This window comes from Aotus nancymaae, unplaced genomic scaffold (genome assembly GCF_030222135.1).
Source record: "Aotus nancymaae isolate 86718 unplaced genomic scaffold, 86718_ANA_hifiasm-v0.15.2.pri h1tg000048l, whole genome shotgun sequence".
NCBI classification, from domain to species: domain Eukaryota; kingdom Metazoa; phylum Chordata; class Mammalia; order Primates; family Aotidae; genus Aotus; species Aotus nancymaae.
In genome coordinates this window covers 20634472-20778650 of record NW_026988462.1, presented here as the reverse complement: position 1 = coordinate 20778650, position 144179 = coordinate 20634472, and the positions used below count along the sequence as shown (strand labels likewise).

Below are 144179 nucleotides of genomic sequence, written 5' to 3'. Positions count from 1 at the left end.
CACGTATACTCTCCAGTTCCCTTAGCACTTGAGTTCAGAAATCCTTGTCTCTGTCATGTCATACTGGTGGCATTATTTCATAATTTTTATCTGTAAAATTCTAAAAATGTTTTTTGGTTATTTTTCCAACTAACTTGTAAGTTTCCTGAAGTCAGGGAAATGTTTTATACAACTAAAAATTTAAGTAGGGCAAGAGGAGTGGAAAGCACATTGTAAACATAATTAGCCAAAGAGTTGTTGAGTGCTATATCTCCTTTATTCCAATTCCTTCAACACTGAGACCAGGAGGCTATCTGAGAGTCACTCAGGTACAGAAATGGTTTTGGTCACTGGGGAAAAGAAATGAATGTTTTCTTTTTTTTCCCCCTGCTCTGCACCAAACTGAAAACACTCATTTTCATATTAATTTATGGATTCCTTCAGCTTTTTACCCCATTTAAACTTAATACTCAAACAAAAAATTTTACATGTAAAAGCATTCCTTTGGGAGATCTTCAAATCCAAAATAAAAGAAGTAGGCATCTAAGCAGGTAAGTCCAATATGAAAAAATGAAGAAAGATTATTTTTTTTTTAAATTAAATTCAGCAAAAGGGAACAAAAAATCTTAGTTGTTTACAATGGTGTGAAGATGGAAGAGAAAAAATATTTGCAGAAAATATTTTGAGAAAAGAAGAATATAGTAATAATTATAATAGTAAATGAACTACTATATATTAAGTGCCTAATACCAGCCAAGATTTCACACAATATATATCACAGAAACCACGTGAGGTTGGTATGGTTGTTTTCATTCCAAAGATAAAGAATTGAAGTTCACAAAATCTACCTGAAGTTACACCAGTGAAAAGCGACAGCATCAAGATTTAAACAGGGATCTCTCTGACCCAAAAGTCTGCATTCTTAGAACTAGAATACACAGTCTCCTATTAGAACAAAATAAAAAGGGTAGGCTTAGTAGATGACAACTGATGTACTAGTTTAACTAATAAAAACTTACAAATTTATTTAAAAAGAAGTACATAATTCAGAAGAATGCTTCAGAAGAAGTACATAATTCAGAATAGCACTGTCATGACATAAACAATGGTTGAGAAGAAATATTGTATGTGAAATGAATAAGAAAGGGGGTCTTAAACACAGACATGGAATTACAAGAAAAGACGATGGCAGTAGTTTAGAGAGTTGACAGCCTAGGCTTCAACTTTGAGATGAGGAAGACACAAGACAGGACATGGTAGCAAGATCACTGGTGACAGCAGAGGTTGCAGCTGACATTGTGAAACAGTTCAGTCTTTTTGGATGATGATTTTGTAATATAATTCAAAATCAATAAAATGTTTATGCTACATGAAATTGGAATCACACCTCTGGAAACTTGGAAGAGTAATAAAAAAAAGCAGGGAGGGGTCTGTGGGGAGGTAAAGGAGCATGACTGAACAAAGATACTGATAGCAGCATGTATTTATGAAAGAAAACAAAAACTAGTAATAATATGGATATTTGTGGAAATATCTGTAAACTATGGAATATTATATAAAGCTATGAAAATGCTAAATGTGATTACTTAGAAACCTCAGAAACTATTTAAAATTGGTCAAAGGGAAAGTAAAGCATTAATATTGCATGCGTTATAATATTAACTAGCTACAATTTTTGGACACTTACTATTCGCTGAATTCTGTTCCAAGGTGTCACATGCATTAACTCACTGAAAGTTAATAAGTAGGCCAGTGCAGTGGCTCACACCTGTAATCTGAGCACTTTGGAGGCCAAGGTTGGGAGGATTGCTTGAGCCTAGGAGTTCAAGACCAGTCCAGGTGACATGACGAGACCCGACCCTGTCTGGGCAAAAACATTAAAAAAATTAGTTGGGCATAGTGGTACACACCTGTGGTTCCAGCTACTTGGGAGCCTGAGGCAGGAGGATTGCTTTATCCCAGGAGGCAAGGCAGTAGTGAGCCATATCAAGCCGCTGCACACCAGCCTAGATGACAGAGCAAGACTCTATCACAAAAGAAAGAAAAGAAAAAGGAAAGGGAAAGAAAAGAAACCCAAAAATTACTGAAGTGGAATTAGCATGACTTAGAAGTAGAATAAAAGTAGAATAGACTATTTTGTTTCTACTCTGTATAAGGCCTTGTAGTGTTTTATGAGATTTCTCTGGTGAAGGTTTCATTCAGTCCTTCCTGGGAAGTTAAACTAAGTTCTGCAGTCTTCTCCCGATTTTTGGTTTCAAAACATAAAATCACCTCATAAGTAATATTTACCAATATTGTTCATACGTTACTAATTGAAATATATACCTGCAGACTCACAGAGACTTTCGTTCACAAAACAAAAAGTTATAGTAACAATGACATAAATATACAAGCCAACTTTGTTTTATGGCACTTCACTTTATTGCACTTCACAGACATACTGTTTGTTGTTTTTTGTTTGTTTGTTTGTTTGTTTTTGAGACAGAGTCTTACTCTGTTGCCCAGGCTGGAGTGCAGTGGCCTGATCTCGACTCACTGCAACCTCCGACTCCTGGGTTCAAGTGATTCTCTTGCCTCAGCCTACTGAGTAGCTGGGATTATAGGTGCCCACCACCTCACCCAGATAATTTTTGTACTTTTAGTAGAGACAGGGTTTCTCCATGTTGGCCAGGCTGGTCTCGAACTCCTGATCTCAGGTGATCCGCCCACCTTGGCCTCCCAAAGTGCTGGAATTACAGGTGTGAGCCACTGCGCCCAGCCTCTGTTGCTTTTGGTTTGGTCCAAGGAAGAGCTCTCACCATGTTGTCCACACTGGAGTGCAGTGGTCACTCACAGGCGCCATCACAGCTCATGCAGCCCCCAACTCCAGGCTTCAAGCAGTCATCCAGAGTAGCTGGGACTACAGGCATGCAATACTGCACCTGGTCTGATCTTGCATTTTTTAGAAATGATTGAAGGTTTGTGGCAACTCTGCACAGAGCAAGTCTGTTGGTGCCATTTTTCCAACAGCATGTGCTCACTTTGTGTCTCTGTGTCATATTTTGGTAATTCTCACAATTTTTCAAACTTATTAATCATTGATATATCTGTTATGGTGATCCGTGATCAGCAATGTTTGATGTTACTATCGTAATTGTTTTGGGGTGTCACAAAGCACACCCATATATGGTGGTGAACTTAATCAATAAAGGTTGTCTGTGTTCTGACTGATCCACCCACCAGCCATTCCCCTGTCTCTCTCCCTCTCCTTAGGCCTCCCTATTCCCTGAGAAATAACATTATTGAATTTAGGCAAGTTAATAACCCTACAATGACCTCTAAGTGTTCAAGTGAATGGAAGAGTCATAAATCTCTCCTTTTAAATCAAAATTTAGAAATGATTAGACTTAGAGAGGAAGGCATGTCAAAGCTGAGACAGGCCAAAAGCTAAGACACTTGAACCAGTTAGCCAAGTTGTGAATGCAAAAAAAAAAAAAAAAAAAAAAAAAAACTTCTTGAAGGAAATTAAAAGTGCTACTCCAGTGCATACATTAATGATAAGTAAGCAAAACAGCTTTATTGCTGATATAGAGAAAGTTTGAGTGGTCCGGATAGAAAATCAAACCAGCCACAACATTCCTACAAGCCAAAGCCTAATCCAGAGCAAAGTCCTAGTTCTCTTCAGTTCTATAAAGGTTGAGAAAGGTGAGGAAGCAGTAGAAGAAAAGTCTGAAGCTATCGGAGGTTGATTCATGAGGTTTAAGAAAAGAAGCCACGTCTATAACACAAAAGTGCAAGGTGAAGCAGCAACTGTTGATGGAGAAGCTGCAGCAAGTTATCCAGAAGACCCAGTTAAGATCAGTTAAGATGAAGGTGGCTACACTAAATAGTAGATATTTAATTTAGACAGAACAGCCTTCTATTGAAAGAAGATGCCATCTAGGACTTTCATCTCTGTAGAGGAGAAATCAATCCCTGGCTTCAAAGCTTCAAAGGACAGGCTGACTCTCTTGTTAGAGTTAATGCAGCTGGTGACTTGAAGTTGAAGCCAATGTTCATTTATCATTCTAAAAGTTCTAAGGCCCTTAAGAATTTTGCTAAATCTATTCTACCTGTCCTCTAGAAATGGAACAACAAAGTCTACCTCCCATCTGTTTTCAGCATGGTTTACTGAATACCTTACGCCCACTATTGAAATCTCAGACAAAAAGATTTCTTTGAAAAATTACTGTTCATTGACAATGCAATGCACCTGGTCACCCAAGAGCTCTGATGGAGTTATACGAGGAGGTTAATGTTGTTTTCATTCCTGTAGCACAACATCCATTCAGCAGCCCACAGATCTAGGAGTCATTTCAACTCTCAAGTCTTATTATTTAAGAAATTCATTTTGTGAGGCTACAACTGCCCTAGATTAGGATTCCTCTGATGGATCTGGGAAATGTAAATTGAAAATCTTCTGGATAGGATTCACCATTCTAGAAGCCATTAAGAACATTCACAATTCATGGGAGGAGGTCAAAATATCAGCATAACAGGAGTTGGAAGATTGTTAGCATTTTTTAGCAACAAAGTATTTTTAAATTAAAGAAGGTACACGACTTTTTAGACATAATGCTATGGCACAGTTAATAGACTACAGTGTAGTGTAAACATAACTTTCACATGTTGGGAAACCAAAAATTTGTGGAATCACTTTATTGAGATATTCACTTTATTCTAGTGGTCTAGAACAAAACTTGCAATATCTTTGAGGTCCGCCTGTAGTAAAGCCTACACATAATGTAAGAAGACCGAAATATTTCCCTGGCTCTGTCAAAAAAAAAAAGTAAATGTATCTTAAATGTATCATTTGTGTTTGAAAGTGTAAGCTTTTCATACTATAATTTTTTTTAAATCAAATGGGATGAAACATTGTAAAAAGATGTGTACACTCAAATTTTCAAATTAGATTTAATTCCTCAGCATTTTGGAAGTTGTAGCAAAGAGAAAGACATATTGTTTTCTTTAGGATATGACTGTATAAAATGAAAGAGTTATGTATGTGTTTGTGTGTGTGTATATATATATACACACACATATACTAAATACCATATATACATATGTATATCTATTTAAATATTTCTTCCATTAATCATTTCATATGACCTACTAAAAATAAATCCCAAAGGCATAGTGCAATAAATGACATTACATCTAACTTTCGCAAACAGCAAACTATCACTGTAATGTCACATTTCATTTTAACCCAATTCCTAAACTATACCCTTCCAATTCTCAAAGGTGATTTAAACTATACTCAAGCCTAAAAGATTTCAACTTTAGGTAATGCCATCTTCATTGTTGCCTGAACCTAAACTATTAGGAGCAAACTAATGCAACAAAGCAGTCAGCGATATTGTTAGAAACAAAGGGGATATTTTCTTGCATGACTTCTGGAAAATGAATTTTTGACTCTAGACAAACCACATGTGTATTGTTTTAATGGACATCAAGAAATTATAACTTAATACCTGTAAAAAGAAAATAGTTAAAGCTTCTATATAGCAAATACTGAACTGGATTGTGCATATAATACATACAAGTTTTTTAAACACTCATATTACATACTATTTAAAAGAGATCCTGTGATCAAGTGTCGTAGGCAAAGGAATTTTATCCATTGTTTCTAATACTATTTCAAATGGAATCATTTGAAACCTTGATTAAAAATGTATACTGGTATGTCAGGTCAGATATTAGGGAATAGGAATGTGCTTTTTAAGACCCATTATACAATTTTTGTGATTTGAGGAACAGAAAATAAGAAACAAAATGACACATAGGTTTTAAAAACATAAAGCTTGCAACACCACCTATCTTTAAATTTCTTCTACCAAAAGGTTATATAAGGAAATAAAATTATCAAATGGAAGAGCACATGGAGACATACACCAGCATGTAAAAATCAATTTAAGAAGTGCAACTGCAGTTGTCTTTCCTGGGTTTTTAATTATGTGTTTGTTTGCCATGGTGGCCTAATTTAGTCAAGTAGATGAGCCAACATTAAAAGCTGGTAGGAGAGGTAAGTAATCCCCAGGGTGGGCTGCTTGTGCTCAAGAGTTTAAAAGCTACATAGACAGAGGCAGAAACCAAGGCACATTTGAGAAGGGGTCCGCATGACAAACAGTGAAAGGCGAGCAAATCAAATTTTTCACAATTAGTTGAACAACAACTGTGACAGGTTTAGCGCTTAGCATTTTCATTTGTGTGCTCAAATTTGGTTATCTGTCCTCTTTTATGCAAATGCGATGTGACAGGAGAAGCTGGGAGCACTGGAGCAGGCCAATCATTCACAACAGGGGCAAGGGCTGAGCGGCTGAGAGGCCCGGATTAAATGGACTGAATACTGATGGATAAATGACATAAGCCACGCTGAAAGCCTCATGAACTGATTTAAAACTTCTAAGGGAGGATGCCAAGAATATAATTATGCTTTATGCCCCAGCCTAAACTGTCAAAAATAAAAAGATAAAAGAAGAATATAAATTGTACCAAATGAATATTATCAGCATTCATAATTTAACTAAACCCAACATGTTTATCCTACATTGGAAAATAGATAAGATTGGAAAGCTGTGTTCTTCTACCACAGGCCTTAGAACTGAAGCAAAGTTTAAAAATTTACAAGTGAAGCACAATGGAAAGGAATTCGAGGCATCACAGCCTTCTCCTTAATGGGGTTCCATCTCTAGGAGGGCAAGCATTCCCTCTACAAAGTTGGTATAGACAGTTCATCTTTAAATGTATCTTGACTCCACTCTACTAACATGATTTTGCAAAGAGGACAGGTGCAGGGTGACATCTCCTTTACATATAGGGCCTTAGGAGCACACTCACCAGCACCGAGGAGCCTCTGAGGAACCATTTTTATGAATTTGTTGGGTGTCTGTCCTCTGTCCCACCCAGCACTAACACTCTATAATTCTATCAGGTTGAAACAGTTGAAAGACACTAGAGCTTATTATCTTGTTTGCTTCATCAAGATCTTATAATTTTATCGTCTCTCCAAGTTCTTAATAAAATGCTTTAAAACACTAGATTTCTTAGAGAACAGTTGCCTATCTGAAAACAGGAATCTCAACTATTGTGTTCGGTTCTTTTCAACATTACTGCAATTTCTCTATTATATTATTAATATGACTACACATACACACACACAACATTCTGAAAAGACATCAATGATTTTAGACAAAAAGACAGGAAAAGTCCACATATAGGTATCTTATAAGTAAGTAACGTAGATATAAAGGGAGAATGTAATCTTAAATTCTTTTTAGAAAATGAGAGGATACCAAACAGTACAACACAATATAAAAGGAGGCATAAAGATGGTAGCAAAGTCAAACCATGTTTGAACGAGTTGAGTAATGCCCATATTCAAAAAATAAATATAAAAATGTTAAAATAAAATATAATTTTCCTCAATAGTTGATGCTATTAGCTGAGAAGTTTTTCCATTCTACAAGAATCTATGACATAATTTGTTACCTTACTCCATCTCCTAAAATTTATCATTGTTGCCACAGTATTAACCACTATAAAGAATGTCACAAAATTCAGAAAATATTAATTGGTACACATATGTATTTAAAGGAACATCAAAATCAAAATATGAATAGCTTGTGCAATGTGCTAATATGTACAAAGTAATTAAATGTGTCTCACATTTAAGACACCAGAATAATATAAATAAAACGGCAAACCACTTTTAAAAATTTTATAGAAGTAAAAATACATGCACAGAAAAGTGCACAAATCATAATTGTGTATACTGGTGACATTTCCTAGTAAACACACTGTGTAACCACCATCCAGATCAAGAAAGGAAGGGTCCCCAGTAGAGCAGAAGCTCCTGCCAGGTCCCTTCTTACACTGATTCCTCCAAATGTAACCACTTGTAAAACAAGTGCAGCTTGTTTTTGCCTGCTTTTGAAATTCATACAAATCAAATTACAATCTTTTCTTTGTGTTTGTCTTCTTTTCTGTGTGAGTGTTGGGGTTGAGAGGCATCTGACTTTACTCAGTATTATGTTTGTGGCATTTATCCATATTGCTGTGTAAGCAGTAGCTTATTCTTTTGCTTTGCATGACATTTCATTGTATTTACAGAATATTCTACCATTGGTGAACACCTAGGTTATTTTCAGTTTGTAGCTATTACAAATGCTGCTATGGACATTCTTGTACATTTACTTTGGTGTACATATATTTTCATTTCTACAGAGTATAGAACTAGGAGTGGGATTGCTGGGTCTTTGGATGCACGCATATATTTTAAAACAAATGTATAGCATTAGTGGATTCTCCATAGCAGTTTTCTAAAATGGAACAAAGCACTCTATATAGTAAAGGAACACACTGTACCCTGTGAAATTTTGTTTAAGGTTGCCAAACAAAAACCTAGAAAAAAAAATTGGCCAAAGGTAAATACACACACCATATGCACAACTCAAATTTAGAAAATAATGTGCCTAAAATAAAACTTAAATATTAATTTCTCCTAGCCCTGCCCCGACTGTGTACGCCTCACTGTAAAAGGATAGGAGGGGTAGTCTTCCCTGTCAACTCTGATGCAATCTGCTTAAGGAGTTCATTAATTGTACTGTAAAATGATAACCTTGTTGAGGGGCCTCTCAAAAACTGCAATGAGGCTATAACTAGATATATCTGCCTACAAAGTCTAATCTTATATGTCAGACATGGCACCTAATCTATAGCATTCAGAACATGGACCACATGTTTATTTCTCGAATACATCTGGTTTTATCTTTTTAGGACAACAAAAGGTTTGTTGCAGTCTTAATCTGTAAATGTGCTTTTCCAGTAGGTCAAATGGGCAGAGCGCTCACTGTTCAGCCTCATATCTATGCTCACCCAGGAGATGCCCCAGACTACTCGAGAAGCCTAATTAGGCTGCTTTGCTGCCATGATGGGAACACACAGTTTAAAGATGCAAATCCAGTTGCTAGCTCTATCTACTGGGCATGCTAACACATGGCGACAGCTCCAAGGATCAGCAATGAAACCCTCCGGACAACGCCGAAGTCTGTCAGGGAAATTTGCAGTTGGGTTCACATTGCTCTGCCCAACAGTTTTCTTTTTCCTTCCCTCCCTCCCTCCCTCCCTTCCTTCCTTTCTTCCTTCCTTCCTTCCCTCCTTTCTATCTTTCTTTCTCTTTTGACATCTTACTGATTTCATTATTCTGAGTTTGGGAAAGGCAAAAATAAAAAACGGTTGTTAGAGGAGACAAAATTTGTCATAAGTATATAAACACAAGAAATATTTACAGCTAACATTGCAAAATCACACAACAAACAACAATGGTTATTAGAAATGTAACTTTTTTTTTTAAAGCAAAGACTCAAGTTAGCCAGATCTGATGGCACATGCCACATACCTGTAGTCCCAGCTACTCAGGAGGTTCAGGTGGAAGGATCACTTGAGCCCATGAGGTTGAGGCTGCAGTAAATCATGTTTGTACCACTGTACTCAGCCCAGGCCACAGAGCAAACCCTGTCTCAAAATAAATTAATTAATTAAATAAAAGTAAGGACTGTTTTCAAAAACGATTTAAGAATATATGAAAAACCACTGAGAATTAACAGATTATTTGGTGACAAAAGGAAACCTCTAACAGAAGAATAATTTAGTTATTTTTATAGAAAAAATATCTAATTTTACTTCTTTTGTACATTATTCATATAGTAACTTATAGCAAAGGATTTATTAACATAACTTCATATGTATTTTGTCATACTTGGAAATACAAATACAGATAGGCAACGGCTTTAAAGTTTTTGGCTATGGTTTCAAATTTAAATTAACTTAATATGATAAAATAATGTATGCATTAATTACAGCATTAGCTTCTTGATAAGCTATAGCTTTTTGATAAGACATAAATCGCTGGGCGCGGTGGCTCACGCCTGTAATCCCAGCACTTTGGGAGGCCGAGGCAGGTGGATCACGAGGTCAAGAGATCGAGACCAACCTGGTCAACACGGTGAAACCCCGTCTCTACTAAAAATACAAAAAATTAGCTGGACATGGTGGTGCGTGCCTGTAATCCCAGCTACTCGGGAGGCTGAGGCAGGTGAATTGCCTGAACTCAGGAGGCGGAGGTTGCGATGAGCCGAGATCGCGCCATTGCACTCCAGCCTGGGTAACAAGAGCGAAATTCTGTCTCAAAAAAAAAAAAAAAGACATAAATCATGTGTCATCTGCTACACATATTCATATTTGTAATTATTTTTACCTTGTATAATCAACCATTCATATTATCTTTCTTTTTTTATTGTATGAGTCTATGAAGTCTATGTGTGAGGATTTTTTTAAAGTATGAGTCTAGGAAGTCTATATATGAGTATATGAGTAGACAAAACTAATATATGATGCTAGGACTCAGAGCAGTGGATGCTTCTTTTCTCTGACAGTTTACAGCAGCTCAGGAGCAGAAGTTGGAATCTGGATCTCATCCCTTACCAAAGGCCTCAGGTCTGAGAATTCTCCTACTTCTCTCCAGAAACCAACACGGTCCAGAAAGTTTTGTAGGTTTTTTCCTTAAATTTTTTTTTTTTTTTTTTTGCTTTTTTCTTAACTGTGTTTTAGGTTTTGGTTTTTTACACACATTAATAGTGAAGTTTTCACTCACTAGTACCCAATCAGCTTGTCCCCACAGGTTTCACATTGCCATTCCTCGAGGGACTGACTCCTTTGTTGACCTTCCTCTCACTGTTCCCTCATGACACTTTACTGTCATTCTCCAGCATGAGATACTCTTTCCATCTCTACCTCCCTGGAGAAGTTAGGTCCTCTTCTGGGAAGTCACTCCTTCCCAAAACCTCACACAAGTTCTCTGAGGAGCACCTCCAGATCCCCCTTCTCAGCTAGTGCATCCTCCTCCATTCTCTCTCAGCATCCCATTTTGGTCAGCACAATTCTCCCTTCCAAGCTGTTCCCAAGGTTATCATCCAGTGATATGTAAGTTTCCATCTGAAAAGCATCATCCCTCATCTCCTCGGCAGTCAAATCTCATTTCCAGGCCCACATCTGACTAATTTCTTAAATATCAGAATAATCATTAACAATGACACATCAATTTTCTTGACTCCATCTTAACCAAAACAACACAAACAAAAATTACAAATAACTTCTGGGAAGAAATTCTTTTACCAATTGCACCAAAATGCTTAAACTATCTGCTCAAGGATAATTTTTATTCATTTTGGAACACTCAGCTCAGGTGTCACCTCCTCTGTGGAATCTGCAGCAAATTTCTTGAGACAGAGTTAGTCATCTCATTTTCTGGGCTTTGCAAGATCATTATAGCATTTAACACGTTGTATTATAATTACCTGCTAGGAAGTCTGCCTTTCCCACTGGGCCGTGAACTCCACAAGAGTGAGAACTGTGTCTTATTCATCTTTCAATCCTCCATTTCAATTCAATTCAGCAAATATTCAACACCCAGCACTGTGTCAATTTCAAAGTTAGTACTTAATAAATATTTCAGGAGAGAATAAAAGAGTGAAGGAAGATAAATTTACATTATCTTAAAAATTCTTTCAAAAAAGTTCTGGCAGAAACTTCTTTTTTTTATTTCTAATTCCAAGGAAAAAGTGTTTTTCCAAAATCTATACTTAGACAGGGATCCTCAAGATTTGTTTTTCCAGTTTGTTTTATGTTTATAAATATAAATTTAAGTGATAAATATCTTGAATTATATGGCATGGTGCAAGGGACCTTAGAGGCAATCTCATCCAAGGAGACAACTAAAATATGGCACTTGTGGCCTGCTCTCCACCTCCTGCACCCATAGCAGACAGCACTAATGGATTGCGGCATACTTCCTTATTAAGCCCATACTCAGCTTAGAATTCTTAACTCAGCACTTACAAGCTGTTTTCTAGAGTTGGTGGTCAAGATGAATTCTGCTTGCCATCCTTAATCTAGTTTATTCTCTCTTATTGCAGATAAGCAGAGTGAGGTCCAGAAAGGTTAAATGAATATGCTTAGAGTACAAAGTTAATTATTAGAGCCTGAACTAGAACCCAGGTCACCTAAGTCTCTTTCCACTAGAATACACTTTAATTTTATAGCTATAGGAATGAATACTTTATAGAAAATGTTAGTTTTGGTCATCACACTATATGTATATACAATAATGAACAAAACCAACATTTTTACACTATATACATATATGTATATGTATATATATGAACAAATCAATATTTTCTATGAATTATTTATTCCTATTTATCAGCTATAGAATATATGTTATATAATATAGCCACATATTTGTGTGTGTTTTATATTGCATTACATATTACAATATATATGTTTCTAAGTCAAAAGTGAGATAACTCTAAAAGTATGTCATAAAAATACTAAAACCCAAAAGAATAGAATGAAAAACAAGCATTGGTCAATTTAACTGGTGTTTTTCTTATAGCTTCTTAGCATATGCAAGATATATTTGGGGAAAAAAAAGCTGTGGAAATTAGAATTTAAGACTGATTATTATTTTAGTCAACGGTTATGGAGTTGGTAACACTTACTAATACATTACTAATGTATAAATTCAGCTCATCCTCCTCTGTGCGGTGACACTGACATCAATATAAGGGGGAATCACAGAGGATCCCAGAATTGCCTTAATGTTACTGTTTAGGCAACTCCAATGCTGGAAGTACCTCTCTTTATCACACAAATGTGTAAAAGAATGAATGTTAGAGAAAACAAGAAATATATTAAGAAGTGAGTACAAACCACTGTTTTCTTTTTCAGAGCATGAGTATAAAATCCTCCAAAGGGATAAAGTTGTTTCTTCCAAGTGGGTCAGCAGGGGTATGAGAAAGAAACAGAGAAAGTTGAAATAAATAAAATCTCAGATTCTGTAGCCTCTTTTTCTTTGCATGGCAAACCGAAAGATACTCTCAAAGAATCAACACCCAGGATACCTCATTACCAGAAATAGAGGAGCAAATGAGAAAGGAGGTAAAGAATAAGCAGCCCCACAGCCTGAGAATAGATAAAAGAAGACAAGCAAAATTCTTGGACACAGAATCACACAAAGGTTAGCCATTTGAGGATAAGAAATGAAATAAACTATTAGCAAATAACAATGGTAGCCTTTGTGGGGGAAAAGAAGTCTGATTTCTGTGGACCAAGAAAAAATAGTTGTAACTGACTGCTGGTTGATATTTGGGCTACATGTGTCCATTTGTATCACTGTGTGATTTACAGGTGTAGTCAACTTATGACAGTGGCCCCATAGACGTGCCTCTTCAGAGACCAGGGTACTAGAGCAATCCTAGTTTGCCAACAATCCCTGGGAGGCATGGTGATGGCAACTCTTGTAGTTATTTGCCTACTGTCTCTCAGATTCAATCCAACCCTTCTATATTCAGCTTTGTAAATGTCACAACTAGGTGTCTGAAAACTGTATTTCCCACACTAACTTGACAACTGGCTTTCAGTCAGATTCCACCAATGGGAAGCACTATTGAGAAGCTGCAAGGTGGGGAAGAGGCTGCTCCAGTGAGAGCATCTTCCATCTCTTGCGTGCATGCCTGCAGCATCTTTTATCACCTTTAGAACCAGTTGTGTGTAGTCCCCCCAGAAGTCCAGGCACCAACTCTGAATCAGTCCTTTTACCAATGACAGCTATCTGTTCCCTTCTACTTTTAGCCCTTGAGGCAGCAGCAATCCTCCTCCTTAACTTCTAAGCTGTTATAACCAACATTGCATTAACCATTTTTGTAAATGTTACATGAGTTTGTCACTGGGAGACAAGAAAGCAACACAACTATATGCTTTGCTGTATGTCCATGAAGTGAATAAAAGATGCACAGTGACCAATCACTGACAGATTTTGAAAGAAGCAGAGATGCGCCACGGCTTCGGTAGCGACAGCAGCTCAATCTCTGACTGAGCAGTGCTAGCACCTCCTCCAGGAGAATGTTGCTGTCAGCCAGCCCCCTTCTCCACGGTAACCATGTGTGACCAAAAGGCCGTGATCAAAAATGCGGATATGTAGGAAGAGATGCAACAGGACTCGGTGGAGTGCGCTACTCAGGCGCTGGAGAAATACAACATAGAGAAGGACATTGCGGCTCATATCAAGAAGGAATTTGATAAGAAGTACAATCCTACCTGGCATTGCATCGTGGGGAGGAACTTCGGTAGTTACGTGACACATGAAACCAAACACTTCATCTACTTCTACCTGGGCCAAGTGGCCATTCTTCTGTTCAAATCTGGTTAAAAGCATGGACTGAAAAGGCTGGGCGTGGTGGCTCACACCTGTAATCCCAGCACTTTGGGAGGCCGAGGCGGGTGGATCACCTGAGGTCAGGAGTTCAAGACCAGCCTGGCCAACATGGTGAAACCCCATCTCTACTAAAAATACAAAAATTAGCCGGGTGTGGTGGGGCACATCTGTAATCCCAGCTACTTGGGAGGCTGAGGCAGGAGAATCACTTGAACCTGGGAGGTAGAGGTTGCACTGAGCTGAGATCAGGCCATTGTACTCCAACCTGGGTAACAGAGTGAGACCCCATCTCATTAAAAAAAAAAAAGCATGGACTGTTGTGCCACACACCCAGTGATCCATCCAAAAACAAGGACTGCAGCCTAAATTCCAAATACCAGAGACTGAAATTTTCAACCTTGCTAAGGGAACACCTTGATGTTTGAACCTTTGTGTTTTGTACAGGGCATTCTCTGTACTAGTTTGTTGTGGTTATAAAACAATTAGCAAAATAGCCTACGTTTGTATTTATTTTCTATTCTATATTTCTGCACCACATTGTTTTCTCTCAAAATCCATTCCTTTAAAAAATAAATGTTGCAGATGTGTAAAAAAAAAAAAAAGAAAGAAGCAACATGAATCTTCAGGGATCATGATTTAGGTCTCTTATTTACACAGTGATTTGCAGACTAAAGGGCTAATGGTGAAGTTTGTACTTTATACAATTAACCACAGTTGATACACTATGGTAACTGATATTTAATCATGGTATTGGGGGACTGGTATTATTTAAAAACTGTGGTAACTGAAATTTGTGCACATCAGAAGGGTCTACAGCAAGGATTAAACATAGTTGTGTTAAGACAACTATTTGGGAGTTCATAACTTCATTCCTTTTGAATTATAACTCATCTGTTTCAATAAATGAACCTCCAAACAGACTTGACTGGCCTTTTCTCTTTTAGAAACAAATTCATAGTCAAGTTTTATGAGTAATAAAAGCAATCTGTTCCCTTTTATTCTTTTTCCTCATGCTATTTACACGTTTCCTGGTGTTCACATACTAGATATGTGAGTCATGCTGAGTCATGCCCATTGGCCCATGTGCACTGTGGGATGTGCTATTCAGCTGCCTTCTGTGTAAGTACAGACAAAGATTAGATGACAGTGGGCATCTCATGCATATGGATTATAGTCATTTGGCACAAAAGTTGAATCCTCATTTGCCATTCTTCAAAATTTCCTGCCTTACAATTCTGAACCATGGCCTTTGCCAGTTGACATTGCTTTATGAGAGTAGGCAGGATATATGTGGCTTGGTGGACAGACTATGGGTGGATGTGACAATGTGCCAGACTGAGGCCTCAAGAGATATGACATATGTCTAGTCATCCTCTCGTTCTACAACTATCTGCAGAAAAAGAGAATGCCCAAGACTCTGCTGCTCCTTCTGCCTGAGCCCCAGAGTGAACACATGTGGGACAGAGATAAAGCAAGCCCCATAGCCTTGGAGCAAAGTTTCCCAGTTGACTCCAGGGTAGATCAGCTGAACCGCAGTTAACCTGCAGATGTGCAGAATAAAAGCTTATTGTAAGCCACTGAGTTGCTGAATGTTTCATGACACATTGTTTTTTTGGCAATAGCTGATGAATACAAGGCAACAGTATTCATGTAGCTAATTAGAAGTCACTGTCTCTATTCCAGAGCCTTCATGCCTCTGAAGGTTGGATCTCCAGAGTATATCAGAAGTAGTTAGAGTGAAAACAGAGAAATGCTGAGACTTTCCACAGGAGTCCCCATATCTAAATCTAACCAGGCCTGAAGGTAAATTCAATTTACCTTTTCGAATGAGGCCTTGGAATGGATGGTGGAACTAGGCTACATCCACTTTCATGAGAACGGTCTGGGCCTTTCCTTTTCACAGAGACATGGCACTCATAGGAGAAAGTGAGCCTTTTTTTTTTTTTTAATTACTGATCCATTAAATTATTACAATCTCTCAAGTAAATCTCTAATCCACATAATCTCACAGCTCAGTAAAAAAGGTGCTATTTTTAGCTACATTTGGCATATGGGGAGACTGAAATATATACCCTAAGTCATTAGCTTGAGGCCACACAGTCAGTAAACCCGGATGCTTAACCTCTCTACTCTAGTCATATTATGCTACTTGTTTTTTAGGAAGCAGTGGTAGAAGACAGCTCTTGCCCTAGAAAGATTTTAATTATCCTAGGCAAGAAGATACAGTCCTTGAAATAAACAATTCAGAGCAAAGACAAAAATGCCTTTTTTTTTGGTTCTTATAGCAAACATGAACAAAATGCATTTCTTCCTTGCATCAGGTGTTTTTCTTTTCTGCTGGGCTTTGTTATCTCATCTTTCTCCCCCGGGTTTCTTTCTCTCCCCAGTACTCCTTTCTATATCTTTAGTATTCACCACATCCCTTCTTCCAATCCTCAAAAAATCCAGAGCAGCCTAATTCATTTATTTTACAAATATTATGGTGCTTATTATGAGCAAGTCATTTTAATTTTGTAAAGGACAATTAGAACATTTCAGTTGTGTTAGTTTTTCTGGGGATGGATTGCCAGTGGCAATTGGCATATCCCAGTACTTGATACCTGCCCCAGTTCCAATCAAAAGAACTTTTTCTTAAAACTGACTTAAAACACAGTTCAGTTAGTTCCATGCATTTCTGTCAGCCATATCATGCTTGGGCAATCCTTGAACGGTCAGGTCTTAACCACCACATTCTAGCAAATTCTCATTACTGTTTTCATAACTTCTTTTCTCCATTCCTTCCCATGGTGCACCCTGAAACATCTGTCCCTTATAAATAAATTCCTTTACATTGTTAACCTCTTCCTTTCCACTGTCTCTTTTCTTTCAGTCTATAAAATATGCTCATGAAGTTCCTTCAGTCTTTAGTATCCTCCCTTCCAAAAAGAAATAAACATTCCTTTACCTAGCAAAGTCTAAGCTACCATACTAACTTTTGCCTTCTCTCCACTGTTCACTCTGAGTTCCCTACATTCAGTCTTCACTTAACATCCCAGTTACTCTTCATTCTCCATCAGCCTGTCCTCGCCTCCTGTCAAACTGCATATGGATTTATGAATTGCTAGATCCTCTTCATCTTGATCTTATTTGACTTAGTTATTCAAGCCCTGGCTTATAAAGTTTTCTCCTTTCTCAGTTTTTGTGACACCACTTCACTTTTCTTTTCTTTTAGCAATTTTTTCATCTGCATCTGCTTCATGTGTACCTCCTCCTCTAGTTTTGTAAATATTGGGGGCTCATCAGAATTCTATCCTTAGCCTTCCCTCTTCACATGCTGCATGTGCTCACTGAGGAATTTCTTTCATATATATGGTTCTCAGACCTATGTCTGCAGCCTGAATGTCTCTTCTGTGCTTCAGATAGCAGATATCTGCCTACAGGACATTTCCACTTTCGTATTCCACAAGGTCAACATGTCAAAAATGAATTCAACTCCCTCTCTTGTCCAATAAACCTGTTCCCAAACCCACATGTTCCATCTCAGTGTATCACACAGCCACCAGTTTTGTTGCTCAGCCCAGAGACTTGGAGTCTAACTGTCCCTGTTATGCCCAGTGTTCTCCGTGGTTCCAATTTATCCTCCTCACCATTGTAAAAGAGATCATTAAAAACTGCAGATCTAATCATTTCACTAACCCCATCCTCATCCCTGTCCTCCTCCTCTCCTAGCTGCTCTCTCTCAAACTTTCAGACCTTTCAATGGCTCCCCAGCACCTCACAATGAAGTTCAAAGTTCTTACTATGCTCTGAACTTTGTTTTTCAAACACCTGTTCTAACTTCTCCTATTTTCCTCAAAACCCTTTATATTCTAATCTCTTCATGATCCTTGCTACTCCTCTGAGTACTTATTTTCATGAATTGATAGTCATGGGAACTTTTAAAATATAAGATATTAGGAAAGAGAGTGGATAAAGCAGAAAAGGAGAATTATGGAGGCATGGCAAGATGTTTGCTTATCCACTAGCTGCAGAAGTTTGGGTAGAAAATACGAGCTATGTTCAAAAAACCAGCTCTGAACAGACTGGGTTGCAGTGACAAAGACTGACAGAATTGGGATGGATCACTGACTTCTTCAGACTACAGCACAGCTCTGGTGCCCTGAAGGTACAGGGTAGAGGGAGGGGGACAATGGGAGCTGAGTAACCCCAGCAGAGCAGTGCTTTTACAGAGACCACTATGATTGGAGTGAAGACCATGGTGATGGGTCCTGATGAGTTTGAAATGGAAGAACATAAGGGGAGTAGTTGAGACCAGATATTCTAGAGGATTATTGGATATAACTGGGAAAGACAGTGAAAGGTGGTATACGGGAGTTATGCACGTGGGGACTAGCAAATACGTGTCTACTGGGTTGCAAGAAAAACTGAAGTCATCTGATGGGGACTCTCTTAATTCCACTGCCAAACCTAAAAGCATCATGAATGTTTTTTTCCCCTTACGTTGACCCCACTTACAATAGACAATTTGTTTCTATGCCTATCTATGGGCAGTTCCTGTAAGTGAGCTTCAGAATTTTTCTCATCCTATCTTTTTGGTTGCCCTAAACTATCATTATTGCTTACTCTGTCTTCTTATTGAGAATCCTTTCTGTAGAGATTTAAACATAATTGCCTCGCTTCCCTTTATCCCACCTGACTTGCAAACTATACAAGCCTATCTCTCATCTACCCTTAAAAAAATCTTCTGAAAAAACTTGCCTATACTCTTTCTCTCTGTCCTTATCTTCCTTTGACTTCCATATTCATCATTAAAAAGCAAGCAGGCAAAACAAAACCAACACCTTCCAGGGTTACCAATGGCTTCCTTATCCTGAAATCCAAGGTGTATTTTACATTTCGTTTGTCTTACTTTGCAATCCTTGACATTGTTTATCATTCCTTCATTTCTAAAGCTATTTTATTTTTTTAACTTTGGCCAATTTAACTCCCTTTCCTGTTTTCTTCCTGCCTCTTTGGCTGCCCCTTCTACTTCTCCTTTGCAGAATTAGCCTACACTACCTAGATTAAATGGAGAGCTCCTCATTCTATACTTGATCTCTAGAGAGTCTAATCCTTACCCATCAGTTAAATTCAGATTTCCATATCAATAATTCTCAAATTTTATGTCTTTGCACTGCAGCCACACTGGCCTTTCAACCCTTCAAATGAACCGTATTTTGCCCCCCTATATTTTTGCATAAACTGTTCATTCTATCAAGAATATGCTCCCCCTAGTAAACTCTTGTTCAGTTTTCAGATCTCAACTGAAATTTTTTTTTTTTTTTTTTAGAGACGGGGTTTCTCCATGTCGGTCAGGCTGGTCTCAAACTCCTGACCTCAGGTGATCCACCCGCCTGGGCCTCCCAAAGTGCTGGGATTACAGCCATGAGCCACCACACTGGCCTCAACTGAACTTCTTATAAGAACCCTTTTCTCACGTCATTCTAGGTAAGGTTCATTTGCCTTGCACTCCTCTTTCCTTCAGAGCACTTAATTTACAGTTACGTGTTTGTTCTGTCTCCTCCCATTTTGGACAACTCCAACCCTCCTGATCTATGGTAAGGGCAGAGAGGGCAAAACAAACATTAGTTGTTTTCATTGTCTTCCACCTTTTTGAGGTAGGTAAGATCTGCCATTTCTCAGTCTAGAGTCTCTTTTAGTTTGCAATACTGGTGGAAGAATAAAATAAGCAACATGCGTATGGCACTTACTGGCATTGGTTGCAGTGAAACCTATGGGAGAAATGAGTCTTCAGTGCCTCCAGAAACTCTCAGGTGAGCAAACTCAATTTATTTCTTTTCTATACCTCAAATTCTTCCTCTCCCAAGTTCATTCTTAATAGGGAGCACACATCCCTCCAAGGCATTTCTGCCCATCCAATATCTTGCTAGTTAGATGTTATTCTGCCTTTGATTACTTTTTTCTCTTTTCCAAATTAAACTTTTTGAGGTATTTTAAACAGAGAGATACCATGTGTCCTTTTCCAAATATTCCCCAATGGTGTTGTCATGTAAAAGTATAGTACAATATCACATCCAAAATACTGACAGTGATACAGTCAAGATACAGAGTGTTCCCATCACCATAAGGATCCCTCATGTCACCCTTCTACAATCCCACCTACCTCCCATATCTAACACATTCATATCCCCTAGCAACTATGACTCTATTTCTCACTTCTATAATTGATTTCTATATGTTTATCCTTTTTGTTTTGGGTTTTTCTTGCATTTTTCAAGACAGGGTCTGACTGTGTCACCCAGGATGGAGTACAGTGGCGCAATCAGGGCTCATTGTAATCTCTGCTTCCTGAACTCAAGTGATCCTCCTACCTCAGCCTCCCGAGCAGCTGGACCACAGGCACGTTCCACCACACCCACCTAATTTTTATTTTTATTTTATTTTTTTTTTGGTAGAGGAGGTGTAAGGAACATGGAAGTGCTTTGGTCAAGAATAGGCAGGGGTAAACATCCAGAGTGACTCAGTCTAGAGTGCAGGCGTATAACTCCACTTGTTATCATAGCCACATAAAGATAATATAGGGAAGTTCACCACCGTAGCCATAACATAGGTTCATCACTTGGCTCTATGCCCCTATTGTCTGTTAAAGGTATAATTGCCCTGTTGACACTGTGCCAGCACACTGGCACCCAGAGAAAGACAGAGAGCCAAAGTTGTCTGTCTTTGCAGACAGACAAAGGGGAGCCAGGATACAGTGCGGCCTGCTCATGCCCAGAGAGAGAAAGAGTTTAAGCTGCTGATCCCGAAGGCAAAGGAGAGCTGGCAACACAGCTTTGTGTGGGGCCACCGGACTAAGCAGCTGAGACAGGGCAGACTGTGTGAGAAAGCTGTTGATGAGAGCTGCTGCTGAATAAAATAATCTTTCACTTGCCTATGGCTCCCCATGTTCTTTCTGCTCATCTATCCTCTCCCTCGAACCTCAGCATGGGTTGGAACCTGACCCTGGGCGTGACATTTGGCGTAGTCATGAACTTGACAGGGTTTCCCTATGTTGCCCAGGCTGGTCTTGGACTCCTATACTCAAGCAGTCTGCCCGCCTTGGCCTCTCGAAGTGCTGGGATTATAGGCATAAGTCACTGCACTGGACCTGTATGTTTATCTTTCATCCTGGAATCTTACTGAGCTCACTTATTTTATATATAGGATTTTGTACGTAGACAATGTTATCTGCAAATAGGGAGTTTTAATGTTTTAATTCTTCCTTCCCAATCTCTATTTTTTTCTCTTTTTGCTTTTTATCACATTAGCTACAATTTCCAACACTATGTTGAATTAACAGTGGTAAAAGCAGACACCCCTGCCGTGTTTCCTATCAGAGGGAAGTAATTCAGTCATTCATCATTAATGAACATTAGCTGTAGCTTTTTCATAGGTGCTTCTTACCAAGTTAGTTACCCTCTAATCTCTAATTTCCTGAATTTTATCATTTCTTTATCATAAACACTGAAATTTGTCAAGGGCTACATCTCTGATAAAATAATGTATTTTTATTCAGCCTAATACAGTAGTTGATTCTAAAATATTAAACCAGATTTTTATCTCTGGAATAACCTTCATTTGGTCTTTTAAAAATATTGCTAAATTCTACTTGCTAATATTTTGCTAAAGATTTTCACACCTGTATTCATAAGGATATTGGCCTGTAGTTTTCTCTGTTGTACTGTCTCTGGTTTTGGTAACAAGATAATTCTAGCTTCATAAAATATTCTCTCCTTTTCTATTTTCTGGAAGAGATTGTATAGAATTAGTGTTAATTCTTCTTTAAATATTTGGTAGAATTCTCCAGTAATTCTTCCATCCCCAGACACTCTGATGTTATTAGCATGTAGCATAACCCAGGCATTGGGACTTTAAAAATCTCCCCAGGTGATTATACTGTGCAGTGTGGGAAGCACTACCTTATTGTATAGAGTGAATATGGCTAAGCCTATTATTATTTCATCTATGCTTACCTTGTCTCCCTTGAGAGCCTACAATTCTAAGGCAGGACTCGATCAACGTTTTTTTTTTTTTTTTTTTTTTGAGCATTGTTTGGTCGGTCAACTGATTGAATATTAAGCCCTTAGTGCTTTTCTTATGATTAACCAGTGTTAACAGAGAATTACTGGGTTGGATTGGAATTTCTTTTTAGGGGCAGATTTAAAATTATAAACTCATCTTCCTTAATGGTTATAAGATACATGTCCTTCACACTTTTAAAAAACAAAGGTGGGATGAGAGTCTGATGAGGGGTATATTGGAGACAGAGTCCAACATATCAAAGTTTGGGGATACAAATGTGGCAAAGAACATTGATTTTCAATATTTTAAAAACCATAAATCCCTTCAATCAAATAAAACCTGACATAGAATCCCAATACAAGACCAGCTGCTCTAGTAAAATCTTGGGCAGGAACCTTTCCCTCCCTCCCCCAACCCTTCTTAAGGCCATAAAATCTGGAGGCATGCTGTGGTCAACCATAGTTAGATCTGCACACAGGAAGGCCCTATGTGCACACACTGGGAAAACTGCCAGGTATAATTGGGCAAGAGTGGTCACAGGTAAGTTATGTAAATATGGCATAGCAAAAATCTTGGAATGTTGAACCTCGACATTAGGTCAAAGGGTATGGTTATACCCGTATGTAATAATATAAACTGTGCTGCTTTTGTGGTAGGAAAGAAAAAAGGGGACCTTCATACCCACTCAGGTTGCTGATCATTACCTCTATTTTGAAGGCTTCCCCACAAGGAACACAAGAGAGACCTTGAACAGATGTGCTCTTGGATGCACCCTTTTCTATGAAGTTTTAATGTCACTTGATGATCAATAAAGCTTATCAGTTGGAGAAAAAGGCAAACTGGACTACTTGCTTCCAGGTAGCTTCTAACCTAAAACAGAACATTCACAAATGCAGGATTAAATCTGTCACCCATTCTCCTCTTCCCATCTTTAACACCTTAGATGGCTCTATTCTTTTATAAGCATCCAAAATCAAGGATTTTCTCTGCTTCAATGGAGATCTTGACAAAAAAGCCCCTTATTCTTTCCATTAACCAAAAAATGGTTAAGATTCTATGTAATTTTTAATATGTAGCATTCATTTATTTTAGTATGACAAATGACAGATGAGGGCTCACAATTAATAATCGGATCAGTAATCAAAGGCTATTTTTTGCCAAGAGTTGCCTTTTTGAAATTTTTTAAAATTATCTCAGACATAACCACTGTTAAGTGCCACAGTCTCCTATCATTCCTTAATTTCTGCTCTTAGGTTGATAAAAAATGTAAAATTGGAACATTACATATTCAACTACTTTGACAATTTCTAACTCCAAAAGTATAAACATCTATAATTTTTAAGTATTTCTTAACATTTCCAATTTAAAAATACAAGAAATACATCTAGTCTGAAGTCATAGACAACAAGCTTTAAAAATTGGTTTGGGCTGTAATCCCAGCACTTTGGGAAGCTGAGGTGGGTGGATCATGAGGTTAGGAGTTCGAGACCAGCCTGGCTAACATGGTAAAACCCGTCCCTACTAAAAATACAAAGAATTAGCTGGGTGTAGTGGCAGACGCCTGTAATCCCAGCTACTCAGGAGGCTGAGGCAGGTGAATTTCTTAAACCCGGGGGTCGGAGGTTGCAGTGAGCTGAGATTGCGCCACTGCACTCCAGCCTGGGTAAGAGTGAGATTCTGTCTCAAAAAACAAACAAACCAACAAAAACCTGGTTTGGAAATGTCCTTGATATTACGATTATTCACCTGTATTTCCAGAAAAATTTGATTTATATCTTTGGGATGGATAAACATTTTAACATTAAAAGTTCAAAAACGTCAAATACTTCAAAGGCTTTTTATGACTTGTACTTTTTCTTCTCAAAAATCAGAAGTATGAAATGGTTTTTTATTCACCTATGTCCTAAATTTAAAATCCCCCCAATTCACTGCATACTATTTTAGATCATCAGTATCATGATTCAGAGCACTGAATACAAAACGTACTACTGCTTCAATACACATCTTAGATTTGTAAAGTGAAACAAAGACTGACAACTTAAGAAAACCGTCATAGTACTGCAAACCCTTGAATATTGAAAGTAATGTCATACGTGTACAAAATGTTCCCATTTCCATTTGAATAAAGACACAACCACTATATGATGAGCTAACAAAAACATTCATGATTTGCAGGACATTTTCTTTCCAATGAAGTGAATTATGCTCTCAAAAACTTATACCTGTAATACCAGCACTTTGGGAAGCTGAGGCAGGCAGATTGCTTGAGCGGGAGTTTGAGACCAGCCCGGGCAATACGTGAAACCATCTCTACAAGAAAGACAAAAATGAGAAGGGCGTGCTGGTGCGTGCCTATAGTCCCAGCTACTTGGGAAGCCGAGGCAGGAGGATCACCTGAGCCTGGGGAGGTCAAGGTTGCAGCAAGCCAAGCCAAGATCGTGCCATCACACTCCAACCTGGGCTACAGAATGACACCATCTCAAAAACAAACAAAAAAAGATGGAACCACTATTTTCCCTTTATCTAGTTTTCTTCTTATAGTCCAGTGATGCTTTGTGTATATTAGTATAAACTTCATGGGGAAAACACAAATTGCTTTTCTGGAGAAAAGGTGTTGGGAGTGTTGATTAAAAATAGGGAATTTTTTTCTTAGGAGTTTTTATTTGGCGGCTCTGTGAATTCTCATAGTAAATACAATATGAGAAATGAAAATTCTAGTCCTGATTCTGCCACTTATTTTACCTTACTTAATAAAAATAAGGATTATCTTCCATACTTTTTTCAAGAGACTAATTATGAGACTATAAAAGTTACCTGAAAACTTATAAAACATCCATAGTATCAAGAAAAAAAAATCTATGGTATACAAAATCCTGATAATTTTGTGGAAAGTACCAATAACAGTGTCACTACTGCAGCAGAGCTTAAATACTGTATTAGGCATAATTTGGTTTCTGTTATGAATATGGAATAAATTCAGTAAGTTCTACATTTCATAGAAAATAGCTTATGCTGTTCACAAAGCTAAATTATTGTACTTGGATATTTGTACATATTATTGGCTTTGTAAAATATAAAATTCAAAATGTATCACAAGTTTTAAAAGCTCTTATATAGACCATGAAGTTCTCAGAATATATCATGAATAATCAAAGGTATGATATTCACAGCATTGTTTACACTAAAAAGTAGAAAGGGTTTAAGTTCCCAAAATGAGAATTGATTTATTATATTGATTCATCTTCAAATAGTGGAGGGGCTGTTAAGAATAGTATCAATATCGTAAAGGAAAAAAAGGCTACAAAGCAGTAAAAATTATAACTCCATTTTTAAAATATCTGGAGATCATTTATAAATGACAGGCTATCATAATACTGTGCTTAAAAAAAATTTTAGCTTCTCCACAATATTACGTGATTGAAAAAAAAAATAAAGGACAAATTCATTCTTTGTGCAGAAATACTTTTCAGATTAAGACTGACAACATGCTTTATCTGCAAATAACCCACAGGGGATAGCCATACATGTCTGAGTGTATGTACACACCACATACAACTTTTTAAAATAATTGTACCATTATTAACCAAAGTCCTCCACTTCACTAGATCTTTTAACTAAATTTTTATCAAAATTTGCACATCTGTTGCTGAGAATGTATTTTCTTGCAGAAGCAGTGTCACAAGTTACTGCCTGTGACAGATAACAGAAGATACATGTGCAATGAAAATTGAAATAATGCAAATTCATCATTCAATAAAATCATTAAATATGAAATGAACATGCTGAACGCTGGAAAAGGAGGCCAAATCAGATCGGGGGGAAAAAATGGTTCAGATGAAAACCGTGGAAATTACAGAGGTTCTGAAAACTTTCAATGGCTTTGGGAATTGATACTATAAGCACTTTATATCTAATTTCATTTCAGAAACTATGGCATGTCTTTTTTAACATCAGAATAGTACTTTTATACTTATCCCTTATGATCAAGAGAACTTTTTAGCTGCCAAGTGGCATAAGGAGAAAATTTCAAGCAATAAGAGTCAGGAATTAGGGGGAAGGGTCATGAGGATTTGTGTATGTGTGAGAGGAGGAGTCATTAAGCCAGTGACATACTGGTGCCAAAACTGACTTCATACAACTGAAAATGGAGAGTAAAGAAAGAAGGGAAGATGAAATGTGAGTCATTTCTTCATACAAACATTTTCAGAATTCTCAACTATGCAAAGCCTAATGAATGTAACTTTTTTCTAAATTAATATAACTGATGCAAGATGTAGGACAATTTTAAAACGTTAACAATTGTTTTTAGTAAGACTATTTTATTTTAAAATTTTTCAAAATATAAAAATAAACAATATGGATAACAAACAAAATTCAACTATAAATAATAAAAAATGTTGACAACCCCACATAAACATTTAATACTATAAACATTCTAAGCGTACGAGTAGTTTTCTAGTTCAAGTTTTCTTTTTTCAACTCAAGTTTTATTATCACTTTTAAAAAATTAACAGAAAAGCTGCTACAGCTTAACCAACTGCTTTCGCTCCACTCAAAGAGCAGGGAATTTGTTTTCCCTATGCCAACCAAAACACATTCATGAAATGGGATACTCATGGGCACAGGGATTTAGACCTGGAACAATCCAGTCTCCAGACAAGAAAAGACTCCTTTGGTGTTTTTCAACAGTCCACTGAAATTGAGTTAAAATAAACCATTATTAGAAGAATTCTTCTGCCAGACAATATGTTCTGAAGTAACATCAGACCCAAAACAGGTTTAGGCTTCTGAGAATCAAAAGCAGGCATCCATGAATGTTTTGCTGATACTTAAAACATTTTATCATATGAACAGTCACTAAGGTGCTGGAAGGAAATCTTGGGGACAAAACAAAAAAATCGACACATCAATGCAAAAACCTACAATGCAATTAATACAACCCTTTACAATTCAAAAAATGCTCCGTAAATATTTAGGAATTACGATGCCTCCTGTTGAGTGAAGGACAGATGAGAATTTAAAGCAAAGCAGGATTATGTATTTTAGTACTAGGAAAAGTTTTCATTTGAAATAAGGGAAAACAGCCATGCTGAATGAATTTTTGGATTCTAGCCAAATTAACTGCCTTCCTCTTAACAATTTTCTTTTGGGAAGCTGGAACAAATAAGTGTGTGGTCATTCTGCATCATGTTCTTAAATTATGATTGTTTCTAATGGGCTGGGCTCTTTATCTGACTCAGCACAGACCACTTTTATAATTATGCTGCTAGATTATAATAAATCACAAGCAATCAGATTAAAACCTAGCAAAGTCTGGACAATGGGTTCAAAAATGATACTGAAAGGTTTTATAGCACCAATGACTTTTTCCTAAGACACTTGAGGGGCCTGTATCATTTTAAAGTATGATTTATCTTGTAAACAAGACCAAAAATATTCAGTTGATCTGTATTTTGAGCACAAATATTTATAAACTCTATTAAAAAAAATATAGCATGACTAGAGCAGCTTAACAGTGTAAAATCTAAGTATATTGAAAAATATAAAGATGTATAAAAGGCTTTCATTATGCAATCATGCAGAGGTAAATACCTTCAATCAATTACACAAAAATGATTCTATACAGTTATCTACAATAGCTCCACGAGAATCCTATTTAGGAAACTAATGAAAACCTTATCTTTAATTAATCAACACATGGGGATTTTAAATGTGTAACTGACTAGATCTCACAGCAATTTTCAAAAAGCACAGTTATCTTGGTGAGAATCAAATCATCTTGACTTCTGATTCTCAATGGCATCTTCAATTTTATTTTGCTTTGTTTTTAATTTTAAAAGCAAAAAGAAATGAAAAACCAAAACAAAAGAAAACACCAGGATGACAAAGTCGCAGATAGTGGCATGTGGTCCATATATCCATTAACCAATCAATATTGTTAACACCAAGTATAGTGTCTTCAGACAAACGTCTTTACCCTAGCAGTGAACCATTGTTGTAGGGACAAAAAACTCTCTGATCACAATTTAAAATACTCAACTAATTTGGGAAAGTATTTATGAACACCCTGTGGCTAGTTTGTAAATGTTAACCAAAAGCCTAACAATTTAAAAAAAAAAAGCCTGGTAAGCTACTAGGTCCTAAGTGTATTAGAAGACTTTCCAAAATATGTACTTTTTCTTTAACCAAGCCTAGAATTAACCATGCTCTGTCCAACCAATGTGGATCAAAACAGATAATTTACATTATGACTGATGGGTTCATTACATTCCTTTTATTTTTCATGATGACAAATGCAATGCATACTCAAGGGGAAAAAAAAGTTTGCAGAATATTTAGCTTCATACAAAAAAGAAGTGACAAAGTGAGTATGGCTGGATAAAAATAAAAAACAAGGGTGAATAAAAATCAGTGTAAATTGGACTTTTCTAATATAGTTACTACCAAGCATAGCTTCCAACTTCTTAAATGCCTCCTGAGAATCTATGAAGGAATACTCAGAAACTAAGTTAATACATTTCTTATGATGCCCATTATTAAAGGGATATTGTGGGTACATATTTAGGATAAGATTTGATCATATTCTTTATAAGTAATTCTAAGCCATATTAAGCCATACCGATTTGGACATACACTTCTTAAAATGGTTAAAAACCAGTCTTTACCAATGTTAGGCACACAACACTATTTCCTCTTGCTTTAAAAATCATCTTTGATGTCTTGATTGAAAGTCAAAAAAATGTGAAAAAATTATGTTAAGACATTTAATAGATTTTTAAAATATTTATAATCCACAGATCATCATTTGTCACTTGGAAGAAAACTATTTTCATTGTTGGCTTTGAAGAGCTAAGAATTTTTAAAAAAATATTTAGGTAAATGGCCTTAGCAACAACATCATAAAGTATATTTAGAAGAAATGCACAAGCTATTACAGTACATAAAAAAGTACTTATCGATTCAAAATTATTTCAAGTGGCTATCCTACTCCCAGAATTATATCTTAAGACCCCCCAAAATTAAAACCAAACTCATGTTTAACTTTTTAATTCATTTTCATTTTAAATTGTTCATGCTAAAGAACACAGTAGCATGGCTTTACAGATTTCCTAGACACAATCCTCAATTTGGCTCAGACTGAATATATGTCATCCAAGAGAATTTTTTCGTTCTTTCTTAAGGTGTTTAAAAAATAAATGGCTATAAAGTACGGGGAGAAAACATTTAAGAATAAGGTCAGAGCACATATTCAGATACACTTTGGACTCAGATGTACTCTTAAAGAACTGTAGAGATAAAATGCTAATTATAGTACATGTAAACATCTGTTCAAATTGATAAAGAGTGAACATAAAATAATAGGATGGTATTATTATAACAGTCGTCTCCAGACAGGAACTGGTCTTGTTCTCGCAGTCACAAAGCTAAATTCAGGCAATGATGATCTCTCTCTGCTGGAAAAAGAGAAGACTATTAAAAAAAAAACTTTGAAAATAGCAAATAAATCTACAACTTGAATCACATCATAAATTGACCTCCAATTTTTCTAAACATTAAAAAAAAACTATTTGAGAAAGGAATCAAAATCAAAGTTGCAGGCAAATTACACAAAGCTTTGGGCTAAGATTATTTTAACAAAACTTCTCTGCATTATGCTTCCTTCAAACATTAAGCTGCAAAAGATCACAGCATGCAACATATCTTATGGTCTAAAGTTTTCATTACGAAAACTAGTAACTGATCATAGGGAAAACTTTCATAGAGATGTGAGTAGGCAGAGAAATTTTAAGAAATAATCAACAAATTACAAGATGTTGTAAATAAAAATGAAAGCAGAAACAATTTTCTTAAGCTTTCCCAAAGATTTCAAAGTAATTGCAAGATACATCTAATTTCCTTAAACTCCATATGATAATCACTTCGTTAATCACACTATATGAAGTAAAATGCTATACTAAGCACAAAGGCCCACAGCAAAAATAAAAGGTACACATCGAAATCAGACAGTGCCTGGTATACAAGGAAAGGCTAATTGAAGATGATGGGAAAATGAGTAGAAGGATGAAATAAACAGTGAGGGAAGAATTTAGGAAATACCAAGTATAAAAAGTGGATACAAAAAAAAGCAGAATTTTAAAATCCTTTTAATTACATGAAGTAACAAGCACATGATATGAATAAACTTCAAGAAAGTTATTACCAAATTAGGTGTTTTTCTACTAAGCGTGATGTTTTTCATTAGCAATTATTGGCAATGGCAGTCATGTTCACCAAAGTTTCTTTCCTAGGATTTTTAGGTAGCAACTTTGGAAAATTATCTCTTGTCATCTGATAGGTATATAATGATCAAATAGGAAAAATTTAAGACTGCTCTTCTCCAAAGGCCTGTATACATACCTTAGAGCAATTAGTCAGCTCAAGAAGTTAACAGGAACAAGGTAGTTCCTGAGATCTGGGAAAAGGAAATTTTCTTCTTCTTGTACAAATATTGTAAACTAGTAATTTAATTCTCCATTAAATTTTCATTTTTAATTTATACTATTTTATAAGAACAGCAAAAGCTCCAAGAGAAAGACCAAAAAGTTAACTAAGCCAAAATGTGACGCAGGAAATTTTTCTTTTAAAAGGCTAACAGACTTTTGTAAGAGTGTGTGTGTGTGTGTGTGTCTGTGTCTGTTTTGGGTGGAGCTTACAACATTTATCTAAATTCTAGAACTAAAACTAGTTTTCTATCAGTCTACATTGTGGTTAAGGGGGGAAAAGAAAGAAAACATATTGATAAAGTTTGCTCTTTACTCTAAAACAGCCAGTGATACATTTCAACATACCAAACAAGCAACTGCTGCTTCCTTTTTGAACCCTTATAGCCAATGGTTAGTATTCCAAGTAAGAGTGGTCGAAACTCTTTATATAGAGTCCCCCAAAATCAGTTCTAGTAAGAAGACATTTCTTTCAATTAAAGGTAGTCACACTTTCTACAGGAAATCAGCTAAAACACTGAAGTCCTATCTTTATAGTAAACTATTAGTTGTCACATTTAATCGTATCACAATAAAACAAACGCTATGGAATACTTTCCCATTCTTGCAACATGTTTTCATCAAATGCTTGGGTATCAGTTAAATATAAAATTTAATTTGATATGTTACAATTATCCAATAACATTTAAAACAACACTGCTTAAGTAGCAATACAAAATATTGGGTGAAATATGTAAAACGACAACTTAACCATCCCTTGAGATAATCCTAATCAATCTTTTAACTAGTAATATTAAATGTTCCTCAATTTTTTCCTGTATGAAGAGGCTACCTATATTGCTGCCCTCAATCGTTTTTCCAATTCTCAACTCAGCCTGCAGCCCAGATCTGTACTAAAGCAAAAGAATCTATTAGGAGAGCTGCAGAATTAAAAATGTGTGTTTAGTTTTAGGTAGTATACTGTTTTTGTTTCTTAAAGAGTAAACTGAGATGGAAAGTAGAATTTAAATCCATATTGTTGAGGGAACGGACTGTATCTGCATTACTAGCAAGTATTTCTATGTTCAAACTCTGAATTTAGAAGGAAAATAAAAAGTTACAACTGGGAAAAGGAAGTGCTAGTGAATACAGAAGTTCATCTCTGTTTTATAGGCTGAAATGTAATTTGTGCTGGCAAATATAAGCATGTAGGAATATTAAATACAAAACTGTACCAAGAGGCATCATATAAATTACCATAACCAAATCCAAGTTGTTTCCATTGATAAAATGATAGAAAACAATGATAATAGGTAAGAACTGTCTTAGATATATTAAATTGTTTTGTATCAAACACTAATATAGCACCAGGGTAACTATAGATGTAAAATGGACCTTAGAGATCATCTAGTCCAACTCTTTATTTTATAGACAAGGAAACAACCCTGAATAAGGCAGGAGACTTGTCTAAGGCCAGAGAGTTAGTTGCAGAATTGGGACCAAAAGCTAAATCTCTTATAAACTTTGTCTAGTATTCTATTACTAGGTCACCTTTGGATATAAAAATTAGTGGGATGGACTAGATTAGTGGCTCTTAGCATTTCTAATCATACACACTAACAGAAACCAAGAGTGTATTTTACCTCTGAAACAGACTACAACATTTATTACCGCAAAATATTAATGCCTTATTAAATGTTGTGAAAATTCCACTAAGACTACGTGTGTATACCTCCATCAGTATTTGTAACCCCACTGGTGACAAACTTGAACTGTTATCAATTGCTTAGCAAAATGCTCCCAGTGACTGAGGAGATCTTCAAGAGATTTTTGGAAAATTGATAAGAATTAACAAGGGAGGTAATTGTCACTCTATGATCGGAGACTTAAATATGCATTCATTCATTAATTCATCCAACAAACATCTGAGTGCCCAATATAAGTCTAGCTTTGTGATAAGCACTAGAAATAAAACGATGAATAAGACATGGTCCCCCTTCCTAGAGGAGCTTGTAATCTAGTGGGGAAGACAGACATAAACCAGATAAATTATATTACAATGTAAGTACTGTAACAGAGATATGAACAAAGTGCTGTATTAAAAGGGAGGGTATAAGTATGAACTGGCGAAGGACCAAGAAGTCTACTAATTTTGTGTAGTACCTTTGAGGCAAGAACTACCATATTTAGTATAAACACAATCTGATGTTCCACTCCATCAATAATTAGGAAAGCAGCAACAACATAGAGTTAAAAAAAAAAAAAAAAGTTGGCACTGAAATCAGAATGCCTGAATTCAAATGTACTATTTTCACCCACTAGCCATGACTGGGTAAATCATACTACCTCTATTAATCTAAGTTTCCTTATCTGTAAAATGAGAATTAACAACTCCTTCCTAATATCAAAGTACACACAGAATGCTAGTATTTATAAAGAAGTAAAAAATTCAGTAGCAACTTAATACTAATATTTATAATTAGAATCATATTAATACTACAAATAATATACCTGTAAACCTAATTAATCTTGGTAAGATTTAATCCCCATTCTTTGGGACCAAACTGAAACATATTTGTCTTCTGATTCATTCAAAATAACATGGCTTAAAACATTTTAGGTTCTAAGTTACTTGGAAATTTCAGGCTAGGAAAACTGATTAGCTATTCATGGACTGAAATAGAGTATGTGTTTTCAGTTATATTATAAGGGAATTTTTATAATTTTTGAAATATCAGGTTGAAACAAACTAATCAAATTATAAAGCCAAATATCAGCATGGAGATTTAACTGGCCTTTGAAAGATTTACTTTCTTTATAATACCTGTTTGGTGTAAAGAGAAGAAACGTGAGCCTCTGCCAATTTGGCACCTTTCACGACTACTAAAAAGAAAAGAAAACAAACTTACCTAATGAATCAGAATAGCACATAGTCAACATACAAGAGACTACATAAAAATAGATCTTTAACTACAGAAGTAAAAATAATGACTTTTTGAGCAAAGTCACTATTTTGACAACTGAAATCTGATTTTGAAATTTTAAACATAAACATATACACAAATTGCAAGCCAAAGTGTTCCAATGAAATAGTGTTACCGTCAAGAAAATATACACAACTTCAACCCCAAGTAGGAGTGTATGGGGAAGAAGAAAAACGAACAGCATCCTTAAGTTACTCCAGTGGCAGAAGACTATGGTGGTGGTGGAACAATAGCTTTTGATTGTGAAGACCCCAATATGGAAGAATTTTTTAAATGTGATTTTTTAATATTATCGCTATAATCTCGAGAGGCAGAAACACTTGCAATCGAAATGATGAATTTTAAAATATAAATATGTAATCCCCCACCCCCATTCTACAAAGATGCGTTTATTTCCTGGAAACTGCTACATCAACTTTCAATGATCATGTTCACTTGCAAAAGAAATCCACTTAAAAGAATCACAGTATTGTTGCAAACATCAAAGATTTTTATACAAGTATAGGAAATACACACTTAAAATATCAGACTGGAACACTTACCAAACAGTGTTTTCCTAAAGTAGTATCTATAGTACATTTCTTTATTCATATATCTTCAAATGGTCAAGTTTTCTTTCATACATCCAAAATGTAATGTGATGTTTTCTTATTCACCAAATGTTAGCTCTACTTGTAGTCTGGTTCCAAACTAATCAGCCTGCTTTTAAATTTTAAGACATTTGTTGAAAATTTATAGGATCAAACCAAACTTAAGTGGTATAATTTTTAAACATTGGATTGTAAATTATTGTAAGGGTACCAGTAACCATTATTATTAAGAATAAGTTAGTGATTATAGCTCTTTTTGTGATAATTGGGGGGAAGGGTAGATCACCATCTGGAATGGTCTATTTTAATTTTTTTTTCTTTTCTTTTTTCTTTTTTTTCTTTTTTTTTTTTTTTAATCAAGGAACATTGTCTTGGCTTTTTTTTTGTCATTGCTTTTTTTTTCTTTTCTTTTTTTTTTTTAAGAGACCATTCCACTTTATTTTATAACATCCGGATGCATAAGGACTCATGTAAAGCAGTCATACACCATTATCATTAAAACCCATATGGTAAAATACATACACAGTCCAACAAAAGGCTAATACATAGTAAAGCCTAAGCATACTACTATGTAATATTATAATACATAACTTGGAGACTTCAGTTAGAGTACTATGTTATCTATTCATTTTTGAAAACATTCATTAAGATTTTTAAATGCAAATTCATTCCTTATTTGGAATAAAACAAAATCCTCTAAGTTATAACAAGTATTGGTCATAAGTTTTCAGACCTATTCATTAAATTACAAAGAACCCAAAGAATTCTGTAATGTCCAGTATAAGTATGTAATAAAAACATTGCATATATTTCTAGTATGATGTCTTTAGCAACTGTTTACTGAAATAAAATGCAAACATCAATCTTTCAAAATACAAGATCAGAAGGTAGTTTTCTTCTTTTTTGTCTAATTGTGAAATCCATCTTCATCACATTTTACCAAAAATTGTTTTTACAAATATGTAAAAGTACATTAGATAATACTAATGAAACACAGGTAGAGTTCTAGCATATGTAGATCAATGATCAGTCAAATCATCTTCTCCAAGAACGAGATTCATTGTCCTCTTCTTCTTCATCATCATCTTGAAGTAATGAGTCATCCACCAAAGACTCTTCCTGAAACTTTAGGTTAAAATGTATTTAGGAATTTACCCAAAAAAAAAAAAAAGAAAGAAAAAAAAGAAAAAAAGGTGACACTTTTAAATACTGATCTCTCTCAACAGAGTTGAATACAAAAGGTATTTTTATAGCTAGAACATTCACAAAACGAAGAAAAGCAACATTTAACCACTCAATGGTTTCTCTGTACGACCTATTCTATTTACTTGCATGAAACAGGCACTAAACAAATACGAAATTAAGCCTTTGTACATGCCATTTTTTCCTGCCTCTCTTTAGCAAATTACACCATCTTCTGTACCTTTAAAATATTGGTCAAACTTTTAAAAAAAGAAAACAGTAAGTTTTCTCTAATTTACACTCCTAACCTTGCATACTGAAATCAACCAATAACTTGTATAAAATTCTACCAAGATTTATTTTATATTTATTTTCTGCTGTATGCAACAAACATTTTCTATTATTGCATTCCTTTCTTTTCCCCATTCCCTTCATAAACACTTCTCAGACTGCTATTTCAAACTTTTCAAAATACCTAATACCAGGAGCTCTCCTGCTTTTCTCCCCATTCAATTCAAACTCATGGAAGGACAAAGGTATAATCTAAAATATAAAATGACAAATCATGTATATGAGTTTCAAAATATACATTTTTATTCTTGCATTTGACTATGGATATGTATAACAGCCTTGAAATGCTCTTCAAACAAAATGAAGTGTGCCATTATGAAGGTAAAACATGGAATCATTTAGTTTTCCCACCTTACCTTTATTTCTTAACTTACACTTTCTCCTAAAGCTTATTTCGTAATTAAATAAGAGTTGCTTACTTTTAAGTTTTTGATTTCAAAGGGCTCTCTACCACTTCACTGGTTCACACCTCTTAGCCATCAGACTAACTGGTGTTACTCAAAGAAAAATGCACTTCCACTTTTCCTGACGCTCATCCCTCTAAAATACCTCTCAACTATAATCCCAGTTCCAGTTCTAAGTTATGAAAGCTATTATATCACTTAGGGCCCAGTTCCACTGTCAATACCTCCTTTAAAATTTTCTGGGATGGAAACAATCACTCCTTCCTCTGAGTTTCCAGAGCATGTTGTTCAAATCTTTATTCAGTATTATCAGTCTGCCTTTTATTGTAACTAGTTTCTTATGTGTCTGTCACCACCCCCCTTTTCAGATTATAAGCTCCTTGATGATAGGGACCGTGTCTTATTCATTTTTGTGCCTAAGACATTATCTACCATGTAACAGGCAATCATTCTAATGACTAAAATGATATATGAATTAAAATAAAGGAAAGTTGAAATGTTAATAAAGCAACTGAGAAGAGATTACCCTAAAACTTAAAATATTACAAGATTTCCTGTGGATAAAAATCTAATGAATAATTATCATTTCTAAGGGTAGAGTATATACATAATTTTCATATATTCTTTTTGAATTAGCAATCCACAGTTTTTCCTCATTATCCAGTTAAAATTTAAAGTTGTTTGCATTTATCTGATATCCCTTGCCTGGACTATGGATCAGGAATAAAAGTTTTATGTTAAAATCACAGCCATAAAAAAATCACATTATATATAAAAGCTATGAACGATTAACGGTAAAAATAAATGGAAAAAAATATAACATACTTCTTCTTCATCAGGCTCAACTTCTTCTGTTTCAACAGCTGAAATATTAGTTACTGGTTTATTCCATGCCAGTTTTAGATCTTGCCCTTTGAAACGAGCTCCATGAACTGCAGCCTAAAACGATTAAAAATATTGGAATATAAGACATTAAACATTTCTGAAGAAAAAAATTAAATTTCATAGTGCCTAACATTAAAGTTAAAATAGCTAAACACAACTGAAGACCGCTATCCATTTGGTTTTTGGTTAATTCTCAATTTACTATTTGTTATTATAATTTATAATTTACTTTTGATTTTTTTTACTTCTACAATCAGACTAGTAATTGGAAATTCCTTTAAAAAGAAAATAAGAATAATTTCTCATAATAAAATAGAGCTATTTCACTAATGGCCAATATTTGATTAAAAGAAATATGTCTATGTGTTTACAATACAATGACAATTGCTGTTTAAGATGACAATCCCAAGATATTTCAAGATCCTGGTTTTAGCTTCTGAATCAATGTCTAAATTAGGATCAATATGCTAAATATATTTTGTTTCATTTTAATTACTGTTCATTTACAAATGGTATATATAGTAAATATTAATCTTTAATAAGAATAATTTTTCATGTGTAAAGTATTTTCAAATTACATCAAATAATCAACTACTATAAAATGTTTAATGTAAAACTAATAAAAAATATAAGTATGTCAATGAAAGGAAAAAAAACCCACTGAAATTTTCTATTGAAAAACAGTTTTTCCTACAAAGCTTTTATAACTGAATATAAAACGTGCACTTACAAAACAGTCATGTCTAAGCACTTGCTACATTAGGTGGCTGGTTTGGAAACACTGCATTTATATTAGAGCAACATGAACTAAGGTAAATCAATGTTAGCAACATACTGCAATAACTTATACTCACACAAGATTTATAATACGATCTCAAAGTACACCACAATGTGAAATGTAGAAACAATTATATATTCAATGATATCTGATATAAGTTGTGTGGTATTAAAATCCCCAGGTATAAATTTTAAATCTGCACATACAAATTTATGATAAATTTAAAAGATTTCATGCCTATTAAAATGCTGCTCAGGAGTCACAATGTCATACAACTACAATTTTTTTTTTAATGTACTTATATATATTTTAGTTCCGGAACAACCTGCAATTTTTTTGAAGCTATCATTATTACATAAAAATGTATCATAGTACTATAAGAAATTCCACCTGTTTAATGCAAAATGCCTACGCATAAAACTCTTCCTTACATTCAGCTAATTCATCTAAAAAGCAAAAAATAATACTGACATTTTCAAAAATAAGTTACTGACACAAATTTCTGATGACCTAACTTTACACAGCTCTATATTCAGCACACACTTCCTCAAATTTATAAGATGAGTCTACAACTTGCTAGAGTTTCAACTTTAAGATTATTTACAAGATGATTTTCAAACTGTTTATTAACATTGCTCCATTACAAACTTGAGAATTAGGCTCTGTAAATTTTTGAACTACCTGAGTTTTTGCTTTTTGAAGATGTAAATTTATTCAGGAAAACTAAGAAATTAGATGTTATAAGAAACATATTCCCTAATTTCCTTCATTTTGATAAAACTATGTATTTATAATAATTAGAAAAGTTCAAGAAATCAATATTTCAGGTAACTGCAACATAAAATCTTTAAAGTTTAAACAATTTCTTCTGCAATTCACCCATTTGACGATTCAAAATTTCAGACCACATAATGTAAAAAGCATAGTCCATGATTATCCCTAACCCTAAGAGATAACCACTATTCTGTGAGGAATTCAGTTATATCCTACATATATTTTTCTATACACATACTAAAATAATTTCTGTATACAAATATGTATGGTACATATATGGAAATACATACTTTACTGGTTTATAACTTCATAATTATTAACCCAATTCTCTTCATAAGTATCTCTCAATGTCCTCACCAACAAATGTCACTTTTCTTGTATAGTCATATATATTATATAGCTAGCATCATTAAACCAATTTCTACAGATATGAACCTTGTATATTTGTACATCTTGTGTGACTTTCTATCAGTAAAAGTGAAATGTTTCTTGATGTTTTTCACAATCTGTCCTGCTAGTATTTTTCTAAGTGAATGAAGTTTGGTGATAATTTGGACAAAATATTTTCCCCAACTGGATTTTGATTTTGTTTATGATGCATCCTTTATTGGACAGAAAGGGGCTGTTGTTCATTTCTGTCACGAACAAGTTTTAAATTCTTCATGTACTGGAATTTACCAACGTTTTCCTTCATAAATATTGTGCCATACCTTAAAAAGCCCTCTTGATATTAAGATTATTTTCAAAAAATCCCTAGGGTTTTACCATTAAAAAAATTTTTTGTAGCATGTATTAAATGTTTCATGTATTAAAAAAAGAAAAAAAAATCATCCAACTTAATTTGGACATTAAAAAAAGACATAATGCTGTCTTTTTTCCAAATAGCTAGTCGATTTTCCCAATATCATTTAATGAATAACTTGTTTTATGCCTTGATTTAAAACATTGCCTTTGTGATCCATTAAAATCCTCATGAAGTTATGCACTGTAGAACAATGTTTTGATCAACAATGACTGTATATACAACAGCGGTCTCCTAAGATTTTGATAAACCTGAAAAATTCCTATTGCCCAGTGACCTTATAACTATCATAACAAATTACTCACATGGTGATACTGGTGTAAATAAACCCACTGTGCTCCTAGTCCAGTCATATAAAAGTATAGCACGTACAATTATGTACAGCATAATCCCTGAAAATGGTGGCAAATGACTGTTCTAGTTTACATATTTATTATACTATACACTTTATCATTAGAGTGTACTTGTACTTACTTTTTTTAAAAAAGTTACTTATAAAATAGCCTCAGGCAGGTTCCTCAGGAGGTATTTCAGAAGAAGGAATTGTTATCAAAGGCAATGACAGCTGTGTATGTGCTATTGCCCGTCAAGACTTTCCAGTGGGACAAAATGTAAAGGTAGAAAACAGTGATACCGATGATTCTGACCCTGTTTAGGCACAGGCTAATTTATGTGTTTGTTCTTAGTTTTTAATTAAAAAGTTTAAAAAGGAAAACATAAAAAATGTTAAAAATAGAAAAAAGCTCACTGAATAAGGATATAAAGAAAATATTTTTGTACACCTGTGCAGTGTGTTTCTGTTTTGTGCTAAGTGATGTTACAAGAGTCAAAATGTTTTTAAAAATGGTAAAGTTTAAAAGTAAAAGTTATAACAAACTAAGGTTAATTTATTATTAAAGGAGGGTAAAATGTTTTTATAAACTTGGTATAGCCTAAGTGTTTGTAAAGTCTAAAGTACAAGTTTATAAAATAGTATAGTAATGTCCTAGGCCTTTACATTTACTCACTAACTCACCCGGAGCAATTTCTAGTCCTGCAAACGCCATTCATGGCAAGTACCCCATACAGGTATACCATGTTTTATCTTTTATACTCTATTTTTACTGTACTGCGTCTATGCTTAGATATCGTTACTTACACAAATACTTACCACTGTGTTACAACTGCCTCAGTTGTCAGTATAGTTAACACAACGTCACAGTTTTGTAGCCTAACACCAACAGGCTGTACCATATAGTATAGTTGTGTAGTAGGTTATCCCATTTTAGTTTGTGTAAATATACTCTGTGATGTGTGCACAACAATGAAATTGTCTGAACAACACATTTTTCAGAACATAACCCTAAGTGGCACATGACTGTATAAACTTAGGTCTATTTCTGAACTATACCATATTATCTGCTTTGTACTGCCTTTTAACAGTACAAATAATACAATTAATATAAACAATTTTTTAAAGTGTACTATGGCAGTGCTGCAAGGGTTATGTATGTACTTCAAAATTTCATTAAAAAATTCTTAATGAACTGTATAACCATTTATAAAATGTTAAAGAACACCAAGTTTAAATGTGCTCTACAGGATGCCTACTTGGGCAAGGAGGTAGTGGTCAAAGGGGTGAAAGTAGAGCTAAATGTAAAAATCCACAAAATATGAAAGAGGGGGAAAACAGTCCCAGATGAAGATAAAACTTGCTTCCCAATGCAAATGTAGAGAGATACCTGACAAAAATATCCCTCCCAAAATTTACAAACTAATCTTAATTTTGAAAATCATTTTAAAAAGTAAAAGGAGAAAGAAAAAGAAAAAGAAAAAAGAAGAGATTTTAGTGGTTTTAAAAAATAAAATAATCCCAGGCTGGGCATGGTGGCTCACACCTGTAATCCCAGCACTTTGGAAGGCTGAGGTGAGTGGATCACGAGGTCAGGAGTTTGAGACCAGCCTGGCCAACATGAGTGGAAATTGCGCCATTGCACTCCAGCCTCTGTCTCAAAAAAAAATAATGAAAATACAATAATCTCAGCACTTTGAGAGGCTGAGGTGAGTGGATCATGAGGCCAAGAGATCGAGACCATTCTGGCCAACATGGTAAAACCCAGTCTCTACTAAAAATACAAAAATTATCTGGACGTGGTGGCATGCACCTGTAGTCCCAGCTACTTAGGAGGCTGAGGCAGGAGAATCGCTTGAACCTGGGAGGTGGAGGTTGCAGTGAGCTGAGATCATGCCACTGCACTCCAGCCTGGCAACAGAGTGAGACTCTGTCTCAAAAACAAACAAACAAAAACCAATAATACAAGATTTAAACCAGGAGAGAATGGTTAGAAGCAATACAATGAAATAAGATGAAAAAGAAAAAAAATCATTGTTATAAAAATATCAAAATGCATTATAAAAATCCATTTCTGGGCTCGGTACAGTGGCAGAAACCTGTAATTCTACCACTTTGTGAGGCTCAGACAGGCAGATTGATTGGTTGAGCTTTGGAGTTCAAGACCACCCTAGGCAACATGGTGAGACCCCATTTCTACAAAAAATACAAAAATTAGTCAGCTGTGGTGGCGTGTGCTTACAATCCCAGCTACTTGGGAGGCTGAGGTGGGAGGATCACCTGAGCTCAGGATGTCAAGGCTGCAGTGAGCTGTGATCATACCACTGCACTCTAGTCTAGGTGACAGAGTGAGAACCTGTCTCAAAAACAAAAGCTCTTAATAAAGCAGAGTCATTTGTATTCTACCTTAAGATAAAAAGCCAGCATCACACATAATACTAAAAATACTAGAAGCATCTTCGTTCCACAAAAAAGTCACTATTATTACTGATGTTTTTAATATTTTTCTAAAGGTAAACAATTAACAGAAAGTAGTAAGTGCAGAAATGTGAGAGAGGTAAAACTATCATTTTTAACTAAAGACAAATTAAATGAATACCCAAAAAACCCAAGAGAGCAAAATTAAAGTCATCAAATAATAGTTTGGTAAGATAGCAGTTACATATTTAATAAAGAAAGATGAACAGTCTTCCTACATATGAAGAACCAGTAGAAAATATTATGGAACAAAAGATCCCATTTAAAATAGCAATAAAAAGTGAATTATTATGGGGAAATTTATAAGCAATATATGTTATCTATATAAAGAAACCATAAGCAGGGAAGGTGGGAGAGAGATGAAAAATTACCTAATGGGTAATTTTTCATGTTCCCTATTTGGGTAATGGATACACTAGAACCCCAATCCCTACCAGTATGCAATATACTCATTAACAAATGTGCACATGTACTCCCTGAATCTAAAAATTAAATTAATTTTTTAAAAAACCTTAAAATTAGTAAGTAATATACACTGGCTATATGAAAAAAAATTAAATGCTCTTAAAATATAAAAAGTATTGAAGAACTTGAAAGAAAATGAGACTTTACAGGAAGATTTAATATTTGAGGAAAATTTAGTATTATGTTCATTCTCCCATAATTTAGTCTATCTTTTTGAAACTAAGCTTATTCAAAAGTTTATATAAAAAATAAACACATAAAACATACCAGCGAGATTCTGAAAATGAGCAAATGGGTATGAGAGGGAATCCAAACAACTGCCCTGACAAACTATTAAGATATACTAGAAAGCTAGTTTAACTAAAACAGGGAGAAACAGGCACATAAAGAGAAAACTCATCAATGAAAGACTCCAGAACATACCCAAATAAATATATGGGAAATTTATGTATTTTACATGAGCTTGGAAAAACTAGATTTAACTAATGAAACCAACAGGCTTCCTATTTCACTCCTTAGACCAAATAAGTTCCGTGTAAATTTTTTTAAAGTGAATGTAAAGTTTTAAAATAAAAAAAAGCACATAAGACTACTAGAAAAAACAAGGGAAAATGTTTATCATCTCAGATTGGTGAAAGCCTTTCAAACTATAAAGAGAGATTAACTGGACAATTAACTATTATTGTGGAAAATACAGCATAAATGAAAATTCATAAAAATATAACCCATGAGCTAATTTCCAAATATACAAAGAGCTCCTGGATTCATTAAGTAAATAAATAAATAGACTATTCAGCACAATAATAATGGGCAAATGACATTAACAGTTGATAGAAATAAAAACAAACAGCATTTAATTAAACATCTGAAAATACAATCATAAAAGTGAATTATAACCTAAACAAGTGGCTATTTCAGTTTGATAAAACTGAAGATAAAACTCCGATACCTCACTATGATAAAAATGAAGATAAATTACATATCTATGAATTTTTTTTATAAGTAAAGTGGTAAAACCACTATGCAGCATACACATTACGGCAAGAGTGTAGGAAAAGGCACTCTCATATATCTTTGGTGGTCAAATAAGTATAACCTGTATGGCGGGCAATTGTCATTAAAAATTTAAATGTACAGATCCTTTGACGCAGCATGCTGGTATCAGTGAGAAAGGTGGAAAAAAGCAAAGACATTAAGACCCATGAGATTAAGTAAAAAACATATAGTCTAGAACTAACAAGTATCAGAATGAATTCTGAATTTATCTTTACCTATCTACCTATATGTGTATATATATGTATATGTATTAAAAACTTTATAGCCCCAAATTAAAAGCAAAGTATCAGTATGAGCTCTAAATTTATTTTCCCTTTATATATATGTATATAATTTTTAACCCCCAGCTCTGACGACTGAAAAGGATTAGTGACAGTAACATACTTAATGGTAATGTGTACCTCTAGTACCCAGATTGTAGTGTCTAAATACCTTTGCCTTATTAAATAAACCAAAGCTCCTTAGAGAAATGGTCAATTCTAGGTCTAGAAGAGACAGTGTTTAAGATTAACCTAGAACACCTTCTCATACCAGAAGCAACAAAACTATCACAAACCACTAGGGTCCTGTCAAAAGCACTCAGGAGCCAACCTGTAGTCTCCTGGCCAAAGATGGAACAACTTCAACATTAAAAACTGAGAAGAATGGATTTGTACCCATAGAATATTTATATATGAGTTTATGACTGCATAACAGCAATCAAGCCATATCAAAATATGAACCTTATCTGGATCCTTATTTTTAAAAGGTAAATTTACAAGAAATTAAGACAAATGCTAACCCTAACTGGATATTTGATATTTAGGAATAGAATTTTTAGGTGTGATAATAGCATTGTATTTTTTTAAGGTTCTATCATTGAGCAACACATACTAAAATATTTACAGATGAAATGATACAATGACTGTGAATAGCTTCAAAATAAGGAGTGGGGGAGTTGCAGTGAGTGAAATATAGACAAAATAAGATTGGCCCTAAGTGGATAATTGCTGAAGCTCAATGATGTGTATATGGGAATACATTTTACAATTCTAATTTCTGTACTATAAAATGTACACAAAAATTGAGTTTTAAAGCTGAAATATTTTATTCAGAGGCTTGCCTCTAGTCCTTTGACTATCTATTCTTACACATATTCATTCAAAGCTTACAGTAAATTAAGAAAAACAGGCATATAAAGAACAGAAAGCAAAAAGACTAAAGATCTAACAAAGGAGGAAAACACTATGAAAAGTGTGAATTCTACATCTTACATGGAAAATGTTCTGATGTTCTGGAAACATTTAATTTTGGAAAGATGTTGGATGAAACAAAATTAAACTGGTTTGTTTACCTCCGGACTTAGTCCATTTACACTATAATTCTAAATGGAGTATACAAATGCAGTCTTTCACAAACTTATCTGACAAGAGAATCCTTTGTTAGGAGATCTCTTGCAGAAAGAGTGTTCTGCAAACACTATGGAGAAAACTGACTTGAGATATGGATAATTACCGAAGAATTTAAGATGCAATCCTATGGTTCCTTACATTTTTAGCAACAATAATAAAACTAATATATAAAAGAAGGCTAAAAGCAAGTTTATTAATATTTGTAATGTTACAGAATGTTTAGGCAGGAGTTATGAACACAAATATATATAATTATATATAACCACAAATTTTAAAAAACATGCAAAATCTAATTTTTAAAAGTTACAAAGGAAGATTTCCAGTTCTATAACTCTTGAGTTCAATGTACATGGCCACTTTCCCACAACCTTCAGACCTCAAGTTACTAATTCTGGTAGCACAGTGTCCATTACATAGCAGTACTTAATAACTATTAAGTATTAATAAAAACACACATAAAAACTCTGCTATGCACATAATTTGACTTCTTTTGATTGAATCCACTTAGTAAAGCATGATTCTCTTTCCCCCTATTTCTTTGCTCTCTAAGACACACAGTAACATGATCTCAGCTCACTGCATTCTCTGCTTCCTGGGCTCAGGTGATCCTCCCATCTCAGCCTCTCGAACAGCTGGGACTGCATGTGCTCATCACCACACCTGGCTAATTTTCTGGTATTTTTTGGTAGAGAGGGGGTTTCTCCATGTTGCCCAGGCTGGTCTAGAACTCCCACCCGCCTTGGCCTTCGAAAGGGGTGGGATTACAGGCATGAGCCACCGCACCTGGTCCCTCTTACCTTTTGATATAAAAAATTGTACCTGAGTTTGGGACTGTAGGTTTCATTTTTGGTCTGATTGTTCAAACAGCAACTTAATTATTCCTATTCTGAACAGGATCTTGGACTCCTCCAAAGGTACAGTAACAATTCAGTGTAGAAAAGATAATATTCTAATCGGTTATGGGAAGAGACTACTTCTTTACTCCTGTCTGAGTACTTACGCAACTTTAGACTTTGACATGATGATAGACAAAAAAAAAAAAAAAAAAAAAAAAGAAATAAAGTAACAGGAACCATCTTCTAACAAGACAAGTCAAACCATAAACCATCTTAACCTAAATCTAAGTGTTCTGCTTATATTTCTATTCTTTAAAATGCTTTAATATTTTTCCTGAGGAAAATTTCTTATTTTTCACTTATATATGAATGTCTCAATTACCTTATTTATTCCTATACTTTCACCTTGAAATATTATGCATTTACTGATTATTGAAAATAAATTCATTCACTCATCTAGGACAATGGTTCAGAGAGTAACAATGTAGTATTTGAAAATAAACATTGGCAAAGGCTGACAATTTTCTTTTTTTGGGAAGGCCTACCCTATATTGCGAGTGTATGTTCTCCTACATTTTCAGTGTTAAAATTTCCTTTATTTTATGTAACAATGGTGACAGTACATGACAATCTTTTTGTATTTTTAAAGTATTCTTCCCTGGCAAAATAAAAAAATTGTTATCTCTATGAGAAATACACAAATTTTTAAATTCCTAAACACTACTATTCCCTGAAATCCAAAAGTCTGAAGACCACTGCTCTACATGTATCCTGCTTATATAAGATAGGCTTCAACTTAATTTTCTGTTCTTTTTAACTTTACAAAATTTTAAGAAACTTTCTGGCTTAAGGACACATTTATGGTTTAACAACTTTTATAACTAAAAGTCCCAACGCTTATCATAGCAGTGGTAGTTACTCTTTCTAGCCTATTAAGTAAATCCAACTAAAGCTATTTACTCTAAATAGGTAACTCTCATTAGACCTAACTTGACCTTAATTATTCTGTCACTTATTCAACCTTCATGTAATTCAGTGTTAAAGTCCTCCTTATATATTAATGCCTGGTATTTCTAATTGCTATTCATTCCGAAAAATGCATCATCTAAGGTACAAAAAGCAAGACGCAAGAAAGAAGGCATGTGTCAATAGGTCTTTCCACGTGCAAAATTTCCAAAGATTTAAGAAGCAAGAGGTTTTAATTTTTTCTCAGCCATATAAGCAAGCAAGGGAAGCAGTACATATTTAAAGTTCTTACTAAATCCATAAATTTGGTAATATTTTAACCATTTGTATAGTAATAACTACCATTGTTTTATAATACCACTATTCCCTAGAAAATAAATAGAACATAAAACTACCTATCTAGTAATAGACTAAAAACTGTCAACTGAAGCCACCACTGAAAGGAAGCTTATTCTAAACTTCCACTTAAAAATACCCTGGAAAGAACATTTCATCAAAGAACTACTTTTTTCAATATAACATACAAACATACAAGTTTAAAAGAAAGTTTTAAAATCTCATCAATTTTAAATTACTTTTTACTTTCACAAAAGATTGTTAAAGATATGATTATTCAAAACTAGCTTTAAAAAGAAAATATCCCAATATCAAGAATTCCTATTTTATAAAATAACGTGCTACTTCCTACCTCCAAGCCCCAAACTAGATTATTTCAAGGGTCCAGTTGAATGACTTATCAGACCCACAGTCTTATACTGGTTATAATGCCCCAAGGTCAACTTCTACCAGGTAAGCAATGTACCACTGTGCTGGCTGAGAATATTCACTACAAAGGGGATAAATATAGAGGGTTTTTTTTCAAAATTTAAGTTGCAATCAACTTAAAACTTCTGAAAAGCATCTCACTCTTTTGTGACTTTCATATGGAAAACTATTTCATCCTCAGAACAATGGCAAGGACAAAACAGTTACACTGTCTTCTGTATAATTCCTAAGGAGAGAACACACAGGGCAAAAAAGGCTCCTGGCCAGGTGCGGTGGCTGATGCCTATAATCCCAGCATTTTGGGAGGCTAAGGTGGGTGAATAGTGAGGATAGGAGACGGAGACCATCCTGGCCAACATGGTGAAATCCCATCTTTACAAAAATTAGCCGGGTGTGATGACACACATCTGCAGTCCCAGCTACTTGGGAAGCTGAGGCAGGAGAATTGCTTGAACCTGGGAGGCGGAGGCTGACATGAGCTAAGAGAGCATCACTGCACTCCTGCCTGGGTGACAGGGCAAGACTCCATCTCAAAAAAAAACAACAAACAAACAAAAAAAGAGGCTCCTATCTCCTATGAATCCCCCACACCTCACTCCCATTTTCCTTTTTTTAATCTTTGAAACCCAAATGAAAGACACAGTTGTAATATATTCCAGTCAATCCTTAGAAAGACAATTCAAGATTGATGGGTCAAGATAACTTTACTAAGAGTACCCTCAAAGCTAGAGGTATATATATGTCTTGGGCAGAGTCAGAGAAGTCTAGATGGGGATATGCTGAACTTAGGGACACTTTTTTTAAGAGTTCAACCTGATGAGACCGAGAAGCAGTAGATGAGGAATGATTAAGATGGCAGACATCAGAACTGCTTGTACCTTATCCCTCATCACTCATTCTGAAAAAGCAGATCCTGTTCTGGGTCAGCTGAAAAAAAAAAGAATAATGGGTAGTGGGGTGGCCCTATCTACTACCTAAAAGAAAGAAAAAGAGAATCCCTGATATCTCATGACAACACAATTTGGCATTCCACTTGGTGACTAAATATGCATTTTAATTATATTATGTTATACACAGGATTGCCTAACTGCATTAGGACATTCTTTGAGGGCATGAATTCCACTTCAGGTGTTCTACCTATTGTCAAAGCATATTATTAAGTTAAAAAATTAATTTGTATTAAAACTTAAAAGTAATACTTATAAATCATTTAAATCTCAATTGATAAATTATTTTTAAAACTTACTGCTTCAGCTTCTGCTCTTGTCTTGAATGTAATTACTGCATGAAGTGAAGAATCATCAATCTGACAATCTTCAATTTCACCATATTGCTTTAAATTAAAAAAAAAGTATTTCCTCCAAATAAATATTTTGAAATATCCAAAAATCCTAATGGTATTAAAAAACATTAAAATACTAATAAATATAACCCAGAATACATAACAATTCATAATGGTTAACAGAAAAGTATGGTGAGTAATTTGTTTTAGTACTTGATATTGTAAGATAGAAGATGGCCCTATCTTCCAATCTTATTTACAATTCACACTTTAAAGAATTAGTAAAACTTATACTCAATTGAACTATTTTTGCTTTAAATGAAGGAAATAAGGGTCAAAGCCTGAGCTTCCTTGCTAACTAACCTTCCTCTTACACTTATTAAACTAATCCCAAGATAAACTCTTTCTTAAGCAACATATTGAATCCTCAAAGTTTTGGTATCATTCCCAATAAATGGGGAAAGAAAGAAATAGAAAATTTAAGTAACTTCCCCAAAGTAATTGTTAATTACTGGGATGAGATTCTAGGTCTGTTGATTCAAAAGTTTAACATTCTAACTGACCATGCTTTTGCTTACTACATAACTCCACTATACTTTATACTTGTTTAGAACAGTTAAAAGCTAAACATATTATATTATTCCTGTTTTTGGTTTGTTGAATTTTTTCCCTCACGTGTGGAAGGATTTTTCTACAAACAGCAACCTTTATCACACAAAATTCTAGTCTTTTATATATTACCAATACCTTCCCTCTTATACCCCCCAAAAATTGTAACTGTAATTTCATTAGATCCACACATACCACAGAAATGTTCTGTAGAGCACAGTAAAGAGAATGTCCTAGAGCCACCAAGATTCTAGCTTTACCAGTTACTAGCTGTGTAAAAAAGTTACTTAACCTCATCATGCATCATTTTCTTCATCTCTAAAATGTGCATAATAAAGGTACCTACCTCACAGGGTTATCCAAATAACTCATAATGAATTATTATAAGGCACTCAGAAGGCATACCTGCCACAAAATAAGTGCTCTATAGGTTTTTAGCTATAATTTTTATTACTGTTACTACTGGTACTGGAAGATACAGACAGCATTTTGTTAATCATAATTTGTAATAGTTAATGGTCGCTTAATATTATAGACATTAAATAATATAAATATTTTCTTTTGACATCCTTTATGTGTTCAAATTATAGGCTGAGAGAGAGAAGCTAAACTTCAATTAAACCTGCACTCTTACCTAAGACTAGTAATTTAAATGTGAATTACCACTGTTAACTTTGGAGTGAAATTTGAATGTCCAAATGTATGTTAGAATTTTCATTAAGAGGCTCTGAATATTTATCTAGCCAAAAGCACCTTAGTCTCACCAAAACATAATCACAGCAAACTCACCTTGCCTGTTTGGATTATTTTAGCACATTCATTGTTAATTTCCTGATTAGCTATAAAACTATACACAACATACAAGTTATCTGGATCTCCTTTCTCTTGTGGAAGGTGTGGAAGTAGGGTACACAGCAGGGAAGAGTTGGGCAAGATTATCTCCAAGCTCCTTTCTAGTTCTTTAATTCCTTTCTTTATCCCTTTAAATCCATCAAGAACAGGACTTTAGACTCCTCATTTTTAAATACTAACCATTTTAGTTATTCCTTAAGCATAAATCACTTGTCAATATCTCCATATGTCCTGACAAAATATCCATAACTGCTGCAAGCCTACAATATGATTTTTAAACATTTAAGTCTGAATTTTCAAAAGGTTAAATCATTTATGTACCTACCTACTAGTTTACCTATTCTTTTAGATCTAAACTAGTTTACTACTTCATGAAACTTTCCTCTATTTTTTTTTACATCATATGCCCACATGATACTTCTCTAAGTTACTGAAGTATTTATAGTGCTTAATAAATTGTAATTTGATTATAAATTATGTCTGTACTTTATTTTGTGTTAAACTGATACATGTAAAAGTCTTGAGGATAAAGAACTGATTATTTCCTTCATACCTCCAGAGCAACCACTATTAAATATAATGCTGAGGGTAAAACTGATGTTTAGTAACCAACCTCTGTGATACCACTAAGAATCACAGCATTTAAGATGAAAGGGCCATTCAGCAGGTAAAATCTCCATTTTGAACAAGAGCCTAATAAATCCCAGGCAGTCCAAGTTAAATAATGGATTAACAGAGACTACAATCCTATTCTCCCTTCTAGTAGGTCAATCTATTACCATTAGATAGACTCTTTTTTATTATATCCTGACAATGATTGAGGCAACTTCAAGATCACAGGTCAAAATTTTATGTTGTTTCAATACTGGGTCAGCTAGATCAAGAATACATTTTTAACAAACACAAACCCTAATTTTTAAAAATCTGCATGGCCCATGTAGTATGTTAACTTTTTCTTTAAATGTAAATATCAAATCAAACTAAACCACAAGACTTCCCTCTCTGAAACAATAAAATTTATATTGTTCATCTCATAATGTTTCATGGCCTACTAGGTATAAGAATAGTAATGCCTCTTCTAAATAATTACACAAATCCTATAGTTTCTGTTTTCAAATTAACAAAAAATTAAAGATTAGTCAAACCCTTTGTTCAGACTAACAGGTTGAAATTATTCATATTCTTTTCATAATTTCCTCTTTAATTATGTCTACTATCCCCAATGATGATTATCAGTTATTTGTTTTGTTGAGCAGTAAGAAAGTACCGCAAAATGAGGAAGAAGATCTTCTCTATCACTCTCTGTAAATGCAGAAATCTCCAGTGCCCTGGGACGGTGATCCACCACAGCATGACCAGGCACACCTCGCCCTCGCCCTCGCCCCCTGCCTCGGCCATGAACTGCACCTCGACCTCTTGAATGAATTCCTCTGCCCCGACCAGATGAAAGAATCCCTCGTTTGGCAGCCTAGAAGAGATCAGACACACAGGTTAAACAATGCTGCGATTACTAACACAAGCCAAGCATTACACTCTGGCAGATGAATAAAACTTTAATGCAATTTGACAATGTATTCAAATGCCCTATAAAAGAATCACATAATTTAAATTGGGGTTTTAGTTTGGTGAAAGCAAATTTAGGTGGCTAGTAAACCGAAACAAAAATATAACACTGAGGTTCTGGAATTACCAAATGTGCCTTTTTCTACGTTCTTGCTCTCTAAGATATCAGGATATATCACAAAAAGATCAGCAACTCCTGATTTCCAAGTATATTTCCAACTCCTGATATTCCAGGGTTAAATGTTACTTCAGAAGTCAGGCTAATAAACAGATAAATAATATCTACATTCACAATAAATAATTTTTCCAGTTATGATTTTCAAATATAATGTTTCTATTTGTGTGCCAGTTGACTTCAACAGGTAGTTAAATCATTTTAATTACTTATTACTACCATTATTATAGAACCAACAGATATTCTACCACATTATTCTGTATGATGATAGCACACCATTCCTTCATTCCACAAATACTTAATGAGCATGTTTTGTGTGCAAGTCTCTACCCTCATGAAACTCAAATCCTAAGAGTAATGAGGCATCAAACAACTAAGTTATGGCTGGGCAAGATGGCTCATGCCTGTAATCCCAACACTTCAGGAGGCTGAGGTGGGCAGATCACCTGAAGCCAGGAGTTTAAGACCAGCCTGACCAACATGGCAAAACCCCGTCACTACTAAAAACACAAAAAATTAGCCGGGCATGGTGGCGTATGTCTGTAGTCCCAGTTACTTGGGAGGCTGAGACAGGAGAATCACTTGAACCTGAGAGGCAGGGGTTGCAGTAAGCCGAGATCATGCCACTGTACTCCAGCATGGGTGACAGAGCAAGACTCCATCTCAGAAAACACAATAACAATAACAAGAACAACAACAAAGTTATTTAATTATATTAACGAGAAGTGACTCAAAATGTGAATAAATGCTTTTAAGATTTGAAAAGAACTTTAAAGATTTGCAGTGAATAACCCACTAGAATAAATGTTCCTTGAAGGTATTTTTTGTTTCCATTTTATTCTCTGTTTTATCCCCAGCAGTAGCTGGTGAATTGTATTTAATACTTATTCAATGAATCAAAGAAGGAACGAAGAAAAACACAAGAATCAGGTAGAGGTTACTGCATGAAAAAAGGCACCAAGGCTGAAAGGAATGTAATTTCCCAAAGAACGAATACAATCCAGCCTAGGTGGATGGAGAGAGAAACCTGGAGAGGCATAACTTTAAGGATCATGTTAAGGATTTTGAGTTTTATCCCAAGAGCCATGAAAACCAACTAAAAGATTTTAAGCAGTAAAAGAGTGATATAACCAAATTAGTGTTGAAAAGGATATTCGGGCTAGAGTTTTAAGAACAGAGTAGAAGAAAGAAAAGAAGCTGGGAAACCATTCAGTATGCCACTACAGAAGACCTGAAGAAGGAAGTCCGGACTACCACGGTGGCAATGGAGATAGAAGCAAATGCATTTAAGATACATTTAGGAGTAACATATGTAAAATTTGGTAATTAATTAGATATAGATGCTGAAGGAAAGGGAGGAATCAATTAAGACTGCCAAATTTCTGGTTTGGGTAACTGTATAGATGTGGTGTAGAAGCAAGATAAGCAAAATTTTGAAGACGTTGTGTCTCAGATGTGAGATATCCAAATGGAAGTGTCAAGCAGGCACAACTGCCAAATTCTCCTAGTGTAGGTATTTCAGTTTCTTCATCTCAAGACAGTTAATCTTAACATTAGCTAAAATAATCATCTAATATCCAAATAATAATGCTAAGTGAAATAAGCCAGATAAAGAAAGACAAATACTGTATGATCTCACTTACTACATGGAATCTAAAAGGATCAAGTTCATATAAGCAGAGAGCAGAATAGTGGTTACCAGCAGCTGTGGGGGCATAAAGAATGGAAAGATGTTGGTCAAAGTGTACAACGTTTCAGTCAGACAGGAAGAGCAAGTTCTAGAGATCTATTGTACAGCACTGGTTGATGACTACAGTTAATAATAATTATTGTATACTTGAGAACTGCTAAGAGAGATTTTAAATGTTCAATTTTCATCAAAAAAAAAAAATCACAAGTATGTGGGGTGATGGATATGTTAGCTTGATGTAATTACTTCTCAACATATCATAACATTTTGTATTATTATATATAATTTTCCATTTGTCAATATAACAATACATAATAAATTTTAAAGGCCAAGGATTAATATTAGTAATAGAACATTACATACAAAATTATGTTCTGAGGAATATTAATGCCTCAATATGCTCCATGAAAAGGGAGGTCCATGGACAAATAAGTTTGAGTAACACTGAAAACTTAATATGTATTTTTAAAGATTGAGAAATTAAAAGCCTCTAAGAAACCCCACAGTAAAAACGCATGTCCAATACAACCTGTTCCAAGGTTGTATTATTTAGCTTAAGAACCTTTTTCAACCAGTTTTCTATTAACACCTAATGAATTACTGTAGCGAATGAACACACTCTAGGAAGTACTGCAGTACTCCATAAAACTAATATTCACTGAAAACTAAACATAAGTCATGATAAAGGAAAAATAGAAATTGCCATTCAGTGTTCAGCTATGTTATAATAAAAAAGCAAAACACAGAATAATAAAGAATTTTGGTAATGCTATTATTTATTTAAGTCATGGGTCAGAACTTTTTAAATGATACTTTGTTTTGAAGATTTCACCAACACTGGCATGAAATCGCTATAATGGGAAAAACACAATTTCTCTATTAACATAAAAGATATCTTTTTCAAACTGTTTTTTCCCCCAAAAAAATACTGGGCAGGAAACACATGCAACCATATCAAGTTTCCAGAGAATGCAAAGGTATGCATGTTTAGGACAACATCGTATGGCTTCTTATGACTTTCAGAGAAGACAGGCTTTAAGGGAAGTCTGGTAGCTACTAAATGTTAAGTCTTTAATACCTGGATGACAGTATTTAAAATAGATTTCCATCGTGTCAAAAAAAATGATCAGCTTGCCAACAAATTCAGAAAAAAAGCATCTCAGATAAAGAAAAATAATCTGAAGTATAAAAATCTTAAATTCCTGTATCAAACCATGATATAGACATGTGGCAACTATTTTAATGACATCAATGTCTATTTCAAAATGTAATTCCAATTTCTGAACATCATTTTGCTATTCAAAAATTCTCTCTCATGTCTAACAGGAATCAATTTCACTATCGGTTCTTACATAAATAACCACCTAACTAAATTACAAAAAAGCAGTTTAATTCTCTTTTCTAAACATCCACAGCACCATCTATAGGCAAAACTCAAGTAAACATATTCTTCACAATAGTTCTCCAACTAAAACTCTCATACTTACAACAACTCAATTTATATGCAAAGAATATCTCCATAAGAATACATGAAAAGCCTTTATTGTAAGTTTCCTATCCCGGGAAGGACAGATCAAAAATAGAAAAGAAATAAAATTCATTAGAAATGGAAGAACTCAGGGATATTAGGCAGAATTACTGCCACTTCTCATTAAATAAGATTTTATCTAGTAGCTCTGAAAAATTTTGTTGACCTCTTTCCCTCTTTCCTATATTAACATCCCAATATGTATGCCAGGGATTGCCAACAATTTCTAATGAGAATGAAGGGAAGGGAATATATTTTTAAACTGACCACCACAACTACATTTGCTTCCTTTAAGACTACTGTGTAGTTGTGATGAAACATACTTCCAGCTGTAATTCTGTATACTTCCTTCTAAGTTCAGTGACTTCTTCTCCAGCTTGCATCTTCTTATATAAATCCAGTTCTGTGTCAAGTAATTCCTTCTGCATCTAAAAATAGTGATTAATATTTTAGATGACAGTAATTATTATCCTGCATTGATATACAACTTTTTAAAAGAACGTTTACACATCACATTTAACCTATATATTTCTATCTCCAGTAAAACCACTCTAGTCCAAGCCAAAATACTCCACACCTCTACAATACTGCAATAGCTTCCTAACTTGTTGCTACTTTCACTGATTTTCCTATAATTCATTTTTCATACAGCAGCCAGAAGGAGATTTATATAGATTGATATGGGGTAATTTAAAGGAAATAACTGAAAAGGAAAGCAAAAAGCAAACCCTAAAAAACCAATGTGCTAATGAGCAATACACAATATGTTTCTATGTAGGAAACATACCTATCTACATACATATATCTATAAAAAGAAAAACTAGGATAAACCAGAACTAATGATACTAGTGACCTACAAGGGATGGGTGGGGATAGAGTGCCAGGAATGAAAGGGTAAGGGATCTTTTATATATTCCTTTTTATATAGTTTTGCTTTTGAAGCCTAAGAATTGATTTCTTGTTCAAAAAATAAAATACAATAAGCAAGAATTGGGGCCAGGGAGAGAGGATTGAAACTGAATACAAATGCAAATAGACTCAATATTATCAAACTAGTAACAACTACGCAAAATGGGGGTAAAAGTAATTTTAGACCACAGTTCTGATTTTACACATTTAGTGGAATACAGCAAGTCTGTAAAGAATGTAAATAAATTTTCAATTTTATATTTAGTTAGTTGTTGGAAGTGGCATTGTTGTAGCAATTTTGGAACTATTTTGAATATATTACAGTATTGTGTTAATAAATAATATATTAATATCAGTGGGACCAAGTTGTCATTATCGGAATAGAGATAAAATATGAACTAAGAAAAGGAAGAACCATGTGGTGTTGAATTTGAATTAAAAACATCAGAGTCATGACTTTATACATATATACATAAATACAGACACATCAAGTATGAACATTGTATAACACTGTTTTTTCTTAATCACTTATTACCATTTAAAACTATCTTGCTTACTTATTTGTATCTAATAGGTTGATCTATCTGAATTTTCCCCTTTTCAATCAATTCGTTCTGTACAGTGTGGTAATACTTTTCTGTTATTAACCCTCTATACCACCACAACTATTATGTAATATAAACTTAAACGCTTGTCAAGCAGTCAAGTACCTATATCACTTTGTCTTCAAGATGCCTTTTCAAGATTACCCATGACTATTTTTCTAATTACTGACTTTCCAACTATAACTTCACAGAATTTAAAAGATTAGTAGAGTTAACTTGTTTGTACTTATTTTTTTATATATGGCAGGGGGAGAATGGTACATACAATGGTCAGATTTTGAACAAAAGATATTACCTACAAGAAAAACTCAATCTTAAAAAGGTAATGTTTAATGCTTTTTAATAAGTAATAATATGAACAACAATACAAATTAAAATACCTGAGTCTTGGTTTTTATACTTTTTGGAAGACAGCGTCCAGGAGAAGCAGCTTTGACCTCATCTTTTAACTTGGTAATATTTTTTGTCAAAACCTCTAAAGTTTTCATTATTTCTGCTTTATCTTCAGACTTCATTGTTTTGTTTTTCTCCAGTTTTGAAATTAACATCTGCCAAATTTTTAAAAAGAGAAAAATAAGCTAATTACTCCTACTACCATTAACAAAACAAACACTGCAAAGTAAGTTTAAAAATAAGTATTACTTTTTTTTTAGTTTATGCATTAGTGAGAAGGCTAACAACCACTAATTATCTAAAGACAGCAGAACAACACATCTGGTGACGCTAACTGTATCTCAATTCAAGTCTTACTCTTGGCTAACTTTGTGAAGAACTGTTACTATTTTGAGTCTCTCAGAACATAAGTTCAAAGCACACAACCAGAAGAAACTCAATTCTATCACTGAAAAATTATCAATTTGAAAAATATATCAGCAATTTTACTTTCTAATCCATTTGATGATGTTATTGCCTCTAAGTATTCCCACTATCAATGTAATTTGCAGCCCAGAAAGAACCAAAGGAAAAGTTTTATGGTTCCTTTCATTCAACGAGATATTAGAAAAAATGAATATTTAATTACTTTTTCACCTGAGAATGATATTCCCAACATGAAGAGGAAACAACAAGATAAGCAAAATAATATAAGGTAAAAGAAGCCACACGATTATTGTAGTTTCCTGAATCAGGATGGCTTCAGTTACTGGTTTTGTAAAGTACTGTGATTTCTCTTAATCAACTATATCCAACTTTAAATTAGAAAAGATATACATTTCAAATCAAAATGTAGTTTCTGTATTTTCAAAATTTTGAAATGTCATACTACTAAACCCTCATTACTAGATATAATCAAGAACTGAGACTAATTAAATGTCATAAATTAGAGTAATACTGTCCAAAATAAAGAATGCAAGTCACATAATTTTTAATTTTCTAGTCACATTAAAAACATAAAAATAAACAAATACAATTTAATAAAATATTTTGTTTAAAGAAATATATCCAAAATGTGACATTTCAACAATTATTGTGATGTTTTACTTTTTTTCTTTGTACTACATTTTGAAATCTAGTGTGTATTTATACTTCCAGCACATCTGAATTTGGAATAGACACATTCCAAATACTCAATAGTCGGATGTGGCTACTGACTGCTATACTATACTACACATGACTAGAGGATTCTAAGCTAGTGAAGAAAGTTACATATCAATACTGAGAAAAAAGGTTCCATTTAATTATCTGTTGAACAAACTACTGTGCAGCAACACAGGTAGATGAATACCTTAATTTCATTTTATGTTGATAACCATAGTACTAGTTAAAGTATAAAGTATACCCACAATTTAATGTATGCTCTTCGTTTCCAATACATTACCATTGACAAATATGTTTTACCATTACAAAATTAAAGTAAATCTGCTTATGACTATATAAGATTAAGTTGACTCAAAATTATAACATCTGCAAATATATTTTGCCAAATCTAACTTTAATATTTTACCTTCTGTGTTTCAATGTGCTTTTCTAAAATTTCTTGTTTCCTTTTCCTTACATCCTGCTGAAGTTTCAACGCTTCCTAGAGTCAGGGATCAAAAATATCATTAGAATATTACTAAGGGTAAATTATTATTCAAGAGAAGAGAAATGGTTGTAATTCCAGAAGCCTGTCAGCAAAAATTAAATGCAAGGTTTTTCTATGTAAAACTTAAAATATGTATGCAAGTTTCAAAGATTAATCATGGGAACCTTTCTTTCAAAGAAAAAATTTATATTTACTGCTATACTATGGAAAATAAAGGTTCAGCTGCAGCCAACAAACACCCTTTTAGTCTTATTTTGTGATAAGCACTGAAAAAACACATACACAAAGAAAAACTTTCCTATGTGCAAAAATTTTTTATACTATACCAGTTGTACTTACCTGTTTTTTTTTCTGTGCTTCATTATTATCAACTGCAGAGGTGGAAACAAGTAAGGTTTTTTGTGCAGCCTTCAAAGCAGCTGGATTATACACTGTTTTTGTTAGGCCAGTAGATGTAGACAACACCTACCAATACAAATTCAACTTTTAAAAAAATGTATCACCCACTCATGACACCCTATTTTCTATAAGACTCCACTTTAAATCACTACTTTAAAACTTCAGTTTCAAAACACACTGAACAAAATGTATGTTTTAATTATAACAAAATCATATTTGGTGATTTGAAAGGTAGAGTATAAATGAATAATAAGCTTTAACATCAAATACCAATAGAGAAAAAGACAAACATATAAAAATGTCAAAAAGAAAATCACTGCTATTACTGTATCACTGAGAAAGTATTAGTTGTTGAATGTATTTACTACTATTTGTAGTGACTAAAGCAAAAACCACACTCAAGAGCATGGCACGAAAGGAAACCGGTTGCTGTCCCTCAATTTAACATGATCATTTGCAATTTCCAGTTCAGAAACATACCCTATTGCATTCATTCTCCATTCCTTTGATAGCAATGCTCCTTCTGCTTGAACTGACCTTATTCCCTAAACCCAGCTCAGGTTCAGCCTAATACAATCAAGACCTCTACAAGGCCTGAATCATTTCTCTCTTCTACCCAGATCCTTACATGAAATTTTATTCCTTTGGCTATTAGATAAGAATGGTATTAGCTATTTTTTGTTAATGTTAGCTGTTTAGTAAAAAAATGACCTAATGATGTATTAATTAATGTGTCTTTTCCCCTGTCTACATTGTAAGAGCATTAACATAAAGACTATGCCTTTCTCTTCTGTGCTTCTTCCAGTACCTAAGTCTTGCCACCAACTAATTATGAGACCATGGGTAAGATCAAGTATCATCCTGGGCCTCAGTTTGCCCATCTATAAAATAAGAAGATGAACATGATGTTGTATCTAAAATCCTTACAAACCCAAAAATTCATTCCAAAAGGGCAGAGATTGTGTGTTTTGAAACCGAGTTTTGCTCTTGTTGCCATGGGTTTAAGCGATTCTCCTGCCTCAGCCTCCCGAGTAGCTGGGATTAGAGGCATGTGTCACCACACCCAGCTAATTTTTTGTATTTTTAGTAGAGATGGTGTTTCTCCACATTGGTCAGGCTGCTCTTGAACTCCCGACTTCAGGTGATCTGCCTATCTCGGTCCACAAAGTGCTGGGATTACAGGCGTGAGCCACCACGCCCGGCCTGTTTGTTTTGTAACTTGGTTCAGCGCTACAAACAGTGCCAGGCGCAGGGTAAGTACTCGAAAGACATTTTTGGGCTAAACTGAAATAATTAAAGGTTAGAATAGACAACCTTTTCTATAAAAGGGTCAGTTCAAAACAACAAAGTATTGGCTACCTTTTTTATCCTTCAAAAGCAAAACAGTTTGAGTTCCATAGGGTGGTTGGCTACTGGTTCTTAAAAAAAAAAGCCTAGGGATCCTTGCAGGGCGATCTACAAATGCTATAAAACTAAACATGAAAGCATGTGTGTGAACGCTGCAATTTTTCAGAGGAAAAACATTGCTTCTAAAGTCTTAAAGGAGTTCATGACCTAAATAAGGTTAAGAGTATAAATGAGAAAAATGGCCCTATTTTTTAGCACTGAAACATTAACATCTGGTTATAACGAGCAGCAATCTGAAGACTACTTTCTAATTTTTCATTATGAAATTTGATTAGGAAACATCACAAATCACTATTCTAAGTACTCAAGAAGTTGTTAGCCTCTAAATGAAATAAAAATCTAAAACACTATAATTGTACCAGTTTCATACACTACAGTTGACATTTAAAAATATAGGTTGGCCAGCCACAGTGGCTCATCCCTGTAATCCCACCACTTTAGGAGGCCAAGGCGGGCAGATCACAAGGTCAGGAGTTTGAGACCAGCCTGACCAACATGGTGAAACTCCCATCTCTACTAAAAATAGAAAACTAGCCGGGCGCGGTGGCTCACGCCTGTAATCCTAGCACTTTGGGAGGCCAAGGCGGGTGGATCACGAGGTCAAGAGATCGAGACCATCCTGGTCAACATGGTGAAACCCCGTCTCTACTGAAAATACAAAAAATTAGCTGGGCATGGTGGCGCGTGCCTGTAATCCCAGCTACTCAGGAGGCTGAGGCAGGAGAATTGCCTGAACCCAGGAGGCGGAGGTTGCGGTGAGCCGAAATCGCGCCATTGCACTCCAGCCTGCGTAACAAGAGCGAAACTCCGTCTCAAAAAAAAAAAAAAAAGAAAACTTAGCCAGGCATGGTGACTCGTGCCTGTAATCCCAGCTACTCAGGAGGCTGAGGCAGGAGAACTGCTTGAACCTGAGAGACGGAGGTTGCAGTGAGCTGAGATTGCACCACTGCACTCCAGCCTGGGCAATAGAGTGAGACTGCGTCTCAAAAAAAAAAAAATTAATTTAAAAAAAATAAAGTTTCTTAACAATACTTGATGTCTATTAAAATTTGATCAATTATTCTATTTGTGAGATGGGGCAGGGGGTCCTCACTCTGTCACCCAGACTGGAGTGCAGTGGCACAGATCTTGCCTCACTGCAACTTCCACCTCCTGGGCTCAGGTGATCCTCAGCCTCTCAAGTAGCTGGGACCTCAGCTCCCCACCACCACATCCAGCTAATGTTTCGTACTTTTGTAGACACAGGGTTTCACCATGTTGCCCAGGCTGGTCTCCAACTCCTAAGCTCAGGCAATCTTCCTGCCTTGGATTTCCAAAGTTTTGGGATTATAGGTGTGAACCACCCAATCCAACGAATTAAACAAAGATTTCGTTTGTGGTCAGACTTCAGTGACCATTCTTTGTAATTCTAGAGAAAAATTTCTTCCATGCTAACTTACCACAGCACAAAATGCCAAACCATATGACTATACGAAGATGAGATAGTAACTTTATTAGTAGAGAAACCGCTGAAAACAGAGTCTAATTTAAGTTTCACAAATTATTTTCTTCATGAGGGTTCCATAACAAGTTGAAAAGTTGTGACCCCCCCAAAAAAAAATCCTGATTATTTAAGTGGGAAACAATGAATATCGTAACCCAATTCTCCTGTTTTAAATTTACATTATCTTCAAAATAAAAGCAGTGAGAAGCCCAGAACAAACCCATATAATTTATTTGACCAAGAATTTCTCCAGTTTGAGTGAAAATACTCCTTTTCAAATCATTCTTAACATCTGGCATCAAACTAAGGAGTGCTGGTTCAAAGTGAATGAAAGTTATCTGTTAAGACTCCTTTATTCCTAGAAGCATTCCTATTTCTCTTTTTAAACAAGAACATCCTTCTGTAAAACCAGAACATCTGTGAATGTGACTCACTAAGCCTACAACTCAGTGACTGTAAGACACACTATCACTTATATACCCCTACTAAAGAGAAAAAAAAGGCTTCCAATCATAACCTGTGGCTAACAATTATAAGACACAGCCCAATGTCAGAGGTGTTAAAATGTAAAAATCTGTTTTATAAACAATAACTATATTGTTCACTATTTGAATCTATTTGGTTCTGGAGATTAGATAGTTTGGATAGTAAGAGATACATGTATTTTTAAAAGACAAAAATCTATTAAAAATGAAACCAGTGGAGGGAAGTAACAAGCCCAACAGAAAAGAAGATACTCCAATTCCTAAGAACACAGAGACTTCTCCAAAAAAGCACATCTCTATTTTCCAAATGCATTTCTATATGTGCTATAATTTTTACATATTTACTTCTATATATCTTACTACACTTAATTCCAACGGTGTATGAATTATTTTATACTTTCTATATATACAACCATGTCAGCTGCAAGTAAACAGTTTTGTTGCATTTCCAATCTTTACTCTATTTTCCTTCCTTAGTACACCTGTGAGTCTCTCCAGTACAATACTGGGAAAAAAAAAAAAAAGTGATGCGAATGGACATCCTTGTCTTTCCCAATCTCAAGGAAAAGCAGTCAATATTTCATAACTGAATATTGTATTAGATGTAACGGTTTTTTCTCTTTTTGCAGATTTCCTTCATGAAATTAAAAGTTTTTCTCTATTCCTCCTTTGCAGAGTGTTTAATGTAACTAATATACTTTATCAAAGGCTTTCTCTATTGATGTAATCATCTAGGATTTTTTTTCCTCCCTCATTCTACTAATGTGGTCAATTAAACTGATTTTTCTAATGGTAAATCAACCTTGAATTTCTAGAATAAATACTACCTGGCCACGACTGTGTATTTTATGTATCACCGGACATTTGCTAATATTTTGTTTAGGATATTTGTGTCTATGTTGATGACAGATGTTGAGCTATAATTTTCCTTTCTTGTAGTATCTTGTCAGGCTTGGTATGCTGAACTCAGAAAGTAAGTTGAAAAGTATTGTGCTGTGTTTTTAAAATGTATAGCACTAATAACTCTTATTTTCCCTAAAGAGATAGTGATAGAGGTTACAATTCATTAACACCTCCTTATTTTATTTCCTACATAAAATATTACCAGCCGTAACTACTAGTACTTGTAAAGAAGGAGAAAAGCACTTCTTCACAGATAAGAATGGGACGAAAAAAAGTATTTTATAAGATTAAGTTATCAAGTATCATTTTCAAATAACCAAGTAGAAATTAAATACAAGTACAGTTATGATGTTTAACAGCCACACTCACAGTAAGTAGCTCCAACAGGTATTTAAAGCAGAAACACCTTGGTTTAAAGCAATAAAAAGACAGTATCTGAGGAGCTACGTGTAGGAAGCATATTAATACAGTTACTATATGGCCAGTTTTCATATTAAGTAAATAATCACCTGTTCAGTAAATCTGAATGTTCATTTATGATATTCACTTACAGTAGCACATAGATGTGCATTCTGTAACATAAAACCTAATTGAGAATTCTGATAAGAATAGGATTTTGGTTTAAAGTTAAATTTATACATATTTTTAGATATTAATAGTTTTTAAATTCCAAGAATACAAAGTATTTTTAATGCACTGATCTATCTTATCTTTTTTGTAATTTAAAAAATTTTATGTTTTTAATTGACAAAAACTGTTTAGAGATGTTCCTTATGAGGGGCTACATCCATAATAAGTTGAAATATCATTTAAGTTGAAAATATATTTTCAACTTATAATAAACACATCAAATTGAAAAATCGTTAGACAACTATAAGTTGAAGACTGTATTTATCATGTACAACATTGTTTGAAATATATAGACTGTAAAATATACAGACTGTAATATTTGTATTAACTCACTTTTTTGTGTTGTGAGAACTCTTAAAATTTACTTCCTTGGCAAATCTCAAGTATGCAACACATTGTTATTAACTATAGTCACCATGTTGTACTATAGAGCTCTTTATTTCTCCTATCTAACTGAAGTTCTATATCTTTTGACCAACATTTCCCAATCCCCAGCCCTTGGCCTCTGGTAACCACCATTCTACTCTCTGCTTCTATGAGTTCGACTTTTTAAGATTCCACATATAAGTAGAATAGGGATTAAAAGAAACAAAGATTAAAAATCTTGCAAAGAAACATGTAACAAACATCAAAGTAAAAAATATGTACAGTTAGTCATGAGTTTTTGCTACACAAATAGCTTAGTCACTAGAAAGTTCAGCAAAGCTAATACATTAAGATAAATTAATTTCATATTTTCTTGTAAAAAAATAATCCAGGTAATAATCCTGACAGAGGTCAATGCATTAAAAATTAAAACAAGTAACAGTTAAGAAAAGAAAACTATCAAAAATCCCTCATCTTTAAAGTAACAAAATTACATGACAAATCCTAATCTCAAAAATCAAAGGAAACACAGTAAGATGTGCTTAGCATCTACACAATGGCAGCTGCTAAATCAACAGCTGAAGTTTCTCTATGACATGCAATATTCTTTTAATTATATCACACAATTTTCCTTTTAAAAGTTCCATGGTATATGTTAATATATCATGCAAAGAAACCAAGACATATTTTTACATTGCAAAAAGAATGAGTAAAGAACAATAATATCCTGTATCATAAATTTGATATCTAAAGCTGATATGATAAAGATTAAATATTCCATTGGTTATTCAGTTCACCTTCTTAGAATTTAGTAGGAATTTAGCAAGATAATTTGAACAGTCTTAAGTCTGTTTTAAAAAACTAACAAGGAGAGTATACACAGATGTCACCTTTTATTCTTCGTGAATCTCTTTAGTAAGCAGAGGTACTCAAACATAATTTTATTATCAAATCTATTGAAATAATAACTACTTAATTAATACCTATTGCAATATCTTAATATTTACCATCTAGAATTATGTTTTAACTTTCCTCTCTTCCAGCCCTCTCATGAAAATGGGGTCTCAGAATAATCACTAAAGGTTTCACTGCGTGTTGTAGATAGGGAAGATATAAAATGTTACATTTGCGTATTTATTTAACAATGACATAGAATATTGTGTAGATACAAGCTTTGGGTTTTCTTCTGCCTTCATTTATATTAAAAACAGAATCTTTTAAATAATATTTGATGATGGGAAACATTCTTCTATTCTAAGACTTCTTTGAATCATTGCCCTGTAAGTATTTTGGACCAAAACCCCCTAAGGATTAGGGAAACAAACAATAAAAATAAGCAAAAATAAAATGCTTCTCAGACACTCACTGAAGATGACTAAAAGTTACATACTATTGTTTTCCTTAAGAGATTCTTTATGATATTTTTCAAGAATATTTTTCCCCATAAATAGTTTGCTACCATAAATGATTTTTTCCCATAAAAATTCAGTTAGTGGTTTCTTACATTAGCATAATATATAGGTATATATATGTTAAGTTATGCATTAGTAAAGTTATACTATCTACTACAAATTTGTACTCACAATACATTGAAAAAATTTTATAAAAGCTATGAGTATACACCTGATTTTCAAAAGTCCAAATCTTGACATTACAAAGACTCCAAATATAACTGAATATTTTAGGTGTCTCCAGAATTGCTCAGTAGTACACTAAGCATAGCTGAACTTAGTGTTAAATTTTATTTTACTTTTAATGGACAGAACTGTACATATTTAAGGGGTACAGTGTGATGTTTTGATACATATATACATTGTGTAATGATCAAATCAGGATAATTGGCATATCTATCACCTCAAACACTTCCAGTATTTCTTTCATTCTGAAATACTTATTTTCAAGGAGGATAAACCTAATCAAAGTAAGTATTTGATACTGCTAAATTCAGTAGCACAGACTAAGCAACACAGAAATTCCAAGGAGGAGGGGGAACAATAGAAAAATGTGGAAGTTTCACGGGAGATGTTAAAGAGTCTTTCACTCTTTAAAGAATGACTAGAATTTAGTTAGGGAGGGGGAAATGCACTCCAGAAAAATCACCAGCAAAAAATAAAATAACAGAAGTCAGGAAAGGCCAAAGGACAATGAGCAGAAAAGCACTCCCTTGGGTAGAAAGTAAAGACTAGAGCAGAAGTAATAGAATCAGAATTATTGAGTTATTGATGAGCTGTGAATCAAGGAAAGTAATTTAGCTAAGAAACTCAAAGTTTATATAATGAATTAACACCAAAATAAGTCTGAGTGTAGGATGGCGACAGTGTAAACTAGAGGGGGAAAATTCCAGGATGCCAGTTAAGACACTGCACCCAGAGACTAGGGAACTGAAGGTGGCAGAAAAAGACGTGGTCTACAAAACAAGTAAATGACTGTAGGCTTTTAGATCACACTGCTTAGAAAATGGTGGTATCCCTTCTGAGCTAAGGGCTAGGTTAATTTATATGGGAAACAATGAATTAATTTTAGGCATATTATGCCTAAAGTAATGCTGAGATGCCCAAGAGGAAAGTCTGATACACAAACTCAGATTCAAATGTCTAAAACTGCCAAAGTTTAATACTGTAAATAAAGAAAATAATATACTGAAGAATATAAGACAGTAGGTCACCTATCTCACTGGATGCATTGTTTATCTCTGAAATCGATTTCCAATCTTCAGACTACAAAGAGCCATGGACTATAAACAGTAGGCCCAAATTCTAGTTCTGGCTCAGTAACTCACAGTATGTAGATGAAACCATAACACTGTTTGGGCCTTGACTTTAAGACAAGGATATAGAACTAAGAAAGATTATTTAATTATCACATTCTGTGATTTCATATGCTTCCAATAAGATTAAAGACAGAGCATTTACTCACACCTAAACAGAAAAAAAAATTACATCTACAAAGAACTATGAGATATACCCATAAATAGTCTTGATTCAATCAATATTTGCCCCCCTTCATTTTTAAAAAAAGAAATGACTAAATGTATTGTTATGCCACATCAATAACTGTTTAGTAATATGTTAAAAACTTAAATTTACATCATCCTTTCCAGTTTACAAAAATATTTTTAAATAAATGATTTTATTTAATCCTCAGAAAACCCTATGAGCAAAACAAATATTACCATCACCATTTTACCGATGAGTAAAAAGATTCAGAAAAGTTCAGAACACTGCCCAACGTCATGCAGTTAGTAAGTGAAGAGCTAGGGCTCAAACTCAGGTAAAATTCCTAATCATGGCCCTTTCTATTAGGCTGCCAGAGTTGTCAAATCAAAATGCACAGTATCTCTAAGGAAAACAAAGTAAATAGAAAGAATAAAACAAAGAAAAGGAATGGAGTACATGGATATATAGTGGGAGGCAAGTATTAAAATGCTGATGCAAAAGTAAAAAAAAGAAAAAGATTTTTCTTTTTCAGCAAATGGAAAGCCAAAAGGTAGGAAAAGATACAGATACTATTAAGAAGCAAGAGTTTAGAACTATGAAAAAAATTAAAAATTAAGATGCCACCTGAAAACATTTATGAAGCCAAGACAAACACATCATGCTATTCTTACCTTTTCAGTTGCTGAAACAGATGGCTTTGATACAAAACCCAACCTGTCCTTCACAGATAACTTAGTTACATTCTAAAAAAATTAAAATGGACATATTCAGTGTTTCCCCAAACATACAAAAGTCTGTTGGGATCTTGAACATTCTGATTCTACTAATATATACAGAGTCTATGAGTATACCAATACTAACCATGAAACCTTGGTCCTTCTTAAAAGAAAAGAGACAGAAAGAAAGTGCGTGGGAAAACAAAAATAAACAGTATGTAATATTACTCAATCATGAAAAATGATGTAAACTAAGAGGTCTGAGCAAGGTGGTTGCCAAAGTCCCTGCCACTGACATAGAATAAATTAGTAGAACATCTCAAATTTTAGAGATTAAAATATATGCCCACTTATTGAGCTTAAAAATAGTGCCGATTTCTTCTAAAATACATTTATTTTATATCCAAATATATTGTATTTGGTGATAATTTGGGATGTCAGGAGTGGAAAATTTTAAAATAACTAATAATTTACCAATTGACATTCTGCATGTCCTTGCAGAAATTCAACATCTTACTCTTCAGGAATTATTTAAGAAAACTACTTTAATAAGGTGGCATCCATTAGCTAAGTAGGATACTACATCCTAACTATTTTACATAGCAAATGCTGAAACATGGGGAGACAAAGGAAAGCTAAGTTTCAGAGACTGAGAGTGTAGAAAAAAGAAACTGCCACTCAAGTGTGGAAGGAAGTGGGAAGGTGATATATGGAGAAAAGAATCCCAGAGTCAGGAATAAGTGATGCCAAGTTCTGAGAGAGTGGTCTAAATACTTAAAACAGTATAATATCAAGCATGCTTAATTTGATGGTTTAAGCCTTCCCTTCCCATAAGTTTTTAGTTCAGTCTACTACACAATTATCTCCAGAACAGAATTCTAATTAAGTAAAAAGATGATGAAAAAAATAAGATTTAATGTACTCAACTGCACCCTCCATGCTGAAATGTAGCTCCTCCACAAAGTGAGAAATAAATCTTTCTCATAAATATTAACTGGAGAGAAAAATTTAAGATTCAAATACTATAGGAAAAGTAGAGACTGAGAAAATGTTATGGTAATGGTAAAAATTTTAAAAAAACTTATAGGTGGGGATCAAATATGTAAAGACTGTCATATTCCTATGTAAAATATATACAATTAACTGTAATTCAAATCACCAAGAGAAACTAAATTACTAAAAACTTATTATGTGACAAGCACAATCATAAGACCTCCACTTTACCTGAGGAAGGTCTGAAGTGGCACTCTGGGCTTCTGCAGGTTCAATAGTACTTGAAGGTACTGGACCCAGTCGCTCTTTGACTGACTGCTTCACAACAGGCAAAATAGGCTGCTGGACTAAAGGCTGCATTACCTCAGAACAAAAAAAAAATGTTAAAGTTGATTCGTTCAAGAGGATGGAAAGTAACCTGTGTTATTTTGTTACTAAATTGTCCATGCAGAGAAAGTTTTTAAAATGCAGCTTATAGGTCAAAATCTAACTAACTGCCTTCCAATTTCATTTGCACATACATAAAAATGTTTTCTTCGTATAAAGTCACTTATTTGCTGGAAAAAATTAAAGTCCACCTTTCACTATCTTCTGTTTTAACAAACAAAACCCAAATTGCTATAACACACCTCTATAAATGCTCTAACATGACATACTGGTTGATTCACTGCTGGAGGTTGGGACAGAAAGCGAGGAGAAAGAGGAAAGGGAAATGAAGAGAGAACTTCTAAGATGAACCTATATTCTAAATTTTTGGAATATATACAGCTATTATTTATTGAGTACCTCCTATATTCCAGGGACTATTCTATATGCTTTATATGCATCATGCTATAATTCTCTCAACTAGCAATGGCCATCACAATTAAAGGAGAGAACAGGTCAGATAGGTTGAGGAACTTTTTCAAGTCTATACAGGTAACAGAAGCTAAATGCAGAATCAAGATCTGAACTCAAGCCTACCTGATTCCAATGCCTCTACTTGTAAACACTCTGCTAAGAGCTTTCTAAGAAATCCACTTACTTTCACGCAACTTTATCTCTTACCTTTGGGGCAGTAGTTTGTAACTGTTGAGTGCTTCCTTCTCTGTGCCAATAAACCTTAATAAAGCGATTGTTTAATACTGCTTCCGTACTTGATATTGCTTTCTTTGCTTCTTCATATGTTGCAAATTGGATAAGGGCACCTTCAGGATCACCATTATAAGCAACCTAAGATTTAAAATATTAAGAACAGTGAATTTCCAAAGGAATCTGTTGCTTCATAGAGTAAAATTCCTCAAGAAGTGAAATACTGGTCCTTCCAAGTAGGAGTCTATATTTATACTTCCTTGCATCTAGAATAGTAGACCATAGTCTACTTTTACTCCAGAAGAAATAGTAACCAAGAATTGTTCACAGTATAAAAAGAGTTCCTCTATATAATAGCAGAGAAAGCTGACTGCATAAATGTTATATATAGGCATTCAAAGTGTTTCTCTTTTTATCCCCAATTTTAATAGTGACTATGAGAAACAATCCCTATTGTCAATAAATGACACGAATCCAGAGATTCTGGAGAAGGCAGTAAACTACTCTGCAAGGGTTTATCTCTAACAAGAAATTACAGAAAAATCCATCAGAACAATTGACCAAATTTGTAATTCTCACAACAATATTTCTAAAAGCACAAGAAAATTTAAGAACAAAAAAAGAGACCACATAACATATGACTCCCATTTGATACACGAGAAAACTGAGATTTCAAGGAATGTGATTCTATAGGCTCTTACAGCTAATAAGTAATAAATCCAAGACTTCTCACTTCAAATTTTCTATTCTTTCAATAATAAGAGTTTTCCAAAGTGTGATATATAAACCACTGGTGGTGTGCAGCAATACAGAACAGAAATTAAGAGTAGCCTGGGCTAGGCATGGTGGCTCATGTTGGTAATCCCAGCACTTTGGGAGACCAAGGCAGGAGGATTGCTTGAGCCTAGGAGTTTGAGACCAGACTGGGCAACATATTGAGACCCCATTTGTACAAATAATAATTGAAAAACTATTAGCTGGGTGCAGTGGCATACATCTGTGGTCCCAGCTACTTCGGAGGCTGATGTAGGAGGATCACGTAAGCCCAGGAGGTCGAGGCTACAGGGAGCTGCAATCATGCCACCTTACTCCAGTCTCAGTAACAGAGTGAGACTCTGTCTCAAAAAACAAATACCAAAATACAAAACAAAAGAGTAGCTGAAAACAAACTGCCTGGGTCAAACTTTGGGCTGCTACTCTCACATGAACATGACCAAGTTACTTAACCTTTCTGGGCCTTGTTTTGCTTTTCTACAAATGAGAATAACCATACCTACTCTTTAGTGTTAGTTTAAAAATTAAATAATAGTTCATGTAGAACACAGAGTGTACACTCAGAAGTATTCAATACATATTAATTACAACTATAAAGATAACTTTTGGTAACATTTTAATAATAGTACTTTTTTTCAGACTTTATAAACATCAATTTCATCAGTGTAATTAGTATGAAGCTAAAGAGTTTTGAAAATTGATTTTGAAAAACATGTTTTAAAAATAATAATGCAGGTAGTACACAGACATGGTAAAAGAACCAATCAACAGAAGATTTCAACCTCACTAGTAATTGAGTAAATGAAAATAGAAACAATAGTGAGATATCATGTTTTGTCCCTCAGCTTTAAAATTTTATTTTATTTTATTTTATTTTACTTTTTTTGAGACCAAGTCTCACACTGTCACCAGGCTGGAATGCAATGGCGCGATCTCAGCTCACTACAACCTCCACCACCCAGGTTCAAGTGATTCTCCTACCTCGGCCTCAGGAGTAGCTAGGACTACAGACACGCGCCACCACGCCCAGCTAATTTTTGTATTTTTACTAGAGACGGGGTTTCACCATGTTGGCCAGGATGGTCTCGATCTCTTGATCGAGAGGCCCGCCTCAGCCTCCCAAAGTGCTGGGATTACAGGCATGAGCCAACAAGCCCAGTCTAAAAAAATTTTTAATATTACCAGTGAAGATAATTGCGTGAAGAATATTTTGAAAACCTTTTTATGACTACATATAGTGGGAGATCAAATAAAATTGCCATAAAAAGATACTCAAAGACATTCGAGATTAAGCAAATAACCATAGGGAAATGTGTATACTATGAATTCATAGTTTTAAGTTTGTATACAGATAAACAGACATAGAATTGTAAAACAAAAAATCTAAAATAACACATGGTAAAACTGTTAACAATAATGTAATTACAAATGGGTAGGAGAATGAAACAGACAAAGATGAAAGGGAACCATTTCCTTTAATTTCTATGTCTATACCTCTATTGTCCTACCTCATCAAACAAGAATTTTTTCTCCTCTATTACATTTATAGTACTTTTTAATGGAAAGAAAATAAAATTTTCCAAAATATCAACTTAGGATGAGTTGTATCCTCTAAAATTTATTTGTTTTTACTGAATTATAAAACATTAATTATTTTAATTGCAAAAGAACGCCATACAAAATGGGGAGAAAATTCAACATCCTATTTCAACACTTTCAACATTTCACATAATATAAACTCAATACTAAAAAAACACACAAGTTATATAGCCAAGTCAAGGTCTAATTTTAGGTACAATCAAATACAAATTACTGTTACTTATCTTGAAGGATATTCAAAAGTGGTAAAGAAAAAGTAAATGTTTAAACTAATCACAGATTACAAGGTATTTGGGCTCCAAAAGTCTCTATTAAGTGCATGCCATCATAGAGGCGACAAAAATAAATCTGACTAAAATTGCTATTGAAATGATTTTGAGAAACTGAGAAACTGAAAACTACTGTAAGATTGGATTTTACCAGTATGATTAACTTTGCTGTAGTTTTATGACAACCTTTATTAGGTAAAAAGTATATGATAACATGATCAACTGAAACACTGAAAGTCATATTTTTTTCTAAAAGGTAAAGTTCCATTTCATGTCCAATTTTCCCAATTTAGAAAAACAAATTTTCTATAATGTATTTTGTTTTAATTAATTATTTTTTTTTTTTTGAGATGGAGTTTTGCTCTTGTCATCCAGGCTGGAGTGCAGGGGCACAATCTTGGCTCACTGCAACCTCTGCCTCCTAGGTTGAAGAGATTCTCCTGCCTCAGCCTCCCGTAACTGAAATTACAGGTGTCTGCCACTACACCTGGCTAATTTTCACATTTTTAGTAGAGACAGCATTTTACCATGTTGGCCAGGCTGGTCTTGAACTCTTTTACCTCAGGTTATCTGCCCACCTCGGCCTCCCAAAGTGCTGGAATAACAGGCATGAGCTGCCACGCCCAGCCTTTTATTTCTTTTTTTTGTTGTTGTTTTTTTTTTTTGAGATGGAGTTTCTCTCGTTACCCAGGCTGGAGTGCAATGGCGCAATCTCGGCTCACCGCAACCTCCGCCTCCTGGGTTCAGGCAATTCTCCTACCTCAACCTCCTGAGTAGCTGGGATTACAGGCACGTGCCACCGTGCCCAGCTAATTTTTTGTATTTTTAGTAGAGACGGGGTTTCAACATGTTGACCAGGATGGTCTCGATCTCTTGACCTCGTGATCCACCCGCCTCGGCCTCCCAAAGTGCTGGGATTACGGGCGTGAGCCACTGCGTCCGGCATATTTCTTTATAAATGTAATTTTCTTATTACATTAAGTTCCCTAAACAATAAGCAGAGATAACAAAATCATTTCACAGTCTTACCTGTAAGTTAACCAAGGTTCCAAATCGACTAAAGTGTTCATTAAGTTTGCTGATATTATTTAATTCTGGAGGAACTTTTCTAAGTTCAAGTTTGGTATTTTCATTTCCAAATTGAACCTTCTTCTGAAAGCCTGGGCTGTTTGTTCTATTAAAATTTGGTCTGTAAACAAAATTCAAGTTAGTCAATTCATTTATAAATCCTGACCCTGACCAAATACAAGGGAATAAAGTTTAACATGCAAAACAGATGTCCAATTAAGCTCAATTTCCACCCCAAATGGAAATCACTAGTTGATAAAGAAAATTTAAATTTTCTTCCAAATTTTCTTCCAATGAAGTTTCCAAATTAACACTGTTAGCACTTTTCATGGAAGCCAACTGAGAAGGGATCTGCCATATCATTTGTTACTTTCCACTTCTGATCCACCCTACTCAACATTTTTATGAGGAAAAGTCTCAGTATCCTCTTTTAGTCAATTTGCATATATAACCTTTATTCTGTTTCTGTAAAAGTCAGCTTACTGAAAAATATCGTATATTAAAACTTTAAGTTTTGAATTTGATTTAAAATTGTTTTTTCATGACACTCTCAACTTCTTTCCTTTTTTTCAAAATAAAAATTGTTGGAACTATAGAGAATACATTTTGACACTTGAAAAAAGGACAAAACTGCAGCCTAGAGAGAATACACTACGTTAAATCACAGAATCACAAAGAGCTAGAAAATATCCATTATTAAGTAGATGTTAAAGCTCTAAAAGTGATTCTAGTCTCTCTTCACACATTTATTTATAAATGAATCATCTCATACATACCTTAACATTCTGATTCCTTAACTCTTTCTTTGAAGCCATTCCTTGACCATTCAATGCCTATCTAGCCTCCCCAAAGCCCCTAAAAGCCCTTTCTAGCTCCTAACAGGAACTGCCTACATATGAAAGTCTCTTGACAGGTCTGATCTATACCTCCTTTCTCTAACGATGAGAGGTTCATGACTATCCTGTATATAGCTAGTATTCAACAGATGTAAGTTAAAGAGTGGGTTTTTTGGAGAAGGGTAAATGAAAAGAGGAAAAAATTATGACCTCAACTACCACACCATTTCTATAAGAAAATGTTTTTCTCACATCAGACACCTAACTTAACAAATATTCAAAAAACAACCCACACTTGGGGGTTGCTTATAGAACAGAATAACATTTTTGGAAGAAACCAAACTATATTGTCATAGTAATACAGAAATGATCCTAAAAATCAATGCACAATTACACTCCTCAATTTTCCCAGCCACCTTACTTATCAAACCAAGTCTTCTTTGTAGGAACTCCAGGCTCTCCAGACCCAATGGTTCTTTTCCTTGATTCTGAGTCCACTACTATTCTCATACTGCTTTTATTAGGAGGCTTTTCTGGTTTAAAACAAAAGAAAATGAAAACAAGAAGCATATGTTAATATTTTCTATTTATCACAGCTACTTTCTTAACTTCATACAGAAAAATTTCTGGCTTTTATCTACATACATATTTTAGAAGAAACAGAAATAAATGTATATAGTAGCTCCCCCTTATCCAGAGTTTCACTTTTACTATTTGTTATCTCTAGTGAAACACAGTCCAAAACTATGGAAATCTACAGAAATAAACAATTCTTAAGTTTTAAACTGCCTGCTGTTCACACCATCTTGCTGCATCACTTGCTCTCATCAATTAGGCACTGTATCATCTCCTATCATCCCAAGAAGGGTAAATACAATACAATAAGATATTTTGAAAGAGAAAGACAGGGACCATTCACATAATTTTTATTATATTGTTGTAACTGTTTCATTTTATTATTAGATATTGTTGTTAATCTCTTACTGTGTCTAATTTATAAGCTAAACTTTATCACAGGTATATCTGTATAGGAGAAAGCATAGTATATGTAGGGTTTGGTACTCTGTGGTTTTGCATACGAGGAGTCTTGGAACATATCATCCACAAAGAGGGAATTATTGTATATTCAAATACAGCAATCTAAGGGTTTTGTAAAACCTGTTTCAATATATTCATTTCACACCTAACTGTGAAAAAAAATCAATTCTCATATGCCAAATTAAAATTCGATTCTGTAGGCCACTCCTTTGTAGATAAAATCCAAGTCTATTCCCATCTACCCTTACCCTTACCACAAATATATTTATCAATGTACAAATGAGAAATAATCACCTTGAGGCTTTAAGTTCATAGTTTTGAAATCAAATGCACAATCTAAAAGATTCAAAACTTAACACTAATCCAATAACCTTTGAGAAGTGACAGCTCAGAGTTATAACTGATGTGAGCTGCTTTTAAAATACAGAATAGATTCATAAAATATGAATGTAATGAAAGCATACTTGCTTTAAAAGGGAAAAGATTCAAGTCTAAAATATAGTGTAAAAGAGCTGTAAAATGTCTGTTACTTTCAACATTTTATATTTACTTAGATGGCATGGAATGAGCACAGTACATTTAACATGTTATTCTCAAATGACTCCAAAGTTTAAAACATGGAAATCTTAATCCATATCGGAAAATATAACTTAAAAATTCTTTTATAGTTGGCAAAACTGATTGTCTAAAATTTTATTCTTACATATTTCTAAACACATAACTAACCAAAAGATTTGAGGATCTGTTTCAGCACAATCTCTCTCATGGCTACAACTATGGTCTCCTGCAGGAGGAAAGCATATGCTCAATTCTAAATTTCCAACTTCTTGGTCGTCTCTGGAAATCCTACAGGTATCCCAAAACTCAGTATGCAGAACATTCAAATTATCTTCATATTAAGTCTACCTTTTATCTTTCTTAAACATTTCTATTAATGAAACTACCATTTTCCCAATCATCCCAGTCAAATCACATCATATTTGATGTATGACTCTCCACATATGCCTTACATACAGAGACTCAAATCAATGCCCTGACCCCTGCTGCTTTCCTCCATCTTCAACCTTTCCCACAACACTGGTACCTCCCATCAACATTTAAACATAACAGCTCCAATTACTCCATTAAAAAAAAAATGCTTATAAAACCACTTTTCCCATTAGCAACAACATCTTCTCTCTCCTTACCTCCACAGCCCTTTCCTAAGCAACGTCCACACTTGCTAACTTCGCTTCCTTCTCACTCACTCACTAATCCTCTGAAAATTGGCAGTTGCTACCATTACTGCACTTTACTTGGTTAGGCTAAAATCACTCACTCATGTCCTCACTTGTTGCTTAAGCCTATGAATACAACCCAGTCCTCTTACTGGACCTCTCAGGAGCATTTCCTGCTGCTGATCATTTTCTTTTCCTTCTTAAACATTATATTCCTAAAGTTTTTAGGAATCCCCACTCCCTGCTTTTTTCTGCAGCTTTTTGACTTCACTTCTAAATTTTCCATAGTTTCCCTTTTTCTGTCCATTTACTTTGACACTGACATTCGTCAAGTAGTTATACTTGGGTTTTCTCATCTTACTTTATATAGCCTTCCTAAAACATCTTTCCTATCTACTGCCATGGCTTCATTGATCTTCTTCAGTGATTCTCAGTGGAGATGGGGAAAGGAAGATTTTCAAAACACAGAAGAAAGGCTTCTAAACCTATGTAGGTCAGACCTACAGATTTTGATATGGTTCTATGTCCCTTTACCTCCAACTAGTACTAATAGGACAGAAGAAAAGATTAAGGACCAATGTTGTACATATGCATGATTCCAAACTCTATATATTCTAGACAGCTGTCTCTCATGGGCCTCAGACTTCCATATCCAATCTTTCACTGGACATTTCTACTCAGATGCCCTAGGGGCACAAAAAGTTAAATATTTTCAAAACTAAATTTATCTTTCTGTCAAAGCTGTTCTTCTCAATGAAGGTCATTATCATTTGTCCAATTATTCAGGGCAGAAACTGGGTGTCAAATTTCACCCTCTTTATTACCCCTATTCTAAGCCTCCAAATTCAGTAAATTACAAGTTTTGTCAATTCTTTCCACTTCTCATTTATTACCCTAGTCCAGCTACTATCACCTCTATTCTAAAATTCTATAAATGCTTTTAATTAGCCTCTTACCTCCCTTCACATTCCTTACTTCTTCTGTTCCAGTCACAAAATTCCTTCAGTTTCTCAAAAGTATCACAGGGTACATAGGCTTTATATACTCTCTTCCTCTAACTCTTGACTTATCCTACATTTTTAAAGCAGATAGAGTGGAAACATACTGTATCTAGCACCTGTGATGTTCACAGCACAAGTTGCAATTTCTCTGTCTAGTGGTATCTTCACAGAACCAGTTCTGCAAAATAATTTTTAGTTTTATTCCTGCCTCTCAAGCCTGGTTCACTGGCCCTTTTGAAGAATCTGTGAGCTATCCAACATCTTTTGTTTTCTACTTTAGTATGTTCTGTACCTGAAGGTTCACTAAGAGAGGGAATAACCCATCTCTAGTAACTGAGATGGGTTTACTCCATCTCATCTGTATTCTCTCATTCAGAATCCTTTTCATTGATATTTATTTAAAAGAAGGGGATTAAAAACACAGAAGCAAGTTCCTCTTGGTATATACTCAGCAAACGGTATAATATTAAATAGTTTTATGTAATGCTTTCCCCCAATATCCTTTTAATAAATTGTTGTGCCTAAAATTGTCAGCACTGGTTTTCTTGATTAGAAATGGAAAACTACTTAACCATTCCTCCTGCCTATATCCAATCATGAGATCATCTATTAAGTTTTCCACCTCCTTAGAACTCTGCAAAGAGTAACTGTCAGGGTCTCTAGGTCATTTTTACATTAGTAATTTAAATACATCAAAGGGCCTAAAACTTTTTCCTTTTGCTGAATGATAATTCCCCTCAAGATTTAAAGCAGTAGGCTTAAAAGTTTAACTATCACATAATAAGTCTATAACAAATTTAAATTAAGGACATCCATAGGCTACTAGGAATGTGTAATAATTATATAATTAACATTATAAGCTTTTTATGTATCTGTCAATCCAGGAGAGTAAATTTAAAATCCAAACAGCAAACAGGCAAGAAAATATGAGGGGAGGAGAGAGAGGACTAAAAACAGATAAGAAAATAAAGTACTATAGGCAATCCTCAAGTTAGATGGGTTGCTAAATCAGTTGTTGGTACATAAAATCACTGTCATTAATGGAGAAATCAATCCTGAACCAGCTCACGAAAAATAGTACATGATGTATCTTACGAAGAATACTAAAATAATCACTACATATAAAAATGAGTCTATGAGAAAAGGCACTTAAATTTCTAAGTAGGTATGCCAGACATTTATCTCTCAACAGGGCCACTTCCTGTAACTTATGACTATATGCATTAAGGGCTGAAATGACCACAGATACAACTTGCACATGGTAAGATTAATATGCAAGGAGTTTGATCCCCTTGCATCTCTTAATCACAACCAGAAATTGACATGTGAATGGATCAAATAAATATTGATCTGTAGTAGCATATATTTATAGCATTCCTAAACAGCAAAGTAGAAAGAGATGACTTTAGTGGGAAATCCCAGTAAAAGATTAACTGAAGTGGAAATTCCCATTAAAAGGTTCCCAGTAAAAGCAAGGAGTATTGGTAAGAGGAAAACAAACTACATGCTAAATAGTGATCCAGAGAAGAAAAGAGAGTTTCTGTGAACTAGCCAGGTGGGTGGCAGGTTCTGGGTATGGGTAAATATCACACAACAGTTAGACTATTAAGTGGCTACTTTTCAATTACAAGCAATCTGTATATCCCTCACATAGAAACTATTTAAAAAATCTTTTTCTGTTGCTAATAGCTATTGAAATTCCTCAAAGAGAATTTAAAAGGAATGGGCATCCACATTAAATGTTGTCCTATGATCTCAAAGAGGATATAAATCTGAATTAAAATGTTCCTTACATCTCCATTACAAAAAGTCCTTATACATTCACGGAAAATGCTCTGAATCTGATAGCTTACAATGAACAAAAGAAAAAATACAAAGTTTATGTAAGTAATCACATGTTTACCAGACCCCATTAAGCACTGTTACTTACTTAACTAAGACTTTTACTTGAGACACATGATTTTTAATTCAATTAGGTAAGACAATAAGGAAAGACTGGAAAGAAAATGGAATTTAAAACTTAATTGAGGTGGTTAGGGAAAAAGATACATTCTTATTAGCCCAGGAAATATTTTCTATTAAGTCTGACAATCCTTTATTTCCCTATATCGAATGTCATCTGTAACAAATACTGTATTTTCCAAATTAATGTGAACTTTCTCCCTCTGAATCTTACTAGTTTACATTTACATTTGAAGTGTAGCAGTTTTGCTGCCCTAGCTTGTGACTATGTCAGCCCAAACAGTACCTTTTAGAAATTTTATCCAAGTCTGTCTCCTCTAAGAAAATTCTAAAAGATGAGTCATTGCCTAACACATATCTTTTGCTTAAAAACATTATAAGCAAACTAATAGCAAATTTTAATGTCAAAAGTCAGCAAAAATAAAATATATACCAAGCACAATTTTTACACATGATTTTCCAAACTAGGAATAAACTTATCTTTATGAATTAAAGCGTTACTCTCAAGAGTTTAAATGAAACAATTAAGACTACAAATGATACGAATTACCACACACACACACAAAGGCTACTCAAGAAAATGTACTTAAGAAATTCCTTTCCCTCTTAGGTAGTATGATTATTGTATAATAAAGTGTCACCTCTACCACAAATACAGAATTACACAATATATTTTCTCTAATGGGAATGAAGGGCATAGGGAACAAACAAAATCACGATCCCAGCAGAGTGTGGTGGCTCAGCCTATACTCCCAGCACCTTGGGAGGCTGAGGCGGGAAAATTACTTGAGGTCTGGTGTTCAAGACAAGCCTGGCCAATATGGTGAAATCCCATCTCTTCTAAAAATACAAAAATTAGCCAAGCATGGTAGCATGCACCTGTGATCCCAGGTTACTCGGGAGGTTGAGGCAGGAGAATCACTTGAACTGGCAGGCAGAGGTTATAGTGAGCTGAGATCATGCCACTGCACGCCAGCCTGGGCCACAGAGCAAGACTCTATCTCAAAAACAAATAAATTAAAAAACTAAAAAATAAATCATCATTCCTTATCCAACCCCAATAAAGACAAGACCAACTGTTCTTTATAAATGTTTTCCCACTGTTTATATTATGAAAATGACAGGAAGGAAAGATTAATTATAGTACCTCTGGGTGGCAAATCCATATCCCCTGATGTAAGTCCTATCAAGTTGGGCCTTTGTGCATGCACTCTGTGTCTATACATAGGTCTGGAAGTGTTTGTTATGCTTGGGGCTTCAGGATTGTAGCCATCTGTGTCATATGTATCTGGTAATACAAAAACTGTAATTAAAAAACAATTATAAAACGCCACTTGGTAATTTTTCAATATTGATAAGAGAAAAAGTAAGCAGTATAACATATTGTTAATATATAACATGCTTTATATGTATCAAAAAAGAAAACAAACTTTATTTTAAAAACTTATTAAAAAGAAAATGTTTGTGAAAACATTCATAATTGAGGGATTATTTAATGTACATTCACCATGCCTATACAATTTTCGTGAGGAAAGTAGTCTTCAGAGCAATTCTCTCTAGACATTTTAAAATTCTTCATCTAAAACTACATTATGAATAATAAAAAGGGCCAAAACTGCACCTGCAGTAAAAAGAGAGGGTGGAGCAGGAGGAGGCTGGTGATGAATGCCAGTTGTTACTACAGTAGGAACAGAACTGGTTGCAGAGTTTGGGGGAGCATCCATGCCAGATGGCTGCAAAGGAGGAAGTGGAGGTGGTGGTCCTGTCAAAACCAAAGAATAAGAAATATCATCTGAAAGCAAACAAATAAAACAAGTTATTGCACATCCGAACATAATCTTCTCATTTATCAAACTATAATATCTACGAACACCAAGCTCTTACAACTGAATTAGATTTCCAGGGTAAAATATCCTTTTAATACATTTCAAAACAGGTTTGCCCTTAAGCTATGAAGGCCTGCAGGCAGCCGGGTTTTACCAGTGATGTACTTAATTCACAGGATCACTCCAAACCATAGTAACTGGATTGGCACAGGCTACAAAGTGGAGGTGTATTCCAAATGGAAATATATTGCTAATTATTTCTATCAGGCATCTATGGGATTCCTTTAGATACTTTTAATTTAAGAAAATAGACTAAGAATGGCTAGATAAATACAGGCAAACATATTTACTTACCTGTGACAGGTGGGAGACTTGGTGGCAATGGACCTGGAGGTGGCACTGGGGGCCTGAGGTTCACAGGTGGGGGTGTAAGAATTGGTGGAGGTGGGGGGAGTCCAGGAGGAGGTGGTCCTTCAACAACAGGAGGTTGTGCTGGGAAAGGCAGCATACCAGGAAGATTCACATCTTCTACAACTACTGGGTCACTTCCATGATCAAAAGGACACATGTCTCCTCTCATACAAAAACCTTTTTCTATGAGGAAAGAATAGTTAGAAACAAATGTCAAAACCACTGGAAATACATATTTTCTATAAGCTAGCAAAAGTATTTAAAAATATGAATATTATTAATATTGGACAAAAGGATAATTAACCATTTCCCAAGCACTACTTGCTCTTCTCTAGTAATATACTTATCAAGTGATAGTATATTTAACATACTGATATAGTTAGGATGTTTATCCTCTCCAAATCTCATGTTGAAATCTGGCCAGGCGTGGTGACTCACCTGAGGTCAGGAGTTCGAGACCAGCCTGACCAACATGGTGAAACCCAATCTCTACTAAAAATACAAAAATTAGCTAGACGTTGTGGCCGGCACCTGTAAGCCCAGCTACTCAGGAGGCAGAAGCAGGAGAATCACTACAACTCGGGAGGTGGAGGCTGCAGTAAGCCAAAATCGCAACACTGCATTCCAGCCTGGGGGACAGGGTAGACTTGGTCTCAAAAAAAAAAAAAAAAAGAAATGTGACAATATTGGAGGTGCGGCCTGGTGGGAGGTTTTAGGGTGTCATGAAGTAGATTCTTCATGAATAGCTTGGTGTCCTCCCCAAGGTAACAAGTGAGTTCTCCCTCTATTAGTTCACAGGAGCTAGTTGTTTAAAAGAGCATGGCACCTCCCCCCACTACCAACTCCACTCCTGCTTCCTCTTTGTGGCTCTCCCTCTGCCTTCTACCATGATTGTAAACTTCCTGAGGCCTTTTCCAGATGCAGATGCTGGCTCTACACTTTCTGTATAGTCTGCAGAACCATGAGCCAAAGAAACCTCTATTTTTCATAATTTCCCAGGCTCAGGTATTCCTTTAGAGCAATGTTAAATGAACTAACACATATACATACTTAAAAAAAAAAATCAAATTAAAATAAGTAACCTAGCTAACAAGAGAGATAAGACTTATATATAATTTTTGTCTTAGAAATGTCCTTCATTTAAATCTCTCGCTTAAAACTAAAAAAAATTGCAATTATGGCTTTAATATTACTTAAAAATCTTTTACAGCAAATCCTTAAAAGTCTTCAATTCTTTAATAAAATTCTTACATAGGTGACATTTACATTTCTAGGTACATTTCTACTTACAGTCCAATGATCACTCATTCTAAAGAAATGAGTTTTGTCAATAATGTTTCAGTAGCAGATTCCCTAATAACTCAGTAGATATTTACCCTTGTTTGGTAAACTCTCAAAATTTATTAAGACTTACTTGCAAATAAATAGTATCTTTAAAATGATACTCAAATAATTAGTGGTAACTAACAACCGTTTCAATCATATTGTGGAATTCAAGAAGTGATTAAGGCTAATTTCCCACTATTTGAGAGGTTAAGTCTCTGAATAACTGTGTACAACATAAACACAGAATTTAGGCAGCTGGAAATACTAAATACTTCATGAAACAGCTGAAAGACTTACCATCATAGTCTCTACACCGTTTCTTTGGCATGGGTGGTCTTACATAAGAGTTATGGTCCACCTGGTCTTCATGAAATTCAGACCAACTTTCGGTAGTGTTGTTACCATGATGAGTAGGAGCAATTACTGTAATAGTGCTGCTCAAAGTAGGTACAGGGTAGTGGCCAGATGAAATACTAGGTACCGAAGAGACTGGAGTATAATTATTTTCTAATGGATCTGTTCTATCCAGGTCATATTTAGGTTTTACCAGATCCCTTTCTGCAATAAAAGATAAATAACTTATAAATCTACACTGTATTTAAAAAAAAAAAAGTCCCAGATGTAAGAAATAGTAATATTTTTATAAACATAGAAAAAAAAAGTTTTAAATTTTGCAAAATCATCTTTTAAAAAAAATTAAATTAATATACAATGTTAAAAGCTTTTTTCAATATAATCCAAACTACAAATAAAACCACATAAAGCGGCCATATTTAATGTTTTTCCTTAGAGCTTTGTTCATAGAAAAAAGAAATTTTTTATTATCTTCATCACACTCTTGGTATGCATAATTACAGATCACAAAACAAAACATGCAATAAAGTATGGTCATTTTTCCTGTGATGAACATTTTGTAGTCATCCATCTAAAGTTATTACTATGTCTGTTTATTAAGGTAAGAACAGATGGGCCAAAAGGAGCTCATATTAAACACGTATAAAGAAATTAACTAGAGTATACATATGGTCCTAAGGAAAGAGAAAAGAAATTAAAGAGATTAGTTAATTGAAGCAACGTGCCAAGAAGCCTAATATACCTAGATCACAGCAGTGGAACATTTCTAAGAAAAGAGCAACAGAATACAGGGTTTATACAAAGGCCATAAATAGTATTAAGAGTAGCAAAAAAAGTTTGACTCAAGATGTTTTACTGAAAAGTGTTTTAGTTGTTTTACTACAGTATTTTACTTTCAATAATATGTACTAGAAGAAAAATCATACATGTTGGGAATGACATGCTGTTGCAAAAATATACATCTGAAATAAAACTTTTTAAACTTTTAAAAATAGTTTTGAAGTATAACTGATATATAATAAACTGAACATATTTTAACTGTATAGTAAGTTTTAATTAAGGTATATACCTCTGAAAACAATACTACAACTGAAATGATGTACATACTCATCACTCCCAAAAGAATCATCATACCCCTTTATAATTTTTACTCTATCCCTCCTTTACTCCATCTCAGGCAACCACTGCTTTGCTGTCATCACAGATTAGTCTGCATTTTTAAAATTTTACTCTGGGCACAGTGGCTCAGGCCTATAATCCCAGCACTTTGGGAGGCTGAGGTGGGTGGATCACCTAAGGTCAGGAATTCGAGACCAGTTTGGCCAACATAGCAAAACCCTCAATGTGACTCTACTAAAAGTACAAAAATCAGCCAAGCATGGTGGCACTCGCCTGTAAACCCAGCCACTTGCGAGGCTGAAGCATGATAATCACTTGAACCCAGGAGGCAGAGGTTTCAGTGAACCGAGACTGTACCCCTGAACTCCAGCCTGGGTGACAGAGCAAGATTCTGTCTCAAAGACAAAAAAAAAAAAAAATTTTAATATACATATTTACTGTTGTCCTGCTTCTTTCACTCAGCATAATTATATGGAGATTCATCCATTTTATTGCATGTATAATAGTTATTTTCTTTTTATCCATGTTATGGTATGGATATACCACAACGTGGTTTACACATTCACCTGCTGATGGACATTTATGTTGTTTCTAGTTTCTGGCTATTACAAATAAGGCTGCTATGAACATTTGTGTACAAGTATCTGTGTGGACGTACACTTTCATTTCTTTTAGGTAAATAGCGAGAAGTAGAATAGCGGAGCCATATGCCAAATGTAGTTTTAACATTTTTACATACTGCCACATTGCTTTCCAAAGAGTAACAGCTTATCTACATTCTCACCAACACTGAAGACAATCAGTCTTTTTCATTGTGGCTATCCCATTGAATGTGCAGTGGTAACTGTGATTTTAATTTGCACGAAATAAAATTTTTAAAGGAATTTTTTAAAAGCATTCTCTTGCACCACAGAATATATCATAATAGAAAAAAAAAGACAACACTGACAAAATGTCAAGCAATTCTTAAAAACATTTAAATATGGAGTTTTTCACAATAAAAAGGTAACTAAAATATACATGTACTATTTACCTCTGCTTCGTGTTCTGCTTCTGCTTCTAGTCCTGCTTCTATCTCTGTCCCTCTCACGAAGCCTCTCTTTACTCCAACTTCGACTTCGACTCCTGCTGTAACTGCGACTCCGCCCTCGTCTTCTATTGTACCGGTCTCTGTATGAATCTCTTCGAGGAGGGTTTCGATCATAATCTCTTTTGCGAGAACGATCATCTTTCTTCCTCTCATCACGGCTTCTAAAGAAATATATGATCACTTTTATACAAATAATTTTTAAGTGACACAGGCAAAAGCTAATTAAATGTAAAAGTCATATTTAATTCTTATAACATAACTTTTTATCCTACCATCAGACAACTGAAAAAACTGAGCTTAAACTGAGTTTAGTACTCTAAATCCCTTTTAAATACAAAACAATCTTTTTAAAGCCTTAACCCTTAGTCTTATACACATTGGCATCTATACAATTAGGCATCTGTAGATAAAGGCATTTATACATATGACTTAGAGTACAAACAGAACATACTACCTTGTACAGACAGTCTCATACTTACAGACATATATCATGTGCATTGTATTCTAAGTGCTTGTGAAGCCTGAATGAGAACGACAATTTAATCACACTAAGGGGTAACTTCTGGCAAAAAAGGAGCCACACATTAAGATTCCACTGGAATCTGAAGTTAGGAATAAAAGAATACCAGCTAATATAAATCAAGCACTGTTCTAAACTCACTCCCAAGATGTACAAATCTGACCTAGATTTTCATGGTAGAAATATTTTCCTAGATCAATAAAAGAGTAGATATTACTTGCCTCTATGTAAAAGATAATCCAATTCTAAACATTCGTATAAAAGATAACTTAAGTTGAAACACTAAGCATGGTTCAATGGACCACTTACCTATTTTCCCTGTATCGGGAGCTTGACTGGGGAGGGCTGTGATTTAGCCTTCTAGAAAACTTCTTCTCTCGCTCTTCCTCCTTAGTGATCTGATAGACACACAAAAAAAAGGTGTACAAGTTTAGTACTTATTTCACTGTAACAGTCTTAGACACATTACTACTTTAATGACTTTATTAACATTAACATTTAATTAACATAAAAATTAGTTTATATAATATAGAAGCAAAATTGTCATCTTCTAAAAGTATCCAAACAATACTAAGTATAATCAATCATTTAACTGTATTACGGTCTAATGAAAGTTAAAGTGAATGACAAAGAAATTTATCTTAGATAATAGTGGTGAGAAAACATTTTAAGCAACTATGCTCATTTTAACATAATTAATGGAAATCTAATTTTATTCTTTTAAAAGTCTAACATACATTCATATTTTGGTTTCATGGATATGGTCTGGTACCAAACACATCAAGGAATATAGAAGAATGCATTAGAACTCACCAAGTCATAAATATATATATATATATATATTTATATATACACACAGACACAGATACACACACACAGACACACGCACAAACACACACGTATCTGGGAAAACAATATATAAGGCGAAACAGTTCTCCAGTTTCTCACAGCAGCGTGACAGCTATATATTCCTGTTTCCTACAAGATGCTGCCGTTCATTATATATAGCTACTAGAAAGCAACCCTGGAAAATATTCTCTAGATTAGTGCTACCTTCTCCAGACTATATTGTTGAAAACAACAGTCCTCAACAATAGGAATGAAAGGAATCGTTGTTTTTCTAGATAATTAGGAAAAAGGACTTAGAGGTTAAACAAATTCAGGAAATATTGAGCAAGTGGCTTCTATAAATAAGACAGGATTCAAGACTTCGCATCACTGAGAACCATAAGATATTCTTATGCGGGTAGTCTACAGCTAGGGTATACGTGTCCCAGTTTATGTCAGCTGTTCGAGCATCCCTTTGATAATAGCCTCTGACTGTCACAAGTGTGCCACTTTAGGCTGGGCACGGCAGCTCACACGCCTGTAATCCCAGCACTTTGGGAGACCAAGGTGGGTGGATTGATTGAAGTCAGCAGTTTGAGACCAGCCTCGCCAACATGCTGAAATCCCATATCTACTAAAAATACAAAAATTGGCCACCGGGCATGGTGGCACGTGCCTGTAATCCCAGGAGGGAATTCGAAGAGGGATACTCAGGAAGCTGAGGCAGGAGAATTGCCTGAACCCAGGAGGCAGAGGTTGCAGCGAGCCGAGATGGTGCCATGGCACTCCAGCCTGTGCAACAAAGTAAGACTCCATCTCAAAAAAAATAAAAGTAAGTGTGCCACTTTAGATGAGAAATCAAATGGAAATCCTATTAACAGACCAGTCTAGGAGAAATCATTTTTAAAGCATTCTTTCAACAGTTTGCCGTTTTTAATTCAAGTACTTTTGTACTCTTTCCACCTATTTCAGCTCTCCTCCAGACCAGACAAAAGACTGGGTATTAATACAACCCTTCTGATGCACTCTTTCTCTTCTATTTACTCAATGCACTCTTGCAAGTAATCTGACAGATCACCATATTTCACAGTACGTGCCCATCTGCAAACTTTTAGTACAGTCACAGCATTTTTTTTTTGAGATGGGTCTCACTCTGTTGCCCAGGCTGGAGTGCAGTGGCTCAATCTCAGCTCACTGCAACCTCCACCTTCCGGGTTCAAGCAATTCTCCTGCCTCACCCTAGAGTAGCTAGGATTACAGGCACCCACCACCATGCCAGGCTAATTTTTATATTTTTAGTAGAGACGGGGTTTCACCATGTTGGTCAGGCTGGTCTCGAACTCCTGACCTCAGGTAATCCACCCGCCTCTGCCTCCCAAAGTGCTGGGATTACAGGCATGAGCCACCAAAGCCACAGCATTTTAAACACAGATTGCCATCTGGCATTTTGACAATTCTAAAAGATCAGAGATTAAGTATCTCCCACAATTGGTTGAGAAAACAGCAATGAAGTATTATTACATCCACAGATAATAAGACTAAGTCTTTGCTATTAACTCGACTGGGAGAAAGACTACTTCTCAAGCCAAGGGACAATGATTTACTCAAGATTTTTTGAGAATTAAAGTGAGAGAGAGAGAGAGTGTGTGTGCACGCACACACACGTATGCGCATATTTTTTTTGAGACAGAGTTTCACTCCTCGCCCAGGCTGGAGTGCAATGGCACGGTCTCAGCTCACTGCAACCTCTGCCTCCCAGTTCAAGCAATTCTCCTGCCTCAGCCTCCTGAGTAACTGGGATTACAGGCTCTAGCCACCATGCCTGGCTAATTTTTGTATTTTTAGTATATATGGGGTTTCACCATGTTGGCCAACCTGGTCTCGAACTTCTGACCTAAGGTGATCTGCCTGCCTCGGCCTCCCAAAGTGCTGGGATTACAGGCATGAACCACCACTCCCGGACAAAGTGTAATTTTTAATAGCAAAAATCTGAAACCAACCCAAAGTTCCACCAGTGGGTAAAACTTAAATAAAGCATTGCATATCTCTATGTGGCATAAGCAATTGCCAACACAATATCCACCATTCCTTTCTTCCTAACAGAACACCTATACTGTTAGGTATGAAACATGTTTAGTAAAAATTACATTTCCGTTCTTCCCAGGAAGATAAAACTGATTGGGATGTTGTATGTGTGTATCTGAAAATATATAAATATACATGTGTGAAAATATATTCAGATAGAGATAAAAAAAATTTGAGAATTACACATATTTGTATATTTTATCGAATAATAAAAATATTATTTATACAAAATCTGAAAAAAGCATAAAGGAGAAAAAACAAAGGTCACAACAGCAACATCTCTTACAATCTCAAAAATAACAGTAGCTACCATTTACTGAGAACCTACCATGTGCCAAGTGTGAGGAATAAACAATGTATATAAAGCACCAATCACTTTAATATTTCCATTTCCCAGCTGAGTAAAATGAGACTCAGAAAAGTAATGCTTTCGAGGTCACAAAGCAGTGATTTGTAGAACCAAAATGTGTGTGACCTTAAGCTGGGGCTTAATGCAGAAACATATGGCTTAACTGTCAACAATTATTTTCACTAAAATTATAGGGGTTTTTTTTTGTGTTTTTTTTTTTTTGAGACAGGGTCTTACTCAGTTGCCCAGGCTTCAGTGTAGTGCTTCGATCAGCAGACTCAGTCGCTGGGGCTCAAGCATTTCTCCCACCTTAGCCCCTCAAGTAGCTAGGACTACAGGCATGCACCATGCCCCCATCACACCTGGCTAATTTTTAAATTTTTTTTCTTAGAAATGAGGTCTCACTATATTACCCAGACTGATCTCAAACTCCTGGGCTCAAGTGATCCTCCAGCCTCAGCCTCCTAGAGTGCTGGGATTACAGGCATGAGCCACCACGCTCACCCTGGCCAAAGTATAATCTTTAAACATCAAATTGAAAAGATATGAATTATTATATGACTATTAAATAAGGATGAAGAGAGAAGGTTAAAAAATATACACAAAAATTTCAGGACCTCCTGAAGTATGAAGTCATTTCCACTGTCCTATGAAGGTCCTTGTGTATACTACCTTGAAAACAGTTCCCTACTAAATGCGTACATGACAAAAGCAAACAGATCCATTGTCAACCTAATAATTTTCATAGAACAGATAATAAGACTCCATGTCTGTAAGATATTGTGCAGATTAAAAGCAGGAACGACACTATTATCCTCAGAAAGCCAGCCTACTTGTAAGGCTGGTCTTTGGCTGGCTCCTGGGCACTTTGATTTTTTGAGGGTTCTCACTATTCCCTAGTAAGACATGGTTCACTGTGCCTGAATCGTTTATGAAACAATATGGTCTATGCTGAACGTCTGCTTTCCTCTCAGGAGTCTGGAATTTTGGTACATACTACGTAGCCACTGTCTATGTGACCAGTCCCAAATAAGAACCCTGAGCAGAGTTTATAAGGAGCCTAAACCCCACGTGTTGTTTAGTTCATTGCTAGGGGAATTAAGCACATCCTGTGCAACTCTGAAGACTTTGGAAGCTTGTGCTTGTTTTTCACTAGACTTGGCCTCATACACATTTTCCATTTGCTGACTTTGCTTTGTATCCTTTTGCTGAAATATGCCAGGGCCATGAGCAACATTATATGCAGAGTCCTATGAGTCCTCATAGAGAAGTCATTTAAACTGGGAGTGGTCCTGAGGACTCCCAACACAAAGATCAGGACTCCCATCACAAAGACAGAGAAAATAAAACTCAGTTTAGTTATTCATCTTATGTGTTTAAACAACCTGTAACGTACAACACAAATCCTTACCTCTTCTTTCTTTATATCTTTTTCTTGGTGCGGAAAAAATTCTACCTTCAGGCTTCCTGATGACGGCTGCTCTGGAGGAGGTAGGTAACTCTTTGTATTCACAGCATCGAAAAGTTTTTCCACAAATATCTGTGTCTCTAGAAATAAAACCAAACACCATAGATTAAAAGACATTTGTTAAGATTAATTCCTCCTTCTATACATCTTATCTCTAATACGATGAAATATACTTTTGACTTTTATAAATCTAGAAAATATACTAATATCAGCCAGGTGTGGTGGCTCACATCTGTAATCCCAGCACTTTGGGAGGCCAAGACGGGTGGATCACCTGAGGTCAGGAGTTCAAGACCAGCCTGGCCAACATGGTGAAACCCCACCTCTACAAAAACATAAAAATTAGCCAGGTATGATGGCAGGTGCCTGTTGGGAGCTACCTGGGAGGCTGAGGCGGGAGAATCGCTTGAACCTGGGAGTCGGAGGTTGCAGTGAGCCAAGATCGTGCCATTGCACTTGATATTGTGCCACTGCACTCGAGATCACACCATTGCACTCCAGCCTGGGTGACAGAGCGAGACTCCATCCCTCAAAAAATAAAATATATTAATAGCAACAGCTTCCCAACCAGTGTGTCATGGCACAAGTCCTGAGGCAATATTGGTTCAAGTTATTTTCAGGATAGTAGGGCCAGAATGGTCGCAGCCTCTGGGACAGTCACCTCCAGCCATGACTAGTCTTCTCCATGTAGCTTACTCAGTGTGCCAAACATAAACACTAACATTATCTAGATGTGGCAAGGTGCAAAAAGCTGAAAAGCAATGTGCTAGGTAAGATTCAAAGCAGTTTCCTAAGCAGTACTAGCTTTAAATAAATAAGCATTCAGTCATTTTCTTAACATTTTCACCTATGTAAGAAAAAAGAACAACATGCTTAAATAAGCACATGGACATTACTGAGAGGTGGCATCCATTTTAAATAAGCTATGGATATACTCAATAATAATATTTAATTTTGCTAAAATTAGGGCCTCTTACTGAGTTCCTTTAATATTCTGTTGATAATCTTATTTTAAATAATATATTTTTTCTTTCTTTTTCTGAGACAAGAGTCTCACTCTGTCACCCAGGCTGGAACACAATGGCATGATCTTGGCTCACTGCAACCTCTACCTCCTGAGTTCAAGCAATTCTCCTGCCTCAGCTTCCCGAGTAGCTGGAATTACAGGTACTCACCATCATGCCCAGCTAATTTTTGTATTTTTTGTAGAGAAGGGGTTTCACCATGTTTGGCCAGGCTGGTCTTGAACTCCTGACCTCAGGTGATCCACCCACCTTGGCCTCCTGAGTGATGGGATTACAAATGTGAGCCAATGTGCCCAGCCTTAAATAACTTTTTAAAATATAGTAGTATTTTCAAACCAAAGATCTTACCTTTCTGAAGAAATACATCCAGCTGATCAATACATAATGCCTTTAACTCTTTTTCACTTTTGTCTTTCTTTACCAAAGCCAGAACATATTTTGCTAGGGCAGATGGATCTGCATCACAGCTAAAGAAGAAAACAATGTTAAAAAAATTTTAGCCAACTGCACATTCCACAAATTCCAGTTGCAAACTGAATTAGTGAGAATGATAATGGTTAAGTGAGTTAATACACGTAAAAAGCACCTGGGTCATGGAGTACAATGAAGAAATTTAAGTTCTTCTCTTTACACTAACACTCCTTAATGCTATGTGTAGCCATTTTATTTCTTAAAAACATACCCATCAGTATATTAGTTTAAACAGTGAAAAAAGAATGCCTAGAAATAGATCCAAATATACTATGAATTCAGATTTTATAAAAGTGACATCCAAACCAACAAAGAAGAGATAAATTAAGAAATAAACAGTATTAAAGCCGGACACAGTTACTCAATCCTGTAATAACAGCACTTTAGGAGTCCAAGGTGGACAGATCGCTTCAGCCCAGGAGTTCAAGACCAGTCTGGGCAAAATGGGGAAACCCAGTCCCTACCAAAAAAAAAAGAAAAAATTAGCCACTCATGGTACTGTGTGCTTGTAGTCCCAGATACTCAAGGAGGCTGAGGGGGAAGAATCATCTGAGCCTGGGAGTTCAAGGCTGCAGTGATCTGTGATCACATCACTGCATTCCAGCCTGGGTGACAGAGTTAAGACCCTATCTCAAAAAGAGAAAAGAAAAAGTACTGAGACCACTTGGCAGTTACCTTTTACAAAATGAACTTGGAAACACATTAGAGAAAAACACAATTTATTTAATCCTGGAGTAAGAACACAAAAACTCCATGCATCAAAAAAGTAATGTGATTACATAAAAAAAAAAAAAAAATCAAAAACCTCAGCATGGAGAGTCAACAGACAAATGAAAAACAAGTTCAGTTTATCTTATCACAAAAAGGCTAATTCCCCAAACCCAAAGTGTTTCTATACCAAGACCAACATTGTAAGAGAAAAAAGACAAAGGGTATGAATAGACACTAAACCATAAAAACAATAAAAATGACTTTAAATGAGTAAAACTTCAACCTCACCCATAAGAGAAATACACATTTAAGTTATACTGAAATATTTTTCAGTTATCAGGTTGGCAAAATCCAGTAAATACAAAAATGTATTCTGGTGGCAAGACTAAGGAACAAGCAGTTTTAAACATGAGCTGGTGTGAATAAACTGGTAGCTGACAGGGAGAGTATTCTGTCAGTATGAAGGTCACAAATGCAATTTATGTCTATGAATTTATTCTAGAGATATACTCACATGTTCAAAATGGCATGTATACAAGTTATTCACTGTGATATTGATTGTAAAATCAAAAATGTGCACATGTCCATTTAGAGAGGACTGGAAAATTAAACTGTATTAAAATCCAACATGTAGCAAAAGGGTACAAGAAAAAGGTAATGAAGTTTTCAACCCTTAAAAAAAATCTTCATATCAATTTATTAAATTTAAAATGCAAGACAGAGAAAAGGTTTGTATGGTATTTCCCATTTGTGTTGGGGGAGAAGAGAAATCTGGCTTATACATATGTGAAAGGATAAATAACGAAACTATGGCTATTTGTTTGGGCAGGATGATAGTAGGAACTAAGTAAAGGAAGGACTGGGTCAGAAGGGAAAGGTTTTTTTTAAAAAATAATTTTATGTATTCATAGGGTACAATGTGATATTTTGATACACTGATATGCAATGTGTAATGAAAAAATCAGCGTAATTAGCATATCTATCACCTAAAACATTTATTTCTTTGTGTTGGGAACATTCTTCGCTTCAAGCTATCTGAAAATATAAAATTAACTATAGTTACCCTACAGTGCTAAACAACACAAGAACTTACTCCTCCAATCCAGCTGTAATTTTTTATCTGTTAACCAACCTCTCCCTATCTCCCTACCACCCTTCCCAGCATTTGGTAACCACTATTCTACTTTCTACTTATGTGAAATCAACTTACTTAGCTTCCATATATGAGTGATAACATATAGCATTTATCTTTCTGTGCCTGGCTTATTTCAATTAACATGTCGGGACGGAAAATTTTTGATGTCTGAACCATTTTCATCCAATTCAAAAAAATGATATAATTGTTTATAACTAAGTTAAAATTATAATGTAAGATTTTACAAGTTAGAGTAAATAACAATAAAATAATAGCAGTAATTACTAACACCTAGTTTGTGCAGTGAACTGCGCTTCTAAATTTACATACTATATTCGGCTCTCACTTTACTGATAAAGAAACTGAGGCTGAGAGAAAAGCTAAGCAGACTGCCCAAGACTATATAGCAAGGAAATAAAAGAATCCAGATTTAAAATTAAATCTCATACTCCAAAGTCCACATTCTTAACCACCCCACTAGACTGCCTCTTACAAGGTGCCAGAAACCTGACTTCCAATTTCCTTTTTAAACACCTAGAGTTACAGCCACTCCCTATTCACCTGATTACTTCTTTTAACAGTTGTCCACAATGCCTCCGCCTCCCTATATCCTTAGCTCCTGCCATGACACAGTTCCTGTGCTCACCTCTTCCTGTACTCTCTCTCCTTCTCAGATTAATTTTCAAAGACCATTATTTCAAGCAGTTTCTAAACAATGCCTCAATCATATATGACTCCTTGTCCTCTTCCATCCTTTCATCTACCCAGCTGGGCAAAATGCCAACCAAGAATCAACCTCTCAGGTTAGATTTAATTTCATAGCTTGGTAGCATAAAAACAATGGCTTAATTTCACACCAATAACATAAGTGAGGGTCAGTAAGTAAGATTTTCCAAGGATACTGATGATAAAAAAAATGATTAACAATAATAGCTTTAAAAAGATATAATAAAGATATTAGGAAATCATAGTAGGAAGATGACTACAAATGAGCATGGGGAAAGATAAAGTTCATTTGAGGAAAAACAGATACATACATGATATATTTGACATGACATCCTTCAATCCGCTTTTATTGCTTCTTATCTGTTAGCAATTTTAACTAATAATAAACACAAAAATAATAAACACAAAATAGAGATTCTACATGTTCTACCTGAAGTTGAAATGGAGAATGTTGATAAAATAATGAATACACATTAAAGTAAAGCTAGCAAATACTGCAAGACATATAGAAAACATCTCTACTCCTATACGTTTCTGTCATATAATAGTTCTATAAGAGTAAACAGTAACATAAGTCACTGAATCAAAAAATACATCTTAATGAGTGGACAGCTTTGCTTGCACACAATCTACTGAGAAACTTGACTGTAAGTCAATCAAGAGGACAATTCAACAGTTTTTATTTTGCTTTATTATAAAGACCTTTTACAAAGGTAACTGATAAAGTTTCAGAGATGAGAGCTACTTTCTTAAGGAACTATTTTCTTAAGGATCAAGGGAGTAAGACTCCCTTGATCAACATCATTGTGGTTGTTTTACAGTACATCCTCAAATTCTTCACTCCTCTCTTCAGAAAGATAGAACCTAATTTCCCACCCTTTGAGCACAGACTCAATTTAGAGACTTGTTTCTAAGAAATCACCTGCTATGCCCCAAGGACACTCCAGCAGCCTTATGGAGAACACCATGTGGCAAAGAAATGTGGCCTTCAGCCAATGGCTAGCAAGGAACTGGGGCCTCTTATCAATAGCCACATGTGAGCAGCGTGTAAGCAGATTCCACAGTCCCAGCACAACCTTAAGACTACAGCTGGGCCCAGCAGCCTGACCACAATCTCATAAGGAACACTGATTCAGAAATAACCAGCTAACTTGCTCCCAAATCCCTGACCCATAGAAACTGTAAGATAATAAATACATGCTGTGCCACTAAGTTTCAGGGTAATTTGTTACTCGGCAATCGTGGATCAACTTTTCTCGTAAATCTATTAAGATTATTTTACAAAGACTTCAATGATATAGAGATTTTTTTCAAAGACTTTCACTTTTTCTTCCAAAAATTTAATTCAATATCTTTATTTCAACATTTAAAAAACTTATTTATTTATTTATTTATTTTAAAGACAGGGTTTAACCATGTTGGTCAGGCTGGTCTTGAACTCCCGACCTCAGGGTGATCCGCCGGCCTTGGCCTCCAAAGTGCTTGGATTACAGGCGTGTGTCACCACGCCCGGCCTTATTTCAACATTTTTAAGTATGATTTACAATACTTTTTTGTTTTATCATAATGAGCATGAAAATACTCAGATCTATGATGAAGTAAGCAGGAAGAATTGGAACAATAACCTTTTGATATATCTAGAGATATAATTACATCTGGCCATCTGGTAATACTGTATGAGACCATGAAACAGATAAACTGAATAAGCACAATCAACCAGATATCAACCAAACTAGACATCAAGTAAAACATATTTCAATTTACTGGAAATCATTATGATACATAATGCTATTACTGTGTTTTATTGCAACTGCTGTAAATAAATTCAGTCTACACTGAGTCTAAATGCTGTAATTTGATCTAATACTGGTTTGTTGTAGTAAATTTTCAACTTATTAGTGGTTTTTCCAGTAAGTTATCTGTCATTTTTCAGTTCACTCAATTAAATACATGTTTCATTCTCACATCATTATTTTTTAAATGGGACACTTAAAAAATGAATTAAAGTGTTAGCAGCTAAAAATCTAGAGGAAGGTTTTTGTGATATTATAATTATTATGGTCTATAAACCACAGTTTGATAAAACAGCAAGACAGAATTCCAGAAGAATCTCTGCTCAACATCTTCTGTAGAAGCAATCTGAACTGAATCAAAAACCATTATCCACAATAGCCACAACAAATAAACTACCATATTCATATTCAGAAGTTCTAAATCCTTGAAATAGTCTCAAAGGCAGATGACTTTTTAACATTTGTACAGAGTTCATTTATATATGAAATTATATAGTAGAAATAGTGGTTATAATTTCGGCAAAACAATTGAATTAGCATTTAGGAGGCAATTTTTCTTAAGTTCTACAAGTTCCATTTTTAGTTCAGTATTTTTGAAAACAAAAAGCTGAGTAAAAAATATGTACCACAGAAATGTAATAATATACTAAAATGTTACATATCAGGAATCAAAAGGCAAAACATGTTCTCTTTTCCATTTGTCCTAAGTGTTATGTTATCTGAACATCTAACAATGATGTTATGCAAAGTCAAAAACATTCAAATTAGCTTATTTAAAAAACTATATTCATATAGCAAATGGTTTTAAAAAATTATCTCCATGGCTAGTAAGACTGTTCGAGGTACTTTACTAGTTGCCACTGCTGATAAAAGGTTTGCAATTTGAATTAATATATATCTTGTCAGAGCTAGACTTTACCCCTGCTATACTGCTAGCATCCTGAAAATGTGTGAAAGAAAAAGTAGAGCTGAAATCGCCTTACAAATCAGGGAAAAAAAAGAATCAAGTTTTGAAAAGTACTCCCCAGCCCACAAACAACAGAATCTACCAATGAAGTATGACTCTGACCACCAAGTGTTCCAACTGCAGTTACTCTTCTATGTGTGTGTTGGGGCTCGTGAGGCGGCAGAATATAAACAAAAGCAAAAACTAAAATAAGGCAGGCATGAGATCTGACTTAATACAGCACTTGCAGAAAGCAAACAGAAGGTAAATAACTTAAGTACTTTAGTATATGGTTAAAAGTGTGAAATGGCAGGGGGAAACATCAATTATAAACACACAATAAAATAGAAAGCTGAGAACTAGAGAGAAGAGTGCTGCTCTCCTATGCAGTACAGAGTGCCAGCGCTTTCAGTTCTAGGTGCCACCTTTATAAATGCGTAAACAAACTCAAAACAGATTCTTAGAAAATGATCAAGATGGTAAATGGGCGCCATTATTAGATGTTTTTCTAGGGATTCTCAGCCTAGAGAACTGAAATGTCAGAGAGAACTTGGTAAGTCTTCAAATAACTGAAAGGTTCTCATAAGGAAAAAGGATTACATTTATCCAATATATCCTCCAAGGAATATAACCAAAGCCAGTAAGTAGAAGCAGTCAAACAGGTTTTGGCTTAAAACAGACAGACCTTTTTTTTTTTTGATCAGAGGCCTCCAAAGGCAGAATAAACTGCCTGAAAGAGAGTTCTCCACCATTAGAATGGTTTCAAGCATAGTCTGAACAGCTCTTGGCAGATAAACACTGGAATGGATAGTAAATCCCTCACAAACATGAATGAGTATAATCATTAGGCTTAAACTTGTCCATGAGATGTTGTGCAAATATATGAAATATAATACAGTATTCTCTTCAATTACTGATCTATATATATTAATAAAAAAGCATTTTTAAAAAATTTCACTACAGAAATTTTACATGTCATGTAGACATGTGCTCTGAAGAAAAATCCAGGTTGAAAGGATAAAGTGTAAAGGAGGAGAAAGGAAGAAAGGTAAGGAGAAAGAAAACAAAAAAGAGAAAACGAGTATTATTTAAGATCATCAAGGAAGGACTCTGTTGAAGGGACATTTAAACAGGGATACAAATTTCGATAGGAAGGGAAATGGAATGCAAGCATGCTTTATGGCTATCTGGGGGAGAAAAAAAGCCCAGGCGAAGGGAATCCATCGGAAAGAACCTAAGGTCTACTTGACACATACAAGGTACAGAATCCAGTGAAATGGAGCAAAGTGAGCATTCATGAACACTGGGGTTTCCAATTTTACTTTTCTAAGGATTTCAAATTAACTGCTTCAGTGAGCTTTGGTAAATTAAATCTCCAAATCACTATAAAGTCATTCGCATCAATGATTTTAAAGATATAAAAATAAAACTTTGTCAATTCCTGTATATACTGTGTTAAGGATACAGCTAATAAGAAAGCTTTTTTTTTTTTTTTCATTTTATTTTTTTAGGGACAAGGTCTTGCTGTTACCCAGGCTGGAGGGCAGTGGTGCAATCATGGTTCACTGAAGCTTTGAACTCCTGCCAAGTGATCTACCCACTGTTGCCTCCCGAGTAGCTAGCACTACAGGTACACACAACCACACCTGGCTTGTGTGTGTGTGTGTGTGTGTGTGTGTGTGTAGAAATACAGTCCTACTCTGTTGACCAGATGCACACAACCACACCCAGCTAGTGTGTGTGTGCATGTACATGCACGTGTGTGTGTGTGTGTGTGTGTGTGTGTGTGCAGAGACAGAGTCTTGCTCTGTTGACCAGTAGAAATAGAGTCTTGCTTGTTTTGAACTCCTGGCTTCAAGTGATCTACCTGTCTTAGCCTCCCCAAAGTGCTGGGAGTGCCCAGCTGGCATCTTTGTTTTTAAAAATAGGTCAGTTGGAGACTTCCAGCTTCCTGTATACCCTTTAAAAAGCACAGAAGTAACCGTCTAAGAAGTCCATTCTCTTGCAACTCTATCTGGGGTGGAGATGGAAGTACACACACTAAAGTTACAGAAGCCAAAATAATATAGAAAATCAAATGTTATAATAAAATACCTTAAAAAACTAAATATTCTTAATATGAAACACATTGCCTCTAGAAATAAAGGTTGTAAATAATCCACCAACACACCTACCATATTAGTGTTTTAGATTTTGAGATTTTCAAAATAGTAATGAGATAGTAAAGAAAACTATAATACTCCAATACAGTATTTCAAAAAGTTTGTTTTGCATGAGTTTCTTGAAGACTTTAGAAATTCAGTAGAATATAACTCATGGAATTTAACCCAAGCTTCCATTTTCAGTAATCTTGAAAAGGAGCTGGAGGTGGTAGTGGGAATTAAAAATTAAATATGTTAACTGAGTAACTTTAGAACACGGATATGCACCCACGTCTGTTCCTCCCAAATTTTCATTTTATATTCAGGAAAAATATCTAATTTGCATCAGAGTCATGATTTTATATTCTGTACTTAGAATTACTCTTTTAAAAATCCAAATTTCATTGCAGCAAACATAATACATACACTGAAAATTTTAATTGCTGTAGTTTATTACACTGCTTCATTCAATTCAAACAACAAAGCAAAAATAGACTGCTTATATATAGTAATTAGTTACAGCAAAGATTACTCATTAAGAATTATAACCCAGTTCACTCTACAAAATAAAATCACAACATAAGCACATCTAAACATGATCCATCCTTGAGCATCACACAATCTACTTCTTCAACGCTGCAAAATGTATCACAATACATGTAATTATAACAACAAAAACTATGGAGCCAGTTCTTTTATTCCCCCATATCACTCCAAGAAATAGCAGTGATACCATCTTACCTTGAGAACAATGATTCTCAAACTTTTTGGTCTCAGGAGCCCGCTATGCTTTAAAAATGAGAGACAACTCCAGCTTTTTATTTAAAAGAGTTATATCAATATTTATTAAGAATTAAAATAGGGAAAAAATTTAGTTTGAAATAGTAAATCCATTATAACTTAGCAGAAAACCCCCTTTTTTTTTGAGTAATTGGAAGAAGAATTTATTGATGCAAACAAACAGGAAGCCCATAAGTAGGGGGGCTTTTTTTCTGAATCCAGGAGCTCAAATCATGTCTCACCAGGACTCTTTATTCTCCATTTTCATTTTCAGACAGGCTTTCTATGTGTGGCAAAAATCATGGTTCCCCAAGTCGTTCCTGGCTTACATTATTCTCAAAGCTAGTGAAACCAGAAAAAGGAGCCTACTCTTCTCTCTCCCAGCATCCATACTGGCCTCTGATAATGACTCATCTTCCCCAGTTTAGGTGATATCCCCACTACAGGTCAGGGATGGGTAGAGCTCTATGATAAATAGCCTCACTGAAATTAGATACCATATTTTTTAAATTAAAAAAAAAAACTATTTTTCCAAAATAAAACACAAATTTTCTGAGAAGAGTGACTATGTTTTACTATGTTTGCAAATACCTTTATCTGGTTTAATAGATGACAGACCGATTCTTACATCTGTTTTTATATTCAGTCTATTATGATATGTCATACTGGTTGAACTGTATGAAGGAAAACTGGCCTGAAACAGATACACAGTTGGAAAAATAAGGACCTCATAGACATTATGAAAGGGTCTCAAGAAATTCCAGGAATCCTCACACCATACTTGAGAATCATAGCTTTAGAAGTTAAATAACTTCTAAAGTAAATGAATTAAAAAAGAAGTATCCATTAAGTGTCAAAGACCCAATAATCAGATCACAAAACCAAAGTAAAAGTTTGTATTGTTCAGTGCAAAGAGCAGCAGCCCAAATAACAAATTAAGCAGACAGTTGTGGTTATAATTATGATTGTAACATCAAGCCTCAGAACTCTCTCTTTAAAAAAAAGATGGATCTGCAATATGGTAGCTCACAACTAATATCCATATTTAGGTGTTTTGTTTTGTTTTGTATTCCTATTCAGAATTGAGGAAGAATTAAGTTCTCTGAGAAAAGACTGGGTCTAGAAGCCACCCCCACTCCAATTACTCACATTCTATCTAGTTACACAACAGATCTCAGGTAATCCATCCTTCTGGTTACCAAAATGAGAGAGCAGAGGCTGGTGAACATTGTCTTTGAAAACCAAAAACGCAAAATTATCCAAAGGAAATAGCACTAAAAGTAGAAATACAAAAAACCTAGTTCTATCATCCTATTGGATAAATTTGGCTGAGTAGATTAAACCTTTAACCTTTTTCTCATATTTCTTTAAAGGTTTGGCTAATGCTATGTGGTTATATATGCTACAGATTCACTTCTAAGTCTTTCTCTAATATTGCCACCAAAATTTTCTGATGCAGATACCACAGTCATGACAAAATTTTTCTTTAAAAAGGAGTAATTATTATAGACACTTTTCAGTTCATGAATCTCAAGATTAAGCAAACTAAGTTTCAGTTTCTTCATCTCAGATAACAGCTGACCTGCCAAACTAGAAATAATTACAAATAAATATAATTACAAATAAGAAGCACTTTATTAACCTGCCAAGTATCATAACAATTGTTAAGGGATTACTAAATAATGAACTATGATTAAAAAAAAAATGCCTATAATCAGCCCTAAAAATATACTTTAGTTAAAATCTGGTTGCTATATTTTAAGTCCTATATTCCCTAAAACCTACTTTGTCCCAAGTCAAAACATTAGCTTTACCATGAAGCAGTCTGGTATTGAAGAAAAACAGTAAACTGTATTCCAAAAAACATGAAGTTTTCAGATTTCTAGTCTGGAGTTATTTCTACTTTATTCACTAGTTATATAATTCTGCATTAGCATTTTATTCTCTAGGCTTTTATTCTCTAGCATTTTAAAAATAAAGGCACTGAACCATACGATCGAAGAAGTGGGTAATTTTTATGAAAAAAAAAATTCAGGTTTCACCATCTTGCACTCTTTCCCCTTCCCATTAACTTTTAGTTAATTGAATTTCAAAATAATTCAGTAGGTAGCATTAGAATATTCAGAATAATTTTGGGGCTTTATGTCTTTCTGAAGAGCCATAGAATCCCATTTCCTCCCCTGCACTCATGAGCAAATTTTGAGCCCTTGGAGGGCATAAGTAAATTCTACTTAATAGAAACATTTCGTATATTTCTCTTAAACTTAGGAGAAATTTCAGCCATTGTAACAGCATAAAACTACATATTAATAGTAAAAATTCAAGGATGAGAAACGTGAAGAGGATCTTGCTTTTCATGTCAAAGCCTTCTGGTAAGTTTTCCTTTTTTTTCTTTTACCTACATACAGGAATTACTTAAATAATTTAAGAAAATAAGCTTTTTCCCCCTAAAAATAGTTGTATCATAAATAAAGTACTATTTATTATCATAAATAAAGCACTAATAAACAAAGTGCAACACACTCACATAACGGAATTCTATGGAACCACTGGAAGGAATAGGAATCTACCTAATAGTGTACTTTTATGGGATGATGTGCAGTGTTCCTAGAAATACTAGTTGCAGTAGTAACATATAAATGATTCCATCTATAGAAAAAAAGTTATATCTCTTCATAAATAGGTGATATATATGTTTAGTTTTACAGATATATGTTTATGTTGAGAATCAGAAAGTGATAAGACTCATTTTTTGTTTCTATTTATCCCTAGTTAAAATTTTATTAGAACCACCATGTACTATTTTCAATTAAAAAGACTTAAGAAATTGTGTTAAATTAATCCAGCGTAAAAATAAGATCATTATTATTGTAACTACTGTGTGTATCATAATTCTGACAACAGAATAATACTCAGCAGTAAAGAAACAAATTACAGATATATGCAATAATATGGATAAATCTCAGGAACATTACAAGGAGTTAAAAAGAAGCCTTGCTCAAAATAATACTCTCATTCCATGGACAGAAAGTTCTACAACAGGCAATACTAACATATAGTGGGAAAAAAAGCAGAACACTGCTTTCTTCTAGAGGTAGGTGGGGGCATGGGAAAGGAAATGAGTAAATTTTCCAGGGTGATGGTAATGTTCTTTATCTTAACAGGGGACTGGGTTACAAAAATGTGTATTTGTCAAAACTATGAAATGGTACACTTAAGATCTGTGCACTTGATTGTATCTAAATTCTAAAATTAAAATAAAACTAAAATACTGAAGTAAAGCATGATACACATGCTTCAGGTGTAAGTGCACTGACATCTGCGATTTACTCTGAAATGAACCAAAGGATTATAGTGACAAGCACACTAAAATGTTAATGGCAGACTCTCAATGATGGATATGTCACTGTAAAATTCTTTCAACTTTTCTGTGTATTCAAAGTTTTCATAATAAAGTTGTGAGGCAAGGGCAGTCAAGCAAAACCAGGCAGGAAAATTCTAAAAATGAACACTATTGACAAGGGGACTAGCATTTTATCACCAAAAATAAGAGAATAATGTAAAAGATGTAGATCAATATATAAAAAGTCTAGAATAAACTCAAATACATATAAGAATTTAGTATCTAATTACGGTTGCATCTCAAATCCTTAGGAAAACATGTATTATGCAGTCAACTTTTATAGATAATTTTCATGCATCTGAATAAAAACACATAAATAAGGCTATATCCACACTTGATACCTGGATTCTTTTAAAAATAAGATAATAAAGGACATGGATGATACTACTGAAGAAAATATAGTGACTGGTTTCCATTTTGCCTCACTGACTTCTTACGGTAAGTCATAGCATGATTTATAGCATGCATATTGTTAATTAGTTAATTGACTGGTAAGTCAATTAGTATGCTGGCATACAGTAAGCACAATTAGTGACAGCTTTTGCTATATTATCATTGGTAGTAACTTCATCTCAAAATAGGGAAAGTTTTTCTCACTATGACTACACCAGAAAATCCAGATTCCAGCAATTGAAATAAAGGATAAATTCAACTACATAAAATAAAGCACTTTTTTTTTTTTTGAGACAGCGTCTTGCTCTGTCACTCAGGCTAAAATGCAGTGGCACCATCTCAGGTCACTGCATCCTCCATGTCCCAGGTTCAAGCGAGTCTCCTGCTTCAGCCTCCCAAATAGCTGAGATTACAGGTGCCCACCACAACACAAGGCTAATTTTTATATTTTTAGTAGAGACAGGGTTTCACCATGTTGGCCAGGCTGGTCTCGAACTCTTGATCTCAAATGATCCACCCACCTCAGTCTCCCAAAGTGCTGGGATTATAGGAGTGAGCCACTGCGCCTGGCCAAAGCATTTCTGTATAAGAAAAATTACCATAAGCAGAATCAAAACATAAATGTCAGTGTAGGAAAGAGAAAGTTGCAGCTCATATCACAATTTCCCTAATACATGAAAAGCTCCTACAAATCAATTTTTTAAGAAACCAACATTGTATCAGAAAAACCAGGGAGTGTGGGAACAATCAACAGAAAAAAAATATATACAATATGTAACATATAATATATAATTATATGTTATTTATATATTATTTATGATGTAACCATTACTTTTTAGGAAAAAAGCTTATTTTCTTAAATTATTAAATTAATAATCTCTGGATTATGTATTATATAGAACATATAACTACAAAACTACAGTAACTATAGCATATATATGTACTCCAGAGATTAAGTTAATATATATTATACATTATTATATGTAATATTATATATAATATATATAATGGTTACATAAATAATAAATATATTCTAATATGTTATATAATTATATATTATACATGTAAATATAACATATAAGCATATTTAAATATATAAAAACCATATTATCTATTTAACTTATACTTTATTTATATATATATATAAAACATAGGAAAAAATTTTCAACTTTTATAAGACAAATGCACATGAAAATTGCACTAGCCGTTCCACCTCTGTCTGGATGTGGAAAATCACAAGAGACCATTGCTCTCACCCGAACAACAAAAAACAAGCCACTTTAACTACAAAACTATTGTATTTTTTAAAACTCAAAGAGCTTAAGGAGACCAAAAAAAAAAAATCCATAAATGAACTAAGTTCCAGAAAGTGGCAAGTCCTTCAGAAGCAAAAAGAAACACATGCTTACTCTCATTCCTAGTGGAAAGTCAGGAAGAAAAATCTGACTCCACAGATGGAGGTAAAGAGAAACCAGCCAAACTTTAAATCATCTTTTAGCAGTCATAGGTACACTCTGTGGAGAGATTAGAATCACAAGTACCACAAGCCACCATAAAGTAAGTCTACAGCCACTCATCAACACTTACTAACCAAAGACTCAGGTGTAATTCTGGGAGCAAGGAAGAACTAGAAGAGATCACCAAGGAACTACCAGCTTCCAACTAACAAGGTCTGAGGTTAGAGCACAAAGGCTGAAACCCCTTTGAGACATTCTTGGGTGGGTTACCATTCAAAAGACAAGGGAAGAAGCAACAATGCTGAAAAACAGTTCCAAAAATCATAAAGGCAGGAAGTAGGCCTGAAGAACAAAGATCTCTCCAGCAAGTCAACAACCTGGAACCCAGGGTACCTTATCTCTCAAGTTGCCCACTTGGTCCTCTTCCAAGTGTACTGTACTTCCTTTCATTCTTGCTGTAAAGCATTTTGTGGTTTGCTTTTTTGTTCTTTTTTTTTCAGACGACCTCTCGCTCTGTTGCCCAGGCTGGAGGGCAATGGCATGATCTTGGCTCATGGCCTCCGCCTCCAGGGTTCAAGTGATTCTCTTGCCTCAGCCTCCCGAGTAGCTGGGATTACAGGTGTCCACCGCCACACCTGGCTGATTTTTTGTATGTTTAGTATAGACGGGTTTTACCATGTTAGGCAGGCTGGTCTCAAACTCCTGACCTCATGATCTGCCTGCCTCGGCCTCCCAAAGTGCTGGGATTACAGGAGTAAGCCACCACCGACCCCTGTAAAGCATTTTAATAAACATTCACTCCTGCTTTAAAACTTGCCTTAGTTTCTCCTTCCGCCTTAGGTCTCCTTGGTGGAATTCTTCTGAGGAGACAAGTGCAGCTGCTGCAGATCTGTACAGATTTGCTGCAGGTAACATACTTTGGTGCTGCCTGATTTGGGTATGTTCCCTACTGGTAAGAGACCTGTACACAGTGCCTTCTTCAGCTAGAGGCGTTCAACCCCCACAGAGTTTTCTTCTCCCATTCCCCGTCTGGCTTACTAATCAAACCTTAGAACAATTCCTCTTGGTCACAAGTGGCTCTGCTCCCCCAGGGTGACCTCTGAGCTCACTCTATTTATTGGGTGGCTCCTGGGGGTGGGAAGTACCTTGGGGTCTGCACCAAGTAGAACTGAGGCACTAATGGCCCTCCTGGACAGGAGGCTCAGGAGAATGTTAGGGCTAAAGCCTAAAACCATATAGTGCTTGGGGTTTCCTGTTTTTTCAACTAAAATCAGCTCTTTCCCAAGAAGCTGCACTGGCTATTCTTTTTCTTTGTGTGTTCTGAAATGGCTTTGTGCACCTGCTGGACTGTTCACCTTAGGGGCAAATCTGCCTCTGTTTTCACTCTGCATGCCATGTGACTTCTTAAACACACACTTCCTGCTTTAAGCACCTACGGCTTTTACTGCGTTTACATGGCAGCAAAGACCCAGGATACCCCACAGATATCCCCTGAGATTTATACCTGTTCTAACCCTACCAGTTCAAATGACCTCCAACCCTTCCCGTGTGCTGGCACACTGCCAGGACAAACACTAACTGGAAATGCGGCTCTGCCAGCTCCTTATGACTTACCATATGCTTTCCATTCCTGTTATGCCCATGGTTGTTTTCTGGTGGCTTTTGAAGCAGTTTGTCAACCTGAGTAAGGTCTCACTCTGAACCTTTAATGATTCTACCTACTTGCTTTTTTTTTTGAGACAGCACCCCTTTGGGAGGAGAAGAAATTATTCTTTTGACATTTATGAGTCCTTACCTCAAGCCCCAAGCCCTCTAAAGGTTACTACTTTGTCAAGAAGGCAAATAAACGTTGCCCTCTGGAATCAAAGCGCTGCTGTTTTTGCAAGCATATGAAGGCTTTCCATGAATATTTCTCTCATTTCCTCCCAAATGCCTTCTGTAGCCTCCATTTCTCTAATCAATTCTGTGCCTTTCTCAACATGCATCAAGACTTTCAAGGTCATATTTGAATGAAAGGAAGTCCAGCCCCTTGTGGCAATTAGCTAAATTTTATTTTATTTTTATTTCTGACATAGAGTCTCGCTCTGTTGCCCAGGCTGGAGTGCAATGGCACCATCTCGACTCACTGCAACCTCCGCCTCCCAGGTTCAAGCAATTCTCCTGCCTCAGACACCTGGGTAGTTGGGACTACAGGTGCCTATCACCACATCGGCTAATTTTTATAGTTTTAGTAGAGATGGGGTTTCACCACATTGGCTAGGCAGGTCTTGAACTCCTGATGTCAGGTGATCCATCCACCTTGGCCTCTCAAAGTGCTAGGATTACAGGTGTGAGCCATAGTGTCCAGCCCCAAAGGGAAAATTCTGATTCTGCCCTCAAAGCCTTTGAAGCCAATGGTGAACTAAATCAAACTAAAGTTGTTATAAAGCCCAGAACCAATCAGACTACAGGGCAACTAAATGACTCAGCCTCCACCAAGTAGCCTAACAAAAAAATAAAAGGTATACCCCTTACTGAAAATAAATCTTACTTCAGTCTCTACAGTCCTTTTACACAAAAGAGACAGAATAAAACCAATTGAAGGGAACACGAAGTAGTAAGAAAATGTGATCTACATGAGAAGAAATAGCCAAGGGAAATATACTCAGAGACTGCCCAGACAATAGAATTATTAGACATGGACTTCACGATAATGGTAAATTGCTAAATAATTTACTGGAAAATGTGGACAACATGCATGGAGAGCTAGGGAACTTCAGTGAATGAATACACAGAAACTATTAAAAAGAACCAAATGGAAAAATCTAGAAATAAAAAATCTGAATCAGAAATAACTCTCCTTTGCAGACTGGAAACCACAGAGGAAAAACAATAGTGAACTTGAAAACAGAAAAAGGGATTCATGTCTATAATCTCAGAACTTTGGGAAGCTGAAGTGGGAGGATTACTTGACACTAAGAGTTCAAGGCAAGTCTAGTTAACATAGTGAGACTCCATCTCTATAAAAAAAAAAAATTAAATTAAAAAATTAGGGGGGTGTGGTGGTGTGTGACCAACATCCTAGCTACTAAAGCACAAGAATCCCTTGAGCCCAGGAGGTCAACGCTGCAATGGCAGCTATAATCATACCACTGCACTCCAGCTTAACCAACAGAGTGAGACACTGTCTCCTTAAAAAAAAAAAAGGAAAATAAAAAATATCCAAACCAAAAGCAAAGGGACAAAAATAATTTTTTAAAACATACATGAGATCTGTAGGATATCATATAATCTAACATACAAGGAACTAAAGTCTCAGAAAAAGAGGAAAGAAAAATGAAGCAGAAAAATTTTTGAAGACATAGTGACCATGAAATTTCCAAATCTGATGAAATACCCAAAACACAGATCCAAATTGGTAAATCCAAGAAGGATAAAACACATGCACACAGTCAGACGAGCCAATCATACTCAAATTGCTGACCAAATCAAAGGAACTGAATCTTAAAGGTACTCAAAGGGGGAAAACAGACACATTACATTCAGGAGAACAAAGACTCAAATGACAGCAGATTTCTCACCAGAAACAACAGAGGATAGTGGCAATGGAAGAATATCATAAAATAGCTGAAAGAAAGGTGTAAAACCCAATGACCTAGGTTCCACCTTAAGAAAAGGACAGCAAATTAAACCCAAAGTGTTTGAAAAGTGAATAATGAAAATAACACAGAGCTGAGATCACATTCACTGCGCTCCAGCATGGGGGACAGAGTAAGACTCTCTTCAAAAAAAAGCAAATAAGTCAAATCCTAGTTATTAAATGAATAGTAAGGTCATAATGCAAGTACCTTTATGTCAATAAATTTGGCAGTTTTGGAAAAATCCTTGAATATCGTAAATTGCCAAGAGTGACATAAGAATAAACAGAAATACCTACACAGCCCTATACCTATTAAAGACATTGATTTTATAATCCAAATATCCTCACAACAAAAATTTCAGTCCCAGATTGCTTTACTGGTGAAGGACCCCAAAAATTTTAAGGAAAAAAAATAGTACTAATCCTAAATAAAATTTTCCAGAAAAAAAGAGGACAGATTACTTCCACTTGTTTTAATATTATCAAATCTAGCATAATATAATATGACCAAGCCTGGTTTATCTCAGGAATACAAGATTGGCTTAACATTTGAAAACCAATCCATGTAATATACTATATTTACAGAAAAAGGGAAATATCTGTATGATTATCTCACAGATGCAAAAAAGAACTGGCCAGACATGGTGGCTCATGACTATAATCCTAGCACTTTGGGAGGCTGAGGCGGGCAAACCACCTGAGGTCAGAAGTTCAGGATCAGCCTGGTCAACGTGGCGAAACCCCAACTCTACCAAAAATGCAAAAAATTAGCCATGGGTGGTGGCACATGCCTCTAGTCCCAGCTACTCAGGAGGCTGAGGCCTGAGAATCATTAGAACCTGGAAGGTGGAGGTTGCAGTGAGCCAAGATGGCACCACTGCACTCGAGTGGGTGACAGAATAAGACTCTGTCTCAAAAAAAAAGAAGAAAAAAAAAACAAAAAGAATTTTCAACAATAGCCTTTATGACAAAAACATTAAGCAAATTAAGAAAACAAAATTCTCAATCTGGTATAAGGCAGTTACAAAAAACCTAGAGCTAATATCAAGTAATACTGAAACATTTAATCTCTTTGCCTTTAGACTGGAAACAAGACAAGGATGCCCACTCTTACCACTTCAACATTATACTGTTGCTTCTAGCCAGTGTAATAAGAAATGAAGGTGTAAAACTCTGAAAAGATTGTAATTACTCATAGATGATGAGATTGGTATAAGAAAATTCCATAGACTTTATAAAATAGCTACTAGTATACTTAGTAAAATTTCAGAATTCAAGTTCAATATACAAGTATATTTCTATATACTAACAATAAAAATTAGAAAATCAAAATTTTAAATACACTTTTAAAACATCACGTTGCAGAAAAAAAATAAATGCTTCTATATCAGTAAAATATCTCAAGAAGAATCACTAAGTAACAGATCTTGAACTTACTCCATTATTTAATACACACATAAAAGATACTAAATAAAACTCTAAATTAAAGATAAACTTTTACCTATTTCAAAGTTACTATATGCAAATTGAAAAGGCTTTTTCCACAGAAATAAGGTAGTAGGACAGTATTAAGTCTAGTAGGAACAGCTTACTATCCATTCATTTCTCTCATTCATTCTTTTTTCTGGCACAAAGGAAGCAAGAAGAGGGAAAAAAAATCTTAGAAGCTACTTAGCTCAAGCTCGGGTTAGTCATTCTCAAGGTTAAGTTATATACATACCTAACATGGGAATACTTTCCATTTTGCTCATAAAACAGTCCCTGTCTCTTGGTTTAAGCATGTAAAATAATTTTGAGAAGCACTGTCAGCCAAAGATAAGGAAGTGCTAAAACATGCAGGAAAAAAAAACTGCATTTTAACCACTCAGCACTCAGATGGAAAGGCCAAGTTAAGATTGCAGCAACAAAATGTGATAATGAAAGTCAATCCATCAAAAGGGGATAAAGAAATAAAGAAAAATGTTTTTACCAATAATTATAGACTGTTAATTCTTCTACCAGCTATAAAATTCATCAGGTTAGAATTACTGTAATTTTTTTTGTGCAGCTCCATGGAAACAGCAATCTTGCACATAGCAACATTCAATAATACTTTAACAAGTAAACATTAATATTCTTCAAAGACCTTTCCCTCTCAAAAAAAAAAAAAAGTCTGAATTAAGCTTTACCTAAACTGAAGGTACTAGGCAGTAAAAATGGAAAGAGAAGTAGACCCAAAGACTAATCTTCAAATAGCTCACATATCTGCTGTTCTGAAGTAGGGTGGATTCTATAGTTTCACCCAAATTACTGCCTCTTCCTTTGGCTTAGGTACACAAACTTGAAATTTCAACTGATGCATTTAATAATCAGGTATATACTACACACAAATTATTGTGCTAAATAATGTACAGAATAGGAAGATAGTTAAATCTTAAAGAGTTGGAGTCTGCTTTCAAGTGCTCAAGACTAATAATAAAGCTAAAACAAAACAACTAAATAATTTAATGTACAAGTGATGAGTGTTAGGACAACTGAAACCAGTGCTGAGGGAGAGGAGTCACGGTGGGAGGAGTCACTTTATCCAGCTGGATAGATCACAGCTTTCTAGAAGAACTGTAACTAGATTTGATATTTGACTTCAACACACAGAAAACATATAAAGACAGTATATCATAACACAACAAGGCTCTGGAATCAAAATGTCTTCTTTTGGATCCCGTCTCTATCACTTACTAGTTATGAATAAAGTACACTATTTCATCTTTCTAAGACTCAATTTTCTTATCTTGAGGAAACAAGAACCTATCTTGCACACAATAAATAATAATAATTAACATACATTAATAGTAAGCACTCAATAAATGGTGCCTACTACTGTTCAGAAAAAAAAAAGCAAAGTTTCAGAAAAAAGGAACAGTAAAAATAGCATGACACTGAATCTCGATGAAAGTTCAGCTTTGCTGAAATTAAGACTCATAAAAAGTAGAAAGATGTAAGTGGAAAGATGATTTAAAGCAAATCATTAGCTTTCTTAAAGTCAAGCTAAAAAGTATGCAATTTATTATCTAGGAATGCTGAAGGTTTTGATCACGCAATGGGATATAAACAAGGCTGGGGATCCATGTCAGAAGAACTGTAAAAAAGGCCTAGAGATAAAGAGATTTGTTAGGAAACAAACTATAATCATTTAGATACAAAGGGTGAGCCCCCTACTAAGCAATGTCAGTAAGAATTATTAAGAGAGAACCTCATGACTAAGTGAATGGGAAGGAGGAGAAGCCAAAATATACAATTTCAAGCCAGCATAATTTGAAGAAATAAAATTAAAATAAGTGAATCCAGAGAACACTTCTTTTCAGAAATTAGTTTGAAGTTGAGCGAGATCCAAGCAGATATACAGCTAGCAATTAGAGATAAAAGCTTAAGACTGAAGAATGGGTAAGTCTAAACATACTTACATGAAAATAAATGCAGAGTAGAGGTTCTAGTTTGGAATCCATTAACAAGCTCAGGCTGAAAAGCTCTGAAATTCAATGCAAATGTGTATGTATTTGCAAATCCTAGGAGGCAGTCTTTAATTAGACTTTCAAAGGATCTACAATACACACTCCCAAAAAAGTTTTTAGGAACCACTGGCATAATTACAAAGAAAACCATTCATGGAAAAGGTCTCAGTCAGTTTGTGCTGCTAAAACAGAATACCATAAGATGGCTAATTTATAAAGAAATTTATTGGCTCACAGTTCTGGGGGCTGGGAAGTCCCCTATCAAGGTACTGGCAGATTTGGCAATTCTGATTCCAAGATAGACCGTGAAAACTACATCCTCCAGAGTTACTCCGGAGGCAGAAGTCTGAAAGGTGGAGGCAAAACCTAATCTTTTATAAAGGCATTAATCCAATCACCAGAGGCAGAGCCCTCTTGACCTAATCACCTCTTAATACTTGATGTAATTAAATTTCAACATGAATTTTGGAGGAGACAAACTTCAAATCATAGCAGTAATTAATTAAATGTCAGAAGTAAAAAATGGATGAAGAAAAAATAGTCATGGTAACAACTCTGAAAAATACAATTACAATTTGAAGAAAAGGAACAAAAGAGGGTAAGACTAAATTTAAGAAAAGGAACCAAAATATTAGGGATTCAAGGCAAATTAAAAAGGCAGCATCAACACTGTTATATATGCATAAGCAAAAAAAAGTAAAACTTTAGGACTTTATATTTAATAAATATAAACTGCTAACAGTGAGGAAAGCAATTTTGGTTGTAATTACATTACAAGGAAGAAATTCTATTACAAGACATTAAGAAGTAAATGGTTGAGGGCAAATGAACAAAATATTAAAGTCTGACTACTACTCCAAGATTTATCAATGACAGGAACAGAAACCTAGCAAGAAAGGGACTAGAAGCATGATATTATTTTTTGTTTTCTGTTTTGCTATTATCGCTGACCTTTCAAAAAGAATGGGAAATTGACTTTTTATGCCAAAAGGAGCAAATTGAAAAGGAAAGGTCAAAGGAAGCAAAAATAATCAAAAGTTCAGGAGTAAAAAGATCATTTAGCAAACCCAAAAGAAAACTCTTCCTATCAGACAGGAATAAAAATAATTTTAATGTGAGAAAGGTACCTGTAGTTACAAGCATGGGTAAAGGGGAATATACTAGAAAAACTTCAAAGATGTTTATTTCTTAAACTCTGTAAAGCACTGATAACCACAACGCTTTAGAACTTTGTACTTTTACAGTAGCAGCCAATACTATGAAAATGTAATAGTATAAAAGTATATAAAGTAACAGAAAACACTAGGATACCACATTGTGTAGTAGTAAATTAAGAAAATGCACTTGGCTCTAGCGTCAAAAAGCCTTAGTTTAAATCACTGTAGGCAAATATCTCAACTTCATGCTTCAGTGCCTCAGTATCATCACCTGCAAAATGGAGATAACAATGCTTACCTTATAAAACTTGTAAGTACAGTAATACAAAATGTTTAAGACAATGCATGCAGTTTAGGTGGCAGCCACAGCAGGAGCTTTGGTGATAATTCTAACAGTAGCAACAGTAGTAATGTAACCTATCTGTGTTTAAATCAACCAATATCTAAGACAGGAGGGAAGGGCAAGGCTCTCAAACATGTGTCCCATTCAACCTTTTCAACTACAGATGGAAACAGTATAATTCTTCCTATCATACCAATAAGGAAAGGGGAGGTTCCTTTGCTTAGACAGCTAATAAATGGCAGAAGTGAGATTTGAATACTGATCTATGTGGACACAGAGCTCTTCTTTCCACCACACAGTTCCTCCACAGCGCTACACAGTAGCAGAAGCACAACATTAAGCATTTTCTTTACTACTCAATTTACAAACCCTGAGTATGTCATTACATCCATCTGCCTCTCAATTTTATTTTCTAAAAAATTAAAGTTTCATTAGTTTTTGAGGTGTCTCTTCAGATTAAGAAGAAAAAAAAATCGGGCTGGGCACGGTGGCTCACGCCTATAATCCCAGCACTTTGGGAGGCCGAGACAGGTGGATCACGAGGTCAAGAGATCGAGACCATCCTGGTCAACATGGTGAAACCCCGTCTCTACTAAAAATACAAAAATTAGCTGGGCATGGTGGCGCACGCCTGTAGTGCCAACTACTCAGGAGGCTGAGCAGGAGAATCGCCTGAACCCAGGAGGCGGAGGTTGTGGTGAGCCGAGATTGCGCCATTGCACTCCAGCCTGGGTAACGAGCGAAACTCAGTCTCAAAAAAAAAAAAAAAAAAAAATCCATGCCTTTGATGTGTAAGTCTACCTAAAAGTTTTAAAATATAATAGAAAATGTTTTCTGGTTTTTTTACGTTTACTACAACAAAAGAGCTTAATTTTTTTTCAAGAGTTAACATCAAAACAAAATGTTAGGCCAGGCACGGTGGCTCATGCCTGTAATCCAAGCACTTTGGAGGCCAAGGCTGGTGGATCACCTAAGGTCGGGAGTTCAAGACCAGCCTGACCAACATGGTGAAACTCTCTCTTTATAAAAAAAATTTAATTAATTAAAAAATCAAAAAACAAACAACAAAAAAAAAAGTTAGAAGAAAAACTAACATTTAGTTTCATATTAGCAAGTATGACTAAGCAAATGTTTGAGATAACAAAATATCAATCTTAAGCATTTCAAGATAACAATTTTAATAAAGTTCAAAATTTTCAATTTATGAAAAAGACATTGAAAATTATTTTCAATTTATGAAACTCAGAACCCTGATACATGTATAGAAGCTATGAAATAGCAAAATACAGATATGCAGATCATGCTGAAAATGCAGCCAGGTTTTTTTTTTTTAAAAAAAAAAAACATCAATCTGAAAACCCTCTTGCCCTAAAACCCTTCACTGGCTTCCCACTATCCTTCAATAACATCCAAAATCTTAAACATGACTCAACAAAGTCCTGTGTGCTCTGGCTCCTTTCTCCAGAGCTTTTCACAGCCATTCTTCTCCCTTGCTTTTTTTATTTCTTTCAATTCCTCCAAGACACCTTTTTGTGTTCATTTTAAGGACCTCCATACAATCTGTTCACCAAACCTACAATGCTTTCACAGATCTCCAATCCCATCCTTTAGTCCCAGCAAAGTGTTCTTCATCCTTCCAAGCTGAGATAAACATTACACCAGGGAAATGTTTCCTGACGTTCCCAGACTTCAACACCTATCTTCCCTGCTAAATGGTAAATAAAATGAAGAGTCTCATTTCACATCTTGTTACCTACTATTTCCCCAATATCTTGCACACTGCTTAGCACAGAGTAGGTAAAGTACTCTTAAAATAAAAGTTTGCTGAATTAACACATTTAAAATGTGTGTAAGTCCAAAACCATGAAGTATTTAACCAGCACAGGTAATTAAAAAGTTCTACGTAAGTTTCAAGTTACAGCTTACCCTTGGTCCTTTTTATGTTCCTCTCTCAAACACAGGAATTCGGCAATTACAATGTTAAAGCCAAAAAAAAAAAATCCTTTCAGATAACAGATCATAAAGTTTCACAAAACCAAGGTTAGAAACCACTGATCTTAAATAATTGGAATCAGCTTTTGTAAGTCAACATACAAAAGAATCCACATTAAATGCAATTAAAGGGACAGGAACTTGGATAAGGGCTCAATTTTACCACAGCTACATACATTAGAAGAGAACCAATTACAATTTCCAGTGTCTAGGCTCTACTAGCAGCGCCTTATTTATGACAACAGTAATGACTGCAGTGCTACAGCCATCCGAGAGTAGGCTTTATAATACATGGATATGTTTTATTAAGACTAAAGAAAAATTACAATCAAACACTCTAAGTGGCTATAGTCTTCTCATTCAGGTAAGGCAGGGGGATATGGCAAGTAAATCTGATATGAAACTGAATGCTTAAGGGAAAGCTATTTCAAACCAAAACATTTTTATAATTGTGTTCAACTAATAACTACTGAATGCTAATTACACATCAGGCAGTATTCTAACATTTCCTTTAAATTCATTATTTTCCTAATTTTGCAGTTGAGAAAATGGAAGCCCTGAGTTAAGTAACTTACCCAATATCATACAGCTGGTTAAGCTGCAGAGGCAGAATTCAAAGCCAGACATTCTGCTCCACAGTTCTCCTCTCACCCCTACATACTATGATGCCCACTCTTCAATACACTGAAATAGGGCTTCATTTGCACAACTTCACTCCAGTGAAACTATTTTGCTAATATAACCAATGACTTCCAGTTTGCTAAATCTAAGGGCTACTTTATTGCCTCCATTTTTTCCATCCATTCTGCAGCATTTCATAAACTCCTCTCTTTTGTCATACACTTGTTCTTTAACGACATAAAGCCCAGTTTTCATCCTGCCTCAGTACTAGGCCCTCTTCTCTTCCCTATCTACACACTGTTCCTAAGAAATGTCCCACAATTTCATGGTTTGCATGACTATCCGATGACTTGATTTCTCTAGTCCTGTTCTGAGTTTTAGACTACTCATATGTTGAATGATATGACATCACACTTAGATGTATCTCACAGACTTCATACATAATAATCAAAACTAGCCACCCCCTTTCTTTCTCCCCTTATCCTGTTCTCTGTCTTCTCTACTATAACCCATTCAGTTGCTTAAGCTAACTTCTTAGGCATCATCCTTGATTTCCCTTTCCCTCATCTCCCACATTTAATCCATTAGCAAATTCTATCAGATTTACTTATGAAACGTATTTGGATCTGCCTAGCTCCACCATGACTCTAATGCAAACTAGCCACATCGCTGCTTACAATACCCTTCTGAATAGTCTCCTTACTTCCATTCTTGCCGTCTCAGTCTCTACAAAAAGGGCAGAGGTAAAACAAAATTAAATCAGTCCTTGTCTGCTTTAAATCATCTCAGGACTTCCCATACATGATGTGGCCCCCACCTACTTGTCCAACCTCACGTCTTTACATTCTCTCCCTCATCACAAGGCTCCTTCCAGCCACTATGGCCTTTTCTTCCTGAAACACACCACAATAATTTCTGCTACAGAGCCTTTCATTTGCTCTTCCTTTTGCAAGAAATGTTCTTTTCCAAGACTTTCACACAGATGGTCCCTTCTCCTCCTTAGATGTTGTTCCAAAGTCACCTTCTCTGAGAGCCCCACTCTTAATCACTCTTTTACATGATTCTCTATTATTACAATAGTCACAGCTCTAATATCTGGATTTATTTATGTCTTGTAGATTTTAGAATTTAAAAGCTCTATCCCAAAGCCTCCCGCAAGAAGTTTATTAAATAAGTGAATTTCCCCATTGCATTATTTATTGTAAACCAATTCTGATAAAGTACTTAGCTCATGATATATTTTGTATTAACAAGTCCTCAAAACACTCCTTAAATTTTCCAATCTAAGACTATATCAGCACTCTAACCACCCCCCAACATAAAATCTATCTATAGCATTCCACTTAAAACTGCTAAATATTCCATATGGATGAAGATTGAATTTTCTTCCTCCTCTCCAAGCTAACGAACGTGTAGGCGGGAAAGGGGAATTTTACTGAGCAACTCAGCACCTGTTACATCTTGAATCAGTGAAGAGAGGTGCAGATGAGCCAGACAGCACAAGGGAGACGTGGCCTTGCTTTCATAGATTGTATTTAGGTGAAACGTGAGTGATTTAAGATAGAACTGCCCGAATCCCTAATAAAGGCTGTTCACTTCATTTAGAAAACGAAGGTAAAACCGTCTGTAGCAAGGAAAAGATATATTCGGTTCCACTAAAAGAAACCGATTTTGAGGCCCTCGGAAAATATTTGGGGGTGGGGTGGGGGCGGTTGGAGTCGGTCTACATATAACGGAAAAATAAGACCAGCTCAGCAATAAAATCAAGCTCGACTCAGGCTCTAAGGGGTATCTTGTACCTGGAAGCGAGGTGGACGAGGAGAAGAAGCCACAGAGCCCTGGTACCTCCGTTCACCGCTTCGGCCTCCACAGCAGGCACCTGGGGAAACTGCACAGATCTGTGGGTCCGCCTATCTCCCACCGCCATCCCTGCATAGAGATATCCCCCGGATACTCACATGGGCTCGAGAGTCTTGCTGAGCCAGGACTTGAGTGCCTCGAAGTTTTCAATGATCATTTTAGAAACCATCCACAGCGGCCCTAAGGCCCGTCACACTCCTCCGCCCGCCCAGGTCGCGGCCGCTACAGCCGCCGTTGCCCCCGCCCCCTCCTCCGCGCGCCGCCCGCGTGGGCCGCGGTGGGAGGCGCCGGTGGCAGGTTACCGCGGGCCCCGGTTGGCGAACTGCTCTGCAGGGACCGCCGCAGGCCTCAAGTCCACGGGGCGCCAGGAGCTCCCAGTCCCCGGACCCCCGTCCAGGCTAAAGCAGCAACGGTTTGCCCGGGCCCTCCCCCTTTCCTCTTCCCCAGCAAATCTACCCTGACCGGAAGCGCGACACGCGCTTAGACCGGGCGTTCTCTCAGCCTCGGGACTAGGTGCTTGTTGGCTACGTCGAAAAGGCAAAAGTAAAGAAAGCGAAGGCGAATGGCAGCTCAATGGGAACGATTCAGGGGGTCTTCCCGGCTCCCAGTACCCCCAAGAAGATGGCTGCTGATAAATCTCGCGATAATTGTTGAAGTCTCGCGGTGGCTCCCGGAGCCTGCTGGGAAAGACGTAAAGTCGGCGGAGAATGCGCGGGTCGAGTTCGATTTTTCGTGTGCGCGTTGCTTGCGGCCTTTTTGCCTTTTTATTTGCTTACCTTTACGATATAAAGACCTTATTTCTTACAAGAAAGGAAAGACCGCTGACTTCAAAAACAGCGGGAGGGGGTATAGCTCAGTGGTAGAGCATTTGACTGCAAAAACAGCGGGAGCCCTAGCTCGTCAGCGGTAAGACGGCCGTGGCATATCAGCTGGAACGAACTACTGGGTGGATTGCTCCTTGAGAGCATCCATACTCGCGTGCGCGACACAGAGCGGCCCGTAGGTTCCAGGTGCCAAGCGCGCTACTTCCTCAGTTTACCTAAGTGCCCTACCAGTACCATATTTTGTGTACCCTGTGATGTGGACGAGATTTGTAAACAGGCTAATTTAATGGAGCCCAGTGAGACCTCCAGAGGATTCGTGTCCTGTCCAATAGTACTCGACTTGTTGGTAGAGCCCTAGTGACTCAGGAATGCCACAAGGGAAAAGTGAGAGAACCGTCATATCTCTCAGGTAGTTTCCAGCCTGCACTTTCCCCCAGCTAAAGATAAGTTTTGTTATTTTTAAAATTATTTAGAACAAATTCAGCTCTATCTCAGATCAGGAAATTATATAGTATCAGAGAATCTTAATATCAGCAACCTAAATAAATAAACTTTTTTATTTATGATCAAATAAGTTTTATTCCTGCCTGAATTCTATTTAGCTACGAAGTGGAATTTTACAAAGGGTTTACGGTGCATGAACTGTAGTGGAATGAAAATATTCACAATCTAAAGACACTTTCAGTAAGTAGATCAATAAAAGCTCTTTATGGGAGACACTGATAGACTATATTGTTCTTAGGAACTCTTGAGTTTATAATTTGCTAGCGTGAAGTATCCTTAAGGATTAAGTGGAAAGATTATAAAGTACAAAGCTAGACATTTGTTTTAAATATAGCATATAGAGTAGAATACAAATTAGAATCCAGCTACTGAATAACCAGAGTGTTGATCAAAGTGATTTAGCTAAGTGAAATAAACCAGACATGAGAGGACAAATATTATGATTCCACTCACATGAAGTATCTAGAGTGGTCAACACTAGAGACAGAAGGTGGAATGGTAGCGGGAACGGGTAAAGAGGGTGCCCAGGAGAAGGGGAAATGAGGAGTTATTTTTCAGTGGATATAGTTACAGTTTGGGATGATTTAGGTTCTGGAGATAAGTGGTGTTGTGGGTTGCAAAATATGAATGTGCTTAATGCCAGTGGACCATATACTTAAAATGATGAAAATAGTAGGTTTTATATGTATTTTGCAATAAAATTTTTTTTTTTTGAGACAGAGTTTCGCTCTTGTTACTGAGGCTGGAGTGCAATGGCGCAATCTCAGCTCACCGCAACCTCCGCCTCCTGGGTTCAGGCAATTCTCCTGCCTCAGCCTCCTGAGTAGCTGGGATTACAGGCACGCGCCACCATGCCCAGCTGATTTTTTTTTGTATTTTTAGTAGAGACGGGGTTTCACCACGTTGATCAGGATGGTCTCGATCTCTTGACCTCGTGATCCACCCGCCTCGGCCTCCAAAAGTGCTGGGGTTACAGGCGTGAGCCACCGCGCCCGGCCCAATAAAAATTATTTATAAATTTAATATTGCTGAAAGGTAAAATCATAATTGTTTAGTCTGTTTGTTGTAACCTTGCCACAGGCTGGCACCACCAATATTTTCAGCTTTATCACCAGCAATTATATGACTCTGGCTCTCCACTTCAACCTTCCAAAGTTTCTATCAAATACTGTATACCCCAAGTAACCTGATTTGCTCATCCCCCTTTCTTCAAACATTTTTCCACATTACTTTCCACAGAGAACACTTCTACTTCTTTCCCTGACTGCTCAAACTTTGCCCATCCATCTCTAATACCACTGTCACAGTCTTATTTAAAGTCTTTTATTCTTCCTAAATAATAGCAAAAGCTTTTTTGTTTTGTTTTGTTTTGAGACAGAGTCTCACTCTGTCACCAGGCTGGAGTGCAGTGGTGTGATCTCGGTTCATTGCAACCTCCACCTCCTAGGCCCAAGTGATTCTCCTGCCTCAGCCTCCCGAGTAGCTGGGACTACAGGTACGTGCCACCATGCCCAACTGATTTTTGTATTTTTTAGTAGAGATGGGTTTTCACCATGTTGGCCAGGATGGTCTTGATCTCCTGACCTTGTGATCTGCCTGCCTTGGCCTCCCAAAGTGCTGGGATTGCAGGCATGAGCCACTGCACCCAGCCGCAAAAGCTTTTTAATATCTTTGCCTTTTATGCTATCCTCCATCTCAGTTGATCTTCACTTGCCCTCATCATCATTGCCTTTAATAGCAATAATTCTAAAATTTGGATCTAATTATGTCGCTTTCTTGCTAAAATCTTCATCAACTTCCACATTATCTTTAGAATAAAACAAATTATTTAGCATCCTATAAAGGGACTTTCATAAATCAGACACCTTCCTTTTTGCCTAGAAACTCCTTTCAGTGCCTTTCAGTCTTTGCTCCAGTCATCCTAAACTATTTTGAGTTTCTTGAAAGAAGCTGTCCCATGAAAAGACCCTTTATGCAAAGTGCCCCCAAATATTGAAGGAGAAATCAAACGAACAAGGCAGACAAATCCAGTTTGGTCAGTAAAGAGTGTTTTGTTGGGAGTAACTTACAGACAGAGCATGGTCTTGAGTGGCAGCAAGACAGGTAAATCTCTGCCCTATTACTCCCCAGACCAATACTTACATGCCATTAGGAAAGGATGTAGTACTCTATAGAGACGTTTAAAGGCCACCCTCCAAACAGGCAAGAATTCTATTTGCATCCTAACCTGTAATTTGTGTGATAACCTCAGGGTTGCTTTGTTCTTACACTAAGGACAGTAAATAAAGTAGTAATCAGGAGGCATTCACAGGATGGGCTAATCAGAAGTCAACATGGCAGATTAGCATTCAAGATGGAGTAAACTTTTGTCTCCACAGAAGTGTGTTCTCTCACTAAACTGAGCCATTGCAAAATGTGTTTCTCTACCTTTAGTTTGATGGATTCCCACTTATCCATCAAAATGCAGTGCATACTGCTGCCTTTGGAAATCTGTCCTTGACCTCCCTTCTCTAAAGCAAGAATCCGTTTGAAATTTTCCAACATCAGCCTGTGCTTGCTTCTTTTATAGTACTTATTTTAAATTTATTTTAAAATAAAGCTTTATTTTTGCAATTATGTGATTATCTGTTCTTTAGTAGATTATGGCTTTGAATCCCCTGCTTCAGGAATAGCTGCTAATATATACAGCCCATTCATATTCAAGGTGGTTGTGTTCTGTAAAAGAGCCACAAATGCTGAATTGCTGAATATGGAACCATTGTTCCTAGGAGTAATACAGGATTAGGTTCCTTCAAGCCTCTTATCAAATTTTTGTCAACCAGTCCATAAATATCTTGTTTTATGTGTGTTTCTTTTTAAAGGCACCTTATGTAGGAAACATAAGAATTTAAAGGCACCTTATTTAATATAGTTGATTTAATAACATTGAACTCATAGCCAATAGCACTGTGATATATGTGTTTTCTCATTAAAAAGAAAGAGGAGCCTTCTGGCATTTAACCTGGATAGCCTCATCACTACATTTGGGTGTCATTTTAAACAGTGAAATCACAAAAAGCTAAAAATGCAGCAAATATGGCACTAAATAGACCATGAAAAGGACACTTGTTTCCAGTGTGAGAGATAAAAGGACACTTGTTTCCAGTGTGAGAGCTAAAACAAAGGTATGATATGCATCTCCTTGTTTGACCAAAGCTGGGAACATGTGCATCAGGTGACTCAAATTTTTTGCCTCTGCTCATGTCTACAAATGACTGTAAAAGCATTGCAAATATTGATTTTGGCATTGCAAATAAATTTTAGCAAGTAGCCAAACTCACAAATACAGAATCTGCAAGTAATAAGGATCAACTATATTTGACTAGGTGAGAGAGCTGGAAGAAACCTGGGGAGGAGTCGAATAGTCTTACTACTTTCAATAGTGCTTTTGAGGTCTTGTTTAAAAACAGTCTGCATTTGCAGATCACAAAGATATTCTGTATTTTCTTTGATTTCTTTTATAGTCCATTACTCTACTTAGAATTACAGTTAAGTCTTTATTCTGTCTGTAATACAGACTGTGGTATAAAGTGAGGACCTAGGCCATTTTTTTCCTATAAGTCTACTCAGTTTATTCCTTCCTGTTGATTTTTGACTCACTGCAACCTCCGCCTCCCAGGTTCAAGCAATTCTGCCTCAGCTTTCCAAGTAGCTGGGACTACAGGTGCACACCACCATGCCCAGCTAATTAGAGATGGGGTTTCACCATGTTGGCTGGGATAGTCTTGAACTCCTGGCCTCAAGTGATCTGCCCACCTCAGCCTCCTAAAGTGTTGGAATTACAGGCATGAGTGCAGCCTTCTTTCTGTTGATTTTTGATGCCACTTATATCTTTGTGTTTTTATTTCATTTGTGTTCTGCTTCTGACCTATTTTTCAATTGGTCAATTTGTCTATTACTACACCAGTACCATGTTGTTTTTATTTACTATTTGTAAGGCCGGCTGCCTCGCCGGGAGCTAAATGGACACACTTATCTCTCCCCGTGCCAGCCTCTCCATGCTGACACACTTATCTCTCCCCGTGCCGGCCTCTCTATGCTGGCTCCCCACACCCACTCCTATCTGGTCTCTCTATGCAGGCTCCATACACCCACTCCTGCATTCCTCACTCGACCCCTTCAGAATTTAAAAAGCCCGCCAAAGATTTATCCAACAGCAGCTTAACATTGACCTCCCCAGCCAGTCAACCCACCAGTAATCCCACCTGGCAACCAATGATAGCTCGCCCCATCGGCACCTTAACTTCCCTTCACCAATGAAACTGTCTGCTCTTTGTTTCCCTAGTGATCAATCAAACCCCCTCACCAATGAAACTCACCAATGAAGCTGTCTGCTCTTTGTTTCCCTAATAATCAGTTAACCCTCCTCACCAATGAAACTGTCTGCTCTTTGTTTCCCTAAAGACCAATCAATTACCTCCACTCCCTATAAAACCCCACACCCTGAGAAGTCCAGTGCGACTTCTCTGGCCCCTTCCCGGACCACAGAACCTCGCCCGGGAGCTGAATAAATTGGATTCTCATTTTCTCACACTGGCCTCAGTTTCCTCATTTTGACTCGGCAATATACCTTACACTATTGTATTACTCAATATTAATATATAATAAGGCAAATCCCTCCTCTTTGCTCTTTTTCAGATTTAGCTTGGTTTCACACAGTGGTTCACACCTCTTATCTCAGCACTTTGGGAAGCCAAGGCAGGCAGATCACTTGAGGTCAGGAGTTCAAGACCAGCCTGGCCAACATAGTGAAACCCCATCTCTACTAAAAATACAAAAATTAGCCAAGTGTGTTGACACACACCTGTAGTCTCAGCTACTTGGGAGGCTGAGGTGGGAGAATCGCTTGAACTTGGGAAGTGAAGGTTGCAGTGAGCCAAGACTATGCCACCGCATTTTAGCCTGGGCGACTGAGTGAAATTATTTATTTATCTAAATAAATAAATAAATGTGAACCTTTAGTTTTCCAAATACATAGAACAAGATTGTCGAACTTGTAAAAAAAAATTCTGGGCCGGGCCCGGTGGCTTACGCCTGTAATCCCAGCACTTTGGGAGGCCGAGGCGGGTGGATCACGAGATCAAGAGATTGAGACCATCCTGGTCAACATGGTGAAACCCCGTCTCTCCTAAAAATACAAAAAATTAGCTGGGCATGGTGACGTGTGCCTGTAATCCCAGCTACTCAGGAGGCTGAGGCAGGAGAATTGCCTGAACCCAGGAGGCGGAGGATGCTGTGAGCCGAGATCGTGCCATTGCACTCCAGCCTGGGTAACAAGAGTGAAACTCCGTCTCAAAAAAAAAAAAAAAAATTCTTCATTGAAGTTATGAATTAATTTGGATTGACTTGATATCCTACACGTATAGCAGTCACAGAGCTCAGATCTCCCTTCAAGAAAGGACTCACTGTCCAACTGCATGGACCATAGTTACCTGACAGCCTCCAGTTGTTAACTTTTTCTAGATTCACTTCAGCTTTCAAGCTGAAGTTACACTATTCTAAAGGCAAACCCTCTCCCCCATGCCCATCCCCAGCTAAAGACTGAGCCAGGGAATAAGGACCTGCTTGATACTGGGATGGCAAAAGTATTGTCAGACCTGCATGGTAATCTGATGGCTCTCCCACCCAATCCTGCTGTAACACAAATTTCATTATCTGATTAATTCTATTTTTGTACACTTTAAAAATCATTGTTAATAATAAAATTATAAGTACTAGGAAAGAGGAAACTGAAGCATTGTAGAATTTAAACTGTAAAGGCTCAAGCATGGTTTCTCTAAGGATATGATATTTAAACGGTTAAGAAAAGTGAATAATGAGTAAAAGCCATGTGAATCAAAGTAGAGACAAGAATTTTCCAGTATACATAATAGTTTGTGGGATGTTCCTGAGGTAAAAAAGAGTCAGAATCTTAAAGACAGAGAGGTGGGAGGGTATTAAATTGGGAACACGAGGAATGGCTGTCAAGTTAGAGGTAAAAAAAAGTTCATGTTAAGATTTTGGAACTGGATTTTATTTAAAATAATGATGTGAAGCCATTGAAAGGTTTTTTGGTGTGGCAGGATGAATTTAAAATATGAACACACCAACGCATACTTCTTTTAAGAGAGAACCTGATTAAATTTGGGAATTTAAAATAAAAACAGGAAGCACATCGTACTCTAATATAATAATTTAAGGGTTTTGATTTTCCCAGAAGATCAAGGTCATGTTAATAAAGGAAATATGGTTTTCTTATCTAAGACTGGACACTGATTACTTGCAAAGAAAAATAATGCTTTCCGTGATAGACTTAGGTAATTCAAGACAAAACACTTTAGCAATTACTGATACTGTAAACTGGGATCAGAAGACATACATAGTGTCGTATCCAAGTCTAGGCGCAGTGGCTCACATCTGTAATTCCAGCACTTTAGGAGGCCAAGGCAGGCGGATCACTTGAGGTTAGGAGTTTGAGACGACCAGCCTGGCTTACATGGTGAAACCCCATCTCTACTAAAAATGCAAAAATTAGCCGGATGTGGTGGTGGGATCCTGTAATCCCAGTTACTTGGGAGGTCGGAAGGCTGAGGCAGAAGAATTGCTTGAACCCAGGAGGCAGAGGTTGCAGTGAACCCAGATTGCACCACTGCACTCCAGCCTGGCAACAGGACAACAGAGTGAGACTCAATCTCAAAAAAAAAAAGGACATACTATCATATCTCCCTAAATTGGACCAGAACACTTTTGGTATAAAAAGCATTTTTAAGGTCGGGTGCAGTAGCTCTTGCCTGTAATCCCAGCACTTCGGGAGGCTGATGGGGGTGGAGCATGAGGTCAGGAGTTTGAGACCAGCCTGGCCAACATGGCAAAATCCCGTTTCTACTATGATATGAAAATTAGCTGGGCATGGTGGCACACACCTATAATCCCAGCTACTTGAGAGGTTGAGGCAGGGGTATCACTTGAACCCAGGAGATGGAGGTTACAGCGAGCTGAGATTGCATTCCAGCCTGGGAAACAGCAGGAGACTGTCTCAAAAAAAAAAAGCTTTTGTTTTTGTTTTTTGAGATTTTTTGTTATGGAGCCTCTCTGTGTTGCCCAGGCTAGAATGCAGTGGCATAATCTCAGGTCACTACAACGTCTGCCTCCTGGGATCAAGCAATCCTCTCACCTCAGCCTCTTGAGTAACTGGGACCATAGGCACACACAACCCATGCCTGGCTAATTTTCTTACTGTATTTTTGGTAGATGGGGTTTCACCATGTTGCCCAGGCTGGTCTCTAACACCTGAGTTCAAGTGATCTACCTGCCTTGGCCTCTCAAAGTGCTGGGATTACAGGCATGAGCCACCACATCTAGCTAAAAAGCTTTGAGAGGCAGCCGGGCGCGGTGGCTCACGCCTGTAATACCAGCACTTTGGGATGCCAAGGCAGGTGGATCACGAGGTCAAGAGATCGAGACCATCCTGGTCAACATGGTGAAACCCCGTCTCTACTAAAAATAGAAAAAAAAAATTGGCCGGGCGCAGTGGCTGACGCCTATAATCCCAGCACTTTGGGAGGCCGAGGCAGGTGGATCACAAGGTCAAGAGATCAAGACTATCCTGGTCAACAAGGTGAAACCCCGACTCTAGTAAAAATACAAAAATTAGCTGGGCATGGTGGTGCGCGCCTGTAGTCCCAGCTACTCCAGAGGCTGAGGCAGGAGAATTGCTTGAACCCAGGAGGCAGAGGTTGCGGTGAGCCGAGATCGTGCCATTGCACTCCAGTCTGGGTAACAACAGCGAAACTCAGTCTCAAAAAAAAAAAAAAAAAACCTATTAAGACAGATCCAGAAAACAAAAAGATCTCTCTGGGAAGGCCTAACAGGCTGGCTACAATGGAAATTTCAGGAAAGCAGAGATTTTGTATCTCTTGTGCTTAGAGAAGTTAATAGCACATGGCTGGTTCTCTATATTTGTTGAATGAATGAACATTGGAGAATAAAACCCATAACCTAGGTGACGGTCTGACAGCTCAGACAGGGTCAAGAATCCTGGGGTTCACTCACTTGTCACACTAAAAATGGCATTCTGTTAGGAAAACCACTCCAAGAGAAAGCAGATTCACAAACTCCCACCATGGATTTTATAAGTAAGTATATACATGCTTTTATATGCATATGATCCCACCTAGAAAGCTGCTATCATTTCATTTCATTCCTTTTTTTTCAACAAATATTTATTGTAGCGGTATCTCTGTCCTTCGTGCCAAAAATCAGGAAAAAAATCAGAAATCTTACTTGCTTATTAACTGAAGTATGGGGAGGCACAGATACTTTTTTGAAGAAAATTCACTTTGGCATATTGTTCATGGTTCTTTACTAGCCTTAGGCCAAAACTGTTAAAAAGGTAATGATGTAGAACTTAACTAGGGCTTTTGAAATTTGAGGCCATCTTTATTAGGGGCCAGAACCTAAGCCAGAACAACAACCAATAACATTGCAATAACATCAGGCACAATGAAATGCCCTTAGGAGACACTCTCTAAAGTTTTAAAGCTTCACTGTTCCATCCTTCAAACAAGAAAGAGAAAAAACTCTGCATCACTCACAAACAATGGTGCATAAGTCAGGAAGAGGCTGGGCTTGGCTGCAGTAATGAACAACAACAAGGGTTCATTTCTCCCACACCCTGCAAGTCCATTACAAGTTAGCTGCACCTCTACTCCTCGTGGTCCTCCCTCCAAGTCCCAGGCTGATGGAGCAGTCTCTGTCTATTTAGGGTGTTGTCAGTCATAAAGGTGGACACAAAAGCGATTATGGCAAACCATGTACTGTCTCCTATAATTTCTACTCACAGAAGTGGAATACGTTACTTCTCTACACATTTCATTGACCAGAGGAAGTCATGTGACCAAGCCTGATTCAAAATAGGCTGGGGCAGGGAGGAGCAGAAACATTAAGTGAGTTTATAATATAATCTGCCATACAAGGTGAACCAGAATTTAGGGATGAGCTCAAAGCCTGCATTTCATGTAACAGTCAAAGTTCACACAAGATTTGATCTTTCCTTCCCAGAAGAAAGTTGACTCCCTTAACAGCATTAGCTGGACCAATTCCTGGCTGTGGAAGCAGCATCCATCACAAAGTGTTTTCACAGTAAATGAACAGTAAACATTCCACTGCGGGGTGAGAGGGGGACACACTATACTGCCACATATCATAGCCGCTACTGATGTGTGGCTGTTGAGTTCTTCTGGCTAGTTAGAATTGTGGTGTGCAATAAGTATAAAATATGCACCAAATTTCAAAGCCTTAGAAAAAACATGTTAGCAATGTTTTTCACATGTTTTTCCTTAACAAACAACAAAGTAAAATATAATTGCACCATAAAAGAATAATATTTTGGATATATTGGGCTATTAATATACTAAATAAAGTGTATTAATAAAATTAATTTCACCTTTTTTTTTTTTTTTTTTGAGATGGAGTCTCACTCTGTTGCCCAGGCTGGAGTACAGTGGCACGATCTCAGGTGACTGCAACCTCCACCTCCTAGGTTCAAGTGATTCTCCTGCCTCAGCCTTCTGAGAAGCTGGGATTACAGGCGCCTGCCACCACGCCTGTCTAATTTTTTTGTATTTTTTGTAGAGACAGGGTGTCACCATGCTGGCCAGGCTGATTTTTGAACTCTTGTCCTAAATGATCTGCCCACCTCGGCCTCTCAAAGTGCTAGGATTACAGACGTGAGCCACCATGCTCGGCCCTCACCTTTTTATTATTATTTTCTTTCACTTTTTAAAAGTGTGGTCCCTAGAAAACTTAAAATTATATATGCAGCTCACATTATATTTTTATTGGACTGTGCTTTCCTAAAATGTAAGAACTTTTTCCTCTCCTTATGTGAAATAAAGGAGAGAAATAAAGATCTCAGTGTGTTAACAGCATAACTCCTAGTCCTCTTACTCTGTACTGCTTTGGTATGTTTTAGAATGCTTCTATGAAACTACTGCCAAAAACACCATTGGCGTTTTGGGAAGTTCAGGTGTGGTAGGACCCAGGGAGGGAAGAGTACCTGCCAGGAGACCGGCCAATACTGAGAACAAAGTGGAGGCCACCACCCTTCCTTTTGTGAATTATTAAGTAAGGATGAACACTTGCCAGCAGATGAATTACTGGATAGAGATTAACACTCACCAGCAGTGTGAGGCCCCATAGCTTCTCTGATCTCTCTCACCAGAGAATATTAAGAGGTATACCCATTCTGGTTCAAGAAGGAAAAGCCTTCTACAACTGGCTTACATGAGTAAGGGAAGATTATAATTAGATTTGTATGGAGAATATATGGGGCTGAAGCAGGGGTAGCCAAGAAAGATACAATTGGGGAGTGGTAGAGGCAGCAATTAGGAGACTATTGTAATGGTCCACGTGAGATGTTGGAAGTTTGAACTAGAGTGTTAATGGTGTTGATCTTTTCAAAATGATAGACATTATGTGTCTATCATTTAAAAAAACAACTATTCAGCTCTATCAATTGCAGATCTCTATCAGCCACCATTCTTTTCTTTTTACAGGCAAACAAGAGTTGTTTGTACTCATTGTCTCAGCTTCCTCTCCACCCACCACTCCAGTTCAATATGAACTAGCTTCTGTCTTCATCATTTTACCACAACACTCCTTGCCAAGGTTATCAGTGACTTGCATTTCACTGACACTGACTAAATGTTAGGTCCACATTTAGTCCTATGTTGTTTGATGAAATATAACATTTGACAACATTGTTCAAAATGTTTTTTTCTTGAAACACTTTTTTTCCCACTATTCTTATTGTATCACAATCTTCTTGGTTTTTTTTTACCCCTGATTTTTCTGGACACTCTAAAGTATCCTTAAACTTCAACCAACTTCACGTGGATGTGCCTTGGAATTCCATTGTTGGTCCTTTTTTCAGTCTAAACATGATCCCCAACCTATCTTATCTGTTTTTAATATTTCAGCTCCTATATCCATGCCGGTGTTTTCCAAAGGTCATTACTTGGATGTCTTCTAGGCATCTCAAATCAGTCTCCAGAACTAAACTCATTATCTTCGCTAACCAATTTTGCCCCTTTCCTGTGATATGTAACTCATAGAAAGCCATCATCATCCAATTGCTCAAGTCAAAAACCTAGGTATCATCCTTCTCCTTTTACCACTATCCAATCAATATCCAAATTACTATCTATTGAGTCTTCCTCCTAGGCATACCTAGACTCATTGTCATTCAACCCAGATGATACACTGCAGCCAAAGAAATCCATTAAAGCACCCTCTAATCATGTAAACCCTTGTTGGCTCCCCATTTCCTAGGCTATAGTACAAATTTATTAATGTAATACTTGTAAGGTTGGCTGCGTCGCTGAGAGCTCGGAAACGCCCCCCCTCCCCTCGCGGGGCGTTCGGACACGCCCCCTCCCCTCGCGGGGCGTTCGGACACGCCCCCTCCCTCGCGGGGCGTTCGGACACGCCCCTTCCCCTCTTGGGGCGTTCGGACACGCCTCCTCCCCTCGCGGGGAGTTCGGACATGCCTCCCTCCCTTACCGGGAGCTCGGACACACTTCCCTCCCTTGCCGGGAGCTCAGACACGCCTCCTCCTCCCCCCCCCCCCCCCCGCCGGGAGCCCGGGGAAAAAAAGCCCCATCAGGACATACCTGATACCATTTTGTCCCATCCAGGCTCCACTCCCTGCCTACTATTTTGTCCTATCTGGGCCCCACTCCCCACCATCCGGGTCCTACTCCCCTCCATTTTGTTTCATCCGGGACACACTCCCCTCCATTTTGTCCCACTCACCTTGGCCACAGCCAATCAGATGCCTCCACTCCCTATAAAACCCCGTGCCTGAGAGGAGTCTGCGTGACTTCTCCGGCCCTTCCTGTCCGGGCCGCAGAACCTCGTCCGGGAGCCTGAATAAAACCCCTTGCATTGGATTATTTTCGTGCTGGCCTCAGTTTCTTCATTTCGTCCTCGGCGAGAACAGACCTTACAATACTTAATTGAAATCAACTGTGTTTTATGGTATTAAGCACTGTTCTAAAATCTTTACATTTATTTATTCTCACAATTTAGCATTCCTAGTTTACAGCTGAGGAATTTAGGCCTTCAAGTTGTCCAAGTGTATAGAATGAGTCAATGGCAGAGATTGAACTCAGGTTCAATTGAATCAACACCACATCCTTAACCACATGCTTTCTTACATCTTTCATTAATTGACAACTGCTTAGCTCTTCAACTTCTCCCATTCTCCACTTTTTACATTCCACAATGGTGCCATACCATATATCTGCAGTTCCCAGAAAAGTACTGCATCATGCAATAGATGAACTGGTATATGATATGCTAAAGAAATCACCAACACAGGGGCATGAATATATTTTTAGACTATTTATTATTTTTTTTAATGATAAGAACATGGGAAAAATCAGAAAGACTTCCCTACATGTAATTTTATAGTTTGCATTAATTTTATTTTGAATTTCAAGTGGGAAAGCACTATAATATCTTGGTGCATAGAGCCTGTAAGTTCCTTAATCTGTTTCTACAAACAAGCCATGGTGTCCTAAATTTTATTCTTTGCACAAAGAGCCCCTTTGGTTTAGAACATTTACCATGTCCAATCCTATCCTTCATCTAACTCCAGGACTTATCTTAAAAATCACTTTCTCCAGGAAAACTTCCCTGACTGGGCTGAGTGTTCACAGTGTTTATCCCTGTTACCATTATATCACATTGCATTATTAACAGATTAGTTTCCTTTAAGGCAAAAGCTTTTTTTCACCCACTGTTTTATTCCCCAAATCTAACACAGAATAGATAATACTTTTTAAAATAGTCATTCATCACTTTTTTCCTGTATTATAATCATCATGCTTGAAATGTTGATTGACACTTGTCTGACTCTCAAGGTGCCATGATGTTAATTATTATTCCACAAGAAAAGTGATTTTGTTTAAAAATGGGCTTTCTTTGATATTTGTAATTCTCCCAAAGAAAGAGGAAAAAATAAAATGAACTAGTTTAAAAAAAAAAAAGAATTACAGGCTTTTTGTTTGTTTTGTATTTTAAGGAGCTAGAAAGGTAGAGGAGGCCAAAAGCCATCTTTACTCATATTTCCAGGCACTTGGCAAATTTCTACAGCAATGTCCTCTCTCGCAATTTGTTCACACTTCCTGTATTCAGGGCTTTGAGTAGTTTCCACTCACACCGATTCTGGATTTGTCTAAGTGACCTGCTTTGCTAGTGAGATTAAGGTAAATATGATGAGATAAAAATAAATGTGATGCAAACAACTCGAAAAGTGCCTGAATGCTGAGGCTGCCATGTGATGAAGTCCCAGTAAGATGCAGCCTGACAACCACCAGGCATGTGAGTGAGACCATCCTAAACCAACCATCTTGCACAGCCAGTGTAAACCAAAAGAACTCCCCATCAACTCACAGAATGGTAAGAAAGAATAAATGTTTTTAAGCCACTAAGCTTGGGGTAGTGAACATTGATATAATGCCTAATAAACACACACTGAGAGACTCATGACCTCTATTGACATCTATTTTTCTGATAACACAGCTTGAACTTTCACTCTATCATCCATTCAACAAATATCCATAGTCAATTTACTTATAAAAAAGAAATTATTTTTAGAAAAATGAAATTAAAGTAACTCACTGCATCAAAGGAAATGCTGAACAGGCTTCCAAGGCAACAGGAACCATCAAATCTCTAGAAATCATAGCTGCCAAAACTTGTTCATTCATGGACTTTTTCTATAGAATGCTTCTGCATTCAGCTGACTCAATAACAATCACCCACACTGGGTATCGAGATACAAATTATCAGGATAGAGAATCTAATTGACTTTGGTTGAGTATATGCCTATCACTTTGAGTAAGGAAGAGGGATTTATTAGAAATAGAAGTTGGGAGATCACTTGGCATGCTAAAAGTTGTGACTTTAATAAAGATAGTACTTAAGAACCAGATTCTAATTCCTTTTCTTCAATAAACTAATAACTTTTTTGCATGTAATTTTCCAGAAGGTAGATATTAATTTATGTTAATTGGAGAGCTGTATGTTCAAAAGACAAATTCAAATCACAAATAAACGTACAAATACACAAAACACCCTAGCAAAACCTAGTGCAAATTATCATTATATAAGACCTTCTGGAAGCTGAAAAGCAATAATGATCTTATGAGGTCTTGCATGGGTTTTTCCATCAATTTCAGGTTCTTTAGATTTACACTGTGTTCTATTTCCTCTGAGTTTCCCTATCCCCTAAAGCCTCTACTCCCCTCTTCCTCTTGAGAGCTCTTCTAATACTTAACTGACCAGCTACTTCTTTATATGAATGTATTGCCAAGAAAATTTTAATCTGCTTCAAATAAGAATTCAGATTTAATTTTTGTATCCTTTTATATAATTAGTATTTTATTCAATAACTGTTTAAAATGATAAAAACTGAATAGGAGTTTAAGGATAACCTAGTTCAGTATCTTCATATTTACAGATGACAGAATTGGGGTCTGGACATGTGCAAATACTTTTCCAACAAAGTCAACTGTAAAGGTAATAGAAGAAACAAGTTACCTGCTGTAAGATCCAGGGCCAGATTTAATTCCAGCTTTGTTAATTGACAGAATGCAATAGCTATTTAATTAAAAATAGGCTGAAAAAAAACACTGAAATCAAAAAAACTAACCACAAAATAGAGATATTAAATCACATTATTTATGCATTAGTTTATTTCTTCAATATTTGTACTATAAATACATGAATGTATCAACAAAAAAATTAAAATGGAATATCTCTAATAAAGAATGCAAATAATGGATACAAATGGCTTTGGATATTTTTGTAATTATGATTTGGTAGGTACAAGAGGCAAAATGCACAAGGCTGTTGGTAAACCTCCTTTTTTTAGTATATTTTTCTATTAAAGTTTAGAAGAAGGTTTTAAAAGGTTTATTGATGGCCCAAAGGCATGAATACAAGAAATGTTGGCCACTATTTGTTCTTTTTCATGAAAAATATTTAAACTGAAAAGGAAATAAATTATTACACGAGATTTGTTGTTCTTTCATTTTCTCAAATAATGGATGTCTTCAAAACCTTTTCACCTTTTATTGACTTTGTTTTATTTTTTGGCAATAATATAAGATTAATATCTCATATATACATAATATATATATACATATATATCATATACATATATATATAATATATACATATATATCATATACATATATATATAATATATATATATATATCATGCAGGAGATTCTTGAAAAATGGCAGCTTAGACATAAATCCCTTTTCCTCTCCTCCAACTCTCAGACATTTGCCTCCCTTGAGCCAAATCCTTGCCAAGTCCTATAGGAAGCTAGGAGAAGGTGGGACCTTGACCTCTGTTGGGGACCCTGCTATGGGAAGTTGGTCCACGACTTGTTCCCCCATGGACTAAGCAAACAAGTGAAGAACAGTGGTGGTGGTAGTTTCTGAATCTCCTTAATCCTGAATAGAGTTTGGTTTTCACAGATCTCTGGAAAGACACCCTCCCTTCAACAAAGTTGGTATAACACCATATAAGAGTCTGAGATTTCATTAACTCCCAAAAGTCCAAGTTTAATGGGGATAACGAGTCATCCCTGCTTATATTAGTTATCTATTGCCATCTAATGAATTACTCCAAACCTTAGGACCTTAAAGCAACAAACATTTATTATGTCACAGTTTCTGTGTGTTAAGGATTTTAGGAGCTGCTTAGCTGAGAGGTTCTGGCTCAAAGTCTCCTGTGAAGTTGCAGTCAAGATATGTGCCGTGACCCCAATCATTTGAAGCCCTGTCTGGGACAGGAAAATCTAGGTGCAAAATGGCAGTTGTAGGAGTCCTCATCCACACCACGTGGGGCCTCTTCATAGGTATTTGAGTGTCCTCATGGCATAGCCACTGGCGTTCCCCAAAGCAAGCAGTCCAAGAGAGAGCAAGACAGAGACCACACTGTCTTTTATAAATCAGCCTTGGAAGTCTAACACGGTTACTTCCACCACATTCATTAGTTGTTGGGTACAGTTCACATTCATGGGGAGGAAAATCAGGGCCTGTCTTTAGATAAGAGATGTAAAACAGAATTTGTGGAAATACTTTAAAATCATAGCACTACTCTTGATGCTGGGCAAGTACTATGTCAGTGACTTCCCAGGAGTCTCACAGAGAATTGACTGCCCACATATATTACCTTTGGGGGCAGAGACTCCAGTAGTGTGCTAGTTAATGTTCAACCAGTAGCTTTCTAGAAAACAAAATGTATAGATGCATATGTATAAGTTTTACTGATACGAAGAATGTATAGCACAGAACTTAAAAATAGTAAAATATACAATATTATTTATTGTAAATTCCATATAACCAACTGTTTTTCACAAAAGATTTTAGTTTATGTTCCCTAAATGTTTGTGGTTGGTAGCATTTCTTTTTCTTTTCTTTTTTTTTTTTTTTGAGACGGAGTTTCGCTCTTGTTACCTAGGCTGGAGTGCAATGGCGCGATCTCGGCTCACCACAACCTCCGCCTCCTGGGTTCAGGCGATTCTCCTGCTCAGCCTCCTGAGTAGCTGGGATTACAGGCATGCGCCACCATGCCCAGCTAATTTTTTTGTATTTTTAGTAGAGACGGGGTTTCACCATGTTGACCAGGATGGTCTCTATCTCTTGACCTCGTGATCCACCTGCCTCGGCCTCCCAAAGTGTTGGGATTACAGGCGTGAGCCACCGCGCCCGGCTACATTTCTTTTCTTTTCTGTTTTTTTTGAGACAGTCTCACTCCAGCCAGGCTGGAGAGCAGTGGCATGATCTCAGCTCACTGTAACCTCTGACTCCCTGGTTCAAGGGGTTCTCCTGCCTCAGCCTCCTGAGTAGCTGGGATTACAGGCACACACCACCAAGCCCAGCTAATTTTTGTGTTTTTAGTAGAGACGGGGTTTCACCATGTTGGCCAGGAAGATCTCAATCTCCTGACCTCATGATCTGCCCGCCTTGGTCTCCCAAAGTCCTGGGATTACAGGCATGTGACACCGTGCCTGGATCAATCGGTAACATTTTCTATATTACTTTATTTTTTAAAAAATCCTCATTATTGATTTCCTCCAGGTTTCATGCCTGACGAGGCAGATGTCTTATGCTGAGAATCCCTTCTGTGCCACCCATCCCCTGAAAAGAATCCCTTTACCGTGACTTCGTCTTCCACTACCACACAACAGGTTTGATTTTATCCACCGTTGGATTACTATATACCTATCCCCATTTTCTATGACCAGATTTTCCCTCTGTTCATTTACGTAGTTTTCTATCCACAATGAAAAGTCAACAGACATGTGAGTCTGATCTTATTTGTTACTCAAAAAATCTTATTTCTCACTGGATTCAGACTCAGAAGTAGAAGCTCACAGAGAGGAAAGTCTGTGTCTCTTCACAGTTTGTTCCTGGCGCCTCTTCTCTTTAGCCTCCTTCATTCTCTTGGCCAAAAGTTTAGCATATTCTGCAGCCTCTTCCTTATTGTTCTTAGTATGCTGCTGCTTCAGAGCAATACGTGCCATTTGTGCTGCAGGACACTTGGAGTAACAAGACGCTGAATCTTGGGTGCTTTGGTCCTAGGTTTCTCACCTTCTTTGTTTAAGGGCTTTCTTACAACATACTGGTGGACATTATCTTCTTTAGAGAGATTGAAAAGTGTGCAGATTCTGCTAGCTTTTGTGGGCTCCAGGCAACGAGGCACCGTGGTATTAGTCAGTCTAGGAATATTCTTCTCTCCTTTTTTTTACAATAATCAAGTTGAGAATGCTCAGAGTGGCATCCACAATGCAACCACGAATTGATTTTCTTTCACCACTTCTCTTTGGTCTGTAACAGGAATGCCCCTTACTCAGTAGCAGGTGGACACGGCCATGGGTCCAGACACTCTGCTTCCAGGGAAACCTTGTTTGTTGTTCCCATCACTGATTTGGACCAATAACCCTTCCATTCTTCACCCAGAGCATCAGCAGCAACTTCTGTGGCCATATGCTTCTCATTAAAAGTATAAAGTTTGCATTCATCTTCCACTTCAATAAGCTTCTGGCAGCCAGTGGCTGGGAAGTTGTTCAGCTTCATCTTGAAGCAGCTGAACGCCTCCGAGGCGCCACAGGAAAGAGGTCTATGTCACTTTTTTATGTCCAGACAATCAGCGAAACAGTAAAAAAGCCCAGCCTTGTAGCATTTTCCAGTTCCATTGTGTAAATGTCCCCACCACAGTGGATTACAAGTTACCACTATGATATCATAGAATGCAGAACTGGAAGGAGATTCATAGGAGCACCCCATTATACTATATGTTCACCATACAAATGCAATTGTTGTAAATTACCTGAGGAGCATAAATAATAATAATACGAAGTTAAATAATTAGGAAATGATGATTTTGAAAATTGTGTTGTTTTTAATATAAGTAATGTAATTTTAAGTTTATATGTCCGCTTTAATAAAATCTATTTTTCACAACTAGCTTGAAGAATTCTTGAAAAATTAACAATCAGCTCTCATAGGCTAGTGACAACTGGGTTCACCCCTGACTAGAAACATCTTTGCCTTCTACAACATGTAGAATTCCCAATATTTCAACAATCAAAATTGAGCTTGTGAATCAATCAAGAAAAATAACATCTTATGTTAGAGACAGCAATTTGAGAGAGGAATATCGGTCAGAAGAAACAAGGGGAAAGTAGAACTTGTAAAAGAGAGATGAAAATTTGAATTGGTTTTTTAAAGGCATCCTTAAGCAGATTTAAGTACAACACAAAAAGTTAAAGAATTTAGTAGATAAACAGAAGAATGAGATGATCACCACTGAGACACAAATCAATGATCTTGAAGATAAAAACAGAAATCATAAAAATAAAAATATCTTGAAATTTTGGAAAGTACATCATAAATCAATGCATCAGAGATTATGTCATGACAAAAAAAATTATACTCAGAATTATATGTCACTGCTTACTATGCAAATATTTTATATTTCTCCCAGCTTCAAAATATGCATATGGGCCGAGTGCAGTGGCTCATGCCAGTAATCCCAACACTTTGGGAAGTCGAGCTGGGCAGATCACTTGAGACCAATAGTTTGAGACCAGCCTGGCCTACATGGCAAAACTTCATCTCTACTAAAAAATACAAAATAATTAGCTGGGTGTGGTGGTGCATACCTGTAATCCCAGCTATTCTGGAGGCTGAGGCATGAGAATCACCTGAACCCAGGTGATTCTGCATTCCACATTGGGCTCTGTCTCAAAAACAAACAAAAAACTATGGTATTTTTAATGAACTAAATATTAACATGCTAACACAACACATAGGCTTTATGATTACTGCAATTCAAAAGTCATAATAAATTTTAAAACTAAAATCCTCCTATACCTATTGAGATGCATGCAGAAGGTTTTCCTGTTCAACACACTTATGTGGCACTATTTAGGGATATACCAAATGGCTCAGACACATAATGAAAACCACTTTAACATTTATATTAAAATGCTAATCTTACTTGTGAATATTAGTGGAATATTAGTATAATTTAACTTTTATAAAATTAGAGAAACTGCAGTTTAAAATTATTCTCCTTAATATTAGCAAATTGAATTCATGACTTGTACCATGTGCCACTTTTGTTTCCGAATAAACAAAATGTACCTTGATATGCCACTATAGAGCCAGCAGAGGGAGCTCATACTTTTTTGTTGTTTACAACTTACTAAAGAAAATTTTCTTTTAAAAGCTACTGTGTCATCTGGAACAGAAAACCAAACACTCCATGTTCTCATTTATAAGTGGGAGTTGAACAATGAGAACACATGGACATAGGGAGGGAAACATCACACACCAGGGCCTGTCGGAGGGTGGGGCAGGGGGTAGGGGAGGAATAGCATTAGGAAAAATACCTAATGTAGATGACTGATTGATGGGTGCAGCCAACTGCCATAGCCTGTATACCTGTGTAACACACCTGCACGCTCTGTGCATATATCCCAGAACTTAAATTATAAAAATAAAAATAAAAAAAAAAAGCTACTGTGTTTTAACCAATGAGTACCAAGAAAAAAGAAAAAAAAAGCTACTGGATTCTGAAAAATAATGTAGTTATTATTTAAATAATAAAAATATATTAGTAAACAAAAAGAACTCCATACTTTAGGTTGAAATAAGATACTATTTATTTTATGTAAAAATGCCAATTAAAATGATATTCTTTCAAGTTATCTTTCTTTTACTATAATTTTTTTAGAGACAGGGTGTCACTCTGTCACCCAGGCTGAAGTGCAGTGGTGTGAGCTCACTGCAGCCTCAAACTCCTGGACTAAAGCAATCCTCCTGCCTCAGCTTTCTGAGTAGCTAGAACTACAGGTGCATGCCACTATGCCTGGCTAATTTTTAAAATTTTTTGTAGAGACAGGGTCTTGCTTTGTTGCCCAGACTTGTCTCAAACTCTTGGCTTCAAGCAATCCTCCCACCTCAGCCTCCTGAGTTGTTGGGGTTACACATGTGAGCCACTGCACTCGTCTGCACTCAGCTATTCAATTTATTTTTCTAATAGCCTTTACTCAAAAACAAATGTTTGTAACAGATTTCTGGAGTAAACTAAAATGGAAACCTTCCAGCTACAAGCATAAAACATAATATATAAAAAATGACAAATATAACACACTTCAAATTTAATTCTTACACATAAAATTAAACACATAATTTAAACATATTCCCATTCACTCAATTTTCAGCCCCTTCAAAGACACAGATAAACACCATTATTAGTTTCTTATGTATCCTTTCAGAATTTCTTTATGAATATACAGACATATATGAAAATAAATCTTATTCTAATTGATTTTTTCTTATGCAAAAATAGCATATCATACACACTATTCTGGATCTTGCTCTCTTTACTAATATATCTTGGAAACCTTTGCATACGTCTATAGTAGAGGCTTTACACCTTTTTTTTAGATATGTGTAGTTTACAGCAAGCAAATTGTAAGAATACATAATTTATCCATTCTCATTTAATAAATTTTTGAGTTGTTTCCAACCATTTTCAATTTCTTCAAAATGACCTTATATATATTTGCCATTTTCTACATGTGAAGACTATATGTCTGAAGGATAAAGTCCCAAAAGTGGGATTGCTAGGCAAAAGGACATAAGCATTTGTAATAATGATGGATATTGCCAAATTACTTACTATGAGAGTTATAGCTACTTATATTCCCTCAGGAGCAATATGTCTATTTCCTCACAATATTTCCAACTGAGTCTTATCTAACTTTTGATGTTTGCCAGTCTGATAGATGAAATACGTATCCTCTGAGTATAATGTACTATTCTTATTATGAATTGAACATCTTTTAAATGTGTCAAAGCCATTTATATTTCCTTTCTGTTAACTTTCTGCTCATATTTTTTGCTCACTTTTGGGATCCTTTCCTAGTAAATTTGCAGAAGACCTTTATTGAGTAGGGAGATTACCCTTTGTGATATGTGTTGCCACTTTGTTAAGTCATTTGTCTTATTGTATTTATTTGGCATGAAAAAGTTTTCATATTTACGTAGCCAAATTTATCAATTTTCCTTAATGCCTTTTAGATTTGGGAGTCATAGAAAAGCCATCCCCACTCCTATAGTATAAAGAATTCTCTCACGTTTTCTTCTAGTATTTTCATGTTTTTTAAATTTTTCATTGAAATATTTAGATTTGGACTTTACTCACAAATAAAGTACAGTGTGAGTTAAGGATCCAATTCTGTTTTTCCAAATGGTTACCAAAATGTTCCAATACCACCTATGTCAAATAGTAAATTTTCTTATGATTTTAATTCTATTTATTTACTTTTTACCTGATTATTGGTGCTTATATAATATGTTTTATTATTCTGTAATTCTGGACACTCCTCATTGCTTTTCCTTTTCAGAGTTTTCGTGGCTATTGGACTGTTTAATTTTCCATATGAGTTTTAGGATCAAACTGTGTACTGAAAACAAAGTTATTTGTTATTTGCTTTTCATTAATATTTTAAATAAAATTTGTAAATATATATATATATAAAATACTAATTCTTGCTTTTCAGTTTTTAAATGCCTTTCAGAAGCAGTTTACAGTTGTTTATATTGCATTCTTTTTCATTTTAATTTTTTGTTCCTATTATAAATTGGATTTTTAAAATTATATATTATGTTGTCGTATGTATATTTTCTACCTCACTACCCTACTGAATTTTTCTATTTTTAAGTTTTCTATGTACTAATAGTAATACTAATAGTGATAGTTTTAAATTCTTTCCAATTTTGTATCTCAACTTTATTTCTCTTGTATTATTTATTTTTTCAGTAGCAAGACTACAATAATAATTAAAGCGATCAGAGTTCGCAGACTTGTCTTGTCCCTGGCTTTAATGAGAAATGCTTGTAAAGTTTGATCATAATTATGATGTTAACTTTTGGACATATATAGGTATAATTTTCATTGAAAGGAAATATCAATGTATTTCTATTTCATTAAAATTTTTTCAATAATAAGTAGTTGAATTTTGTCAAATGCCTGTTCACCATCTGTGGAGGTCATTATATGATTCAGGATTATATGATTCAGGATCATATGATTTTTCACTGTGTATGTATTAACATTATTATATGTACTAATAAAGATCTGTGAAAGTTGTCAGAATCAAAGTGGAGTTATTTATGTTAAAAATCCTGACAAATGGAGCCAGGAAGGCCATGAAGGGAGGGTTGTCATGCATGAATGCCTGATAACAATAACAAGAACTATCACAAAAGACTGCAAAAACCACAACCTTGCACAAAGGGCATTGCAGCCTTACACACACACAAAAAAATACTTCTTCGAGGTCGTCTGCCCAGCAACTGCCTGTCCAGCCTCAGACTGGTGTCACTCTTGTTATTGATCTTTGTAGCCAAATATAATTATCTCAAAACAATTAGTTAATCCTCCTTGTTTTTCCTTTAAAAAAATTTTTTTTCTTTTTTTAACTCCTTGAATATACACATAGTTTACTGTGGCACATGTATTCCCATTGCAATATCCATTCTCAAACAAATACCGTTTTTTAAAGAAAGCCTCTCTCTATGTTATTTAGGTTGACAAT

The 144179-nt window shown here is 35.8% G+C and overlaps 2 protein-coding genes and 1 pseudogene across 20 annotated transcripts; 1 reads left to right on the top strand and 2 right to left on the bottom strand.

Annotated features, from left to right (window-relative positions):
- The first annotated feature begins 13996 nt into the window (after positions 1–13996).
- LOC110569314 (dynein light chain 1, cytoplasmic) lies at positions 13997–14277 on the top strand. The gene is given in 1 exon segment (XM_021675792.2): positions 13997–14277. A coding segment is annotated over 1 exon segment (270 nt). The 3' UTR covers positions 14267–14277.
- A 15066-nt stretch (positions 14278–29343) lies between these two features.
- Positions 29344–120285, bottom strand: RBM26 (RNA binding motif protein 26). 19 transcript variants are annotated; one of them, XM_012445345.3, is made up of 24 exons: positions 119734–119853; positions 92948–93066; positions 91518–91654; positions 87154–87242; positions 86268–86485; positions 84059–84319; positions 82379–82618; positions 81820–81990; positions 81346–81501; positions 75402–75513; positions 74106–74265; positions 70411–70575; positions 69595–69726; positions 68326–68397; positions 59385–59510; positions 58965–59039; positions 57403–57570; positions 55832–55936; positions 51820–52020; positions 49056–49142; positions 37108–37221; positions 34298–35470; positions 33596–33654; positions 29344–29766 (listed from the first exon to the last, which is right to left on the bottom strand). In XM_012445345.3, the coding sequence occupies exons 1-22, from the start codon at positions 119802–119804 to the stop codon at positions 35381–35383; spliced, it is 3069 nt and encodes a 1022-aa protein (XP_012300768.1). In that variant the 5' UTR covers positions 119805–119853; the 3' UTR covers positions 29344–29766; positions 33596–33654; positions 34298–35380. The 19 variants fall into 19 exon arrangements, with proteins under 19 accessions (XP_012300768.1, XP_012300770.1, XP_012300774.1 ...); XM_012445347.3 differs by having other exon boundaries at positions 33596–33651; XM_012445351.2 differs by having other exon boundaries at positions 33596–35470; positions 69595–69717; positions 81820–81960; positions 119734–120285.
- Positions 120286–138401: 18116 nt separating this feature from the next.
- Positions 138402–139143, bottom strand: LOC105712354 (small ribosomal subunit protein eS6-like; annotated as a pseudogene).
- Between the last annotated feature and the right edge of the window lie 5036 nt (positions 139144–144179).

Coding starts and splice junctions, on each gene's coding strand:
- RBM26 (XM_012445344.3), bottom strand. CDS start 119,804: ATGGTTTCTAAAATGATCATTGAAAACTTCGAGGCACTCAAGTCCTGG. Junction 74,266..75,401: donor AAGAAGACTTGGTTTGATAA/GTAAGGTGGCTG, acceptor TTTTGTTTACAG/ACCAAATTTTAATAGAACAA. Junction 35,471..37,107: donor TTGAGCCTGATGAAGAAGAA/GTATGTTATATT, acceptor TTTAACCTAAAG/TTTCAGGAAGAGTCTTTGGT.